Here is a 121896-nt window from a genome sequence, read left to right as displayed (position 1 = left end):
CATCAATAACGATCCTCTATCTATTCAGTCCAGTTTAAAATTTGACTATTCCACAAGATGCAACTTAACTAAACATCCTTCTGTGCAGCACTTCATCACAGGCTTTTTGAAATGCAAGACACACAATATCAAATCAAGCTACCATCATCCATCAAATCTGTGATCACTTCAAAAAAATTCAACCAAGTTGGTGAGACAAGACCACCATTTTCAAAAGCTACAATGGGATTCCCCCATACACTCTGCTCGTTCCAAATGATGATATAGCGCATCTGTAATAATTCCTCTGGGAACAAGCCTAGAATTAATGTCAGATGTCCTAGCCTAGAATTCCCTGGTTCCATCCCATTCATGTGAACAATCCCAAACTTCCAACTATTAAATGCGTGAGCCAGTGGTTGGCAAAGTACAGACCCCATTTCTTTTAGAACTCTAGGGTGAGTACCATCAGGCCCAGCAGCCCAATCTGCCTCGAGTCCAAATTCTGCATCACCTTCCATGGATTCCATTTTACAACAACAACTTGTATTTATATAGCACCTTTACCATAGTAAAACATCCCAAGGTGATGTACAGGAGTATTTTAAGACAAAAAATTTGACACCGAGCCACATAAGGATAAATTAGGGCAGGTGATCAAAAGCTTGTTCAGAGGTAGGTTTTAAGAAGCGTCTTAAAGAAGGAAAGAGAGGTAGCGAGGCGGAGAGGTTTAGGCAGGAAATTCCAGAGCTTAGGGCCTAGTCAACAGAAGGCACGGCCACCAAAGGTTGAGCGATTATAATCAGGGATGCTCAACAGGCCAGAATTTTAGCATCATATCTACTAACTCAGGCAATTCAGCATCATCTTCAATAGCTATAACAAATAAAAAGTAACCATTCAGCACCTCAGCCATGTTTTGGGGCTTTACCCAAATATACCTGCAAGATTTCTCAAGGACCCTATGCAGTTCTTGGCTCACTGACTCCAAACCGAACAAAAAAAAGGCTCGATATCACTGCCAAAAAAGACAATTTTCTTTTCCATTGCTCTTTTGGACTGTTAGTAGATTTTGTTACCCTTAAAAGTCATACGCTTATCCTTATTCTTGATAATGTAATGCAAAATACACCGTCAAGAATACTTTAGTTTGATTTGTCTTCAGACATCACCATTAAGTCAGTCATTATGGTTTCATTTTACCATGCACCTTCCTTTTAATCCAGGGGATAGATGTGTGGCTTATAAAAGGCCTCCATTTATCAGCTGTACTTCAGTATTATTGCCCAATATATCTTACCCAAATCCTCTCACGCTTGCAAATTTAACACTTCCATAATCTAAATTTTCTTCAGCAGTAACTTAGCTAATAAACTTAAATCTGATGTCCTGAGCACTGTTGCCCAGATGTTTCCCCACATGAAAGCTCTGTGACACAAACGGACATCCTACTACTGATAGCTGTGGCTCAGTGAGCAGCACTCTCGCCTTTGAGTCAGAAGGTTGTGGGTTCAAATCCCACTCCAAAAATCTGTGGCAAACACTCCAGTGCAGTGCTGAGGAAGTGCTGCACTGTCAGAGGTACTGTCTTTCGGATGAGACATTAAACCGAGGTCCCATCTGCTCTCAGGTGGACATAAAAGATCCCATGGCACTATTTCGAAGAGGAGCAGGGGAGTTATCCCCAGTGTCCTGGCCAATATTTATCACTCAATCAACATAACAAAAGCAGATTATATGGTCATTATCACATTGCTATTTATGGAACCTTACTGTGCACAAATTGCTGCCACGTTTCCTACAATACAACAGTGACTACACTCCAAAAGTACTTCATTGGCTGTAAAGTGCTTTGACATGTCCGGTGGTCATGAAAAGCGCTATATAAATGCAAGTCTTTCTTATACACATACGTACGTTATCTTTGCAAATAGTTGCTGGCCAAATTACTAACCATTGGCCAGAAAGGGTGGGGAAAAGATGTTATTTCACGCTTAAGATCGAGTATGTCCATCTTTTGCACCCTATGCCAGCATTAACTGCTCCTAGGTAAAGTGCAGCTCCTGCATTCTGTCATGTTGGCCTGCCATTCTGCTCGAACAGCCTCGGCTCCATTTTAGCCACATTTATTGAGAAGATTAAAAGGAGGGTGCATGGTAAAATGAAACCAAAATGGTTTAATGGTGACTTCCAAGGACAAATTACACTAAAGGATAAGTATAACCAGACACAAAAAACGGAGAGAGGCATCAGCCTCAGATCAATGGCACTATTCTCACCTGAGAGTCAAAAAGTTGTGGGTTCAAGCCTCATTCCAGCTACTTGAGCACACAATCGCAGCTGACACTTCAGTGCACAACTGAGGGGGTGCTACACTGCTGGAGGTGTTATCTTTCACAAAAAAAATTTTGAACAAAAGCCCCATTTGCTCTCAGGTGGATGTAAAAGATCCCGTGGCAGTATTTTAAGAGAAAAGCATTCTTCCACAGCCCCAGCCAACATTTACCCTTCAACCAAAATCACAAAAACAGATTATCTGGTCATCTGTTTGTAGGACTTTGCTGCGTGCAAACTGTCTGCCACATTTCCTTATATTACAACAGTTAACAGCTATTCAAAACTACTTGATTGGCTGTGAATTGCTTTGTGACATCTTCAGTATGTTCAGTATGTGAAAGACGCTATATAAATGCAAGTTTTTTTTTACAAAGCATTAGTCATTCCCCAACTACGTTGGATTATTTACATTCTTGGCACCAGCTGTCCAGTCTTTTTTTTTAAGCAATACTGCAAACTAGTGCCAAATCTTGGTTAGTTTTTTCTGTGGAATCAAACTGAAGGATTTTGAGAGTAAATTAAGCTAAATGGTTTCCACTGGAAGGCAAGGTAATTGGCAAAAGAGGGGGGGATGAGAATTATTTTTATGTGGCGACTTATGATCCAGAAGGCACTGCCTGAAAAGGTGATGGAAGCAGATTCAATAGTAGCTCGATGGCTTGACGGATCAGCTGGTCTTTTCCATCCCATCATTTTCGGATGTTTATAACTTTCAAATGTATACATGAAAAGGAAGTATTTGCAGGGCTATGGGGGGAAAAAGCAGGGGAGTGGGACAAATTGGATAGCTCTTTCAAAGAGCCAGCACATGCACGGTGGGCTAAATGGCTTCCTTTTGTGTTGTAAGGTTCTATGATTCTGAATCGAATTTAATTTACAGTTCCAAACAGCCGAAGGCAAGCTTGATCCCATCTAGGCTACATTAAAATTCAGGCTATATTCGAGCCTACTGAGTAATCAGTTCATAACAGCAGATTTTGCAAATGTATGTCTTGTTACAAGGCAACTCCAAAGACAGTTTTGACAACCTTCAGCCTCAGTCACATTTTGAAGTAGTAGGTCTGTAGTGGCTTAATTCAACTTAAGCAAGGTTAACGAACTCACCCCCGACCCATCTTTCACACGTTCCCATTCACCTGTATGTGGGGAAGTCTCTCTGACATGTCCTGGCGACCAACACAACTTGCGTACCATTTCTGAAACAAGCTGAAGTTTCTACAACCTGCAGAGTCTTCCTTTACAACAATGACAATCCTTGTGATTTTCTTACTGCTCCATCATCTGCATGGTTAAATGTACAATGCATGCAAGTTCTGCAAAAATGTCATGTGGCCGATAAAAATAGCACAATGCCGACCTTCTGTGGTTAGACTTCTAGACAGAGCACTGTGTATTAATGAGAGAAATCATCTCAGGAGGAAAGGAAAAAGCACCAGGACACCTTTCAGTGGACAGAGCATCACAGACAGTGGCTACAAATAAATCTTGAGCGTAACACACCTATAAGCAGGAGGAAGAAGTGTTGCAGCAAAGGAGACACAAAGAAAAAATAATAGGTCTTCCACTAAATTAATCATCTTTTATTCTAGCACCAGAAGCTATACAAGGGTATAGTAAGATCACACTTCAAGGAGTTGATGTATAGTCAGTATCAGGATAGTTGTGTACAACCTTTCAGTGATCCAGCTTGAAGAACAAATCTCAAACCAAGTTACAAATCCGCCGAACTTGTACTCAGAGACCATTCACAGTCAAACCCAAAAAATATCAGCAGGAGTTTCTTAGATTCCACACTTTTACATAATAGATCCATCTTCTGTAATGCCTGGTCGAAGCATTCTGGAAAATTGAGCAAGTTAAACTCGGAGTAGGTACACTTTGCAGGCACATGACCAGATACAGCTAGGTACACCCAGCCGCTACGAGGACATTAGGAAAGTACTACCACAGTTTTGTAAATTATACCTATAATTTTGTCAGTTAAAAGTGAAATGTGAGAATTAAATACTCGTCTTTACATATACACAAGTTATGCTGTGAAAGCATATTTGTTTACAAACATATAAAAATACTTGTTAACTAGTTTGATAAGAAAATAATGTATAAAAGTATATAGCAAAACATTTAATCATCTTCATCAATGGAAGGATCAATTCCATCTCTTTATATTACATGAGGAAAAAACAACTACAATTTAGCACTTTGAATCCCTTATCCCGAAATACACTCACATCAAAGGAAGACAAATAGAAAGACTTGGAACTCCTCAACAATGATGTGAAATTGCTTTCAAATGAAGAAAATCTAGAATGTTCATATCCAGTGAGATCACAGGTTTTGCGCCACAGTTTCCTGAAAATCTCTCTGGACTGTTTAAAATAAATACAGTAGACTGACTGGATTTGGCCACTGGAACAAACTGCAGCATTCCAAGAAACTCAGAGACTCTTACCAACAATGAAGTGTTGTTTAAGGCTTATTTCTGTGTGTGTTATCCAGGGCAAAGAAATAACCAGTTCACCCTCACTTGCTGCCCTTTACTCAATCAATTGATAAGTTTTTTTTCTAGGAAATCGAGGATCCTTATGTACAATAGCTGATTACACGTAATCATAGCACTAGAAGTTAAATGGCACTGTGGACAAGACATGTAAGCATGGATTTTAAACATTTCACAAGGCAAATTAGCTCAAATCAACTGTGTCTACATTCCAAATTTTCTTTCATAATTAGTAGAAATATCATTCCTGAAACAAATGGAACAGTGTGACATTCTAAGTAGCAGCCTTAGTGTTTGTTTTCTTTAAATTTCACCTTTTGCCTTGGGGAAGAGGGGTGACAAAATTCTCTCCCTCCTCAAGAGCATGACACAGCCAGCTTCTTCATCAGACTAAGGCTATCTGCGACCAAAGAGTAAGCATGCAGGTAAAGAGGCAATATTGATAGACACAAAATGATTTTGAAGACAGAAATGGGGACACGTGGTTTGGCAGCTGCTGGGTGAGTCGAGGAACCAACATCTCAAAATAGGACACAGTGACAGCCACTACTGTCTTTTTCATTGCGTGAAGGTTCGGGAGAAGGAGGACATTCTTGCTCTTGAAATCTCCTGCAGGGGAACAAGAGAAAAAAAATTAGAAAATTATTCTCTCTACATGAAAGCATGTACATCATAGAATTGTACAGCACATAAGGCGGCCATTTGGCCCATTGTGCCTGTGCCAGCTCTTTGAACGAGCTATCCAATTAGTCACAATCCCTTGCATTTTCCTCATAGCCTTGCAAATTTCCCTTTTCAAGTATATCCAATTCCCTTCTGAAAGTTACTACTGAATCGGCTTCCACCACCCTTTCAGGCAGTGCAATGCAGATCACAACAATTTGCTGCATAAAAAAAATTCTCTTCGTCTCCCCTCTGGCTCTTTTGCCAAATACCTTAAATCTGTGTCCTCTGGTTATTGACCCTCTGGCCAGCGGAAATAGTTTCTCTATTTACTCATGAATTTGGACACCTCTATTAAATCTTCCCTTCACCTACTTTGCTCCAGCCCCAGCTACTCCAATCTCTCCACATAACTGAAGCTCCTCATCTCTGGTACTATTCTAGTAAATCTCCTCTGCACCCTCTCCAAGGCCTTGACATCCTTCCTAATGTGTGGTGCCCAGAATTGAACACAATACACCAGCCAAGGCCTAACCAGTGACTTACAAATGTTTGGCATAACTTCCTTTCTTTTAGACTCTACGCCTCTATTTATAAAGCCCAGGGTCCCATGTACTTTAAAAGCCTCCAACTTCTCCTGCCACCTTCAAAAATTTGTGTACGTGAACCCCCGGGTCTCTCTTTTCCTGCACCACTGTACCATTTAGTTTATATTGTCTCTTCCCATTCTTCCTTCCAAAATGCATCATAAGAGTCAGAGTTATACAGCACAGAAAGAGGCCCTTCGGCCCATCATGTCCACGCCAGCCATCAAGCCCGGTCTATTCTAATCCCATTTTCCAGCACTTGGTCCGTAGCCTTGTATGCTATGGTGTTTCAAGTGCTCATCTAAATGCTTCTTGAATGTTGAGGGTTCCTGCCCCACCACCCTTTCAGGCAGTGAGTTCCAGATTCCAACCACCCTCTGGGTGAAAAAGTTTTTCCTCAAATCCCCTCTAAACCTCCTGCCCCTTACCTTGAAACTATGCCCCCTGGTTATTGACCCCTCTACTATGGGGAAAAGTTCCTTTCTATCTAACCTATCCATGCCCATCATAATTTTGTACACCTTAAATCAGGTCCCCCCTCAGCCTTCTCTGCTCTAAGGAAAACAACCCCAGCCTGCCCAGTCTCTCTTCATAGCTGAAGCGCTCCAGCCCAGGTAATATCCTGGTGAATCTCCTCTGCACCCTCTCCAATGCAATCACATCCCTCCTATAGTGTGGCGACCAGAACTGCACACAGTATTCCAGCTGTGGCCTAACTAGCGTTTTGTACAGCTCCATCATAACCTCCCTGCTCTTATATTCTATGCCTCAGCTAATGAAGGCAAGTATCCTATATGCCTTTTTAACTAGCTTACCTACCGGTCCTGCTGCCTTCAGGGATCTATGTACATGCACACCAAGGTCCCTCTGATCCTCTGTCCTTCCTAGGGTCCTACCATTCATTGTGTATTCCCTTGCCTTGTTAGTCCTCCCAAAATGCATCACCTCACACTTTTCAGGGTTAAACTCCATTTGCCACTGTTCTGCCCATCTGACCAACCCATCTATATCGTCCTGTAGCCTGAGGCTTCCCTTCTCGCTATTTACCACTCCACCAATTTTTGTGTCATCTGCAAACTTACTGATCATACCTCCTACATTCATATCTAAATCATTAATGTACACTACAAACAGCAAAGGACCCAGCACCGATCCCTGCGGTACACACTGGACACAGGCTTCCAGTCACAAAAACAAGCTTCGACCATCACCCTCTGCCTCCTGCCACGAAGCCAATTTTGGATCCAATGTGCCAAATCGCCCTGGATCACATGGGCTCTTACCTTCTTGACCAGTCTCCCATGTGGGACTTCGTCAAAAGCCTCACTGAAGTCCATGTGGACTACATCAACTGCACTACCCTCATCCACACACCTAGTCACCCCCTCAAAAAATTCAATCAAATTGGTCAGACATGATCTCCCCCTGCCAAAGCTATGCTGACTATTCCTGATTAATCCCTGCCTCTCCAAGTGGAGACTAATTCTGTCCCTCAGAATTTTTTCCAATAATTTCCCTACCACTGATGTTAGGCTCACTGGCCTGTAATTCCCTGGTTTATCCCTACTACCCTTCTTGAACAATGGTACTACATTAGCTGTTCTCCAGTCCTCTGGCACCTCCCCTGTGGCCAGAGAGGTTCTGAAAATTTGTGTCAGAGCCCCTGCAATCTCCTCCCTTGCTTCACACAGCAGCCTGGGATACATCCAGTCAGGGCCTGGGGATCACTTCACACTTCTCTGCATTAAAATTAATCTGCCATGTGTCTGCCCATTTCACCAGTCTGTCTGTTCCCCTGAAGTCTGCAACTCTCCTCCTCACTACTACATTTCCAAGGTTTATGCCATCAGCGTGGAGATCATCCCATAATGCACCTCCTCTGGCTACGTAAGGCTATATTGGCAGCTCTCATTTTTGGTCAGCCAATTCTCCTCATGCCTCCCGATAACCTGGGCGTGCTCTCCTAGATGGGAGTGCCCCCAAGTATGGGGAACCTCTACCTTAAGCAATATACTTCTAAAACGCTTCTTACTTTTGACAAAAAATCAATTCCATTTTTACACCAAATATATAGATTCATGTACATAATAGAAACATAGAAGATAGGAGCAGGAGTAGGCCATTCGGTCCCTCGAGCCTGTTCCACCATTTAATGAGATCATGGCTGACCATCCAAATTCAGTACCCTGTCCCTGCTTTCTCCCCATATCTCTTTAGCCTTAAGAAATATATCTAACTCTTTCTTGAATATATTTAATGAACTGGCCTCAACTGCCTTCTGTGATAGAGAATTCCACAGGTTCACCACTCTCTGGGTGAAGAAATTCCTCCTCATCTCAGTCCTAAATGGCTTACTCCTTATCCTTAGGCTGTGACCCCTGGTTCTGGACTCTCCCGCCATCGGGAACACCCTTCCTGCATCTAGTCTGTCTAGTCCTGTTAGAATTTTATAAGTTTCAATGAGATCCCCTCTCATTCTTCTAAACTCTAGCGAATATAATACTAACCGACCCAATCTCTCCTTATACGTCATTTCTACCATCCCAGGTATCAGCCTGGTGAATCTTCGCTGCACTCTCTCCATGGCAAGAACATCCTTCCTCAGATAAGGCGACCAAAACGGCACACAATACTCGAGGTGTGGTCTCACCAAGGCCCTGTACAACTGCAGCAAGACATCCTTGCTCCTGTACTCGAATCCTCTCGCTATGAAGGCCAACATACCATTTGCCTTCTTAACTGCCTGCTGCACCTGCATGCTTACCTTCAGTGACTGGTGCACAAGGACACCCAGGTCTCGTTGCACTTCTCCTTCTCCCAATCTATTGCCGTTCAGATAATAATCTGCCTTCCTGTTTTTGCCACCAAAGTGTATATCCACATTATACTGCATCTGCCATGCATCTGCCCAATCACCCAACCTGTCCAAATCATACTGGAGTTTCTCTGCATCCTCCTCACAGCACACACGTCCACCCAGCTTTGTCTCATCTGCAAACTTGGAGATATTACATCTAGTTCCCTCGTCTGGATCATTTATATATATTGTGAACAGCTGGGGTCCTAGCACCGATCCCTGCAGTACCCCACTAGTCACTGCCTGCCACTGATGAAAGGAAGTCTCAGAAAATTTGGTTAATGTCACAGTTTGTCTATCAATGTCCATGGATTATTCTCAGCATGTTTACTTTTTAAAAGGGGAAAAGTTGGGAAATCCAGCAGAGAGACAAAATTTAGTCATTGTTCGCAGTTTAAAAAAGCAAATAACTTTTCCCCTTCAGAACGTCCAACTTGCAGTCCCTTCCACCACTGAAATTCAACATTATGATTCATTAAATAAAAGGTCCTTCTAAAATAAAACTTGCATTTTTGCTGAAGCTGTCATTCCAACAAATCCCTTTGCATTTAAGGAAATAACTTGGGGCACAAAGCTTTAAATCCAGGGATTTCAGCAGCTCAGCCAGGACGTTCAACTTTCACAGAAATTTGAGGGAGGATTCTAATTTAAATTGATGTTCACTCCAGTGCAATTTTGCATTCTTCGCCGTTATCCCTGCCAAAGTGAGGCAGTAAACCTGCAGCAGATGATAACTATTCCCACCTTATAACTCGGACTAGTTCATGAAAAGCCTGGTCTACATTCAATCGAATTTTGGCTGAAGCCTCCATGTATGTTACTTTGAGCTGCCTGGCAAGTTGTTGCCCTTCCTCTGATGTCACCTGTAGGGTAAAAATACACATGAAATACACAATTAAAAAAAAATCCATCCTACAATACTTTGTAAAACTTATAATACAGAAAAGCAATCATGTTGGGGGGGGGGGGGGGGGGGGGGGAAAGAGAGAGAGAGAGAGAGAGAGAGAGAGAGAGAGAGAGATAGAGAGGAGAAGGGAAATGGTTTTTAAAAAAACATTCTTTAAGAGGTTTGGGATCAAATCCTGCAATAAAAACTGCCAAACAAGCCATGACTACTAATATTGCTTTGCCAGTCCTTACCCTGCAATAATTTAAAATTCCAAGGACTCAACTTATACAATTCAGTAGGTAAACATTTGATACAATCCAGAGTTGGTCTAAAGGTGAAATCGAGAACTCACTGCAAGCAGCCGAGGAGGAAAGCGGACCTAACCGGGAACCGAAGCAGAGAGGGGGAAAAGAAATCCAGGAGTGACATCACAAGACAGCTTGTAACTGATTGGTTGGTAAAGGTCACTTTTTTTTTGTTCTTCAAGTTAGGGGCGGGGGTTATATAGCTGGTTAGGGATAAAGCAGGAGCTTGGAGATTAGTAACTGTTAATACTATATTACATTAATAACTTGAATGAGGTATATCTTAGCTAACTTGACAGAAACTTAAGACTAATAGTCTTCAGCTGACAAAGGAGCAGCGCTCCAAAAGCTTGTGATTTCAAATAAAGCTGTTGGACTATAACCTGGTGTTGTGTGACTTCTTACAAATAAATAAAGGCAGGGCAGCTCAGTCCTGTGGAATGCGCATCCTGTGGCATGTGGAAAATCCAGGATGCTTCACTGGTCCTGGACAACCACATGTGCAGGATGTGTCGTTAGCTGGAGGAGCTCGAGCTCCGGGTTTCAGAGCTTGAGCAGCAGCTGGCGTCACTGCAGTGCATCCGCGAGGCCGAGAGCTACGTGGATAGCATGTTTCAGGAGGTGGTCACCCCGCAGCTAAGGAGTACGCAGGCAGAGAGGGAATAGGTGACCACTAGACAGAAGCAGAGTACCAGGCAGGTTGTGCAGGAGTCCCCAGAGTCCACCTCGCTCTCCAACCAGTACTCTGTTCTGAGTACTGGTGAGGGTGATGGCTCCTCTGGGGAGTACAGTCAGAGCCAAGTCCACAGCACCACAGGTGGCTCAGCTGTACAAGGCGGGGCGGGGGAGGAAAAGAGACAGGAGAAAGATAGGGAAAGCAATAGTGGTAGGGGAGTTGATAGTTAGGGGAGCAGACAGACGTTTGTGGCCACAGACATGATTCCAGGATGGTATGTTGCCTCCCTGGTGCCAGGGTTAAGGAGGTCACTGAGCGCCTGCAGAACACTGGGGGAGGATGAACATCAGAGGTCGTGGTCCATATCGGTACCAACAGCATTGGTAGAAAGAGGGAGGAGATCCTGCAGGCAGATTTTAGGGAGCAAGGAAAGAGATTAAAAAGGACCTCAAAAGGTAGTAATGTCTGGATTACTCCCGGTGCCACACGAGAGTATAGAAATAGAAGGATCGAGCAGATGAAGGCGTGGCTGGAGAGATGGTGCAGGAGGGAGGGCTTCAGATTCCTTGGGCATTGTGGCCGGTGCACAAATCGTTAAAGGTGGCAAGGCAGGTGAGAAAGCAGTTAAAAAAGCATATGGGATCCTGGGCTTCATAAATAGAGGCATAGAGTACAAAAGCAAGGAAGTTATGATGGATCTTTATAAAACACTGGTTAAGCCCCCACTGGAGTATTGTGTCCAATTCTGGGCACCACACTTCAGGATGTGAAAGCCTTAGAGAGGGGTGCAGAAAAGATTTACAAGAATGATTCCAGGGGTGAGGGACTTTAGTTACTTGGATAGACTGGAGAAGCTAGTGTTATTCTCCTTAGAGCAGAGAAGGGTGAGAGGAGATTTGATAGAGGTATTCAAAATCATGAGAGGTCTAAACAGAGTAGATAGAGAGAAACGGTTCCCATTGGCGGAAGGGTCGAGAACCAGAGGACACAGATTTAGCGTGACTGGCAGAAGAACCAAAGGCGACGTGAGGAACAACAGTTTTACGCAGCGAGTGGTTGGGATCTGGAATGCACTGCCTGAAAGGGTGGTGGAGGCAGATTCAATCGTGGCTTTCCGAAGGGAATTGGATAACTACCTGAAGGGGAAAAAATTGCGTGGCTACGGGGAAAGGGCGGGGGAGTGGGACGAGCTAAAGTGCTCCTGGAGAGCCAGCACGGGCTCAATGCACCGAATGGCCTCCTTCTGTGCTGCAACCATTCTATGATTCTATCCTTCAACATGGCCACAAGACCATCCTTGATCCCTCCAGCATCTCTAACCTCCCTTTCCTTTCTACGCTTGACCAATCAATGCTACCTGCTGTGCATGCACCTCGATCACTTAGCATTTTAATCACTTCAGTCTGTTTCTGTCCTGCCCACAGCAGAGACCGCTCTCATCAGTCATCAAAATGACCATAAAAGCTACTGGTTCATGAATGTCCTTGAAGGAACGGAACCTGCAACTTGTCTCGTCAGAACCTGACTCCAGTCCCACATGATGTGATTGACTTAATACCCTCTGAAGCCACTCAGTTCAGGACAACCACGGAATCTCATGTTTGAATCTTCCAATCGGGTTTGCACCACAGCACTATCGAGGCTTAATCAAAGTCACAAATGACCTCCTTGATGGCTGTGGTCGTGATCGAACTTTCCCTCCTCATGCTCTTTGGCTTCTCCACATTTATTAACTGTCAACCACATCATCCACCTCCAATGTCTCTTCCCCCCTGTCCATCGGAGCAAGACAGTCCTTGCTTGGTTCCGCTCTTAGCTATCCAACTGCACCCAGAGCACCTCCAGAAATAGGTCTTTTCCTGCTTCCACAATGTTACCTCCAGAGTCAAAGGATCTATTCTTGCTCCTTCTTCCTCATCTACATGTTGCCCCCTTGGCGACATCATCTAAAGATATGGGGTCAAGTACATGAACATACCCCTCGACCCTGCAATTGCCTGTGTGCTGGATGAGACTTAATTTCTTCCAGTTAAACATTGGGAAGACCAAAGCCATCATCTTTGGCCCCTGCCACAAACTCTTTACCTTTCCCACCCTCATCCACATCTGTCGACTCATCTATTACAATGTTCTAAGTGACCAACCCGCCATGCTCTGTAAACTGCACCTCATCCAAAACTGCTGTCCATATCGCGTCCTGCACGTCCATTACCAATGTCCTTGCTGATCGACATTGACTGCGAGACCCCCAAAGCCTCCACTTAAAAATTCTCTTCCTCGTGTTTAAATCACTTCATGACCTCCCCATCTCTGTAACCTGCTCCAGCCCTACAACCGCCCCAGAACTCTGTTCCTCCGACTCTGGTCTCTTGTGCATTCCCCGTGCTCAATCCCACCACTGGCAATGATACCTTCGGCCATTTAGGCCCCACCCTCTGAAATTCCTTGCCTGAACCCCTCACTTCTCCTCCTTTAAAGATCTTCCTTAAAACCCACTTCTTGGACCAAGCTTTTAGTCACCCCCCTTAATACCTCTTCCTTTGATTTGGAAACCGTTTTTTTAATTACACCATGGGACATTTTTCTATGTTAAAGGTGCTGTGTAACTGCAAGTTGTTGTTGTTAGGCAATAAATGCCTGTGCCACCCAAGAATCAAAAAAAAGTGGCATCAGCACCCCTTCCTAAATTTAATCCAGGGTTGAAAGACAGCAGGGTTTCTGCTATTGACTGCCGTACTGTAAGATGCACGTGTGGAGACACCGGTATGGGTGGAAGACACAATTGGGAAGAACGGAAGTATAGCTGCAATGTCTCCTGACACCCTCTCTAGATTCACAAATAGCGAACGGCCACTTCGGTGGGCACTAGCGACCTGCGGGTGCTCGTGGAACTGGATCGCAGCAGTAGCACCTTCAGCAGAAAAGAAAGTTTTTTAAAAAAAACACACAAAAGCAGCAAGGAAAATGTCTGTCCTCCCTCCAATATAGAACCTACTTTGTTCAAGAGTTGCAGGTTGTCTTCATGCACCTAGAAGCAGAGTTTTTATGCTATAAACTGACTGAAATGTTACATCAAAAGCCTAACTGTAACTCTAATTTGATTCTGACTTAAATATCATTCGGCCTAAGTGTAAAACAAGTTGATAACATAGATTACAAATTCTAAATTTACAGCCAATGCTCTCCGCTTATATACATTATAACATAACCCAGAAAGTTATTAGGTCAAGATGGCTCCAAGATTATTTCTACAGCCAACGACCAACAACAACTTGTATTTACATAGCACCTTTAATGTAGTAAAACGTCCCAAGGCACTGCACAGGAGCATTTTAAGACAAAAAAATGACACTGATCGACATAAGAATAAATTAGGGCAGATGTCCAAAAGCTTGTTCAAAGAGGTAGGTTTTAAGGAGCATCTTAAAGGAGGATAGAGAGGTAGCGAGGCAGAGAGGTTTAGGCAGGGAAGTCCAGAGCTTAGGGCCTAGACAACAGAAGGCACGGCCAGTTGAGTGATTATAATCAGGGATGCTCAAGAGGGCAGAATTAAAGGAGCACAGATATCTCGGTGGGGGGGGGGGGGGGGGTGCTGAAGGAGATTACAGAGAGATAGGGAGGGGTGAGGACATGGAGGATATTTGAAAACAAGGAAGAGATTTTTGAAATCAAAGCGCTGCTTAACCAGGAGCCAATGTAGGTCAGCGAGCACAGGAGTGATGGGTGAACGGGACTTGGTGCGAGTTAGGACACGGGCAGCCAAGTTTTGGATGACCTCAAGCTTACGTAGGGTGGAATGCGGGAGGCCAGCCAGGAGTGCGTTGGAATAGTCAAGTCCAGAGGTAACAAAGGCATGGATGAGGGTTTCAGCAGCGGATGGGCTGAGGCAAGGGCGGAGACGGGCGATGTTACGGAGGTGGAAGTGGTGGTCTTTGTTACGCTGTGGATGTGGTCAGAAGCTCATTTCAGGGTCAAATACAGGAAACTCTTTATTATCCGGCACCGACGGGACCGGCGTGGTGCCGGTTTATCAAAAAGTCCGGATTACAGAGAGGTATAGTTAAAAGGTACGAGAGCTCCGTACACAGCAACAAATCCAGGCTTCCCTGTTGCTTAGCAACATGAGCAGGAACTCCAGCCACAGACCAAGCATCCCTGTTTTAAGTGTAGGAGCCCCAGTTACACAGCCACAGATCCAGAAACTGCCACTAATATGAAGTAAAACTTACCTGAACCTACTCCTGAATTTTGCCGGTTAACAGAGACTTCCGGTTATTTAGGTGCCGGTAAATCGAGAGTTTCCTGTATGACACCAAGGTTGCAAACAGTGTGGTTCAGCCTCAAACAGATGTTAGGGAGAGGGATGGAGTCAGTGTCTGGGGAACGGAGTTTGTGGCGGGGACCGAAAACAATGGCTTCGCTCTTCCCAATATTTAATTGGAGAAAATTTTTGCTCATCCAGAACTGTATGTTGGACAAGCAGTCTGACAATTTAGACACCATGGAGGGGTCGAGAGAAGTAGTAGTGAGGTACAGCTGGGTGTCGTCAGCGTAAATGTGGAAACTGATGCTCTGTTTTCGGATGATGTCGCCAAGGGTATATCTGACAAAGATATACATTGTGGCAAAGCCACCAACGGACTCCTGTACAAATGCATAACTGTCTTTAACAGAGTGCTACAGCACCTATGTTTGTTTACTGCATGTAAATAGCCTTTCTGGATAAGTCCCAGAATCAACGCGATGACGTCATCACGTTGGTCACGTGATGCCCCGAAAAGCGGGAAACGTGATGACGTCAGAGAGTGGGAGGTTCCCTCTCCAGACCTCGTGAAACCAGCACCTGAAAAGACCCGTTTACTGTTGCTCCTGCATGCCTTTGTTTTGTTCTCTCGTTTTAATTAAACTTCGTTTATTTATCGAACTGACTCGACCGCCGTACTTTAGTTGGGGATCGGTCGATTCCTACAACATTAGCAGTCCAATAAAATGTAACTGTATAAATGTTTTAGTTGGATACCTAAAATAGAAAACACTTCTGCATCTTCTGTGCCCGCACCGTTTGCAGAGAGTAGGAACTTCTCCCACTGGTCACTAGGTGGAGTAATGTAAGAAGTCACACAACACCAGGTTAGAGTCCAACAGCTTTATTTGAAATCACAAGCTTTCGGAGCGCTGCTCCTTCGTCAGGTGAAGTGGAGAAATGCATAAAGACACAGCTTATATAGTCAGAGAACACTCCGAAAGCTTGTGATTTCAAATAAAGCTGTTGGACTATAACCTGTTGTGTGACTTCTTACATTTGTCCACCCCAGTCCAACACCGGCATCTCCACACCATGACTAGGTGGAGTGACAGCAGACCAGACTATCCTGACCTCAAACTTTCCTCCCTTTCCGCTGTAAGGGAAGTGCCCCATTCTTATTTTCAATTCTCCATTACCTTGGTTAATATCAGATACTCAAATTTATAGTGGTGGGAATCACTTCACTCTGCTGGACATCGTTTACTTTTACATGAGGCTGCATAATTGATTGGTTTGTTCAAGTGGCATGGCCCCACCATTTATTTTTCTCTAATGATTACAGTACACATATTTGGCTTTGGAACAGTGTAAATATTCTCTCATGTCCATACTTGTGATAGCAAGTGCTCAGCTGAGGAGACCTGGAGTATCTTTCTACCAGTCCTTCAGTAAATACAAGGCAAGTCTGTGCAGCTCGTGCTCGAAGGTATCAATCAAAACATCACAGTAAAGTGGCACAGGTTTGGGGGTAGGGGTTGGAAGCGAACATTTGTGTTTCTCTGTGCAGATCCAGATTAAAAAGTGACATCAACAGGTGAATTTCAATTTCAGAGAAAGACAAAATGGTACTGTAAATTTCTGGAAAGATTCTTTGGTCAATTTTTGAAATATTTAGGTGGCTGCTCTGCCCATCGATAGCCAAGATTTTCAAACTAAATGTCATGCAACTTTAAATAGACCCATTTAAGTAGTTCCAATCTAATTTTATAAACACGGCCTTAAGCTTTACTTTTGACACCAAACTAGAACAAAGCAGCTTACTCTTCCCTGTAATATGCCTAAAATTAACATCTTGCAGCATAAATGACAATGAACTAAGAAAAAGCAATACAGTTACATCAGACTGCAGCAGGCTTAGATCAGGAACCCATGGAGTAATCCTCTTCACAAAGGCTTCATCAGTTGATCTACTCAAGTTTTTGAAAAAAAATTATTTACTTTATCCTACAAATTACATCATCAGAATCATACACAAGTTATTTTATTTGTCAGAGGCTTTTTTCTCTGTTGTATACTCTAATTTGAGTTAACAGAGACGCCACCAGTCTCATTATGATTGATACATTGTCACAAAAGGAACCAGTTGCAATGATCCAACATGACAGTTGTGCCGATGAGACCAAATTATATCAAAGCAAACACACTAGTATGTCTATTGTGTTGCAAGCACAGCAGATTCTGATTACACATCAACATGTCCAGACAACTAGATCATTGATACAAGGCACTACAGGAAACTTTGTGCTATCCGGCACCGACGGGACCGAGCTGTTGCCGTTCCCTCAAAACTGCCGGACAAACCAGCGTTAATGTTGAAGCATACGGTTCAGCTCCGTATCTGGCAACAAACACTGTTGCTTAGCAACAGCTTCTAAACAGTCAGCCGTACCTTGGAAGCGTCTCTGTCACTTAGCAACAGCTTCAGAGAGACTTTGCAGAGCCTGACTGTTGAAAAAAAGCCACGAGAAGAAAAAAAACCTAACAAAACGGCTCCTGATTTTTGCCAGTGGCTCGAGCTTGCCGGACATTTAGCCTCCGGATAACACAGTTTCCTGTATTAATATAAAAAGGGCGAATTGCTCAGCTTCTCTTACCTTTTTGTACAAGAGCATTAGAATGCTACGGTTTGCTATATACCAAGAAAACACTCCCTGGTTTGGAACACAAGAAGTTAAGCTTATAAAAATTAGCTATAAGCAAATGGTTGAGTTAGTCTCAAATTAAGCCAGTTACAGTATCCTCTAGAATCCAAGTCCAATCAGATTTTTAATCATTAATAATGAAATAACTGATTTAAATACAGTTTGACTATTACTGTACCAAAGATAAACAAACAAGGTAATCCGAAAAGCAAGACTCTTAAGGAGACAGATGCGAATTACAACGGAGCCACCAAAAACTCCGCAGTTCAAGCAAAGATTGTACATCACTGCAGATCCAGCCATGTACCTTCTCACTTTATTGTCAACGTCAGAATTCACAAGTACAGTATTACCCACTACTTTAAAACAGAAAGCCAGATGTTAATCAAAACTTTATACTTCTGCCCGCAATGGTATATGTTCCATACCTGACCATGGTCTAGTCCCAACAGAGTTCAATATATAACACCTCTACTACTGCACACTAACTGTTTCGCAGTCAAACCTGTAAACTGAAAAGGACGATCCTTTTCTAAATAAATTTAGATTTTCTTGTATTTTTAACAAGACTAAATTGTTACTTGCACTACTCAATTATGTGTAGTCATTGCCAAGAGCTACAAATTTCAAAACACACATAAATTGCAGATTTATCTTTCAACACTGCTCTGGGCAACAGGGAGGCACCCACAGCAGAGCAGCACGAGCTATGTGCTAGAGGCAATAAATAATCACAAGACCATTGCAAACAGCATCAAGAACACTTCATTATTGGACACTTGTGATCCATAAATGCATATGGCCAAGACACAACAACTGGTGCCTGAAAGGAACTTACCAGCATATACATTTAGAAAGCTCATGCATGTATTTAGAAACAGATGTTGAAAATTTTACCATTCTAAATTGCCTCTTGTTATTGAGAGGAAGGGGTAAGAAGGGCAGAACTGTGATATAGACCAATGCAAATACCAACAAAAACTTTACTGTGTCTGTTGTGCAACATGACAGAATTATTTTCTGCCTCTAGATAACACTGGTGCATTTATAGTTTACTCACAGGCGTGTTGGAAAAAGTCAAGTATCATGAAACTAAATTACCAGTCAGACCCCTACCCCACTAAGAAAAAAATGGAATCAAGGGAAGTCATTTAACTGTCTGGGATTGAAAGTAGAACAGAGGTAAAGGGAAATGTTCTTGCTACTCTCAATATGTCTAAGTGGAGCAGGCACAGAAAATGGTTGGTCATCTTCTCAATTCATTGATTATACTTCAACTTGTTTCTCATTTGTAAATTTTTATTAAAATAAATACGAGATTAGCTTCACATCAGAAATGTTCACATTGTCAGAACTAAATATATATCACATTAATTCTATACAGTGAGTTGGTGCAAGTGAACTCAAAATACTTTGGAGCATTCACAAAAAACACAAATCGAGTAACTTGGCAGTTTAAGATTTGAAGAAAATGTCATTCACTTGAACAAAGTCTAACATGTAGGAGGATCATTGCAGAAACTGCTTATTTTTAAATATATTTTATACAAAAAGGATTTACCATTTTAGCCAAAATAGGCTATATTCATTTACGTTTCTGCATCCATCAGGAAGCCACACATCAGTCAAAAATCAAAATCAATAACCCCAGGAGCCGAATGACTTTCATTTTATTTGTGCTGTCTTCACTGAACAGAGCCATCAGAAGTAAAAGTTCAGAAATGTCACTTCCTAGTGCTCACCTGCCTTTGATGTTCCAGGTCAGCTTTGTTACCCACAAGGATCATAGGGAATTCATCACGATCTTTTACTCGAAGGATTTGTCTTTGGAACTTGTAAATTTCTTCAAAACTGAAAGGAAAATAAAATTGCACAACTTAAAACACCATTTGTAAAGAGTCCTCCACCAAAAAAGTCTCAATTCATATTCTTCTGAATGGCTAAACACTCCAGAAAAATTAAAAAGAACTCTATTTGGATTCATACAAGTACCTGTACCACTTTCAACCTGTCCTGAACACATACATCAAAAACAATTAATCAGTCAAAAGCTGTTGTAAGATTTGTCTTGTGTTTCATAATCCTTTGTTCACATTTTCCTTTCTTCTTCCATCACTGATTTATATTCTCTAAACATTTACTTCTGTTCTCTCCCTTGCTTACATTTCCCTTTTCATTCTTCCTGTCCAATTCCGATTGATTGCAACACATGTACAGGCAACAGCTGAAGATGTATAGGCACCAAAACTGAGGAAATACACAATACTCCTAGAGTTGGCTCCCAGAAATTAGGTGGAAAAATAAGTATTCTGTAGTTTATATGATCTCAACAAATTACACAAAAATGATGCACAGCACAAAAAAGGGACACTGAGGAAATACAAGATATAAAATGAAGCAATTTGGGACAGATCATGTCTCAGGCTTGCAAATATTCAATGAAAAACTGGAGAGTTAAGGAGCGAGAAACCCAGGTTAACCACTAGCTTTTCACAGATTAGACACCTGTTGGCATCCAATATTTTCAAGTGACTGGATTCCTAATGGAACGACTTGCTAATATGTTTGCAGGGGCATCAACAGAGCTGTCATTTCGTGCGAGGTGAATTCTTGAGAGATGTATAGACTGAAAAACAGTAGAATAAAATTAAGACACTTTCCTAGGAGATTGGAAATTTTCAATAGGAGAGAGGGAATGGAGTAGAGAGATTAGAGAGGGAAGTAAAGAGAGAATGAAAGGAATAGAGAGAAAGGTGTACAGAGCAAAAGAGCTCAAGGGTAAGGGAAGGGCGAGGACGAGAATCAGAGAGGGAACAAATCAAATATAGTGTCTTTAACATCGAAAAATGTCCCAAGCTGCTTCACAAAAATGGATGCCGAGCCAATAAAGGAAACACTAGGAGAGAGGAGAAAAAGCTTGGTCAAAGAGGTGGCTTAAAGGAGGAGGAGAGGCAGAGAAATTCAGCAAAAAGACTACCACCAATGGTGGGGCAAAGGAAGTAGGAAATGCACAAGAGACAGAGTTGGTGGAATGCAACGTTCTGAGGATTGGAGGAGGTAATAGAGATAGGGAGGGGAGAGGCCACAAAGGGCTTTAAACACAAGGGTGAGAATTTTAAATTTGAAGCATTAGAAGCAAATGTAGGTCAGCGAGCACAGGACTTGATGTAGGGTACGATGCGGGCAGTAGAGTTTTAGATGAGCTGGAGTTACTGGATTGAGGAGGATGGGGAGGCTGGCGAGGAGAGCACTGGAATAGTCGGGTCTGGAGGTCACAAGCGCATGAATGAGGGTTTGGTCAGATGATGAGCTGAGGCGGGCAATGTTACAGTGATGGAAATAGACGGTCAATGTGATGGAAAGGATATGGGGTTGGAAGCTCAGCTTGGGGACAAATAGCACCCCAAGGTTGAAAACAGTCTGGTTCAACTAGAGTGTGTCCAGGGAGGGGGGTGGAATCTATGGCGAGGGTACAGACTTTGTGGCGGGGACCGAATATGATGGCTTTAGTCAACTTAATATTTAACTGGAAGGGATTGTGGCTCATTCAGGACTGGATGTCGGACAAGCAGACTGACATCACAGAGGCTTTGGAGAAGTAGAGGTGGAAGTCATCAGTACACGTGTGGAACATGACGCCATGTCTTTGAATCACGTTCCCAAGGAGCAGCATGTCGATGAGGAAGAGGAAGGACCCAATGATAGATCCTTAGGGGACTCCAGAGGTAATAATGTAGAGGCAAGAAGAGAAAATAATTACTGGAGATGCTCTGGCTCCAATTACAGGAAACTTTGGTTTATCCGGAGGTTAACTGTCCGGAATGCTCGAGCCACCAGCAAAATTCAGGAGTCGGTTCAGTAAGTTTTTTTTCTTTTCGTTGCTTTTTTTTTCCACTAGTCAGGCTCTGCAAGGTCTAGCTAAAGCTGTTGCTTAGCTACAGAGACACTTGCAAGCTACGGCTGACTGTTTAGAAGCGCAGGGTTTGTTGCTAGATACGGAGCTCAAAAGCTTCCGTATGTTTTAACATTAGCGCTGGTTTGTCCGGCAGTTTTGATGGGACGGCAACAGCTCGGTCCCGTCGGTGCCGGATATCACAAAGTTTCCTGTAGATAGTTAAGAGTGGAACCAGACAATGGCAGTCTCGCCAAGCTGGACAATGGAGATGTGTTGGAGGAGGATTGCGTGGTTGACCATGTCTGTCAAAGGTTGCAGTGAGGCCAACAGGACAAGGATGCAAAGTGCACCATGGTCGCAGTTACAGAGGATGTTGCTTGTGGCTTTGCTTTGGGTTATTTCAGTGGAAGAAACCTGATTATAAAGATTCAAACATGGAGTTGCAAGAAAGATCAGCATGGATTTGGGATGTGACAGCACGTTGAAGGATATTGGAGAGGAAAGGGAGGTTGGAGATGGGGCAGTAGTTTGCAAGGAGGGTCAAAGGTTGGGGGGGGGGGGGGGTTTGTTTGTTTTTTGAAAAAGGAAGATGATGGAGGTTTCGAAATAGAAGGGGACAGTACCCAAGGAGAGGGCATCATTTACAATAACAGCAAGAATGGGGACCAGGAGGTGGACAAGACATAGATTAGGCGACAGTTAAAATAGTGTGAAGTTCTATACATCTCATTATAGAAAGAGTTTTGGAGCTATGGAAAGGGTATAGCAAAAATTCACTAAAACAATCCAGAATGTAAGAAATTATGGTTATGATGAAGAAAGGCTCAAAAAACAGAAAAAAGTGTTATTTCCCACTGGAACAGAGAAGATTTAGGGGGGGCGGGGAAAAGAGGGAAAAAAACAAATTTTCTGAATTTGAAAAGTTGTGAGGGGGTAAACAGGAAAACAGTTTTAGTTTCATTGATTGGTCAATCAACAACATGGCGGGCATGAACCAGCTTCTCTACTGGAGCGAACTATGGAATGGGGTAAAACCTCATCATTTGCAAATAATGTATAATTTAGAGCTAATAATAGCAGTGCTGCAAAATTACAGACATTATTCACTGAAATTGAAATTGTAATGTCAAGCCAGTGGCTCAGTTGGGAGCTCCCTCACCGGAGTCAGAAGTCTGTGGATTTAAAGTCCCACTGCAGAGACTGGAGCATCAAAATCTAGGCTAACACTCTAGTGCAGTACTAAGGGAATGCTGCACTGTTGGAGGTGCCGTCTGTTGAATGAGACTTTAAACCGAGGCCCCGTCTTCTCTCTCAGGTGGATATAAAAGAGCCCAGGACACTATTTCGAAGAGGAGCAGAGGAGTTATCCCTGGTGTCCTGGCTAATATTTATCCCTTAACCAACATCACTAAAAAACAGATTATCTGGTCATTATCACATTGCTGTTTGTGGGAGCTTGCTGTGCGCAAATTGGCTGCCGCATTTCCTACATTACAACAGTGACTACACTTCAAAAGGTACTTCATTTGCTGTAAAGCACTTTGGGACGCCCGGTGGTCGTGAAAGGCGCTATATAAATGCAAGTAATTTCATTTCATTTGCAAAATGGAGCGAATTCTTTCAACAACTAAGCTGGTGGCTGAGTGAGGCTCCAACTTTTGTGTCACTTCAAGACACAAAAATAGCACTTCATTTATGTGGATTAAAACTAAGGCTTGGGAATTGGGAGGTTAGAGAAAAATGCAACCTACTTTACTGACCTGAGAGTTACAAAAGCAAGCTTGCTCATATCTTTCTGGCAGATGGGTTCAGTCACTTAAAATATATTTGCCACTGATTCCTCAGTTTGTAGCTGATGCTGTATTATATTTGAGCTCGCGTACTGCTCCATTTTTGAATGCCATTAGTCTCATCTAGATTCAGCAGATCCCAAAAGGAGAAAGAAGTGTGGGAATTAAGGAAGATTACTAATCCCCATTGTTTTCTTTAAAACAAACTTAAATTCATCAGAATACCACTATCTTGCCAGTAATGCTCAATTCCCTAGTTCTCTAAATTGTGTAGTCGCTTCATGCAATTTATGCATTGGCACACAATGGCAATCTTCTGGCCTTATGGAGTGGCATCATTTAACAGGTTCTTTTTTAAACCACTATCCTGAAAACAAGGACTCGTAATGGGACATACTTCCATGGGTATCAACTATCCCCTAGTACTTAGCCTATGCCCGACTGATGGAAGGTTTTTGACTGGGGAAGATGAGGAGTGCTAAATCACAGCCATCTCACTCAACATCCCTGCAAATGTGTTCCAGGAGCGGTCATTGAAAAGCCATCAGAAATGCAAACCCAAGATGACTTACCCCCCTACCTAATTCAGCATTGGTCAAAGGTCAGAGCAGGAACCGTTCCGGTCTATGTACCTCAGTTCCACATGTACTAACTGAGCCATCAGGAAAGGAACTTGACTCGAGTACAACACACCAAGGTCAATAACCTTATTTTGTTCAAATATTTAACTGGAAACATGGAATAGATTGCAAAATTAGTTCAGCAGTTTAATCAAATTATATTTTGATGCTGTTTCCATTATGTCCAACTTCAGTCTTCACTTCAATGCATTAAGGTGAACAGTGACCTCTATATAAAAACGTGCAAGAGGCAGCTCAATCAATTGTTTGGAAAATATTTCCTATTAAACAGATATTAAAATAGAAAAAGCAATTTATTTTTTATATAGAAGCGTTGTATGCAGGACCGTGGCACAGTGGGTGCACGAGACTTATTCTTCCAGGACCCTGGCTTGAGTCCAGCCCAAGTCAATCATTTGAAAGTCTACTCGAATACTGCAACAGTCTATTTGAAATTACAGTGAAACCTGTACAGACACCCACTGACATGCCCAAATAACTTACATTAGAATAGATACAAACTGTCCCCTGAAACCACAGACACTTGCAAATTAAGAACCAACAGCCTTCAATGCACCAAGTCCATTTAAAACTTAAAACAGCTGACATGCAGCTAAGTGTGAGGTGGCAGCAGGTGGGAAAAATGGCTTGTATAATGAATGTCTCTTTATCCAACATGCACAGCAGCAGAGAAACCCCTCTATTTCTGGGATTGAAAGCTTGCACACTTCCATTCCAGGGATAGAGGAGTGTCTCTGTCGCTATGTGGTGGGGAGAGAAAAAAAGAAAACAGAGGTCTGAACTCAGGGCAGGGGGTTCAAGTGTCATGGGGAGAGAGAGATTGTGGAATGGGGGCTGGAGGGCAGAGATGGAGGCTGGGGACTTGGTGGGGGGGGGGGGGGGGGAGGAGAGAGGGGGTAAAGAGAGGGCCGGAGAGATGGAGAGAATATTTCTCCTTTTCCCCGTCCTCGGGTTTCCCCTCTACGCCTGTGCTTGTGTGGCCTCCCGGTTCTTGGAACTTCTCGCACAACAGCTGCTGGCGCGAAACCACAAATAAAGATCCTCAACTATAGGGGTCCCAACCTTTATACGGTAAATATACTAACATTTGTAGAAGTCATGTGATCTGACGTCATATGATCCAATGTTACATGGTCAGATGTCGTGTGGTCAGAACATCACGTGATCAAACCTCCAGGAATGTCGGCAATCAAGAGTTCGCAGCCCAATCCACCAGGACTTCAGGTATTGATGAGCTACCAACAGCCTCCTACCCACCCCCAGCACTTCAAACATTAGCAGCTGCAGCACACAGAGGGAGGGGGGCCCCGGACAGGGGTCTGCAGGACACAAATTCCGCACCCACCCCCCACAATTTGGCTGGAATCTGCCAGGCACTCCGGTCCTGCAGCAGCCACCTTGCCCTGTGCAGGCTGCCAACGTAGCAATTCCCAGGATCAGGACATCCCTCCCTCGATGGAAAAGGACCATGGATGGCAATGAACTAGGAAACCCAATGAACAGAAAATGAACTGAAATCACATCTTGCTGGCAGGGCTCCAGAATTGGTGAGGGCGAAAAAAAGGAACACTGCAGGGGATACAGCCCAATCCCAGGATATTTGGCTCATCCGGTTTACCTTAGATGCAATGACCATTTTGAAAATAGACACCTGCAAATAAAGGACACCTGATGCAAGTCCCTTAGGTGTCGCTAATTTACAGGTTTCACCAGTTTGGACAGTCTCAATGCTGTCCTTCGTGGGTGAGGGTTTAGACACAAAACTGTCCATATATTCAACAGAAGTTTGTAGCCTCAAGCAAAAACAATAAAAATATCTGAAAAAGGCAATAAAAAGTTCACACTAGTACAGCACTTGTGTTTGCTGAACATTGTAGGGAATAAGAGAGAATTTTAACGCACGCCTAGGCCATGCTAGAGGTTACCTGAGAGCACTTCATACTGCCATTGGATACTGAAAGTGGAAAAGTGTTGCATTTCTTATGACCCATAAGCCTCATTGAGAAACACAAAAAGGTTTGGCATTTCTGCTGAATAAATTAAGCATATATCTCAACTCATTTGTTGAGATAAATGCCTGAAGTTACTGCTGGTCAGAACATAAGAATTAAGAAAAAGGAGCACGAGTAGGCCATTCGGCCCTCGAGCCTGCTCCATTCAGTAAGATCATGGCTGATCTGATCTTGGCCTCAACGCCACTTTCCTGCCCGTTCGCCATAACCCTCGACTCCCCTGTAGTTCAAAAATCTGTCGATCTCAGCCTTGAATATATTCAATGACTCAGCCTCCACAGCTCTCTGGGGTAGAGAATTCCAAAGGTTCACGACTCAGAAGAAATTTCTCCCCATCTCCGTCTTAAATGGGCGACCCCTTATTCTGAAGCTATGCCCCCTAGTTCTAGATTCCCCCATGAGGGGAAACATCCTCTTAGCATCTGCCCTGTCAAGCCCCATCAGAAACTTATATGTTTCAATAAGATCACCTCTCATTCTTCTAAACGCCAATGTGTATAGGCCCAACCTGCTCAACCTTTCCTCATAAGACAACCCCTTCATCCCAGGAATCAACCTAGTGAACCTTCTCTGAACTGCATTCAATGCAAGTACATCCCTCCTTAAGTAAGGAGACCAAAACTCTACGCAGTACTCCAGGTGTGGTCTCACCAACGCCCTGTAAAGTTGTCGCAAGACTTCCCTATTTTTATACTCCATCCCCCTTGCAATAAAGGCCAATATTCCATTTGCCTTCCTAATTACTTGCTGTACCTGCATGCTAACTTTTTGTGTTTCATGCACGAGGACACAGAGATCGCTTTGTACCGCAGCATTCTGTAGTCTCTCTCTATTTAAATAATATTTTGTTTTTCTATATTTCCAAGTCAGGATGGTGTGTGACTTGGAGGGAAACTTGGAGGTGGTGGTGTTCCCAGGCGCCTGCTGCCCTTGTCCTTCTAGGTGGTAAAGGTCGTGTGTTTGGGAGGTGCTGTCGAAGAAGCCATGGCAAATTGCTGCAGCGCATCTTGTAGATGGTACAAGCTGCGGACATGGTGCAGTTAGGTAGTAGCCCAAGAAATCAATCATCTGCTGACTTACCACAATTAAACTAAAACCGTACTGCCTTTTTATGGACCAAGAACAATGAAACTCCCTACTCCACTGTAAGTACAGCGCTATAATTTTCTCCTGTGTCACATTTTTAAACATACCTTCCTCTATCAGTAACAGAGAAAACCAGTAGAAACCCCTCCCCGGTCCTCATATATTGTTCTCGCATGGCTCCAAACTCTTCTTGTCCTGCTGTGTCTAAAACTAGATGGCAAAAGGAAAACTCCATAAGTTAAGAATTATACAACATAAAGCATATAGCAGACAAAATATAAACAACAAAGAGTTGCTTTGCACACAAAATTCAGTGACTGCATTTCAACCATTAGTGCAAAAGGACAGCTTTTTTCACTCTAATTCAAGGTAATGGCAACAGTCACACTTTTATCTGCATCAGTGAGGGCATTAGAACGCAAAAGTCAAATTGAAGAATTATAAGCATGCCGCCTCCACACAAAACAGTAGGGAAAACTGTTCGAAGCATTTCTACAATTACACAATCATCTTTTGGGTAAGTTTAGCGAAAAGAGCAATTTTGTAATTCTTTTATTCAGTCCTCAGACAATTGAAACCAGTTCATGGTTTTTCAGCTTCTTTAGGATTTCTAAGAGTCTGTAAGAATTGGGAGAATCTGAGAGAACACAAATTGTATGACTTTTAGCAGTATGTCCGATGGACTAAATTACTTTCTTGTGCCATTTTACTTAATCAAATATCAGGTTAATAAAAAGAAATCAAATAAAATTAAACAACATTAATTGAAAGGCACTTGCTCTTTGGTCAAATAGATACTGGAAGTTAAAGGCATGCTGCAAACTGGTTATCAAATTCATATCACAATCTGGGCATCAGCATCAAGTTTGCCTTATCCAATACATCATAATCAAAAACATTCTGGTGAAATTTGGTTGCAGCTTCAGCCTTAAACAGCTCAGACTCTCCCTCTCTCGATTGTTATTACAGGTAGACTATCCTTTATCCGAAAACCTCGGGACCAGCCGAGTTTCGGATAAAGGAGAATTTCGGATTTCGGAAGGTGGGTCGGCGGGGGGTCGTGCGCACGACTTACGCTGACGCTCAGCGTAAGTCAGTCGGGGTCGGCGCCGGCGGTTATCGGGGCTGGCGGGGTCGGCGCCGGCGGGGTCCGCGGGGGGGGGGTCGGCGGCTGGCGGGGTCGGCGGTTGTCGGGGCTGGCGGGGTCCGCGGGGGGGTCGGCGGTTGTCGGGGCCGGTGGGGGGGGTCGGCGGCTGGCGGGGTCGGCGGTTGTCGGGGCTGGCGGGGTCCGCGTGGGGGTCGGCGGTTGTCGGGGCTGGCGGGGTCGGCGGTTGTCGGGGCCGGCGGGGTCCGCGGGGGGGTCGGCGGTTGTCGGGGCTGGCGGGGTCGGTGGTTGTCAGGGCTGGCGGCGTCGGCGGTTGTCGGGGCTGGCGGGGGGGGGTCGTGCGCACGACTTACCCTTTATCCGAACTTCCGCAACCGGAACCCTCTAAAAACCAAGGTTTTTTCGTTCAGCGTAAGTCGTACGCACGACTTACGCTGAACGAAAAAACCTTCGGTTTTTAGAGGGTTTCGGTTTTCGGAAGTCCGGATAAAGGGTAGTCTACCTGTATTCACCTTACAATTCCATTGTAATAATTAAACAGATTTTTCCTCTCAACAGTATGAAAGTAGCAATGTACTGCAAGGAGCATTAACTAAACCTGGTACATAATTTGGAACCAACCACAATCGTATTTTTCCCCATTCTAAATTAAACTTCCGTTAAAATTGAAGGACCACAACTGCAGTTGGTTTTTAAAAATAAATCTGGTTTCCGAATTATCGTAATGGATTACCCTAGCCTTCTACTAGAATGCCCTCTCTGTAAACTGCCCACAAAAACCTAAAATTTATATACCCATGGCTAATCTGGTTACAGAATACTTACTATCCAACCTTGCTGCTCTGTCATCAATAACACATTGCTTGGTATAGGAATCTTCGATTGTTGGGTCATAATCCGTAACAAAGTAAGACTGTAAAAGAAAAGAAAAGATTTAGAAAAAAGTGTTTTTCGTCAAAGGACAGAATTTCCCCCCATTGTTGGTGTGGTTTTATGCTTACAAGTAGAGAATCATATATTCACAACTCAGAAGGAGGCTATTCAGGCTAATACAGCTCATCGAACCATAGAATGACACCGCACAGGAGGCGGCCAGTTGGCCCATCGTGCCTGGGCTGGCTCTTTCAAAGAGCTAGCCAATTCGTCCCACTCCCTTGCTCTTTCCCACAGCCCTGCAAGATTTTCCTTTTCAAGTATTTATCAAATTCCCTTTGGAAAGTTATTATTGATTCTGCTTCAACAACCCTTTCAGGCAGTGCATTCCAGATCATAACAACTTGCTGTGTAATTTCCCACCACCCCCCCATGTTCTTTTGTCAATTACCTTAAATCTGTGTCCTCTGGTTACCATACCAAGTTTTTGATTGCTCAAGGAAAGAGTGAAGTATCAACCTCAACCAATCCCACATTAAATCATTCAATGCTCCAACAAATCTGTGTAAGGTATTTCTTTTAACCTCGCTTCATTCTCCGTGCCAATTTAAAACTGACAGCTCTTCGTCACTGACTCCCTGGCCAGAAGAAATACTGTTTCTTTATTCACCCCATCAAAACCCTTCATAATGCTATAAACCTTCTCTTCACTTTCTCTACGTCAATGGCAATCATCCGAGAATCTCACATCTGTCCTCATAACTACAATTTCTCATTCCTGGTATCAACCCGTCACATCCCTAGCATCATCCTGGCTTTGTCTATTCTGTACGCTCTCTATGGCTTGAATGTCCTTTTGATCATGGTGCACCCAAAACTGCACACAATACTCCAACTTTGAATGGGCCATGCACCCAAAAACAATTAGGGGGAAATATTGGACATGAGAAAAAACTTTTACGCTACGAGTGGTTAGCATTTAGAATGCATTGCCTGATAGGGTGGTGGATACAGATTCAATAGTAGTCTTGAAAAGGAAATTGAATAAATACTTAAAAGGAGAAAAAATTGCAGGGATACTAGGTTAAAACGGGGGAGTTAGATTAAGTGGACTGCTCTTCGAAAAGAGCTGGCGCAAACTCGATGGGCCAAATGGACTCCTTCTGTGCTGTGCTATTCTATAATTGTAGCCTAACCGTTGCATTGTGACAAATTCATCAGAACCTCTTTGCTTTTGTATTCTATAAGCCCTTTTATAAAATTCTATCAGCCCTTTTTATGGTTTACTCTCACTTTCAAGGAATTACATATTTACACCCCATGTCTCACAATTGCTCCATACCCTTCAGCTTCTTTCCATTGAGCATATACTCACATTCCTTATTTTTCTTCCCAAAATGCAGGACATCACAATTACCCTCATTAAATTGCATCTGCCACCTGTCTACTCCTGAAGTCTCAACAGTCATCCTTGCGGTTTATTAAACTTCCTACTTTTGCGCCATCATACAAGTTTCAGTATCATACCCTCTAGGCCCAAGTCCAAATCGTATGTTTCTCTCTCTCGAAAAGAAAGAGTGGACCCAGCAGGCACTGACCCCCGTGGTATACCACCACCGACCCTTCTTTAATGTGAGCAATGACAATTAACCTTAACTCTTTGCTTCCTATCAGCCAGCCATCTCTCTACCATGCTGTTACATTTCCTCTTATGTCACATACCTGAACAGTATGTTAAATAATTTAGTCACCATGTCTTGACTTTAAATATAATTTGGATTCTGGCTTCACAAATTAGACAAGATATAAGTTATTAAAAAAATCAACTGAATCTTTATTTAATGATAGAAGCTCCAAGTCAAGCAAAACATGCAACATTGATTACAATAGTATGAGACCATGTATATTATAGGGAAACCTTACTTACAGGATATAGTAGTTCACTTATCCCGAGAGTACGGCAAGCCAACATCTCATTCTCTCCGAAGGTTTACCGCAGATCCCCACCTGGTTGCAGATTCTCTCCCGCCCGATACACCCTTTTCTTATCACAGCTACATGATGACTGACATGTCTATCCATTACATGATTATATACCAAAAGAGTTAAAACAATTCCATAAAGAGAAACTAATAAACTAGCCTTTAACTCATCGATAAGCTGAATTTCTACTGAGAAAACATGTTTTTGCTTATAGTTCATTTAATACGAGATAAATTCTTAACTAATGAACAATCATATCTTCCTTCAGTTGAGCTAATGAAATCAGTACAATTCCGGATTTTTTGTTTTGTCAGAGGTTCATTCATGCGCCTCCATTGCCATTCCCCCCCAACCCCCCCATTTTTTCAAGAAACAGTATTTTGTACATAACAGGTTTCAAAATCTGGAGGAAAAAAAATTGAGGTTTTCAAAATGATCAGCTGCCTTGAATCATGTAGGGATTGTGCACCTCAAATAGCCAACTGCTTCAAGAATCTCGACGTTTGTGCAGAAATCAGGAGATGCCACAGAAATGCCTTTCACTTTAACTGATGCAGCCTCAGAGGCCAAGGTGGTGTTCAATGGGACAATCTCAGCACAGCGCAGGATGTTTGAATCTTTAGAAGCAGACATTGGATCTCAGTGCTGCTTCTGGTGCAACAGTAATGTGTTACTTCTCAGCAAAAGCAGCTGAGACGGCCCCATAATGCACCTCCTCTGGCTATGCGAGGCTACATCAGCAGGTCTGGTTCATGGCCGGCCCATTCTCCTCACCCCGATAACCTCGGTGGGCACCACCTCCCACCACGCACTTTGGGAACCCCCAACTCATTACATAGCACTTTTTTCCTGTAGTTAATTGTTCAACCATATGAATCTGCTGAGTCCAAGTCTGTTTCAAATTCTACATTTTAATACATCAGTTTCAATGTAAACTAGTCAAATTAGTTTACACAGACATGATCCAATTAAAAATCCTGGCACCTACATCAGTACAGCACATCCTCAATTAGGGGATTAGCTCGTACAAGCAACCCAGAAAAAGTGACCAGGGCCAGTGCTACAAGGGCCAGTTACAGTTCAAAACTGTATTGACCGCCATCTTAAGCAAGTGTGTATATCAGCACATTGTGGATTAAAGACTATAGCATTTTTTGTAAACAGAACATCAAAAGTTTACATGATTGCAATATACTTGCTAAGTTCCATTATAACAAAACAAATCGTAGCCGCACTAGACTAGCAAATACCATCAAATTATTAAAATTAGCTGCAGGATCCCAGCCGCTACCCTGATTAACCATTTATATTCTGGCCTATTACATTCTCTAAAGTTATCCATCAGCATGGCACATCAGTGTTGGGAAATGCCACACTTTCCACTTCAGGCACCCAACATCAGCAACACTTTCAAGAAACATTTAGCACAGCCAGATGCAATGTAAAGTTCCACCACTTGGTCCAACAACACCTTTTAAACTGAGCCAGACAAGAACACCATTAGGATATATTATTTTCTGAACATTTCAAAACAGTCCACTTTGCAACTTTTAAAATGTAACATTAAATAAAAAAGCAGAATGCAATTACCGAGCATGATCAGAGTGTGCACATTGTTTATTACTGTGATTTGCACTGGACAGAGTCTTGTTTCACTGCCCGGTTGTCTGGCTGCTATTGACCACATTAAATCGGATGCTTTTGACTTTTTAAGATTGTGTAGACATAGGGGCCTAGAAATTGGGTTTTGGCGCAGCGACGACTTTAGCGCAGGAAGTTAGTGCCGGAGCTAAGTCGCGCTGGGCGGGCCAAAAATTCACTACTTCTGCGCCCAAACGGCTGCCGGCGCTGCTGAAAGCTGTTAGCGCCTGAAAACTGGCGCTATGCGCTGAATTTCGGCGCTATTCCGGCGCTGCGGCGCCCGCTGCAGTGCGGCAGGTTCGGGAAGTGCAGGCCTCCTCCTTCCCTTAAGGAGGAGCTGCCTGCACCCGGCCGCGGCCCGCGATAATCTTTTTAAAAATGAGCCCGGCACCTCGGACAAGTGCCGGGCTTGCTTCTGGTCCGGGGGGGGGGGGGTCCGGGGAGGGAGCTGCGGCCAGGCGGGCGGCGGGAAAGCGGCCGGCCGCCGCGGGGCCTTTAATGCGCCGGCGCAACGTTCTGTAAGGCACCTCTGCCAGAACGTTGCTTGCGGCTGCCACGGGCGAGGCGGCCGCAACTCAATTTCCGAGTTCGGGCGGGTTACCATGGCAACCGGGACGCTGCGCACACCGATGACGTCATCGGTGCCGGCGCAGCGCTACCGGCCTAACGCCGATTTAGGGCCCCTGTCAATTTCAAAACTGGCCATAACTTCGCCGCTAGGCCCTCTAGCGCCTCAAAAGCAGCGCTAAGGCCAGTGAATTTCTAGGCCATAATATCCACCACAATGTGCAAGCTATATAACTTGCTAAAATTCTAAACTTTTTTTTTATATAAAGAACTGCATAAGTATATATTTCCGAGAACTGAGTGGTACAGTGGGTATGCACTGGTCTTTCACCTCTGGGATCTGCATTCAATTTCAGTGCAGACTGAAATGATCAATATTTCCTGTCTGCAAGCTGGCAGTGTCCTATGTTAAACAAGTCTAAGCAATCTCAACCTAGTTCCAACTGGGTATGGGCCTGCAGAAGTGTTCCTAATTTGGGATTTAAGAGGTCGCATGATGGCTGTTTGGGAAAGAAATGTCATGCTGCTGCATTTGGGCATGCTCTCAGTTTGGGGCAGAGCAAAGTAGCTTGTACTATGCATTTGCTGTGTCATATCTGACTTGTTGGGGTTGCTAGATGCTTACACTGGTTGCCCGAGCTGGGAAGAGTGCCATTCTCCAGCAACATCGCTTACTTCCAAGGAGCACAAAAAAAGGTACTTGAAATAATCCTGCCCATGAGAGCAATAATTTGTGGCACCTTTGTAGCATTATACTTAGTTGCATTCCCATATTTAAAAAGGTCTCTGTACCACTCCAATTGTGTGCTGAAATATTTCCCAAATCAACACTTTCAAAACCTAATTCCTGGAAAGTATTAGCAAATTCATGAACTCCTTAAAAAATGTCACTGCTCTGAAAGTCTTCACAGTATTAAATAATCACTTCATTTTAAGGCAATGGTTTTCAAACAAGTTTATGTGGGGAAACCTCCCGCCAACATTTAAGACCTAATATTTGACAGAAAGTGTAGTGTATGTACCCGTCTATCTTTAAGGGAACTATTGAATGTAACCGTTCACCTTTAAGGGAACTACTTTAGGTGTGGCACTATTTGTTTGGCTTCTGTATACTGTAATACCGATAGTGACCACACCAGTATATAAGTGTTGTAGCAGGATTGCTGGGGCAGATTCGCCCGGACCTTCGAATAGTAAAGACCTGTTTTGTTTGTTACTTCTGAAGTCTGTGTATTTATTAACTGCACAACCCACAGACTTTACAGAAAGTAACCTGTAAATTACTGTGGGCAATATTATTGTACAAACAAGTAACACACACTCATCAATTATCTCTTTCCACTATCTTGAAGAAGCTTTAACCCATTTATTTTAATGGAATAAAGCATGGGCCTGCACCTTCAGGGGAAGGAAGAGGAGTAGGAACAGACTAGAGTAAGGTTCAAGTAAATGTTATTGTAAAATATTAAGAATGGGAGGCAGTGTTTAACCACTCACGTTTCCTCTGCATGACCAGCACACACATGGGTACTCGTAACATCATTCACTAAGATTCCAATCAGTATAATTATAAGCTATACTTGAAATCATTAAAACCAATTCAAAATCTCAATGTTAAAATTATGGCAGACTATTAAAGACAGACTTCAAAATACTGTTACATTAAACTTGGCAAAAATAAGAAACTTTTTTTTTATATAAACAAGTGCCTGCTGGTGCAAATTTTGGATGTTTTCAAATGCCTCACTAAAATTTTAAATCAAATCAAATTTCAGTTTTAGATGCAGACTTTATTGCCAATTACGGCAATCTGCCTCACCAAGAAAAAGAAAGCTTGAATCCTGTGCAGTGAGACTACATCTTCAGTAATGGCACAGACTTAATATGCATGTATAAAATGTACATATATACATGGTTATTCAGAGGAATTAAGACTGCTGAATACATGTCTCAATTTCTCCCTTTCACTCAATGTTTAGAATAAGTTTGCCGTGCTCTTCATTCATCCAGCTTACTCAAGTCTTCACTCATTTTTCATATTCCTTATAGATGCCAAAAGTGGGCTAGTTATTAAAAAAATCCTACAACTATAAGAGGAAATTATTCTGATTCATTTATCCAAGATGTCCTCAAAACTATGCATCTATCACTCAAATTAAATTAATAATGGTAATGACTAATACTGTATAGCAAAACGGATGGTTGCTGTCTCCAGAGTCCAGGCTGAGTAACAGCTCACAACAAATGAATCACAGGAAGGAAGCCACACCCTCAGCTACCCCCATCATCCCAACAGCTCATTATGTATGACCTGTCAAAACGTTAGCTACGAGAAAAGAGATATATGCTTACAGCAAATAAACTGAAAAATAATTTGAAGCAAATCAGAACACGACTTGCTAATCACCAATATTGATAAAATCATGCCAGATTGTCTCTCCTCCACCGCCTCCTAAAAAGGAGTTGCAAACCCAAAGGGAAGCACCACATTGCTGAGAACATCACTTGGAAAAGGCGCAAATCACAAATTTCACTGTTGGCTAAAACCTGATAATGGTTTATAAATCATGAAAACCCAACAATGAAAGAATGCATACACACAAACACATTTTTAAAAACTGTACAGAGGTCATGAAGTCAAAGGCTGCGACATTTTGTGACAGGCCACGTTCTTAGAATAATGACAAATAGATCGCTGTACATTGTGTACTAATTTAACTTATTTCTGAAGAAGCACCTTTTAGCTATGCAGAAACTATTCTACACTAACAATGGCAATGCAGCTAAAAAACAAAAAGGCAACAATCTATAGCACAGAGTCCATATTAAGTATTCATACAAAATAGTAGGAGTACAAACACAAGCACCGAACCATAATTTTGCTGAACATCTTCCTCCACCATTGAAAATGAAAACTGGATGCAAAGCTTAATTCAGTTAATAAAGCCTGCCATGCAGTTTTACCTCCATTTAATTAAGCAATCCAGGTCAAACAGGGAGAAGGCCGACTAATGTCAAAGTGCTCCTGGAATCTCCCACTCTTGACAACTGTCACCTTTACATTACATCCAAAGTGAAATATTCAAAATTCACAGAAAATCCCAGCTACTCTCATGTCAATAAATGCAAGGTTTTCCTGGGGTGAGGGAATCAACAGAGGAAAAGCAAATCTGGACCACGGTGCAGGAAGCTTCTGATTTTTACAACACATGGAGGCACCAAAAATACTGCAAGGTGGTAACATGACGTTAAATTTACCTTTGTACTATCATTTACTCAAAATTCATAAATATCTACCACCCTTTATGAAAAAGACTAAGCTCACCAAATAAATAAATAGAAAGAATGTTAGCCCTTTGGCTCAATAGGATACCAACAGGATTTTTGAACTTAAAAAATGTTTCAATGTATGAATCAGAAATCTCAGCACATTTTTTTCTGCAAAATGCAAGAAACAGGAGGATAATCATAAAATTAGGGGATATAAAAACCTACTTGCAGAGAACAGATAAAGTAAACCTGAGATAATTCCTTCAATGCACCCATTAGCAAAACTATTTTTGAAATTTAAGCGAACTTCCGACTGCCAAATGGTTTCAGTTACAGCAGCGTGAGCTCCATTTTCCAAACCTGCCTTTCATGAGGAACACTAAAATAATAAAAGTCTGAAGCTGCAATCCCTGCGGCAGAGCCAGGTTATTATAATGCCTGTGCTGTACACAGTTAACGCATAAATACAAAGACATATAAAATGTTCCTCAAAATTGAAGATGCCAAAGCTCTACAACACACACATTAACTGAATTAGTATTCACTGCATTGTACTACATAGCAAATATGAACTCCAAAAAATATTTAGGCAATGTATTTGTCATTGCACTTCTGGCTACATTTGCACACAGACTCATTTTAGAACTGACAAAATAAAATACCTTCAAGGACAAATATAGAACAAAACAGGAGCAGGATTGTATGTGAATATTATTCTCAAAAACTTCCAAACATATCCAGGATTACAACATAAAAAGCCTTACTATTTCAAGAGGACTTTAAGTTTACTCTGCCCAAAAACAATTGCTTGAATTTTGATCAGAAGGAATAAATCCTTAATTAAAAAGGTGCAGAATAACAGCAGCCCTGCAGCAAATTCAACTCACCCAAGGAGCAATTGCCTGGGAGCACACTGGGCGATCACCAACTAAACCTGGTGTGATATCACCCTTGTGAATACAGTGCTGCAATACCAGCAAAGTTTGGCACATGGTTGAGTTTTTAAGATTACAGAGTGAGTTTTTAAACTACTCGGGTGGTTTTACACGGTTAAATCGGTTTTACAATAAAGTCTATACTGGACTTCAGTAAAAATGGTCTTCATGTACTGCGAAGCAAGTTTCCAGTCGCATCCCTGTCATCTAGATGCATTCAACATTTTCAAACTTGGAAGACAAAAACCTAAAAATTCACACAATAGGGATGCAACAGTACAGAGCATGTCCATCCAATTTTCTCTCTCAAAATGTTGATAAAAACAGTTGTTATTCAACATCTACCATTGGATCATGAATTCAGAAATGGATGCTGGAACCAAGCACACAGACAGACAAACCGAAATGCTATTTACTTTTCGCAACATTTTTTTTTCTTTTTGAAACTCAATTTTTCTTTCCCTTCCCCTCACACACAGAATGGTTATCTCTGTTCTTTCAGCTTTTGAAGAAAGAATCAGAACTTCAAACTTCTGCAAAGTTGGTACTGCTGCAGTTCCAAATTGTTATTTTTAGATGGAACACAGCGATAGAATAGGTAGTCCCAAAATTAATATTCTTCTCAAATGGAACGCTTTGCCACGACATACAAACCACCCAGCCGAGAACAAATGAACTTCGGCTGTAGAATGTGCAAGTCTAAACTTCAGTCAAAGCTGGGATTCAAGGCTGAGCACTCTGAATAATGCAAGCGCGATAGTTATCATGTAATATATCCTTAGCCACCATGATTAAACCAACTGGCATGGAGAAATGACAAAGCTGGCCTTTGAGGTTACTGCTACGACAACTGCTTGACAGTTGGCTCATTCCACACACAAAGACCATATTCAGTATTTCCAAATTGGTCAGTGCTAGTGATTAAAAGTATTTAACTTTCAATCTACAGCAGGGTTAACTTACAATTTTTTATTGATTTTTAAAAACTGCATTTGCAAACCATTCTTTAGGCTCACGTACCAGAGAACAGAAGCACCAGATCTCCTCAGGTCTTTGCTAGTAGAACTACCAATTCAGCTGCTACAAGTTGCATAAAATTCTCCCCTCATTCCCATGGAAAGCATTTGCTCTCAGAATTCCCACCTTCCCATCAGCAAGGTAGGATTAGGTGCCATCAACCTTTGTCCTACCACTGACACTACAAAATGTAGTAGAACACAAGCATGCAGGGTCACCCTATTGCTAGGAAATTTTAAACACTCCATAACTTAACTGGGCTAATCAGGTACTAAAATGAGCCATCACACGGGTGTGGAATGAATTTTCCACTCCTCCCCACAACTGTCCAACTGTTTCACAATCCAAACTGCAAGGCCAACAAGTCCTGGAATTTCTGTATTGTGGCTGCAAACCGAATGAATAGACGAGTAGCGGTGATGTAATGCACTCGCTTCAAGACAAGGGTGCGAGGTTACAAGCCTGGAGGGCAAAGGCACACAGCTATGCTAACCACATCCTTGCAGTATAGCACTGGCATAATTTCTGCAATGCATCGACAGCACCAAGAAAATGGAGGAAACAGTCCAGACCAACGAGAGACTAACAATTTCAATATGTAATTGATGGTGACATCCTTTCACATGAGTCACTGCTGCAATTTTTTCCCCCACTCAAGCTTCCCAAATGCTTTTGCCTTGTGATAGGAAATGAAAAAATGTAATTTATATGGCTTCATTAATTAAATCATAACCACATTATGAGAAACAGAGGCTGAAAGAGGCTATGCAACTACCTTTTACTTATAAAAACACACAAATGTACAGAAACAAATTGAGATAAAAAAATACTGTAGCTTTAATCCCATTTTCAGGATCATGTAAATAGAAAGTATTTTCCAATGTTAAATGATATATAATGCTGCGTCACTCAATATCAGACTTCTCTCTTCAGCAACATCCAATCAATGCATTCTGCTTGCCAAAGTACAGTCAATCCTTTTAAAGCAAGAAAAGTTTGAGTATATGACCTGAAATGGACATTCACTTCTTCCACAACAAAATATTCATAAAGTCTGTACATTCTCCTTCAATGAGCAACCTTCAAATTGAGATTATAACAGAGTGCATCATCTCCAACAGATATGAACAATCAAAGGAACACCGTGCCCAAGTTTATAATCAACCAAAAACGGGGGCAAAATGGTTGGCGCGCTCCTGTTCACACGGGCTTGGGCTATGATAACTTGGCCCCCATGGCTGCTCAGCATGAAATAAGCGAGTTTTGACAATGTTACTCGCGTTCTCCATTGGCAGCTCACCCAAGGGCAACTCAGCCAAGAGACCCAACTCAATCTCTCATGACTCTCTGCTTAGCCCTGCATTACCTGCAGCCTCAGCACTCACAACTCTTCCCTCTCCCTGTTTCCCAACACACTCTTCCAATCACTGCAGCACACTTCACTCCACCTCCTTCTGCTGCTACTGCACTCTGCACCCGCTACTCCCCTATCACTTTCCTCACCCCAGACCATCTTTCACACACCAGCAATATTATTCTACCCTGACATGCACATCCTCAAACATCTCAAGGTTGACACCAGCACACTCCCTTCTTCCTTGCAGGAAATGCTGGCACACAGTAACGGAGAGCAGGCAACCACAGGAGGGTCTCTACACATCCTGTCTCCTCCTGAAGAGACCGTGATGGACATTGTGGGCAGGATGCCAGTCAAGAGCACGGGTTCTGCAGAGACTGGATAAGTCCCACAGGATTTTTAGCCATCTCACCCACTTTCCCTTCTCACCTTCACACACTATGCATGACCAAGTGCTGTTGCATTCAGCAGTACTCATCAGTCTCCACTTACCCCTACCACTAACTGATAACCTTGTCCCCCTTCAGATCCTGAAACTCTAATGGGCACAACGGTACCGGAGGAAGTGGGAGATATTCCTCCACGAGATCCAGTGTCATTCAACCTTCCCAAAGCAAGCAAAGTCTCAGAGGCTAGCACCCAGTGTAGTTATGAGGGTAGAGAGGTGTGCACTGGGAAATTCACCAAGCACAAGTTCACAGGATCAAGGGCAGGCGGATCGGACGGTCCAGGAATCACATCACTGGAGGGTGACCTTGCATCCTAGCCCTGCTGCAGAGGGCATAGATGAAGACCTCAAGAACCTAGGCTACAGAAGAGAACTGCTGGCTATACAGCACAAACTGCCAAGTGCATTGGGCAGCCCGTCAGCAAGCTTTCCCACAATTGCAGAGAGCATGGAAGAGTACAACTCCAACTTGTGCAGGGTGTTCATGTATGGCATCCAGACTGTGCAGTCAACCATGGCGCGAATGGTCAACTCAATGAACATTGCACTGGGAGCCACAATAATGGAGCCTCTGGTGGCAGCTCAGACAGCTTCGATGGAAGCTCAGACTATTGCCACCGAGGCTCTGGGCTCCAGCTTGCCCTCATGCTTTCAAGGCATTAACGGACAAGATTGATAGGGTCTTCGAGAGTGTGTGTCATCACTCCTGCACTCTGTTCTCGTGCAGAGCAATGCGAGTGCTGAGCCCAATGTTCCCGGCAATTTTTTTTTTTTTTTTTTTTTTTTTTTTTTTTTTTTAAGGTTGCGCAGCCCCTTTAACGGGGTGCGCGGCACATTCAAAATTCCACTTGTGCAGTTTTTTTCCAAGTTAAAAGCCGGCTCACTGGCTGCACAGGACCCTTAGAGCACTGCATGCCCACACTGGCTGAGACGCAGCCACCGAGAGCAACACTGGCTTCATGGGAGAGAAGCTTTCCCCTCTTTCAGAATGACAGCATGCTTGATGTCCTGTCACACTCTCAACCTGTTGGTGTCAGACAAGACTAGGGTTGCAAAGGGGTGGAAAGTTTCCGGTAAATTTCCGGAAATTTTCCACGGGAAGTTTAGCTTGGGAATTTTGCCCAAAAAAGCACATGCTAGCATAATATTGTTTTTTTTGTATTTCTTTCTTTTTTTTCCCCCCCACAGGTCCTCTCTTAAAATTACTAACAGAGATGGAATCTTAATTATTAAGGAATTTCTTAATCAATATATATGTTTATCTTCTCACTTGGCTTGTTTTAATAATTACAAGTTTTGTGTGTGACTGTGAACAAATGTGTCCTGACAACAGACACACAGGCACATACATTGCTGATGAGCTGAAAGCGGTCATCAACGATCTTGGATCACAAAAGGTCTTTGCAGTAGTTACTGACAATGCTGCGAATATGAAGGCTGCTTGGGCTCAAGTGGAGGAGGTCTACCCTCATATTACGTCTATTGGGTGCGCAGCTCATGGGCTCAACCTGCTCCTCAAGGACATCATGGGTTTGAGAACCATGGAAGCACTATACAAGAGAGCCAAGCAAGTTGTTAAGTATGTCAGGGGAAAACAGGTAGTTGCAGCAACCTACAACTCCAAGCAAATGACAAAGAACAAGAACACCACACTGAAGCTGCCCAACAACACCAGATGGGGTGGTGTTGTCATAATGTACAACAGCCTTCTGGAGGGTAAGGAGTCGCTGCAAGAAATGGCAATATCCCAGTCTGGGGATATGGAAACCACCATCAAGAAAATACTGCTGGATGATGTGTTTTGGGAGAGAGTGGTTAGCAGCCTTAAACTACTCTCACCAGTAGCATCTGCAATTGCTCAGATTGAAGGAGATGACGCTGTCTTGTCAGATGTTCTCAGGCTTTTTACTGATTTAAAAGAACAAATCAGCATTGCCCTACCCACATCCCTGCTGCTCAAAGCAGAGAAGGCAATTGTTCAATTCATACAGACGCGTCAAGAATTTTGTGTCAAGCTGATTCATGCTGCAGCATACATGCTGGACCCAAAGCATGTTGGGAGACCAATACTTTCTGGAGAACAGATCAACAGCGCTCAGTGTGATTTCTACCCTCTCACGCCATCTCAATCTGGATGTGGGCAAAGTTCTGGGAAGTCTGGCAAAGTTCTCTACCAAGCAAGGTCTTTGGGATGGGGATGGGATATGGGAATCATGCAAGCATATCAGTGCACATACCTGGTGGAGGGGACTTTGTGCATCTGAGGCCCTGTCACCCATTGCATCGGTGATACTCCAAATCCTACCTTGATCAGCGGCCTCTGAACGAAACTGGTCACTTTTTGGGAATACGCATACAAAGGTGCGCAACAGGCTGACTAACAAGAGAGTGGAGAAACTGGTGGCTATCCGGGCGAACCTACAACTTATTGAGCCAGATACAGAAGTGTCCACCACACAGCTAGACACTGACACAGAGGAGGAAATGGACACGTCAGAGCCAGAGAATCAGGAGGAGCAATGAGGAGTAGAAGACTCAGAAGACTCATGAGTAGAAGACTCAAAGGGACAAAATAAGGACAAATTACAGGCTAAATAAGCTGACGCTCTTTTTATTTTATTTTAGATGGGCCTTTTTTGTGGGGGTTCAATAAAGTTCAAAATTATAACCTAAATAAAGTTTTGAAAGCCTGTTTTTATTTGTATGGAACAGTATGTCTATTTTGACGACAAAGATAATATAAGGGTCAGAGACAAAAACCATCAGTGTGCAAAAAAACTCAAAATTCCCATAAATTCCCAAAATTCCCAAAAATTCCCATGGAAAGTTTCCTCTTAAAAATTCCCAGAATTTTGCAACCCTAGACAAGACCGTCAGCTGACTGACAGCCCTGGCTGCCACGGATATACTGCAGCTGGGCCCTCCACCGCCAGGACGACTCGCAGTCACTCACCACGGTCCTCTCAAGACCTCAATGGAAGTTTAGCAGCCTTCCACCTCCCTTGCTGTAGCTACTGGGGATGCATCTCATAGGAGCACTAGAATAGATACCTCAGGAGCCTACTGTCAACAAAGGCAGACGTCGATGACGAAGTCCAACACCGCCTTCAGTGTGCCAGTGCAGCCTTCGGTCGCCTGAGGAAGAGAGTGTTTGAAGACCAGGACCTCAAACCCGGCACTAAGCTCATGGTCTACAGAGCAGCAGTGATACCCGCCCTGCTGTATGCCTCAGAGACATGGACCATGTACAGCAGGCACCTCAAAGCACTGGGGAGGTACCACCAACACTGCAAATCCATTGGCAGGATAGGCGCACCAACGTCGGTGTTCTCGCTCAGGCCAACATCCCCAGCATCGAAGCTTTGACCACGCTCGATCAGCTCCGATGGACGGATCACATTGTCCGCATGCCCGATACGAGATTCCCAAAACAAGCGCTCTACTCGGAGCTCCGGCACAGCAAGAGAGCCCCAGGTGGGCAGAGGAAACGCTTCAAGGACACCCTCAAAGCCTCCTTGAAAAAGTGCAACATCCCCACCGACAACTGGGAATCCCTGGCCCAAGACCGCGCAAAGTGGAGGAGAAGCATCCGGGAAAGCGCTGAACACAGTCTCTCTTCGCCGGGAGCAAGCGGAAGCCAAGCGCAGGCAGCGCACGTCAACCCAAGCACCCCACCCACCCGCCCCTTCAACCACCGTCTGCCCTACCTGTGACAGAGACTGTAGGTCCCGCATTGGGCTCATCAGTCACCTGCGAACTCATTTTTAATGTGGAAGCAATCATCCTCGGTTCCGAGGGACTGCCTAAGAGGAGGAGAATAGATAAGTGAGCACACGAGGCACTAGAGCTGTGCATAAGGGTGATTGAATTCTCTATGTTCAGTATAAGCAATTGTCAAATGAAGAAGTACCTTGATGTAAGTAAACATGGTTTTTCTTGGATAACTTTCAGTCTTGATATTCTTAGTCATGTAAGGGCAACCACCACAAAGTGCATGAGGGCATTCAGATGGTCACAGAGAACTAGGCAAGGTGAATGGAGGGAATGTTCGTGCATTGGGGAGGGGAGGGAACATTCATGAGAATCACAATGAATTTCTGCCTAAGAGCTCTAGCAGCACTGCTGGACCTTGCACTTCTGGTGCCGCCTCAGCTTCCTAGTCTCCCTTCTTCCTGGTCCTTCTTTCGGTTCCAAATGCTTGCCCCTTTCTGAGGCGAAATTGTGCAGCATGCAGCACACAATTACAAGTCTTGACACCTGCTTTGGGCTATATTGAAGCACGCCTCCAGATTTGTCAAGGCCTTTGCTGTGCGTCTGTGCCCAACAGGAGTCACCAGCCATGTGTTATGGGGATAGACCTCGTCAACAAGCAAGCCAGCCTGCATAAATGTTGAGGGCAACAGTGACCTTCACAGCCACAAGCAGTGCTGTGCCTGCCCTGGTGCTGGGCTACAATTCTTGGTTCAGCAGGTGGCAGAGCTCAATTAATATCTCCCTGGAGAATCGAAGCAACCTGATGCTTGATGCTCTGCTCCTTCATGAAGTTCAGGTAGGAAATCTGGTTCCTGTACATCCTTCATGGTAGAACACCTCCTCTCGCCTTGTGTCCTTTGGCCTCTTCACGCAGCCTGTGCAGCTCTCTGCTGCTGCTCCTGTTCCTCATGCCATAGCCCCAAAGACAGACCAAACTGAATTCCCATGTTGACATAAATTTGGGAAGAGAATGCTTTAACAGAGTGCAGGACCTCGCAAAAAAACTATCACTCTCCCCAAGCACAACAGTAGCCAAAAATACTGCCAAAAATCAGCAAAAACACTCCAGTGGCTGATCAATTCCAAAGAGATTTACCTTCATGGAGAGAAGTAACCCTTTAAACAGCAGCAGCATGCTCCCCGACTGTTAACCTTGACCAGGAAGTCATTGCCTCGAGACCCACTGAATCAGTTGCTTCTACACATGAAATTAGCAAACAGGTCCTTATTCAGGTGCAGAACCCTCATTTTAACATTCAAATCAATGAAGTGCACCATACAGGTAAGCGCCGGGACTGCCTAAAAAACTCAGGCCAATTTAGCAGTGGTCCCGGCGCACATGCAAGCAGGGCGTGGGGAAATTGCATTGCTAAATTAGTCATTGTAGCTCCCGTTTCACATCTGAAAAGCGGGTGCAACGACAGGGAATTTCCACCCCACTGTTTTGTGAAGTGCCCACAAGGCATTGTCAGATTCACAACTGACAGCTAAGCAAATCTTTTCTCAATAATTTGAACATTTATATAAAACCACACTGAAGAGGATTAGAAGTAATTGTGCCATCACAAAGCAACAGAAGCAAATGAACCCCCGACTCAAATCAGAGAGCCTCAAAACACTCCCACTGGCAACAGTGAACCATTGATTTCTGACAGTGTCCAAAATGCCATGGAGTCAGCCGAACAGCTGGTGGAATACAGGTCCTTTAATCATCAGAAAGAAACTCAAAACTTGGTTGACTGTCACTTTCATATGGGCAAAACCCATTCCAGTGTAATCTAAGCACACTGGAGCAGCGAGGATGCAGAGGATAAATTGAGCGGGAGGCTCAGAGGGAGCGCAGACTGGAGCAGCGGCGGCAGCGAGGATGCAGAGGATAAATTGAGCGGGAGGCTCAGAGGGAGCGCAGACTGGAGCAGCGGCGGCAGCAAGGATGCAGAGGATAATTTGAGCGGGAGGCTCAGAGGGAGCGCAGACTGGAGCAGCGGTGGCAGCGAGGATGCAGAGGATAAATTGAGCGGGAGTCTCAGAGTGCGCAGACTGGAGCAGCAGCGGTGAGGCGGAGTACCTCCAGCGAAAACAACAAAAGCAGCAACTGCAAAACAGCTAAAGTGATGTCACAACCAGGGAAGGAGCTGATTGGTGAGTAGCTGGTAAATGTTTCTTTTTTTTTTTTTTTTTTAAAGTTTTCAGTTTATTCCTGCCAAGTTAGTTAATCTGCTAAATGGAGGCATGGCAGGGCATCTCAGTCCCGCGAAATGCACATCCTGTGCCATGTGGGAAATCCAGGTCGTGTCCTGTGTCCTGGACAACCACGTGTACAGAAAGTGTCGTCAGCTGGAGGAACTCGAGCTCGGAGTTTCGGAGCTAGAGCTTGAGCAGCAGCTGACGTCACTGCGGTGCATCCGCGAAGCCGAGAGCGCCATGGCTAGCACGTTTCAGGAGGTGGTCACCCGGCAGATAAGGAGTGTGCAGGCAGAGGGGGAATGGGTGACCACCAGACAGAAGAGGACCACCAGGCAGATAGTGCAAGAGTCTCCTGAGTGCATCTCGCTCTCCAACCAGTAATCGGTTCGGAGTACTGGTGGGGGGGGGGGGGGCGGCGGCGATGGTTCCTCTGGGGAGTATAGCCAGAGCCAAGTCTGCGGCACCACGGGTGGCTCAGCTGTTCAGGGAGGAGAGGAAGAAGAGTGGGAAAGCAATAGTGGTAGGAGATTCGATAGGGGAGCAGACAGGTGTCTCTGCGGCCGCAGATGTGACTCCAGGATGGTATGCTGCCTCCCTGGTGCCAGGGTGAATGGTGTCACCAAGCGGCTGCAGAACATTCTGAAGCGAGAGGGTGAACAGCCAGAGGTCGTGGACCATATCGGTACCAACGACACAGGTAGAAAAAGAGGGATCAGGTCCTGCAGGCAGATTTCAGGGAACTAGGAAAGAGATTAAAAAGCAGGACCTCAAAAAGGTAGTAATCTCCAGATTACTCCCAGTGCCATGTGCTAGCCAGTACAGAAATAGGAGGATAGCGCAGATGAATGCGTGGCTGGAGAGATGGTGCAGGAGGGAGAGCTTTAGATTCCTGGGGCATTGGGACCAGTTCAGCGGGAGGTGGGACCCGTACAGACCGAACGGGTTGCACCTCAACAGGGCCGGAACCAATATCCTCGCAGGGAGGTTTGCCAGTGCTGTTGGGGAGACTTTAAACTAATTTGGCTGGGGGATGGGCACCAGGATGTAACAATAGAAAGGGGAAATAAAGGGCTCAAAGGATTGGGAGAGGCAGAGAGGACTAAAGTAAGAAATAGTAAGGTATTAGGTGGAGTCAAACTAAGAGAGAATACATAATGGTCTAAGATGGGTTTACAGTGAACACACGAAGCGTAGTAAACAAGATAAGTGAGCTGCAGGCACAAATAGCCACATGGGAATATGATGTTGTGGCAATAACTGAGATCTGGCTCAAAAAAGAGCAGGACTGGGAATCAAGTGTTCAGGAAAGATAGGAGGTGGTGTGGCAGTATTGGTCAAGGAGAATTCTACAGTGCTGGAGAGGGAGGGTGTCCTGGAGGGGTCAAGGACAGAATTTATATGGCGAGAGTTAAGAAATAATAGAGGTGCCATTACACTACGAGGTGTATTCTATAGACCACCAAATAGTGGGAAAGATATGGAGGAGCAGATTTGCAGAGAAATTACAGAGAGGTGCAAGAACTATTGAGTAGTGATAATGGGGGACTTCAACTAACCGAGTATAGACTGGGACCATAATAGTGTAAAGGGCAGAGAAGGGGGAAGAATTTCTGAAGTGCGTTCAGGAGAACTTTATTGATCAGTACATTTCCGGCTCAATGAGGAGGGAGGCATTACTGGATCTGGTTCTGGGGAATGAGGTAGGTCAAGTGGAGCAAGTGTCAGTAGGAGAACATTTAGGGAACAGTGATCATAGTACCATAAGGTTTAGATTAGCTACAGAAAAGGACAGGAAGCAATCTAGAGTAAAAATGTTTAACTGGTGGAAGGCCAATTTCAGTGGGATGATAACGGATCTGGCCTGGGTAAACTGGAATCCAAGATTGGCAGTCAAAACTAATGGAACAATGGGCTGCCTTTAAAGAAGAAATAGTTCAGGTACATTCCCACTAGGGGGAAAGGCAGGGCAACTAAAGTCAGGGCTCCCTGGATGACAAAAGAGATCGAGAATATGATGAAGCAGAAAAAGAGCACATATGACAGATGTCAGGTTACAGATACATCGGAGAATCAGGCTACATATAGAAAGGTCAGAGGAGAAGTGAAAAAGAAAATAAGAGGGGCAAAGAGAGGCTATGAGAATAGAATGGCAGCCAACATAAAAGGTAATCCAAAAGTCTTCTATAGGCATATAAATAGTAAAAGGGTAGTAAGAGGAGGGGTGGGGCAGATTAGAGACCAAAAAAGAGACCCATGTATGGAGGCAGAGGGTATGGCTGAGGTGCTAATTGAGTACTTTGCATCTGTCTTCACAAAGGAAGAGGATGCTGCCATAGCCAGTGAAGGAGGAAGTAGTGGAGTTACTTGACAGGATAAAAATTGAAAAAGAGGTATTAGAAAGGTTGGCTGTACTTAAAGTAGATAAATCACCAGGAGCGGATGGGATGCATTCTAGGATGCTGAGGGAATTGGTGGAGGAAATCTCGGAGGTACTGGCCATAATATTCCAATCCTCCTTAGATATGGGGGTGGTGTCAGAGGACTGGAGAACTCCAAATGTTACACCATTGTTCAAAAAAGGGTGTAAAGATAAACCCAGCAACTACAGGCTAGTCAGTTTGACCTCGGCAGTGGGGAAGCTTTTAGAAACAGTAATCAGGGACAAAATTAACAGTCACTTGGACAAGTGTGGATTAATTAAGAAAAGCCAGCACGGATTTGTTAAAGGCAAATCATGTTTAACTGACTTGATTGAGTTCTTTGATGAGGGAACAGAGGGGGTTGATGAGGGCAATGCAGTTGACGTAGCGTACATGGATTTCATGCGACATTCGACAAAGTGCCACATAATAGGCTTGCCAGCAAAGTTGGCGCCCATGGAATAAAGGGGACAGTGGCAGCATGGATACAAAATTGGCTAAGTGACAGGAAACAGAGAGTAGTGGTGTACAGTTGTTTTTCAGACTGGAGGAAGATATACAGTGGTGTTCCCCAGGGGTCGATTCTAGGATCACTGCTTTTCTTGATATATGTTAATGACTTGGATGTGGGTGCACAGGGCACAATTTCAAAATTTGCAGGTAATTGCAGGAAGTATAGTGAACAATGAGGAGGAGAGTGATAGACTTCAGGAAGACACGTGGCAGATGAAATTTAACGCAAAGAATTGTGAAGTGATACATTTTGGTAGAAGAATGAGGAGAGGACAGATAAACTAAATGGTACAAACCTAAAAGGGGTGCATGAACAGAGAGACCTGGGGGTATGTGTGCACAAATCGTTGAAGGTGGCAGGGCAGGTTGAGAAAGCAGTTTAAAAAGGCTTACGGGATTCTGGGCTCCATGAATAGAGGTACAGAGTACAAGTGCGGAAATTAAGAACCACCCGAAAAAACACTGGTTCACCCCAACTGCAGTACTGTGTCCAATTCTGGACACCACACTTTAGGAAGGATGTAAAGACCTTGGAGAAGGTGCAAAAAATATTTACGAGAATGATTCCAGGAATGAGGGACTTCAGTTACATTGACAGACTGAAGAAGCGGGGGTTGTTCTCCTTGGAGCAGAGAAGATTGAGAGGAGATTTGATAAAGGTATTCAAAATCATGAGTGGTCTGGACAGAGTAGATAGAGGGAAACTGTCCCCATTGTCAGAAGGGTCGAAAACCAGAGGACACAGATTTAAGATGATTGGCAAAAGAACCAAAGGCGATGCAAGAAAAAACCTTTTTACGCAGCGAGTGTTTACGATCTGGAATGCCCTGCCTTAAAGGGTGATGGAGGCAGATTCAATCACGGCTTTCAAAAGGGAGTTGGATAAGTATCTGAAGGAAAGAAATTTGCAGGGCTACGGGGATAGGGCAGGGGGAGTGGGACTAGCTGAAGTGTACTTGCAGAGAGCCGGCACGGGCTCAACGGGGTGAATGGCCTTCTACCGTGCTATAACCATTCTACGATTCACAATTATGAAACACAGTGGGGCTGAATCTGCAGTCGGAAGCTTCCCACGGACGGGTGCCTTTGATCAGCAAAAAATCTACGAACTTAGCTGATGGTCCTGGAGGTTCGGACATTTGCGCTCCTGGGCCTCTACGCGTAGGCTTGTGTAGAGACCCACCTATCCCAGGTGCGCATGCGGTTCGCAAGCACCCCTGGGATCACGTGGGCTGGCCCAACCAAAGAAGGTGGATCCCCATTCATACTTATGGAGGTTCAGTTTTTACAGAAGCTCCATAAGCATGAATGGGGAGGACATTAAAAACATTTAACATAACAAATGAATAAAAAAGTTACATTTAAAATTTATATTGTATTTTAAACGTATAAAACAAAAAAAATTGAAAAATAAATTTACATCTTTTAAACGATCCAAAAGTAAACGTACCTTATTGTACCTGCGTTTTAATGTTTAAATGAATGAAAAAAATTATGTTTTTTAAAACTCTGCTTTTACCAGGCGTAAGAATTTCACCGGCATTCGCTGGGCAGAAGTTGGGCAAATAGCGCAAACCTCCGCCCGCGGAGGCCCTTCTCCTGGGGATGCGCGCGATCTGTCAAGATGATTCTTGACAGATCTCAAGTTCTGGGTTTTATCGCATGCGCTTCGCAAGCCTAAACCCGGAACTGGCGCGGCCCCCACGGGTGCGTGTGCACCTCATATGCACCCGTAGGGGCCACAAATTATGGCCCAGTATATGGCTTTTACCAGGTATGCTTATTATAGGAGCACTTAGCTATTGCTGAGGCTCCCTACTCGTACAATTGGGGGCGAGAGCAAAAAAGGGTGCAGAATGTGGTTGACCAACAGCTTAGACAGGAATTTCTGCCTCACAGGCATAGATCTCAACCATCTTGGCAAGAGATTACAAGATTAGAAAAATAAAGCACTTGAAAGAAAATGCAGTTTCAACTGCATCCAGCAAAATAATCTTGTGCTGTTTAGTGCTACTAAAGTGTCTTCCAAACATAAATCATGCTAATTTAAGAATATTTGGCATATAATAAGAGTGCAAATCCTAAAGAGTCCAACTGATCACTTTAACGCTCAGGTCAACATAACTTCCAAATTTTAACTTGTTTTTAAAACAATGGAAGTTAATGACATAATTGATCAATAAAATGTTCTGTAAGTACAGGTAGCATCGCTATGTATACTTCAAAACCCACTTCAATCATTAAGAATGATTTAGTAAACTGTTTTGTATCCCATGGATTGTATTATGTACTTCAAACTGTATTGAATTTTATAGTAGGGCATTTAAAATTACACTATAAAGTTTTAGAGATAATGTTTGACCAATGAAGCTAAATATGTCAAACATTTTTGTTGATATTTAGTGATTAGCCACAATATTGACTTCCAGTCAGTGAATAACTATGTCCTGCTTGGCAAGAACTGTAAAATGTGGCAGATAAATCAGTATGATGCGAAGTTTGTGTTTTAGGTATATTTTTGTCTTCAGTACATATGGGACAAAACACACATGATGTCAGCATCAAGCTCCCCATGTCCACCAAGTCTCTGTACTGAATGGGTGCTCTGTAGGAGGGACTGAAGGATCAGTCAGTTACAGTGAAGTCGCTCATAACTCTTCAACAATAGTAATATAATACACAATTAAGAAAGACATTGCACCATGTAGATCTTGTAGCCAAATGAGAAATAGGTTTTTGAAGGATTAATTTGGCACGGTTTTACTCCCAGTGTGGAACCTCATTAGATCATCGCTCAACTGTCTAAACTCAAGGGAATATCATCCACTTTATGCAACCTGTCCTGATCATTTAACTCTCAAACCCCAGTAGCATTCTCGTGAATCCAAGGTCAATATATCCTTCCCAAGATATGGTGCCTTAAACTGTACGCAGGACTCCAGATGGCGTCCGACCAATGACTTGTAGAACTGAAGCATAACCTCCTCCCCTTAGTATTCCAACCCACTGAAATAAAAGCCATTAGCGTTTTGATTACTATTTGTACGTGTGCACCAGCTTTTAGTGATTTCTATACCTGGACATCCAAATCCATTTTCTTCTTCACTGTTGCTTGTCTCTTGCCATTCAGAAAATATTCTGATTTGTTGTTCTTGGATCTAAAGTGGATGACCTCATACTTCCCCACACTGAACTTCAGCTGCCATAGTTTTGCCAACTCACTGTCACTTTGTAACTTCCTGCTCCCATTTATACAACTTATTAGTGTGCCTCCTAACTTGTCATCTGAAAACTTGGATGTACTCTATTCCAAAAAGCTCATCTCATATATATTAATGACTCTCATCCAAGTCATTAATATATATGGTGAAAAGCTGCAGCACAGTACAGATCCCTGGGGAACATCACTTGTCACAAACCACGAATCAAAGCAAACCCTTTATCCCGATTTTGTGTTTCCTTCAAAAATCCTTGCTGACACTTCTAAATTATTTCCTGCCATGTTGCTCATGGTGTGTTAGATAATGCAAAGCTTGTAATATGGCCTTTGAAAGCCAGAAGATCTACTGTTGTTAAGTAAATAAAGGCTCAAGAGTCAGAGTTTAATTGGCATTTGGTCAGGGATCTTCAAGATTAGAATGTGCTCAGTTTCATCCTGTAGGCCAGCAACCGCTCCCCTCAGCACCACTCCATAGCACCATTAAATGGTGCTAAAACACCAGCCACTGCTCGTTTGCCAGCTGGTGGTGGGTCCCACGGCAGCCGGCGTTTCTCTGCTTACAGGCTGGAAAAAAATGGCAGCGGTGACATCAATCGACGTGCACCGCCGACTTAACGTCACCAACATGAACTTCGACCCAAACGCTGAATTCAGTGCTGAGTCCTAAGCATGCCAGGTTAACCTAGCGTGCAAGCAGACTGACAGTGGCGATGTCAGCCCTTCTTAAAGGGACACACATATCTTTCAGGTAAGTTTGTACTTAAGTGTTTTTTTTTATTTTATTGAAGTAGTGTCTTGTTGCAATAGATGTTAATTTTAAGTGTGTAGAGTGTGCTGCTGGATGCTTGCAAGGACTCCGATGGTAAATGAAGGCGATTGACAAGACAGAAAATGCTGCAAACACTCAGCAGGTGAGGCAAAATCCGTGGAAAGAAAAACAAAGTTCACGTCTCGGGTCTCGATGCTGCCCGACTAGCTCAGTATTTCCAGCATTTTGTGTTGTCATTTCAGATTGACAGCATCCACTCCCTGAGGGAAGGGGAGGAAGCAGATGGAAGGATGCATCCCGGAGAGCCCTTTTGTGGCCGGAATATGTGGGATGGAATCATCCACCTGCAGTCTCAGTGACCACAACCCCAATTCACCTTTCAACATTAGTCCCACACCTTACCTTCCATCTGTTACTGACCATCACAACATCCTCTTGCCAACGATGTGGAAATAGAAGCCACCACAAAGCAAACTTTCCAAGCCACCTATTTACGTCTATCCATCCAATGTGACATCAAGAAATCAATTCGTCACCAATGTTGCCTCTAATTTTTTTTTTGTACTGAGCGGGCCACGAATTCCTTTGAGCGCGACATTTTTGTTGTTGTTGTAAAATTAGCACACGAACAACCAATCAAAAGCTTATATACAGTAATGCCATAATACCACCCCACTATCTCAAATCATGAGACAATCAGACTAACTTTTTAAAAATCATGAAACCAGTTGCTTTTTTAGTTTATAAATGTCAATAGTGGTATTATTTAATCTCTAACAGGTCACAACTCTTACAAAAACTATATTACACGTGTCTAGTGTTAGAATTTGCTCTGTTAGGTGTCCCAAAGTTAATCATAACATCTCAAGGATATGCTAATAGTGAAGATTAGTCGGGACAATGGTGGAGGGCGTATCAGACAGGTGGGGACTCAACCAGTGAGATGTTAATGGCAGATTTGGCCACAACAATAGAGGCACCGAACCCAACACATTAGCAACTATTAACAAGGTCACATTAACTATCTGAGATTGCCCAGGTCACCACCTGTTCCTTTGTAACAGGAAACATCAGGTTAAATTGATTTAGCAGTTAAACCAAAGATGGCCATTATGTCGATAGCAAAATACTGCGGATGTTGGAAATCCGAAATAACAGAAAATGCTGGAAAAACTCAGGTCAGGCAACATCCGTGGAGAGAAATTTGAGTTGACGTCAACTCAAATTTCTCTCCACGGATGTTGCCTGACCTGCTGAGTTTTTCCAGCATTTTCTGTTGTTATTTTGGCCATTATGTCAATGTCTAGAGGTTTGGAGAAAAGGAACTTCACTTCAATATACATTCTGGGCAAAGTCTCACACATCTCATACAACCGTAATCCGACAGGATTTGTCTTCAACAAATCTATGCTGACTGTCCCTTATTAATCCATCTGAACCACAGGAGCAAATTTAACATGCCATCCCAAAAACAAATAGACTGGATATTGTTGATGGGAGGGAAACACATGAACCAAATGACTTGTTCTGTTTTCTGATGATGACGACCCCAGACATTAGCAATACCTTTGTTTCCAACATTTGAAACTAAAGCTGGAGTTAACATGCACTCAGTGCAAACATAAACCCGTACAGGGCTCGTGCCTCACGCCTTTAGTGCCCTCAATTATCTCATGTTATACCAACACTTTTTCATTGAAGTGTACCCAAAACCACTTTCCATGGCAGCAAAAGTGCTTCTAGAACTGCAGCCTAATTTAAGATTAAAAAGTGTTTTACCACCCACCTTGGTATTGTTTTCAGCTTTAATCAGACACTCATTCACGTTAACATATCCAGTTCAGGACCATCTTCTTGGGTTACACATCCACAGCTCACCTTTGTCTGCATTACTTCTTCTTCGGCAGTCCCTCGGAACAGAGGATGACTTGCTTCCACATTAAAAATGAGTTTGCAGGTGACTGATGAGTCCAATGCGGGACCTACAGTCTGTCACAGGTGGGGCAGACGGTGGGTTGAAGGGGCGGGTGGGTGGGGTGCTTGGGTTGATGTGCTCTCCTTGCGCTTGGCTTCCGCTTGCTCCCGGCGAAGAGACTCGAGGTGTTCGGCGCCTTCCCGGGTGCTTCTCCTCCACTTTGTGCAGTCACCACATGAATTACACCACATGAATTGAAACATTATTTTTAAAGTTTTGCCGGAAGAGGTTAACCAAGACACTCACTGTCTAGCGATCGGGATAAAATATTTTTTCAAATAACTTAATTAATATATTCCAAATATAATAAAAATATAACTATTCACTTTCCTGCCTTCACTTCACTGAGTGGTCTTCTGTCTGAGGACTTATGTCCTTTGGAAACTACACGGCATCAAATTTAAACCTTTGAAAGTTTCATTACATGAAAGTCCAATATCCCAAATCTCTATCATTACTTCGAAGCTCGCTGTAACCTTTCATTGTGTAAACTGTTTACTTTTCTGACATTTCAGCCTTCAGAGTGATTCCACAACTCATGTAAAGTTATGTGATTAAGTGATACTGCCCTGGCCTTTTGAAACAGAAGGCCAGGGATTTTCCTTTCATCTCTCCGCAAATGGATTCAAACCCAACTCCCAGAGGTGGAAATGCTGTAATACAAGTGTGACACCGAGATAACAACAGAAAATGCTGGAAAAACTCAGCAGGCCAGGCAACATCCATGGAGAGAAAACAGAGTCAACGTTTCAGGTGAAAACCCTTTGTCAAGACTAAAGAAGCACAGGAAATGAAATAGGAAATGTGACACCGAGACCCTTATCAGGAACCTGAATACAATCTTCAACATCAGTTTGATGAGCCTAAGAGCATTTGTCAAAATAATTCAACACACAATTTGCATACCCAAAGATCTGGTGACTTTTGTTGTTATCAGTCAGGCCCCCGCGGTGTGCTGATCCAAAAGTGCGGCCAGAAACTGCCTGCGAGAAGCAGGTCCTGGAAACTGAACGCAGACGAGCGCAGGCCTCAGCAACAAGTCACAGAGTGCCGTGTCTCAGGCCCCGAAACAGAGCATCCAGGCTCAGCACCATTTAATCACAGCTCCAGCACCTCCCGGCTCCACCGAGTCCAACTATTTCTCAGTTTTGAATGCACCGCAGCCCTGGGGAGCATGCACACTCTCAGCGGGGAAATCAGCGTGGTGGATAGAGCGGTTGCTGGGGCGCAGAGAATTGTGGATCCTACAGCCGCCATTAGTCAACAGCCGTCCAAGACCGCACTTGCCAGGTTCCAGGGCTCTGAGCAAACGTCGTTCCAATTCGGATCAGCTCCGTGAAGTCCCCGGGCCATTCTCTCAGCGCTCTGACTTTTTCCCGCTAATTCAGTATTGGGCCCCTTCCACCCCGCTCCAGCTGTCCAGTGTGCGGCCTGAGAATTTAAGTGCGCGGGAGCTTACAGTTTCGTGCGCACCTTAGAAGGAACACAGCTCATCACCCGTATACATTCTCTTAGTGAGTGTCTGGTGTGTGCCTTTGCCAGTCCTCCTGATGTCACGCAGTGCTACCCCAGTGGCTGCAGCATGGCTGGTGGAAGGCTGCTGACTTTCAGTGGGATACACTGCAGATGGCCTTGCTGGTTGACCTCGAGGAGCTGACGTATGTTAAGGGATAAATGATAAATGTTGGCCAAGACACCAGGGGAACTCCCCTCCATTTCTTTGAATATTGCCATGGGATCTTCAACATCCATGAGGGGGCAGATGTGACCTTGGTTTAACATCTCATCTGAAAAACGGCACATACGACAGTGTAGCGCTCCCTTAGTGCTACACTTAAATGTCAGGCTAAATAATGTGCTCATATCTTGGAGTGATACTTGAAACCATGACCTTCTGGTTCTCAGGCAAGAGTACTACCACAGAGGCCAGGCACCGTATCTATGTTTGGACCCCTAATTCAAGGAGAAAACACCGTGGGCAGCGGAAACAATAAAATAAATTCGAGGCATTCTCAGCCGCAGAAGGAGACCTCAACAGCAATGTAAAATGTGAGGAATTGTCACGTGCTGCATTGTCCACATTTACAAGGGGAAATGCCATGGGAAAGAAAGCTGGTGATGGGGGTGGAGGGAAAAAAGTGAACTGCGATATCAGGGAGGGAACGGTCACTTAAAAAACATCGAAGGAAGGGGAGGGAAAGATCAATTGATAATGGGATCATGTTGGAGGTGGAGGAAATGTCATTCGATGATCTGCTGAATGCTGGGGCTAGTAGGGTAGGTGGTGAGGACAAGGGGGAACCTATCCCGTGAGTGAGGGAGGGAGGGGAGGGGGAAATGGGTGAGGACTCTACATCATATGTTATGCTTAAATGTAATTTAGTTACGAGTAAACATACAACAGAAAAAACTGGCTTACCAAATTTATGAAAATGTTTGCAGGGTCATTTCACTTTCTCAGATGGGCCAGTGCAATGCAACTGGTGTTGAGGCAAATTTTGAAATTTGGTTACAGGTGGTTCAGTTGACTACCTGAACCAAATTTATCGTGGTGGGGGTTAGGGAAGAAACATGTTTAAAAAAAATTAAACTAAAATTTCACCCGTCATTAAAGGCAGTGTTTTTTTTTTTTTAAACTGTGTATGCTCGGAGCTCTGCTTGCCAATTAGAAAGGGACAAGGAGGCAGCACAGCTCCATGCTGTCCAGTAGTACTGCAACAAAAATATCAGCATCATACGAGTACCAATATGACTGCACCACCATTCAGGACGACAACCACCACAGGCAGCCATTTATGACCAACACCAAAACTACAAGTTTGCTGTCTTTACAAAAAAGGGACAACAATCAACAAGTAGAAGAGCACCAGAACAACAGTAAAATCTGAGAATCCCATTCAATTAAAATGGAATAACATTTATTCAGTCACTGTAAACCAGCGGTCCTGTTTAATACTCATAACTCGGGAAAAACCAATACATGCCAGACCTACTTTCTGGTGAGTTCAAATAAAATCCAGAAAATACAGATTTCTTACACAGCACATCATCCATGGGCAAACATGCTGCAAGAAAGACCACCACCCTAAGGGTTGCCTAGAAATTCTACAACTGTCCAAGCTTCCCACACAGCAATTTCACTAGGACTTACTTGCAGCCCTGCTTCTAATCCAACTAAACCAGTAAAGAAGCAACCAAATTACAGGAAACTTTGGTTTAACCGGAGATTGTATGTCTGGAAACCTCACTCTACCGGCAGAATTCACCCCCTGAAAACAGCGCCTCAGTAACCGGCAATGTTGCTGGTTCCGAGTCAGAGTCTCCAACGGTTGCAGAGTTTGTCAGTGGGGGTAGTTCTACAAACTGCCACGACTCGGCCTCTTGGCGCTTTCGGAAGTCGGAACACCTCAGAAACCCTGCATCAGGAGTCTCACTCTCCCACGCTGCCGGTAGCCTCTTCTGATCCGCCATTTTTTGGGGTTCCAGTACAGTAGTGTGTGTCTCCAACGCTGTTGCAACTCATTGGACTGCATTATGGAAATCCCAAAAGGAAGAGAGTGGTGTTAACTTTAAAGCAGAAAATTGATATATGCAAACGACTAGAAATGGGAGCGAAGCGTATGCACATTATGAAAGAATTCAACATCGGTTCGTCAACAATGTACGACATCAAAGCGCAGAAGGATAAGCTGCTCAAGTTTTATGCAAGCTCGGAGACATCTAAGAGTGTAGAGAAACGGCGCACGCTTCGTAAGCCTAACCTTGAAGAGCTGGATACCGTGCTTTATGAGTGGTTTGCTCTGAAGCGTTCAGAGGGTGTTCCGATTTCCGGACCCATGCTAATTTTTACGCAAAGATGGAGCTCACTGACAAGTGTGCTTTCTCTGATGGATGGCTATCGTGTTTCAAGGAACAGCATGGGATACGACGACTCGATGTTTGCGGGGAGAAGAAATCAGCTGATCACGACGCCGCAGAAGAATACTGCGATTATTTCAAATCGGATTGTGCAGCAACATGATTTGTCGCCAGCACAGCTATACAATGCTGATGAAACTGGCTTATTTTGGAGGTTTTTGCCAGAATCAACGCTTGCTGGGGCTAGTGAGGCTAATGCTTCAGGTTACAAGAAAAATAAAGATCGTGTAACCATGCTAACATGTGCGAACGCTGCTGGATCACACCGGGTAAAACTTCTCGTCATTGGGAAGTACAAAAATCCCCGTGCATTTAAAAATGTGAGGCACTTACCTGTTGAGTACAAAGCTCAAGCAAATGCTTGGATGGATAAGGAAATCTTTTCAAATTGGTTCCATCATACTTTTGCTCCATCTGTGAGGGAACATTTCCGTAGAATAGGGAAACCTGAAGATAGCAAATGCATTTTATTGCTGGATAATTGTAGAGCCCATCCGCATGAATCAGAGTCGGTTTCTGGAAATATTTTCACTATTTATTTGCCACCAAATGTAACTTCTCTCATACAACCTATGGACCAGGGCGTTATCCAAAATCTCAAGTGTCGTTACAAGAAAGACTTCCTACGTAGACTGATAAGCCAAGATGACAAGACAGGTATTCAGGCATTTCAGAAGGAATACAATCTTAAAGATGCCATCTTTAATGTTGCATGTTCCTGGAAATTGGTGAAAGGTCACACTTTGAGACAAGCCTGGTGCAAATTGTGGCCTTCTGTAATGTTTGCTGAAGGTTCTTCTTCAGGAGGAGGAATTTCATGGGTTCAATCTTCGTCCGCGGAGGACTGCAGTAATGGAAATGGCTGGCATGGTGAAAGATGTAGGCCCAGCAAGCCCTCCACATCACCTCAGTGAAAGTGATATTGAGCAGTGGGGTTGATGCAGATAGAGAAGTTGCTGTTGTGCATTTGCTAAGTGATGTGATGAAATAATGGAGACTGTTTTGAATCCAAGGAAAGAAAAGGAAAGTGTGATGGAAAATGAAGACGATGAGATTTCTGAAGTGAACAAGATTTCTTGGGCTAAAGCTGCAGCAGATCTTGCTTCATTCATGAAATTTGCTGAAAGCCGTTCTTGCTATTCTGCCCAAGAAGTTATGCAGCTCCATATTCTGCAGTCTACCTTTCTACAAAGAAGGCAAGAGTCCACTAAGCAAGCAGACATCCGGGACATGTTTAAGAAAGCTTCCAAAAGAGTTGGAGCAGTGGAAGTGCCTGAACAATCTGTTGACGTGCATGATCCTGATGACCCAGCTGGCATGGATATTCCTGATGAACCAGCTGGCTTGGAATAAGTGTACAGTCAACCACCGTACAGTACTTTATACTTTTAAGTTTAAGTTTTGGTTAACTGCACAGTCGTTTAAGTTTTGTTTTACTGTTAAGTAATTAAAGAGTTATGGATTACCATCAACTGGCAGTACTGTACTTAATCAAGCATCTTTCACCATCCATTTAACACAACATTCTGTAGATGAGTACCCAATTACTGTATATTGCACATTTCTTGATTTTAAAATTTTTCTTTGTTAAAAACAGCCTGGGTAGATAATCCGCTCACCACTCCGGAACTTCTGATAGATCGGTATCACGCTGGTCCCGTCGGTGCTGGATATCAGAAAGTTTCCTGTCGTGGGTTTTTTTCCCCAAACAACTGCAGTTTGGGCAGAACAGAAGTTCCACCTTCTGGTTCTTGAAACCAGCATACAGCATGGACTGGCCGATTTCACGATTTTGTCACTTGTATTAACCGTTCACATCAGCTACAGTACACAATGTGCAAACATTAAAAAGGCTCCTGTCCTGAGCCCATCAAGTCTGTTCCTTCTGTTGTGAACTATACCCAGTTCATCTTCTGAGGAAATCTCTTCGAAAGATTCTCCTTGACCCTCAAAAGGTCAAAAGCAAGCTACAAAACACCCAACTAAACTTGGATCCAATCTCATATATCCCTTCATATGACCTGACATTTCCAAAAGCATCTCATTACAAACAGCACTCAACGAGTTCTAGCTTTAGTTCTTTTTACTGTACAACCCTAAATTCTGATTCCGAAAAAGACATCTTCCTACTGCAACAAAAACAGAAAACGCAAGAAACATGCAGCAGTTAAGTCAGCATTTGTGGAGAGAACAGACAAGTCAACGCTGCCATTCAGGTGCAGTACGGAGGCAACATCCTTCAGCTGAGTTACCAACTGTTCGGGTGATTCAGCTGAAGATTGAAAATTTCATGACACGATTTTAGGAGGAGCAGTGAGTTTTTCCAGTTTCCTGGCCAACATTCTTCTCCCAATATCAAATAAAACAGATCAACATAATTTATTTTATGTCTGTTTGCGGGATCTTGCTATGTGCATACTGGCTGCTACATTTGCTTGCTTAACAGCAGTGACTGCACTTCCAGAACTTAATTGTGCAGCACTGAGAAGTTTCCTGAAGAATGTAAATTAATTTTCACTTTTATTCAATGAATTGACCAATTAAATTTAAATCTGGACAATGTTTCTTCCATGCAAGTTTTGCAATTAATGGAAAATGTATAAGTCTAAGCCTGATCTGGCAGTCTGCAGCATATGGAATGTGCCCAGATTTTATAGTACTCAATACAAACTTGCGAATGACCATTAGTTATCAAGGTCTGTCAATTGTGATAGAGCCTCCAAGGTCAAAACCTGAAGAGACACCAGAAAGCTTAACCCAGATGATTACTGTATTGAGGGAATGGCATCATCACATATTCCAGATACTATATAATTAAATCCAGTGAACACATAGCTAAACTTGGATAATGAATTCAATATAATGACAGCATGCAACAATGACATTCTGTACTTAGATGAGATAGGTGTTTATCCTGATTCACTATTAGTCATATCAATCGATATATTCTCCAGAGGATGCTGTGACACACCATGGGAAAGGGAAGCATTATTGAACTATGCTTTACTTGTCTTACCCATTCTAGGAATATAGAAGAGTTTATGTTGATTATTGAAGTCATATCACTGTGCTTACAGGAAACCAAACCCTGAAGGGATTGTTGGTTGTCCATTCAGCCGTCCATTTCTTCAATGACATCAGAAATCATAAGTAAGTACCTACAAAAATAATGTATCTATGATCTCGGCAGTTGCTGAATAATCAACTCTTCAAACAGTTTTAGAAAGAACGTCAGGGAAGAGGCACCAAAGTATGTGCGTGTATATTAAAAATGACCATTAATTTAATTCACCTGAATCTGAGATTCCTCATTACCAAATTCTTAGTAACAGCTGAGCTGAACAGATCTAATTTCACAAGAGATATCCTAAACACAATGACCCAGATATTCCGACCCCTACGGGTGTGTACCCACCTGTAGGGACATCGGAAGTGCCGGTTTCAGACACGCACAGTACATGCGCTGGAAACCGGCATTTCCGATCGGTCAAGAACGCTCGACAGATCCTCCGGCTGCCCTGGAGAAGGGCCTCTGCGGGCGGATAGTTCCGCTTTCTGGAGAGCCTCCGCCCGCAGAAAACTCTTACAATTCTTACAGGTGTAAGGCCTGCTTTTACCAGGTAAAGAGTTGAAAAAAAGTTTAAACTTTTTTTTTCCCCCCACTGATTATTTTAAAATACTTCTTTAAAAAGTTTATTTTTAGCCCCGTAAAAAACTAAAATTACTTTTTCCAAAAAATTTAATGTTTAAAATGTTTATTTATTGTAATTTCAAGTCCTTTTAAAAATGTGACTTTTTAAATTTTATTTATTTAAAGTTTTACGATATTTTTGGGGGGGATCTCCATTCGTATATTTGACAGGTCTTCCTGTCGAGTGTATGAAGGGAGATTCCTTTCCGTGATTGGTTCCCCATGGCCCATGTGATCCCAGGGGCGCTGCAAACTGCCTGCGCCTCTGAGATACGTGGGCCCTGCGCACTTGGAGTTTGGAGAGGCCCAGGAGCGGAAGCGTGTGCATCCCGAGAGCCCTCAGGTAAGGGCATAGATTTTTCCAGATCGGAGGCCTCCGCCCGTGGGATGCCGGCGATCGGAAAATACGGGCCTATATAAAAAAAGTCAAAGCTCAAAATGAGCTGCAAATCAACTGGCGCTCAGTCTGGAGACTCCCCACTCGCCGTGCCTATTCCCCATTTTCATGATTTAGTAATGCTGGTGGGATGTTGATAATGCATAAAATGTAATCCTATCACCCGCTTCTATAACTTAATAGGCGGCAACATGAATACCTACTATAGAGTCCTTCCACTGCGAGTGGTGCTATGGCCAGGTCTGTCTGCCATTTAGTCCTGTTACAGCAAAAACAGCTAAAAGACATTTCATTTTCTCTGGCTAACTGTCAGCAAAGGCCACAGGCGATTCACTTAAAGTTTTTGTAGCTGATGCACACTTCTTGCTTGTCATAAGTACAATAATATCACACTTTGTTGACTGGCTGAAAATAAAACAGCAGCAAATCAGACGCAAAAAAGAGTTATGGAACATACTAATCAGAAGCGAGTAAAGCAGCTAGTAAACTTAAAGGCTTTTATGAAAACAACCCAGTCTGAATGACCAGAAGCGATCAAGAAAAAAAGAACAAAGTCACTCAAAGAATTTTTGTCTCAAAATATGGACTTCCCTGACCCAACATTTAAACTGAGTGACCTCAAGATGTGTTTACATACTATAATTGGACTTGCTGACCTTAAAAGGGTTCGGCTAGCTTAAACACAGTTCCATTTTAGCAGCAGGATTTAATGTGAGCAATGCTATGGAAGATAGCATTTCAGTTTTCCCAAATATTCTGAGTATTACTGCAGCTAGTACTTACAGCTTAAAACATACACAAACAAGTAGAATACTTAAAAGAAAGCAGAACAGTTTCACAAATGTTATCTTGCACCTGGCAAGTCTCAGTAGATTGTTAAGTTTGTTTTTTCTCCAAGTATCAAAAGACTGATGTTATTACCCACATTCTCCACCACTCGACTTCTAAAATGTGGCCAGTAACAATTTAGACACAGGAAGGACAATTAACCATTAGAATTCACAAGTTGAATTGCAATATAATAGCTTATTATCTTGTCGACAAAAGTTGTGTCATAGATTGAAAAAGGGGCTGAAGAAGAATGGAATGATGAAAGACAGTGTAACAAAATGTAAAACCAGTCGGAAAATTAACTCGAGGTCGACAAGTTCATAAATGGTCAATTATCATAAATTGTAATAAATTAGTTCATGCGTCAAAATTTTGCCAGCTGAGCCATATCTTGAACCAGCAACACAGCATCTAAACCATTAATGTACGCAACAATACACAGACTTGAGCAAAGATTATAAAATTATTTTTCCATTAAAAAGTTTAGTCTGACTGCACTCAGCTACAGTATACAGTCTACTAAAAGTCACTCAACTCAATTAAGTTGATTTTTTTTTTTTTAATTCAAGCAAAAATCACCTCCTATGCCCTTTTATTTAAATTGCTTAATGCGTACTACTGGACAATTCAAAATGTTTAGGAGCAAAATTGACTTTGAATTTACAGGAGAGATCTGAGGTCACATTACACATCTTAATTATAGCTGGGTGAAACCTAGGGCCACATATATATAATATATATATTTGGCCTCTACTACACAAGTCAGAAGTTTTGAACATTCTTCAAGTAAATCAGTCATTGCTGACAGTCCTTCACTCGTTGCTTTGCTATTCTGAAACTGCACCCCTTTGTCCTTTCACTATGGGTTAGTTATGACGTTCCAAACAAAAGAAACTTCAATACAGTACTCGCAACTTTTTTATACTTAAATTTAAAAGCTCCAATCGTCAATTGTTAGCAAAAACAATACTTTTTTGCCTCCCACCTCAAGTTCAAGTTTTTGGATTTGAAAGACATTAAGGGGGGTGGGGGGGAAAACACTGGTCTGATAACAGAAGCCACAATTTTCTAGTCACTATTAATCAGAGCATCCAGGTTTGAATAATTAAGCCACATTCCTAAAATTGGCATGTGCACTAAAAATTGACAATTAAAAACGAAATGTTCTCAGAAGACAGTCTCTAAACAACAGTAACTGATTATCTTCAAACTTGCAACATTTGAGGTTACCTCGCTTACAAATACTTCCTTCCCATAAAAACTGTATATAGCCGATCAATGCAGCATTAAGAGCAGAAAATAGCTTTGCTCAATTAGTGAAAACAGCCATGCTCATGCGCACTGACTGAAACCACATTTACAGATGAAGGAGATAAAGGCTACACTATTTAGTGCACCCATGTTTGGAGAGTCCGTAGAGTCATACTGATACTCCTGATATACCACAGATTGAGGACTTGGACAATGAATTAAATAAACTGTTGTACTGCACAACAAGCTTAAATCAAAACAAAACTGCTCAAAATAAAGAGTTTATCACATGATTTCTTGGACAGATCAAGGGTTCTTCTACAAATAACCATGGGCAGTTTGAACAAAACTATTGGGCAGCAGTCTGCACTGAAGTCATTTCCTTCAGAAGAGCTGATTATTTTATATAAAATGCCACAACATAACCATCGGTTATGTATCCTCAGAGATAATTTGGTAGTAGAACCAATAGTAAACTGAAACCTTTCAAAACATTGAGTGAACATTATTCATCTTAAAACATTTACCAACTTGTGGGTTTTGTGAACCATTTTTATAGCACAGAGACTTGAGAAAGCATAGAAGACCTCCAAGCAATCAAAATGCACAAGAGTCATCTGCCCACAATTCCATATGAATATACAGAATTTAAAAAAAAACTTGTATTTATATCGCACCTTTAATGTCGTAAAACGTCCCATGGCGCTGCACTGGAGCATTGCAAGACAAAAAATTTGACGCTGAGCCACATAAGGATAAATTAGGGCAGGTGACCAAAAGCTTGGTCAAAGAGGTCGGTTTTAAGGAGCATCTCAAAAAGTAGAAAGAAAGAGAGGTAGTGAGGCAGAGGGGTTTAGGCAGGGAATTCCAGAGCTTAGGGCCTAGGCAACAGAAAGCACAGCCATCAATGGTTGAGCGATTATAATCAGGGATGTTCAAGAGGGCAGAGTTAGAGGAGCGCAGGTATCTCGGGGGTTTGTGGGGCTGAAGGAGATTAGAGATAGGAAGGGGCGAGGCCATGGAGAGATTTGAAAACAAGGATGAGAATTTTGAAATCGAGGCACTGTTTAACCGGGAGCCAATGTAGGCCAGCAAGCACAGGGGAGACGGGCGAATGGGACTTGGTGCGAGTTAGGACACGGGCAACCGAATAAGTTAGTTATTCATTTAGGAACTGTGAACACTATCAGAATTTACAGCTACAGCTGGCCTGTTAAAAACAAAATAGAGTTTGATTTTCATACAAACAAAAATAGGGAATATAAAATCTTCATCTGACACCAGACAAATGACCAAGCCACAGTTGCTGGCAAATTGTTATTGTGGTCCAGGCGACAATAGCCACACCGAGGCAGATTTAGAATAATGATCAATATTATAGGACCAAGTGAAAGTGGAAATAATGTGCAAAACACCAGAAACCACTCTGCCAATGCTAACATAATTTCAATAAACTGCATGATCAATCACTTGGCAAAATAAAACCCGGGAAAAAAAGGTAAGATTGTTGTCACAGGTCAAAAAAGGTTACCATAATTAGAGTTGCATACAATACTTAATGAAAAACACATCAAGAATTTAATTGCCAGTTGTGGCAATGACTCAGGCATCAAGTTAAACAGCAAGTAGAATCAAATAAAATAAATGAGGCAAATTGGCAAACCGTTTATCTTCTGGAGTAATCTTCACTGGGGTTGAATTTGTGGGCGGAAGCTTCCCGTGGGCGGATGCCTCCGGCCAGCAAAAAAAAAAAAATCTACGAACTTACCTTCTGCCTCGGGATCCGTGGAGCCTTGCGCTCCTGGGCCTGCGTAGAGGCCCATATATCCCCAAGCGCCCCTGGGATTACGTGGGCCGGCCCAACCAATTAACAAAGGAAATCCCCATTCATGCTTATGGAGATTCTGTATCTACGGAACCTATATAAGCATGAGTGGGGATAACACAAAAAATGCATTTAACATTACAAATAAAAAAAAATTAAATTACATATTTAAAATACACTATAATTAAACATTGAAAACAAAAATTTATTTTTTTGAAAAATAAATGTAAATGTTTTAACGGGACTAAAAATAACCTTACCTTATTGCACACGTGTTTTAATGTTTAAATGAAATTTTTTTTTTAAAAATTCTATTTTTTTAAACTCTTATGCTGGTAAAAGCAGGCCTTACACCTGCTTTAACCAGGCATAAAAATTTCACTGGCATTCGCAGGGCAAAAGTTGGGCAAATAGCGCAACTCTCCGCCCACGGAGGCCCTTCTCCTGGGGATGCGTGCGATTTGTCAAGGTGATTCTTGACAGATCTCAAGTTCCGGATTTTAGCGTATGCGCTTCGCAAGCCTAAACCTGGAACTTGCGCGGCCCCTACGGGCGTGTACACACCTCGTACGGGCCACACATTACGGCCCATTGATAATGTTTCTGGTGTAATTGAAAATTATCTTAGGCAGTCCCTCGGAACCGAGGATGACTTGCTCCCACATTAAAAATGAGTTCCCAGGTGACTGATGAGTCCAATGTGGGACCTACAGTCTCTGTCACAGGTGGGGCAGACGCTGGTTGAAGGGACGGGTGGGTGGGGTGCTTGGGTTGCCGAGCGCTCCTTCCACTATTTGCACTTGGCTTCTGTTTGCTCCTGGCAAAGTGACTCGAGGTATTCGGCGCCTTCCCGGATACTTCTCCTCCACTTTGTACATTCTTGGGCCAGGGATTCCCAGGTGTCGGTGGGGATGTTGCACTTTTTCAAGGAAGCTTTAAGGGTGTCCTTGCAGCGTTTCCTCTGCCCACCTGGGGCTCTCTTGCCGTGTCGGAGCTCTGAGTAGAGCACTTGTTTTGGGAGTCTTGTATCGGACATGCGGACAATGTGACCCGTCTGTTGTATCCGAGTGTTAATGGAGACACGGAATGCAGGAGTTGGTTTAACAGGTGTTTACTGAACAAAGTCTGGAGGTGAACTAAAAGATACAAGACACTATACAGGCTTATATACCCGAGTGGTCACTACCGGTATTACAGTACACAGGGGCTCTTAAAAAGGTACATGTACTAATTATCTAAAAGGGGAGGAATTGTAGTGTATCACATTTTAAGTAATCAATAATTAACATGTTTACAAGAACAATAATCTACACATTTGCTGCAGTTAATCAATTATAAGTCAGTCTCTCTGGAGGGTTCCTGACTCGGTCCGGATAACGCCTCGGTGGTGTAGTAGTTTTCAGTGGTGTAGTAGGTTCTTTTGGCAAGGTTGATTCGGCTTGAATGCCAGTGTCGGGTTCATCTGGTTCCAGTATCACCGGATCGGAGGTAGATACTATGGGTATCTCTGCTTCATCATTAGGCGTATAGAGTTGTGGTGTAGGTTGTCCCTTTTCGGATGACTATGATCTGGTCAGCATGGCACCTTATTATGCTTTCTCCAATGTCCACGGTATACATCAGCGGTCCTAGTCGTGTGCAAATAGTTCCAGGCTGCCATTTCTTGGTACGGTAGTCCCAGGCCAAAACTTGTTGACCTATCTGGAAGGTTCTAGTTGGCCTTTCATTCATGCCTTGAAATTGCCGGTTCTCTACGTCCCTTCTGATGTTTGGCTTGATCAAATCCAGCCGGCATCTTAGTCTTCCATTGAAAAACATCATGGCGGGAGTTTGCTTTGTAACCACGTGTTGCATTCCTGTACGCAAACAAGAAGTTATCTACTTTATGTTGTAGATTTATGTCTTCATTACCCATGGCCTTTATGGCCTTCTTGAAGGTCTGGACAAACCTTTCAACTCATCCATTGGTGGCGGGATGGTATGGGGCGGACGTGTAGTGCTTAACCCCATTGTTTTTTTAAGAACTTCCTGAATTCTTCGGACACAAATTGCGGTCCATTATCAGAACAGATCTGTTCAGGCAGCCCATTCCTGGCAAATATGGTCCTTAATACTGTGATGGTTTTTTCCGTGGTGGTGGAGGGCATCTTTATTACCTCCGGCCACTTGGAGTGTGCATCAACCGCGATTAAGAACATTGAGTCCATAAATGGACCAGCAAAGTCGATATGTACCCTTTGCCATGGAGATGAGGGCCACTCCCATGGATGTAGAGGGGCTTGTGGTGGGGCGTTTTGGACCTTCTGGCATCCTAGACAGCTCTTGGTCATTTCTTCGATGTCTCCATCGATACCTGGCCACCACACAAACGCTCTGGCTAGGTTCTTCATTTTCACTCCACCCAGATGCCCCTCGTGAAGCTCCTTTAGCACTTTATCCTGGAGTTTGGGTGGAATCACCACTCTGGATCCACACATCAAGGTTCCTCGGCACACTGACAGCTGTTCTCTTCTTTGCGAGAATGCTGGCAACAGTGGTTCGCCATGTGCTGGCCATCCCTTCACTGTTAAATCGTAGACTCGAGAGAGAGAGAGAGAGAGAGAGAGAGAGAGAGAGAGAGAGAGAGAGAGAGAGAGAGTCGGGTCATTTCTCGTTTCAATGGTAGAATTTGTTACTGGTAGACATTCCACTATGGTTGAGTGGAACATCTCCACTGGAGGTGCCTCTTCTACCGTTGGCAACGGTAGGCGCGATAAACCGTCAGCATTCCCATGCTGTTTTGATCCTTTGTATTCTATGTCATATTGGTGTGCCCCTAGGAAAAGGGACCACCTCTGTAGCCTTTGCGCTGTCATAATGGGAACACCCTTTTTAGGGTTGAATATGGAGACGAGGGGTTGATGGTCAGTCAACAAGGTAAATTTTTGTCCGTGCAGGTAATGGTTGAATTTCTTCACTCCCCACACCAGGCTGAGTGCTTCCCTGTCGATCTGGGCATAGTTACGCTCAGCTGAGTTCAATGAGCGTGACGCAAAAGCTATCGGCCGCTCCGAGCCATCAGGGAATCTATGCGATAATACCGCTCCTACGCCGTAAGGGGATGCATCGCACGCCAGTCTGATTGGCAGTGATGGGTTGTAATGAGCCAACACTTCCTTGGACGTGATCAAGCCTGTGCATTTATGGAAGGCACGTTTACAGTCCTCACTCCATTCCCAAATTACTCCCGTTTGTAGCAGTGCGTTAAGAGGGTGCAGAACAGTTGACAAGTTCAGCAAAAATTTATGATAGTAATTTATCAATCCCAGGAACGACCTTAATTGAGAGACATTTTCAGGTGCTGGGGCTTTTATGACCGCTTCAATTTTTTCAGGTGACTTATGCAACACTTCTTCGTTAATTGTATGGCCGCAATATATTTGTTTCTGGAAAAATTCGCACTTGGGGCGATTTGCTCATAGGCCCCGTTCTCTCAGCCTAGTGAGCACCTGCTCCAAATTGGCATGGTGCTCATTGTCTTTTTCTCCTGTTACAAGGATGTCGTCTAGGTAACATTGAGTCCCCGGAATCCCTTGGAGGACTTGCTCCATAGCTCTTTGCCAGATAGCTGGAGCTGATGCTACTCCGAAAACCAGTCGATTTTACTGGTACAGGCCTTTGTGTGTGTTTATCGTGAGATACTTTTTAGAGGCCTCCTCAACCTCCATCTGTAGATATGCCTGTGCCAAGTCAATTTTGGTGAAACGTTTCCCTCCGGATAGTGAGGCAAAAATATCTTCTATCCTCAGAAGAGGATACTGTACCGTGTGAAGGACCAGGTTTACAGTCACCTTGAAGTCGCCACAGATGTGAACTTTTCTCTGTTCTTCAGATTTATCATTATTCAACGTTTTCTTCATGACCGGGACGATGGGTGTTGCCCACTCGCTCCAATCTACCTTGGATAACACGCCTGCCTTTTCCAAATTCTCCAGCTCTGCCTCGACTGCTGGACGAATTGCGTATGGCACCGGCCTTGCCTTAAAAAACTTGGGAATTGCCGCATCTTCCACTTTTATTGAGGCGGTGACGCCTTTCAAGGTTCCTAGTTCCTGTTGAAACACTTCTTTGGCGTTAGCCAAGATGTCTTTTAATCGTTCAGGTATGACATCATCATCATTTTTTTTCTTACTGGTCACCGCCAGTGCCTGAATGGAGTGCCAGTCTAAACGTATCTTCCTGATCCATTCACGTCCCAACAGCGGTGGACCACCATCTTGCAGAACGTATAAATACAACTTCTGTATTTCCTTGCCGTTGTATACAACAGGCACCCTTATTTTCCCTCTGGGGTATACTTTCTGCCCCGTATATGTCTTCAAGATAATGGATGTGTCTTTCTAAGGTATATGCGGAAATAGCCGCTCGTAATCCCGTCGACTTATGACGGTCAGAGCTGATCCTGTATCTAGCTCCATTTTAACTGGGGAGCCCGCTATCGTGAGGGTAACCCAAATGGTCTGGTAATCTTCTTTGGCAATTACATTATGTAATTTGAGACAGCTTAGTCTCTTGTTTCCGGAGTCGCTATCGCTCTTCTGGTCTTCGGAGCTACTGTCCGTCATCATTTGTACCTTTCTGTACTTTTCCTTATTGATTTTTTTTCTGTCAGTGGATTTTTTGTTTCCAGATCGGCATACACGTGCAATGTGTCCCATCTTTCCGCATTGCCTGCATGCTTTGTCCTTGAACCAGCAGTCCCTCTGGTCATGGGTGGATCTGCCGCAGCGATATCTCTCGAAACCCAGTGTCATTTCATGGGTGCCGAAGTCCTGTGGCTTTTGCTGCATCTCCTCTTGCCGCTGCTTCGTATGATACAGCCACACTGAAAGCCTTATCCAGTGTCAAATCTTTCTCAGAAAGCAGCCTTTTCTGTGTTCCTTCACTTAGGAGACGGCAGACGAATTTGTCTCGTCGAGAATCTGCCAGTCCTGCCCCGAATTGGCAGTGCTTTGACAGCTTTCTTAATTCGGTGAGGTAATCAGCGTTACTTTCATTCTTGTGCTGATTCCTCCTGAAGAATTTGAATCGTTCTGCTATCAGCAGCGGTGTTGGGTTTAAGTGCTCCTGTAGGGTATCAACAATCTCCTTAAAATTCTTGTCCATCGGTTTGGCTGGAGTGATTAAATTTCGTAACAGCCCGTATGTCCTTGCGCCCATCAGATTGAGAAGTACCGATGCCTTATCATCCTCTACTTCATTCGCTGTGCAATATACCTCCACTCTTTCCACATATGTGGTCCAATCCTCTATATTACTATCGAAAGCAGTAATATTGCCAGTCTTAGGCATCCTGAAAAAAAAATGGCACCTCCCGCGCTTTCCTTTCTTCCCTGCCGAGAAAAAATGGCGCCTCCCGCGCTTTCCCGCCGCTGCCGACAACGCTGTTCTCCGCGGTTTTTATTTACAGATATTTTTAATAGTTGGAGACTCGTTCCCGCCGGACTCTCTGGGACTTGTCCCTCCCTCTGCTTGGTCCGAACGCCGACCTGCTTTGCAGCGCCGGCCGTCTCCAGAGTGCTCCACCCTCCGTCTCTGTTTGCCTCCGCCTTCCGACGCGCTGCTCGGCCCCGCTGCAGAGCCACCCGATCGAGCCCCAGCCCGCCGCCCAGGAAGGATTAGTGCAGTACCTGCCACCAGCCCGGCTAGCTGGTGAAACCAGAGTTTTTTTTTTTCTCTTCGACCTTCGTCTGAGGAATCGATCTCCTTGAGGTGCTGCCGAATTGCAGGTTAAGTCCGTTTCCAATTCGTCGCCACTGTTGCATCCGTGTATTAATGGAGAGACGGAATGCAGGAGTTGGTTTAACAGGTGTTTACTGAACAAAGTCTGGAGGTGAACTAAAAGATACAAGACGCTATACAGGCTTACATACCCGAGTGGTCACTACCGGTATTACAGTACACAGGGGCTCTTGAAGGTACATACACTACACCGTCCATCGGAGCTGATTGAGCGTGGTCAAAGCTTCGATGCTGGGGATATTGGTCTGAGCAAGAACAATGGATTTGCAGGATCTGGTGGAGGCAGCGTTGGTGGTACCTCTCCAGTGCTTCAGAAACATTATACAAGATTTATTTCACACTACAAAATTTATTGAATGCAACTTAAAAGTATTGGTCCAGATTTTGTGGTCAGCCGCAAACGAAGGCGCTCGCCATTCATTACACTTACCCACGGATTTTCTATGGGCCTTTGCATTATGACTTGCGGTAATTAGAGAGGCAAAACAACGCGGAACCCTCAACAAGCGATCTAGGGCATGTGTGAACAGGGCAAGCAACAGTATGTCTGCATCACCAATCAGATTGAAGAATCCTTACTGAGACAAGCAGAGTCTCAACAAAGAAGTGCAAGTTAGAATATTGAATTCAATGCCAAATCATGTACAGAAAGCAAATTAAAGAGAAGGAAAGAAAGATGGGATTAAGAGATATAAAAGAGACAAAGTAAAATATATTTTTTTAAATCTCCAACAATAATTAAAATCCGACGGTATGATACTCCACACTTATGAAAGTCAATTTTCAGTGCCGGCTAAGTTATTTGGCAGTAATTAAGATTTACCACGCAGTTAAAAATTCACTTACACTTCAATGGACAAGCCCAAACTTATTCTGGCATGTTCAGTGGGTAAGTACCACAACTTCACACCCTTCATGTGTTTCCATGCAGAGTCTCCCTGCGAGATACTATTATAACGAAGCTTCTGGAGGAGCAGGCCATCTCGGACAGCAACTTTCTGATTTCCACGTTTCACTGTGCATGTGCAGACGCCAAAAGTTGCTGTCAGAGTTACTCCTCAAAAACGATGAGCGCAGGTAACCTCACTGTTACTTTTACTGCAAAAATCGGGCCATGAAGTTACATTGTTCCAAGTTACCTGTCTGAAAGCTGAATTTAAGAGTCTGATAAACTAAATGAATTTTCTTGGAACAGTTAGGTTAACTTGTTTTTCCCCTTTTGATAATAAAGGGGTGGGGCAAGGGGAACTTTCTGAAATATCTGCACTGGGACGTTACTACCCAGAATATGGATTAAGGGGCATTGCAGGTTTTCCAATGGAACCCTAAAAAGACAGCCCCGCCAGCGAGAAATGTTAACAATTTGCTAAACAAAGGATGGGACTCCCTGTCCTGCAGCTCCCACTCCAAGGTTACCATACAAACAAATTCTCACACAGGAGGTAGGTCAGTTCTGACCTGATCAAAGAATGGCGTCAAACAACACAAAGCTGTAGCTGTTTCACGTTGCAAGCACGGTCGCAGGAGAGTAATCCAAGTGCACCACTCTCCCACATTTAAGTACAAATAGTGCAGCCAGTCTCAGTTTCAACTGGCTGCTAAGTAAATCCTGCACAGACCGGCTTTGACAGTTTGGCTAGTATAAACGCTGGAAGTACTATCAAGATATTGTCGCAATTAATTGCCATGCTTATCTACACACTGCAGGAATTAAGAAACAGGAACTGAGAAGGAAATAGGGTGAATTAAGAGTCATACAGGGTACAGAAAAAGAGAGGGAACGAAAAATTGGATTAAGAGAGAGAGAGACAGAAAGAAAAAGCAAGAAAAAATGAATCTCTAACAACAATTTACTACTCGTAGGAATGAGACTCCACAGTTTCATTGCTCCCTTTCTGGGCCAAAGAAGTCGAGTGGCAATGTAGGAACAAAAATGTCACCTTAAAAAGGTACTTGGATAGGTACTTGACTTGGATAGAGAACTGGTTGGCGGACAGAAAGCAAAGAGTTGGAATAAACGGGTCGTTTTCTGAGTGGCAGGCAGTGACTCGTGGGGTACCGCAAGGATCGGTCCTAGGACCCCAGCTGTTCACAATATATATTAATGATCTGGACGAGGGAATTGGATGTAATATCTCCAAATTTGCAGACGACACAAAGCTGGGTGGGAGGGTAAGCTGTGAGGAGGATGTCGTGAAACTCCAGTACGATTTGGACAGATTGGGTGATTGGGCAGAAACATGGCAAATGCACTATAATGTGGATAAATGTGAGGTTATCCACTTTGGTGGCAAAAACAGGAAGGCAGATTATTATTTGAATGGCAATAGATTGGGAGAAGGGGAAGTGCAAAGAGACCTGGGTGTTCTTGTACACCAGTCGCTGAAGGTAAGCATGCAGGTGCAGCAGGCGGTTAAGAAGGTAAATGGTATGCTGGCCTTCGTAGCAAGAGGGTTCGAGTACAGGAACAAGGATGTCTTGCTACAGTTGTACAGGGCCTTGGTGAGACCGCACCTTGAGTATTGTGTGCAGTTTTGGTCACCTTACCTGAGGAAGGACATTCTTGCCATGGAGGGAGTGCAGCGAAGATTCACCAGGCTGATACCTGGGATGGCAGGAATGACGTATGAGGAGAGATTGTGTCGATTGGGCTTATACTTACTGGAGTTTAGAAGATTGAGAGGGGATCTCATCAAAACCTATAAAATTCTGTCAGGTCTGGACAGACTAGATGCAGGAAGGATGTTTCGGATGGCTGGGGAGTCCAGAACCAGGGGTCATAGTCTAAGGATAAGGGGTAACTCATTTAGGACTGAAATGAGGAGGAACTTCTTCACCCAGAGAGTGGTGAACCTGTGGAATTCTCTGCCACAGAGGGCGGTGGAGGCCAGTTCATTAAATATATTCAAGAAAGAGTTGGATATATTTCTTGAGGCTAAAGGGATCAAGGGGTATGGGGAGAAGGCAGGGACAGGGTACTGAATTTGGATGATCAGCCATGATCGCATTGAATGGCGGAGCAGGCTCGAAGGGCCTACTCCTGCTCCTATCTTCTATGTTATGCTATTAATTACCAGCCCCAACTTCCTGCGACGAGTTTAATTGACAATTAATGCGCAAATACAGCAATTTATTGATACTCACAGGGAGGTTCAGGGCAAGCTGCCGTTTTCACAAGGCTAACTGAGGAGTGGTGCAAATCGTCCAGCAACTTGTGGTGATTCGCAATTCACGGGATATCTCTTTCTCCCCACAAGTTGCTGGACAATTTACACATTAATAATGGCATGCACATGAAACTCACCGTCATTTCGGCAGCAAATTCTGGTCCATTAACTTCAATCCAATGAAGTGCAGCACATAATTCAGAAAGTATATTTGGTAAATAAAAATCACTCATTTTTAAACAATCAAGATCCTAACCAAAAATTGGCCTGGATCCAATTCAGACCAACCTAGAGGCCTAAGAAAAATATCAGAATCCTTTGCTTATATAAAAAAAGACCCACTTATGTGATTTAAAAATTTGTTCCTGTGATGAAGTGATGCTGGCAAGGTTGCATTTATTGCCCATCCCTCGATTCCCTAAAAATGTGGTGGTAGGCTTTCTTCTTGAACTGCTCCAGTCTTTGTGATGATGGTGCTCCCACAATGGTGTGAAGGAGGGAGCTCCAGGATATTGACCAAGTGACAATGAAAGAACGGGGCGATAGATCACAACCAACATCACTAAAACAGATTATCTGATAATCAACACTGTTGTTTATGGGACTTACTGTACGCACATTAGCTGCTGCATTTCCTACATTACAACAGTAACTACACTTCAAAAGTACTTCATGTGCTGTAACAGATCATGTTCAGGATAGCAGGGTGTAACTAGTGGGGTGCCGCAAGGATCAGTGCTTTGGCCTCAGCTATTTACAATCTATATTAATGACTTAGATGAGCGAACAGTGTGTAACACAGTCAAGTTAGCTGACGATATAAAGTAAGCCGTGAGGAGGACGTAAGGAGGCTGCAAAGGGTTATAGATCAGTTAAGTGATTGGGAAAGGTGGTGGCAGAGAGAGTATAATGTGAGGAAGTGTGAAATTATCCACTTTTGTAGGAATAGAAAAGCAGAATTGTTTTTTTTGAAAGGCAAGAGACTAGTAAATGTTGGTATTCAGAGGGATTTGGGGATCCTTGTACATAAATCACAAAGTTAACATGCAGGCACAGCAAGCAATTATGAAGGCAAATGGTATGTTATACTCCAAATCCCTTGCAATAAAGGCTAAGAGTAAGGAGGTCTTGCTGCAATTATACAGGACTTTGGGGAGACCACACCTGGAGTACTGTACTGTACTGCAAAGAAAATATATACTTGCCTTAGAGGGGGTGCAACAAAGGTTCACAAGATTGATTCCTGGCATGAGAGGGCTGTCCTATGAAGAGAGATTGAGTAGAATGGGCCTATATTCTCTGGAGTTTAGAAGAATGAGAGGTGATCTCATGAAACCTATAAAATTCTTAGAGGTCTTGACAGGGTAGATGCTAAGAGGCGGTTTCCCCTGGCTGCAGAGTCTACAACTAGAGGTCATGGTCTCAGGCTAAGGGGTCGGCCATTTAGGACTGAGAGGAGGAGAAATTTCTTCACTCAGAGGGTGGTGAATCTTTGGAATTCTCTACCCCAGAGGGCTGTGGATGCTGAGTCGATGAGTATATTCAAGACTAAGATCAACAGGTTTCTGGGTACTAAGGGGATCAAGGGATATGGGGATAGGGCAGGAAAGTGGAGTTAAGCCATGATCTTATTGATTGGCGCAGCAGGCTCAAGGGACCGAACGGCCTACTCCTGCTCTTATTTCTTATGTTCTTAGGAACGTCCATGCAACAGCTCATGCCAGCCTACAGGACTGGGATAACATAAAATGTTGCTACATAAATGCAAGTCTTCAATATATATGCAAGTCCTGATGGTTTGCAACACGAAGGGGAGCATGGAGATGATGGTATTCCCGGAACATTCCTGCTGTTGTCCTTTTTAGTGCTAGAAGTTGTGGATGAAGAAGGTGCTGTCGAATTTGGCGAGTTGCTGCAGTGCATCGTGTAGATCATACATACTGAAGCCACAGTGCACCAATGGTGGAGGAGCACCAATCAAGTGAACTGCTCTGTTCTGGAAAGTGTTGAATGCGAGTATTTTTGCAGCTACACCCATCCAAGCGAGTGGTGAGTATCCCATCACATTCATGACTTGAGCTTTGTAGATTGGTGGAGAGGCTTTGAGGGGTCAAGGTGTGATCCACTCAGAGTGCCCTGTTCTTATAGCGACCGTGCTGATATGGCTGTTCCAATTAAACCTCTGGTCAATTATGACGACCACCGCCCCCCACACCCAAAAAAAAAATATTGATAGTGGGAAACTGAGCAATGGTGACACCAGTGAAGGTCATGGGGAGATGGCTGTGCTTTCTCTTGTTCAAGATGGTCATTACCTGGCACTTACGTGGCACAAATGTAACTTTCCACTTCTCAGCCAAAGCCTGCATGTTATCCCAGTCCAGCTGTAGGCTGGCATGAGCGGTGTTATTATTGGAGGAATTGCAAATGGACCTGAACACTAGAAGTGTTAGCAAACTTCCCCACTCTTGACCTTATGACAGAGGGAAGGGCACAGATGAAGTGGTTGAAAATGGTTAATGATGATGTAGCTTTCCCATCTAAGCAGTGCAAGAAGCCGGTCTGAAGACTGAAAATAGCAGATGAAAAAAAATTGACAAAAATTTAACATGCACACTTAACTAGATCAAGCAGAAGGCAAAATACTTGGAAGCCAACTGTGCAGAATTCAACAATGATGAGGCATTTATGGCTATTTTCCACCTTCTTCCCGTCTGTGCAAGCAGGCAGTTTTCTGTTTCTGAAACCAGGCACAGTAGAATCTGGGTAATTTCATTTATCAGTAGGATGGACTTAAATTCTGACAATTGGGGCCATATTAAATATGACACTAATTTGCATGCAGATTTCAATATAATAATTTTGTGCTTCTCTTGGGAAACAGTTTGCTAGTCTCAGGCAAGCAACTTTTTTTTTTAAATAAAAGAATGGGAACTTCCAAAAGTCTTCTTGCGAGGCAACCAAAGAGCAGCACTAATGCCAGCCGTGACGTCAGCATGCTGGATATTTTGAACGGCAAAAAATAATTTGGATTAAAAGTGAAGTAACTTCAGCAGTCCAAGTAAAAGACATGTGCACAGATTCAAGCCAGTTTCTGTTCAAGTCAAACTTAGTTAAAATAATTGGACAGGTGGAGTGGAAAATAGAGGCAACTATTCTATGGTTAGAGTTCAGGCATCTTATTGGAAAATCAACCAAGCACTGCTTCTAACAAATACTGTAAACATACCTAGAAATCCTTAATGCAGACGAGCAAGCAAAACATTCACTATAAAGTGCTCATGCAAAGAAATCTTTGATCGAGAAGGTTCTGGATATCACAAATGAAGTATTCTAGACTTACCAGTAATCATTACAAACTAGTATGAACGTGTTTGAGAGTATTAAGTTTAAAACAGGTTTGTATAATTTTACAGCTGTGCACTATTAACGTGATTTGCAATGGAAACTTGACACATTGCAAATAAAGTATCCAATACCTTCAATAGTTGATTACTAACAAATGCAAAACAGAACATGACCTTTTTTTAATTAACAAATTCAGTGTCTGATGAGGTAATATTAGTTTCATTACAAAAAAGGTAGGTCACAAGTCAGGATCTGTGGGCACAAAAACAATGAGGTACAAGTCTAATGAAAGGCAATCACATCATTTTAGCTCAGCTAGTAATATATTTGCCTTTGAATCAGAAGGTCATGCATTGAAGTCCAACTCCAGGACTTCAGCACACAATCTCAACCAGGGGTAAGCAAACAGCATCGATTGAACCACATGTGGCTCTTTTGAGGCTGAAGCGTGGCTCTTTGAATTCTTTTTTCAGACGTCCTTCCCGTACACAGTCCTGATGTGAGGATGCAGAAAAACAAAGTACATCAACCACAGCAGAGCAGGTTCTTCCATTGACCTGGCTAATATATTTTGAATTACTTGTGAAACACGAACTATTTACTGCTGCGTGTTCAGTAAGCAGTTTTGCCATTCTCAGCTAAGACACACTACTGAAAATTGGGATCCATAATTTGGATTTTACCTTTCCTGATGTACGTTTTTAAAAATTACAATGTGCTGAAACAGCGTTCCGCCCAGGCCCCACCCCATGCTGGATATGGATATATATATATATTTTTTTTTATAAATATGTGTTACTCAATACTTTCATCTCAATCAGGCAAGTTGCATAAACTGTTTGTAACTTGGAGCAAGGTAAATTGTCAAAATTGTTCTTTAATACTTATTTTCCCATGGAGGGGTAATAAACTGGACTTTCTAATAATGTCTGAAGAACATTTATTGAACTTCAGTGTTCAGTGATATGTTTGGCATTAGGTTCCATTTTATCAGTTGTGATCGAGGACATCCAAGATTCTCAAATCTGTCGTCATGGATATTGGCAATTGCTTTGTCTGAACATTTTTTGCTTACATTTCCAGTCTGGAGTTGTTTTTCTCTATTCCATTTTCAAAAATGCCTTGACATATAATCCTGCATTAAATACAACACAACATACTTTATATCTAAAATCCTTTGAGAATGGCTTCAGAAAGTTACGATAGGCCCTTATGATAGCAGTATGTCCAATCTTCAGGTTTGGAAACTTCAGCGTTACTGCAAGTAACCGCCCTTGAAGAAAAAATACTATTTTATTGTGTGGACCAGCAAAAAGGGGCGAGGGATGAAAAAAAAAAAGAGTAGAAACTGGATTACGCCAGAGTTCTGAATTAATGCAAATATGTCTGAAATGTGTTTTGTATCAATCTGAGGAAATTGGAGATGCCATTTGCCGTGAATAAGAACGGTTTGGAAACCAGCACGTACAAATCATTAATTTTTATTTCTTAAACAATAATTCAGGAATGAGAAACTGTTTGATTGGTTCATATATTTATGGAATCATTTTCCTGATTCATCTTATTTTCACCCGACTGCCAACCCCAGTGGGTCCTTGGCATACAATCAAGTGTCCAGAGCTCAACAAAAGAGCAAACGATTAATGCCATTGCTGCCAGTATCGCAAGCACAAATCTTCAGGACTTTCCTGCTGCCTCTGCAGCAGAAAAGATACCAGATGTTATTATGCAGAATATAAGATGCACTCGGGTTTATGAGACAAAGCCGTCGTAATAGCATGATTAATATCACAAGGATTTCAAAAACTGTTGTTACGTACAGCCTGGTCTCAGGACAGTGATTCTAAATGATTCACTCTCCTAGTTTATCTTGTAATCTGCAGTCGGTGCTGCCCCTGCAGTGTGGGGCTCAACATTCCATACATTTGCAAGGCGAGCCGTGACATTTCTGCCAGTGCGCGTGCACATAGTACTGACACTGCATCACAATGTCGTTACTAAGATAAATGGAAAGCTTTGTGCATGGTGTTGTTGTGATATACAAGCTGATAATTGACAAACCCAGAAAGAGCCAGTGAAAACCAAGTCTTCCTTGCTTATGGTCTAATTATAGTTCCAGCAGTTAGACCTTGATGTGGCACTGGAAGCCAGTGGCTGTAAAGCAATATAAAAGCAGCTTAAGTGTTGCTTTGTGACACTGGCTGTTGAAAGGTTAGCAATCTATGGTCTAAAAAGAAAAAAGATTTGCTTTTATAGAGTGCCTTTCATGACCAAACATCTCAAAGCGTTTTACAGCCAATGAAGTACTTTTGGAGTGTAGTCACTGTTGTAATGTGGGAAACGCGGCAGCCATTTTGCGCACAGCAAGCTTCCACAAACAGCAATGTGATAATGACCAGGTAATCTGTTTTGTTATTTTGATTGAGGGATAAATATTGGCCAGGACACCGGGGATAACTCCCCTGCTCTTCTTCAAAATAGTGCCATGGGATCTTTTACATCCACCTGAGAAAGCAGACAGGGCCTCGGTGTAACATTTCATCCGACAGACGGCACCTCCAACAGTGCAGCACTCCCTCAGCACTGCACTGGAGCGTCAGCCTAGCTTTATGTGCTCAAGTCTAGACTGGAGTATCAGTGCAGTGCTAAGTTAGTCCTAGAAACTCAACACGTGGCATTCTTGGATGAGACATTAAACTAATGTCTCATCTGTAGTTTAGGTGGATGTTCACAATCACATGGCACTATTCAAAGGGTAGGACGTTCTCCTGGTTTCCTGGGCAATATTCCTCCCTCAATCAATGACCTCATTACTGCTTCCTAGATTTTACTGTGCACAAATTAGGTATAGCATTTGTGGAGCAGAGTTGGTAGCAGGGCCTAGCTGGAGGAACTTGAGACTCAGCCAAGACTTAGGCCCGTACTTCCCAATGCCTACGGGTGTGTACGAGCGATGTACATACCCGTAGGGACATCGGAAATGCCGGTTTCAGGTATGCACACGCATGTGCTGAAAACCGGGATTTCCGATCTGTCAACAATGCTCGACAGATCTGAACGCCTGCCCTGGAGAAGAGCCTCTGCGGGCAGAGTGTTCCGCTTTCTGTAGAACCTCCACCCGCAGAAAACCCTTAGAAATCTTATGCCTGGTAAAAGCGTAGGGCCTGCTTTTACCAGGATATAAGAGTAGAAAAAAGTAAATAATTTTTCCACTCATTTATAATTTAAAAAATACTTTTTAAAAAGGTAAGTTTACTTTTAGCCCCGTAAAAAACTTTTTTATTTTTAATTAAATTTTTGTTTTAAATATTTAATTTATTGTAATTTTAACTCATTTTAAAAACCATGGTGCTTTTTAAATTTATTTAATGTTTTACTGTGTTTTTGGGGTGATCTCCATTCATATATTTGACAGGTCTATCTGTCAAAAGTATGAAGGGAGATTCCCCTCTCCGATTGGCTCCCCATGGTTCATGCGATCCCAAGGACGCTTGCGAACTGCATGCGCCCCTGGGATACGTGGGCCCTGTGCATTTCGAGTTTGGAGAGGCCCAGGAGCGGAAGTGTATGCACCTCGGGAGCCCTCGGGTAAGTTCGTAGAGTTTTTCCCGATAGGAGGCATCTGCATGCAGGAAGCCTCCTATCGGAAATTCCGGGCAATTATGTCAGACAGGCAGTTTTAAAGCACAACCAGTCGACGGAAGAGAGAGATGATGGAGAGGTAAAGCTGGGTGTCATCGGCATACATGTGGCAACTGAACCCACGTCTCAGTTGCTGAAGGGTAGCATGTGGATGAGGAGGGGTCGAAGGATAGATCCTTCCGAGAGTCTAGAGGTAACTTTGTGGAATGAGAAGGGAAGCATTTTTGGAGATACTCTCGCTACGTTCCAAACTGTAGGGAGTGGAAGAAAGTGAGGGCAGTACACTGGAGCTCAACAATGGAAAAAAGTCATTGCAGGAAGATGGCATTATCAACCGGAGAAGTCAAGGAGGAATAATGCACCACGATCACCATCACAGAGGCTGTCGTTTGAGACTTCAATTTGGGCCTTTTCAATATAATGAAGCAGACAGAAGCTGGGCTCGAGGGTTTCAAACAAGGAGCTACAGAAGAGATGGCCATGGAGTTGGGAGGAAATGACATAGAAACATAGAGATAGGAACAGGAGTAGGCCATTCGGCCCTTCGAGCCTGCTCCGCCATTCAATGAGATCATGGCTGATCTTCGTCTGAGATCATAGCTGATCTTACCAGTTCAGTACCCCGTCCCCGCCTTTTCTCCGTAACCCTTAATCCCCTTAGCCTTCAGAAATATATCCAATTCTCTCTTGAAAATATTTATTGAATTAGCCTTCACAGCCCTCTGTGGCAGGGAATTCCACAGGCTCACCACTCTTTGAGTGAAGAAATTCTTCCTCATCTCTGTTTTAAATGATTTGCCCGCTATTTTTAGACTGTGGCCCCTGGTTCTGTGCTCCCCGGCCATTGGAAACATTCTCTCTGAATTCAGCCTGTCCAGGCCTGCCATAATTTTATATGTTTCGATGAGATCCCCTCTCAATCTTCTAAACTCCAGTGAGTACAAGCCCAAACTATTTAATCTCTCTTCGTAGGTCATTCCCGCCATTCCAGGTATCAGCCTGGTGAATCGCCGTTGCACTCTTTCCATGGCAAGAACATCCTTCCGCAGATGGGGCGACCAAAACTGTACACAATACTCCAGATGCGGTCTCACCAGCACCTTGTACAGCTGTAGTAAGGTATCCCTATTCCTATACTCGAACCCCCTTGATATGAAGGCCAACATACCATTTGCCTTCTTAATCGCCTGTTGCACCTGCATGCTCTCCTTCAGTGACTGGTGCACAAGAACACCCAGGTCCCTCATGTTCAAGGAGAGGAAAGGAAGGTTGGAGATGGGTGGAAAATAGAAAAATCTTTAACGACTCAAATATCCTTTGAAGAAACTGCCATTAAGCATCCTTAAAATTCCAAGCTGTGACAGAACTTGCAAAATTAAGTAATTGTGTCCCCACCCTGCAGGCAAGGCTATTATTTCCTCTGTCAAGCCTGCATGTTAAATTCCTGTAGTCTCACCCGAAACAGAACACACTCCAATCTCAGCAATCCACACCCTTTCACAGCATGGTCAACTTAACTATCCACAATGGTTTGAAATAATTCATACTCAATAACCATTTTGATTTTAAACAGAAACGGCTATCTGGTATCTGCAACCATTCAAATATTATTGCTGCAAACATACCTATAATGGAGATCAAAACAAAATCAATCAATAGAATGAAGCTTCCAATAAATAATTAGGAGGAACACAAAAATAAATAATTTTCAGCACCTTTACACAGCATTGCAAAGATTTATTTTTATTTGTTTATGGGATCTGGGCGTCGCTGCAAGGCCAGCATTTATTGCCCATCCCTAGTTGCCCTTGAGAAGGTGGTGGTGAGCCGCCTTCTTGAACCACTGCAGTCCGTGTGGTGATGGTAAACATAGAAGATAGGTGCAGGAGTAGGCCATTCGGCCCTTCGAGCCTACTCCGCCATTCAATGAGGTCATGGCTGATCATTCAAATTCAGTACCCTGTCCCTGTCCTCTCCCCATATCCCTTGATCCCTTTAGCCTTAAGAAATATATCCAACTCTTTCTTGAATATATTTAATGAACTGGCCTCCACCGCCCTCTGTGGCAGAGAATTCCACAGGTTCACCACTCTTTGGGTGAAGACATTCCTCCTCATTTCAGTCCTAAATGGCTTACCCCTTATCCTTAGATTATGACCCCTGGTTCTGGACTCCCCGACCATCAGGAACATCCTTCCAGCATCTAGTCTGTCCAAGCCTGACAGAATTTTATAGGTTTCGACGAGATCCCCTCTCAATCTTCTAAACTCCAGTGAGTATAAGCCCAATCGACGCAATCTCTCCTCATACGTCATTCCCGCCATCCCAGGTATCAGCCTGGTGAATCTTTGCTGCACTCCTTCCATGGCAAGAACGTCCTTCCTCAGATAAGGCGACCAAAACTGCACACAATACTCAAGGTGTGGTCTCACCAAGGCCCTGTACAACTGCAGCAAGACATCCTTGTTCCTGTACTCGAACACTCTTGCTACGAAGGCCAACATACCATTTGCCTTCTTAACCGCCTGCTGCACCTGCATGCTTACCTTCAGCAACTGGTGCACAAGAACACCCAGGTCTCTTTGCACTTCCCCTTCTCCCAATCTATTGCCATTCAAATAATAATCTGCCTTCCTGTTTTTGCCACCAAAGTGGATAACCTCACATTTATCCACATTATAGTGCATTTGCTATGTTTCTGCTCAATCACCTAACCTGTCCAAATCGTACTGGAGTTTCATGACATCCTCCTCACAGCATACCCTCCCACCCAGCTTTGTGTCATCGGCAAATCTGGAGATATTACATCCAAATTCCCTCGTCCAGATCATTAATATATATTGTGAACAGCTGGGGTCCTAGGACCGATCCTTGCGGTACCCCACTAGTCACTGCCTGCCACTCGGAAAACGACCCGTTTATTCCAACTCTTTGCTTTCTGTCCGCCAACCAGTTCTCTATCCAAGTCAATACCTTGCCCCCAATCCCATGCGCCTTAATTTTGCACGCTAATCTCTTATGCGGGACCTTATCGAAAGCCTTCTGAAAGTCCAAATACACCACATCCACTGGTTCTCCCTTATCTATTTTACCAGTTACATCCTCAAAATATTCCAGTAGATTAGTCAAGCATGATTTACCTTTTGTAAATCCATGTTGACTTTGTCCGATCCTGTCACTGCTTTCCAAGTGCTCTGCTATTACATCTTTTACAATGGACTCTAGCATTTTCCCCACTACCGATGTCAGGCTTACCGGTGTATAATTCCCCGCTTTTTCTCTGCCACCTTTTTTGAATAGTGGGGTAACATTAGCTACCCTCCAATCCATGGGTACTGTTCCAGAGTCGATCGAGTTCTGGAAGATGACCAGCAATGCATCTGCTATTTCTAGGGCCACTTCCTTAAGTATCCTAGGGTGTAGATTATCAGGCCCTGGGGATTTATCGGCCTTCAGTCCCATCAATTTTCCTAACACCATTTCCCTACAAATACTGATTTCTTTCAGTTCCACCCTTTCATCAGACCCTATGTTCCCCGGTATTTCTGGGAGGTTATTTGTGTCCTCCTTTGTGAAGACAGAACCAAAATATGTATTTAGTTGGTCTGCCATTTCTTTGTTCCCCATTATAAATTCCCCCAATTCTGACTGCAAGGGACCTACGCTTGACTTCACCAATCTTTTTCCCTTCACATATCTATAAAAGGTTTGAGTCAGTTTTTATGTTCCCTGCAAGCTTACTCTCATATTCTATTTTCCCTTTCTTAATTAATCCCTTTGTCCTCCTTTGTTGAATCCTGAACTGCTCCCAATCCTCATGGTTATTGCTTTTTCTGGCCAATTTGTATGTCCTCTCCTTGGATCTTATGCTATCCCTAATTTCCCTTGTTAGCCACGGTTGAGTCACCTTTTTTGTTTTATTTTTATGCCAAACTGGGATGAACAACTTCTGTAGTTCATCCATTCGGTCTTTGAATGTTTGCCATTGCCTATCCACCGTCAACCCTTTGAGTGCCATTCCCCAATCAATCCTACCCAACTCGCTCCTCAGACCATCATAGTTTCCTTTATTTAAATTGAGGACCCTAGTTTCTGATTCAACTACTTCATTCTCCATCTTAATGAAGAATTCGATCATATTATGATCGCTCCGACCCAAGGGGCCTCGTACAACAAGATTGCTAATTAATCCTTTCTCGTTACATAATACCCAGTCTAAGATGGCCTGATCTCTGGTTGGTTCCTTGACATATTGGTCCAGGAAACCATCCCGTAAACACTCCAGGAATTCCTCCTCCACAGTATTGTTAGGTAGGGAGTTCCAGGATTTTGACCCATCGACGATGAAGGATCGGCGATATACTTCTAAGTCAGGATGGTGTGTGACTTGGAGGGGAACTTGGAGGTGGTGGTGTTCCCATGCGCCTGCTGCCCTTCTAGAGGTCGAGGGTTTGGGACGTGCTGCCGTAGAAGCCTTGGCAAGTTGCTGCAGTGCATCTTGTAGATAGTACACACTGCAGCCACGGTACACTGGTGTTGGAGGGAATGAATGTTTAAGGTGGTGGATGGGGTGCCAATCAAGCGGGCTGCTTTGTCCTGGATGGTGTCGAGCTTCTTGCGTGTTGTTGGAGCTGCACTCATCCAGGCAAGTGGAGAGTATTCCATCACACTCCTTACTTGTGCCTTGTAGATGGTGGAAAGGCTTTGGGGAGTCAGGAGGTGAGACACTCGCCACAGAATACCTAGCCTCTGACCTGCTCTTGTTGCCACAGTATTTATGTGGCTGGTCCAGTTAAGTTTCTGGTTAATGGTGACCCCCCCAGGATGTTGATAGTGGGGTATTCGGCAATGGTAATGCCATTGAATATCAAGGGGAGGTGGTTAGACTCTCGCTTGCTGGAGATAGTCATTGCCTGACACTTCTGTGGCGCGAATGTTACCTGCCACTTATCAGCCCAAGCCTGAACGTTGTCCAGGTCTTGTTGCATTCGGGCATGGACTCCTTCATTATCTGAGGAGTTGTGAATGGCGCTGAACACTGCAGTCATCAGCGAACATCCCCATTTCTGACCTTAAGATAGTTACACAGATGAAAAAACTGCAGATACTAAACCACCAATCTATCTCTACTTCTACTACAACAACCAATTGCAACCTGCATTTATATAGCATCTTTATTGTAGAAAATATTCCACGGCATCTTTCATAGCCAGGAGAAAAATTTTAAAAAGATAAAATAGATAAAAGGAATCAAGGAACAGACACACATCCATGGTGGTGGGGTGTGCTATGAAAAGTTTGGTGAAAGAGTTGTGCGTAGGTTTCTGAAGGTGCAGAGAGAAGTAGAGGGGTTCAAGGAGGGAATTCCAGAGAGTAGGGCCAAGGCAGCTCAACAATGGTGGACAAATGGAGGAAGAGGACTGAATTCAGAAAAGGCAAGAGTCCAAATAGTGACGAACCTATCATTTCTACCACAGATTTTTTATACTTGACATGAAGACTTTACATTACTAATTGCAGTAAAATATTCACACTTCAACTCTGGAACCCATAGACACACCTAAAGTATTTAATATAGCTCCTAGAGTCAGTTACTGCTTGGTTGAAGGAAGCGTATGAAAGAGGAAAACAATAGTCAAAGGAAAGGTGAAGCCAATTAAGGAGGCAGAGGGCATGGTCTTCACAAAAGAAGATGCTACCAATGTCACAGTAAAGGAGGGACTAGGATAAAAAATAAAGTGGAGGTACTTAAAAATGTTAGTAGAGGGTGCAGAGGAGATTTACTAGAAGGATACCAGGGATGAGGGACTTTGGTCATGTGGAAGGACTAGAGAAGTTGTGCTTGCTCTTTAGAGCAGAGAAGGTTAAAGGAAGACTTAATAGAGGTGCTCAAAATGATGAGGGGTTTTGATTGAGTAAATAAGGAGAAACTGTTTCCACAGGCAAGAATGTCAGTAACCAGGACCCTAATTTATGATAATTGGGCAAGGAACCAGAGGCGACACGAGGATTTTAAAAAATTATGCAGCGAGTTATGATGATCTGGAATGCCCTGCCTGAAAGGGTGGTGGAAGCAGATTCAATAGTAAATTACAAAAGGGATTTGGATATATATTTGAAAAAGGAAACTTTTGCAGGGTAAATGAGCAGGGGAGTGGGAGTAACTGGATAGCTCGTTCAAAGAGTCAGCACAGACACGGTGCTGCATGATTCGATGAAACAGTCCCTTTATTTCATGTACATTTGCCGTTTTTTCTTGGCTGGCAAGCAAATACAACTGTAAGCCTTCCTGGTGTTTCATCTTCTATTGTGTGTTTAAGCCTCCACCCAAGCTGAATGGTTTAATTAAAGCCTAAAATATTCCTGAACGCTATCTGTCTAAATGCTTCCAACACCAACTACAGTCTGTAGAGTTACAAATATATGGATCACTAAAAACTGAGGTAGGATTTTAAAAACTATAATTGCCTCTTCATTCAATCTGTGATTATAAAAATATACACCTCCACCACACCCTCCCCCAATATTTTCCACCCCTCTCCCAGTTGCAATAGCTCATCAATGGGGTACAGTTTTTTTGGTGTCAGGGCCCTTTCTGCCCCTCACCCAAGTTTCCACCTGCACAGGAAATATTATGGAGGTAAATGAGCATGGTATCATCACAATTGATCACAATCCTGTCCGCACCTGCACACATCCACTTTGACAGCAAGGGTGACTGCACAGCCTTCACAAGTGTGACCCATGACTGCGACTGCTCTCCTCCCTCACCAAGGGGCACTGAGCCCAGTTGCTGTACTCTTACTGCTTTCAGCCAAGATTAGCTAACTCTGGCTAGGACAGTAATTGAACATGGGGGAACAAAGTTTTGTATTCAAGCGTGAACTGCAGAGATACCATTGAACTAGTTCAACACGCCAAAACAATAAATTATGTTCACTCCCTCTTGTAGGATATAAAATATTTGAAACCAGCATTTCAAAAAGCCATAACAATTGAAGAATCCCAGTCTGAATATGCTGCTATACAAATCCACTTTTACCTTTTTGCTACCGGTAATATCATAATTAATTTCCTGTTTAAAACCTCTTCACTAACACAAAACTAACTGTTCCATGTCCAGCCATAATTTACATGCGCACTCAATGTTTACTACAACAGTGTGAATTCTATTAGTATTTAGCATACTATAGACAAAGCTGGTACAAAATAAAACTTTCAAATATATTCGCAGTTATCAAATTCTGAACCACACCAGCAAAAATGACAGTTCAACACCAAACAGGCCTGAAATTAGATTACTAGTATAAACAAGAACGATGACCAAAATTGTTTTCACCCTAACTTCAGTTAGCAACATCTAGCATTCCATCCATCATCTTAATGCTAAAGGCCATTTTGCAGCTTGCCACAGCTAAAATGAACCCTGGTGTTTTTCTCTGCACTACCAAAAGCAGGATACCACAATTTAAACAAAACAAGTCGATTTGAAAAACGTGCCGAACTATGTCAAAACCACAAACATGCTGAAAACAGCATGCAATTGATAAAGACTGAATAGGAGGCATGTGGTGTGTGGATTGAAGTGTCAAAAGGAAAAAACACCACCCTGTGTTAGAAACCCAGAATAAGCATATTTGCACAAACTGCTCTTTGGGTCGAGGAAGTTGCTGGACGAATATCTTGCAAGAAAATATATATTTAACCCTTTAAAAACTGCAAACTTCCTTCAAGTTACAAATGGTGTGCAGCATGTCAACGTAGAATGAAGGTGCTTAATAGAAGCAATTAACTTCCCCACAAAGAGGAATGGAACACAGATTAATTCCCTGAAAAACAGTGAGCAAACCGGCTACAGTAGAGCACCATTTCCAGAAGCCTTATTCCAAGTCTTGCAGCCAACTATTCGGTCAAGCATATTGGGGAAGGAGGGTTTTTCACCCAAATCAGTGCCTTTATACTTTGCACTGGGGATAAAGATCTAAGTTTGTGTGTCACAAAGTATAACTGAACTGCTGACTACCCAACTTCCCCCATGTTAGCTGATATTGTAAACAGCTCCCTCTCAAGTACCGTTTCCCTCCCTTTCAAATCTGCAACCATCACCCCACCCAAAAAACCCACACTTGGCCCCTTTGTTCTTGCAGAGCACCACCCCATCTCCAATCTCCCTCTCCTCTCCGAAGTCCTGGAACATGAGGACGCCTCCAAATTTCGTACTCATCTTCCCTGCAACTCCATGCTTGAACCTCTCCAATCAGATTTCCACCCCTGCCACAAATGGCATCTTCTGTGACTGTGACGCACTATCCCTCCTCATCCTGTCTGCTGCCTTTGACACAGTTGACCACACCATCCTCTTCCAATGCCTCCCCTCCATTATCCAGCTGAGTGCAACAGTCTTCTTCTGGTTCCACTCTTCGCTATCCAGTCATAGCCACAGTATCTCCTGCAATAGCATCTCTTCCCACTCCGCACTGTTTTCTCTGGAGTCTCCCAAGCATCGATTCTTGGCCCCCTCCAATTTCTCATCTACTTGCTGACATCATCCGAAGATAACACGTCAGGTTCCACATGTACACTGACAACACCCAGCTCTACCTCACCACCACCTCTCTGTCTGTGTGGTCAGATTGCTTGCCCAACATCCAGTTGTGGATGTGCAGAGTTTCCTCTAAACATTGGGAAAACTGAAGGCATCGTCTTCGATCCCTACCACAAACTCAGTTTCCTAGCCACCAATTAAACTCCCCTCCATGGCCACTGTCTCAGACTGTTCACAACCTATTAAACCCTGAGCTGAGTTTCTGACCCAATAGCCTCTACATCAGAAAGACCGCTTACTTCCAACCGCTCTAACATCACTCGTCTCCGCCCTGCCTCAGCCCATCTGCTGCTCAAACCCGAATCCATGCTTTTGTTACCTTCAGATTTGACTACTCCAATGCTCTCCTCGCCTCCCATCTTCAATTCTCCATAAACCTGCCCTCATCCAAAACTCTGCTGCCGGTATCTCAACTCGCACCAAGTCCCAGCCACCCATCTCCCCTATGCTCGCTGATGTACATTGGTTCCCGGTCCACATACGCCTTGATTTTAAAATTCTCATGCTTGTGTACAAATTCCTACATCGCTTAGAACTCTGCGTTCCTCCAACTCTGGTTTCTTGTGCATCTCCCACTACCTTCGCCTCCCTATTTGCGGCCATGCCTTCAGCCATCAAGGCCCTCAGCTCTGGAATTCTCTCCCGAAAACTCGCCACATCTCTCTCCTTAAGAGGCTCCTGAAAGTCTACCTCTTTGACCAAGCATTTAGTCACCCACCCCAGTCTCTCTTCCTTTGGCTTGGTGCCAATTTTTGACTGACTGAAGGATGTATATAATCAAAATAACATTTATGTAAAATTGACATGAAGTTGGAATTTATTTTAGAGGCAGCTTCAAACCTGCACTGCATTAAAAGAAATCTCCAATGGCATTGCTTATCGACAATAAAAGTAGTTACGACACAAAATGTGTGCCAACAGTGATGGTCTGAACCCTGCAACATTTATATTGTGCGCACATGCAAGTCTGAATTTCGAACAATTCAAATGAAAATGCAATTATCCAGGATTTACAATTAGCATGGCCAGTTGTGTGAAATTATTCACCTGCTGCCTAAAAAGCAATTTTTGTTCTCCCTTTTTGTAAACAGCAATGATTCATATTAAAGAAATCGAAACATCACTTCAGTTGCGAATCTGAACAAATAACTTGCACTAATTTACACTTCAGCAGTTCATCTACTATAAAGCTATTTCACAAAAACAGTAATAATTACAGCAATGTGAATTTCTAACTGCATTGTAATAATGCTCGAGATTGCAAATTTTCAGCTGTGCAATAACACAGCATGTTACTGGACTTGCACAAAGTAAGAAAAAGCTGTGCCAACTGCTTCGCACGCAGTCAAGAGAAAAACATCGAACACAATCTAAACGCACAACTGAACAGCAGGTAAGAGTTATTCCACTTCACTCACACACATCTTGTGAGATTTGCGGCACAATGGCATGAGCAGATCATGAGGGAAAAAAATCATATTTTGTAATTCTCACGGCCTACTTAAAATTAGGTGGGAGGTGAAGGAAAAAGAAATTAAGATTTTTTTTTAATTGTACAATTTGAACGAAAAAGGTTCAGAAAACAATTACAAGTGATGCTTGTTAGGTAAGGGTATTGTGCGATATGGAACGAAGGTGGGTAAATGAAGTTGAGGTACACATCAACCATGACCTAACTGGCAGAGCAGGCTTGATTGGTTCAATGGCCTACGCTTGTTCCTATGTTCTATGGTATGGATCTAAATGCCTCCGTAACAAAAAGCTTGGACCCTCCCGAATTAGGATGTCAAAATTTCTCTCTCTTTCACCCCTCCTTGCTCTTCAAGAAAATATTTGTTTCAACAGCAAGTACTTATGACAAGCAGTGACCAACTCCCATGCCTAATATTGTTAGTGTTCAATAAATATCAGTGGACTCAGTCATTTAATCAGTTTGTGTCAGCAATCCTATAATTTCAACTCTGATGGGGAATTTCCATGGAGCTTCTCCTGCTCCATCACTGCAACGTCGGCAGAAGTTCAATGGAAAACCCATTTATGCTCATAAACCAGGTTTCTGAAGGTGCAGCAGTTGTGTGGGAAAAGCTCAGAGCAAATTTGCACATCGATACAAGTCAACCAGTATTCACCATTTTACAAATATTACATTTGGTATACACAATGACAGGAGCATAAATTAATCATAATTCAGAGACCTAGTGAGGTGAAAGAGTGAGTTAACAGTGCCATCCTACATAGAAGATAGGAGCAGGAGTAGGCCATTCGGCCCCTCGAGCCTACTCCGCCATTTAATGAGATCATGGCTGATCATCCAAATTCAGTACCCTGTCCCTGCTTTCTCCCAATATCCCTTGATCCCTTTAGCCTTAAGAAATATATCTAACTCCTTCTTGAATATATTTAATGAATTGGTCTCAACTGCCTTCTGTGGTAGATAATTCCACAGGTTCACCACTCTCTGGGTGAAGAAATTCCTCTCCTCAGTCCTAAATGGCTTACTGCTTATCCTTAGACTGTGATCCCTGGTTCTGGACACCCCCGCCATTGGGAACATCCTTCCTGCATCTAGTCTGTCTAGTCCTGTTAGAATTTTATAAGTTTCAATGAGATCCCCTCTCATTCTTCTGAACTCTAGCGAATATAAGCCTAATCGACCCAATCTCTCTTCATACGTCATTCCTGCCATCTCAGGTATCAGTCTGCAACTTGGTTTAAATTTAGAACAGACTGATGGGATGGCAACATCTCAGGTCATCTATCAAGATTCAGAGTAAAAGAAGTTCAGGCAGCCTGAACCAACTTCTGACTAGATATACACACTCAGCCAAAATACCATTAAATTGGCACTCTCACTCAAAAGCAATGAGGCTAGGCATTGAATAAAGTTCTGCTGTACTTATTCAAGGTAAAGTGCTGGGATATGAATTATGCATATAGCCCGTGACTTGGAACTATTTAAAGCTAACATTTGGACTGCAAACAGCAAACAAACAAATTCCAAATTGATTATTTTTTTTTATAAAAAGAACATCGGAGCACCAGTCTCGCTTACATATAGGACAAGGTTCAGATTCTTCAACTGCAAATTATTTTTGAGGAGCTCAGTTAGAACAACCAGTTAGCAAAATTAACCCACAGGCATAATTTATGTGACAATCGCCAGAACAGCAAAATACACTGAAAGCAAAATATTCATCATCTTTCAGGGGGGAAAAAAATACTGGTTCTCTGGAAATGCAATTCTGGTATCCATGTCATTTCAAGTCAACAAACAGAAGTGTGACTGATGACAACATCTCAGAAATACTTCCACCCTTGCCCCTACTGCCCATCTATAGCACCCTTACTATCACTGCGACCAGGATCAGCTAACTCAATTTTAATGTACTGTACTGACTCTGGGATCTTGGTTTGTTTATTACAGTAGAATAACAAAATGAAGAAAGGTACAAACTGAGTCATTGGGTAATCAGCAATTTCAGCAAAAATTGCAATTCAAAACAAGAAAAATGACTAGTTAGTGCAGTCCAGATTATAATTGTCAATAGCTTTAACAGCTGACTTTTACATTTCAAAATAGTAAAATTAGGTAGTACAGCATTAAAAAATACAACACTGGTTTAAACACTATTACTTCAACATCTGGCATCAATTACCAACTGCCAGAGTTACCACATCTAAGTGTGCAAGTCGTTGCCACATCTTTAAATTTCAATACATTACTCTCAATATATGCTGTCACCTGCACTATATTATCTTTAACCACATTGGTATTGTGCATTATTTTTTGGTTCATGTCTCCTCACTCATCCCAAAAACACTGTTCTAATCTATCGTGGAGCTATAAAATTCCACTCAGAATCTTAAAAATTGTAAATGCATTTTACTAACCATTCCACGCATCTATCCTACAAGATTTACAATGCTCTGTGGAGCACCCAATATTCACACAACTCATATCAAATATGTTAGACCACAGACTGTATTAATGTCAACAGCAAATTTTAAAACTGACGATTAAGTTAAATGAATGACAAAAGAAATACTACAAAAAGGTTTACCAGTCATCACTTGTCAGTTTGAAGATATCCCAAAAATATACTTCCCATGAAGCATTCATGTTCTTCCAAGTAGAGGGGAGCAATGCCTTGAGGTTAATACCAGGCCAAACCCAGTAATGACTTGCTGCCTAGTCACTGTTCAGACAGTAAGCTGCTGGAGTCATGTAATTAAGGGAAGTGTTTTTCTGATATGTTTTTTCCTGTCATTTCATCAGAAGAGTAACTGATGTACGCAAGAACGAGGGCCAACAACCAAGTCTCACAGATGAATACGTTTAACCCTGACTGCCACATTCTTCTGTATTCTCGACAACAAACCTTTTGCCATTACTTCAGGTCTCCAGATGGTTTAATGATTATGAACATTGAACTTCTACACTGGAAGCCAAGACACAATGTTAATTAGAAGCACAACATGAGAATTGCACTTTCATCACATGTCTGTTCTTCCATTCCAGTATTGTTGGCATTATAACCATTAGTAAATTGTTAAAACAAACAGCACCCAAAAGAACATGAGTTTTCCGGGATCCCCCATTTAGTGGCAGTAAAGCAGAGTGGGACAAACAACCAGCTTCCGTAGAGATCGAGCAAGGAAAGCACTGGTGGCAACCCCAGACTATCCCAAACTGCAGAACTCAAATTTTACAAAATGCACATACTGATAGTTTTCAGTCAAAGCTGGTTCCTAGAACCAAACAGCTACTATTGTAAACATACATCAGTACTTCATGTCTCATGGCACTCTTTGCAAATCTGGCTGCATTGCAGTTGATCTGGGTACTCCAACAACATCTCATATTGACGGGCACAAAGAAGTAAGCAGAGACACTTTAATACTGCGGGTAACAAAGTGTAGGACACAGGATATGGCCACAATTCTCCACCCCCAGTAAACTCTGAAATCAACAACACTGGCAAGAGGAGCTATGAAAGAACTGGTGCTTTTGCACAGCTGAAAAAGAACAAAGGGCATGTCATTCAAGGCAGCGTTGGCAGAGCCTGGGTGACGGTTATCTCTTTAACCCCTCTGACAGTGAATTGAGGAAACAGCAAAAATTTAAACCATTCACTTGAAAAAAAATTAACAATTCTAGTTGAAGCACATGATATTCAATAACAAAGCTATGATGGCGAAAAAGAACTGTTTTGTATCTAAAACCAAATCCCTAGATTTCTGCCATCCCAGCGGCACTTTTTGTTCAGATTCCAGAAAAGTTGACCAGTAAACAGGTTAAGTTACAATTGGAAAATCATAAAATGAATTCTATAAAAAATAGTATTACACTGCTTGAAGTCTGTGCAGATTCCATTATCTAATTTTTCCATTTTAGAAGCCAAAATATATTGCCAAAATTATGAATTTTATAAATTCAGATTATGACAGTGTATTTCCCCCTCCACATAATTATTATACAAGTGTCAATAATATTTTGAACTGAGTATTAACCTATTTTGGTTGTGAATAGCATGACTGTTCCACTGAAAATATACTCGTCATACGTACAGTTCAATATTTAAAAAATGCACTAAAATGGCTCAATAGATCACAATTCCATTGAAGATTAGTGTTTAAATTATATCCCAAGTCTACTTCATCTAACAGACATCTGCCCCGCCCACACCCAGAATCCCAATAGCCTTTCATTTTAAATGAAATTTTTAAAAATCTTTAAAATCCACACGTCTCAATCTCTGTTCCTTGTTTAAGGTATACTACTTTTTGTCGCCAAAATGAACTTCTTCACATCTGCCCACTCCACCAACTTATTCATTTCTTCCTGAAAACTCTTGCATTCTTCCCCACATTTTTGCCATTGTCTCACCTGGAAAAATTCACAAAGTCATTGCTCTCATGCCTACGCCCAAATCATTTCCACACAAGCAGAACACAAACAAGGTTCATGCACAGGTCTCCGTGGCTGCTACCTGTGTCTTACCAAACTGAAATACATCCATTCACCTCTGTTCCTGAAATCCAGATATACATCCAGCTCATTCTTTTTTGATCCATACAATGATTTCCTTAAAAATTCAATTAATCACTTAGTGAATAAAATAATTAACATTTTGGATGTGAACCCTTCGTCAAAACTGCAGGATATTACAGATGAACATTTATAAAAGGAACAGAACAAAGTGAAGGGGGAGGGGAAACACGTACATATGTGCGCACAAAAGGAAATAAAATAACCTGTCAAGTGCTTCAGTTGGAAACAGAGATGGTTTTAAAACTGACGTGATAATAGCATGAGACATGACAGGAACTGAAGACATTTACAAGACAATGTGACTAGCTGAAGGAGCTGGGGAGGAGGCAGGCAGATAGATATGGGAGCACAGAAAATTAGCAATACCGAGCAGGCTGCACGAGTCCAGGAGCCTGTGGGAAGAAAAAGCAGAACAACAAGAGGGCAGTCCACCCCACCAGCACAGTGTTCCGATGGAGGGTCACCGTCGCATCAACAGCACCTCTTGCCGAAGGAAAAGTGGGAGCAGTAGCTAAGATCTGTAGTTGAAGTCAATATTAAGGCCAAATGGTTGCAAAGTGCCCATTAGTGCTATCCTTCAAGCTTGTGTTGACCTTTATTGGAATAATGTACAAGGCCAAAGGCAGAGGTCAGAGTAGGATGAGGAATTCAATTGGTAACTGATGGAGATGGAGGATGCATGTGAACAGAACAGCGGTGTTTGGAAAACCAGTCGTCTCATCTGGATTTGGTCTCCCACATCATGTTCGGTTCCTTTTTAAATGCTGTTCATCTGTAATATCCTTCCATTTAATGAAGTCCACACTGTTCTATTCACAAATGTTGCCTGGCCTGCTGGGTGTTTCCAGCATTTTCAGTTTTTGTTACCAGTTTACTCGTTCAAGTACAAATTCAAACATCTACTTCGATTACTCCAGAAGCAAATAAACTAATCTCTAAGGCGCTTCAGACCTTTTCAGAGCATGTTTCGACTCAATATTAACATGTTTACAAATGGAAAATCAAACACTCTATTGTGACCAATACTCCAACGAAACATTCCCAGTTTTTGGATCATTTTAATGTTTTCCAGGCATGGATATAGAAATATATTATGATTTAAGGAATATAATTTATCTTGCATGAGTGGGCAGACTTGATGAAGTCACAATCAATTTGTGGTTAGTTCTGTGAATGGGGCATAAAACCATGCTCCACTGGCCTCCATAATGTACTAAAGAATGAGTGTGGTAACAATGGGTGAACCCTTGTGATTTGGTGCAGTTCGAAGTTGTACGAGTGTTAATTAGGTTATTGCAGTGAAATAAAAACTTAGAACATTTAAGTTCAGAAAAGCAAAGCAACTGTGCACGATTTTGATTGTCCGAAACACACATATAAATATAAAAAAGTTTTGATTCATGTTCTTTCAGAAATAAGCACACCCTATGATTGAACACAGTATTAATATGCAGTTATGACAAACAAACATGAAAAGATCCTCTGGTCCATCCAGCCTGCCCCACACATTGCGATGCCTTGTCCATCACAAGATAAACACTCCCAACTCCACCCGGAACCCTGTGATCTCCTGGGAGAGGTGAAAAACCAGATCAAAACCCCAGGCCAATTTGGGGAAAAAAGAAATCTGGGAGATTCTTCTCCGACCCCCTTAAACGATCAAAACTAGTCCATGAGATCACTCTGGCCCTAATGATACTATACAGTACCTACCTTTTATAAAAGAGATGATCTCCGCCCCAGCCAGAATCAGGTCGTGGTCACTTGAAGGAATTCAGCGAATCAGCGTCCACCACACGAGCCAGCAGCTTATTCCAGAAGTCCACTATTCTCTGGGAAAAGGACCACCTGACATCTAACTTAGATCTGGTCTTACATAACTTAAAAATTGTGATCCCTGGTCCTCCCAAACCTATTTAGTTGGAATTAACAGTCCATTCGAAAACCCTTCATCATCTTATAAACCTCAATCAAATCACCCCAAAATCTAGGCTTCTCTATAGGGTAGAATCCCAGCTTTTTAAAGCCTATCTTGATAATTTAGATGCTTCAAACTGGAAATTAGGTTAAATTTCAGGTGTCCAGAGAAATTTGAAATATGTGGCTACGACTAGATTACATGACTGTACCACAATAGTTTTTTTTTTAAAACATATTAAGCGGACATATTAAAAATCTTTGCGTCTCAGCCAAGATAAATTGGCTTCAGCCTTCCTGAACCAGGAAGCGGAAAAATAAGCCAGGGTTCCCGATACCAATTGCTCCAGTGACCATAATGAAACTGCTCATCTGTGAATATCACACAGAAAGAGAATTGGGCTGGGTTGCAGCGTCACCTTTCCCCACAGGAAAATAGCCTGTCATTATTCATTTCCCAAGCTCACATAGGAAGAATGTGTACTTGGGCAAGATACCAGAAGTTTCCCAACAACCATGGAACTATCCCATTGTCAGTCACCATTTTCAGGGGAACAAGGGGTACAGGCAAGATGGAAAATAACCACGCTCACTTGAGCAATCAGATTATCAAAGATATTATTGCAGTAAAACTTAAACATGGATTTTCCATTGGGATTCTTAAACACAACCCAGGTAACAGACTAGCACCAATATCAGACTGTACCAATAAATTAGAATGGATAAACCTTGGAATTAGAAATGAGGAAGTATGGCCTATTGCTGACAAATAATAATGTTTCAAAAAGTGCCAAATATTATTCTGTAATAAAAATGTGCAATTAAGAAACCTTAAAAAAAAGTACGTGCTCTTTTGCATTATCTTTTGAGGTAACACTTTCCATTAGATTTACAACCACAACTGTATAGCATCAGAGTTGTCTTGCACCTCCAGCACCCCCCCCCCCCACCTGACCAATTTAACATCACCTTCCCTCTTCCCCCTCCAATTACTTTTTGATCTTGAACAGTTATAGGGAATATCAATATTAAAGATACATTTCCCCAGTTTTATTTGCCTACTAGACTTAGTAGCAAATTTAAAATATATAAAAAATTTAAATCACTACTGGAGGCTTTTAAAATTGTCCTTGTACTGTAGCACTTTTCCAAGCAGAGCAGTATTTTCTTGGAGACTGAATTCCCACCACAGCCACTCTCTACTACTCACCAAGATCACCGAAACTTGCAACATGATCTTTATTCGGTTTAAAAATACAGACTTCGCTGGTGTACAACTCTGAATTGAGAAGGTGGAGCATAAGCAGTACCAACTGCTTTCAATTTAAGCAGAACTTCAAAATCAAAAGTCAAGTGATTGAAATAAATTTCTGCAGAACTTGAACAGGATTTCAAAACTAATTGTGTAATTACTTAGTTTTAACACTGCACACATATTGTACACACATGCACGAGTCAGGAATCTCTCATCAGAATTAAGGGGAGCCTCAAAGTTAATTGCTCCCAGCTCAGAAACAAGAGCTCTTGAAACTTAGAGCATTTAATTTAGCTTCTCAAAACTAGGGCCTCATATTACATCAACCAGGTATTTATTCTAAAAGTTTATAATGTTATTATCCATGCCATGGTCCTATCAAATGATTGTGAGAGTCGAGATCAGTTCTTTCTCAAAAGTTCTCAAATTAAGATCTACACTGGCATCTTTATGGAGACAATTGTGCACCAATGCATTGTAAAACTGAAGTTGCAGTTACATTGTGCGAAGATCCGTGCTAGTGGCATTAGTTCCTACAGGCAGGTCTGATGCACTCAACTGCAACCGGAAAATAAACTCGTCGGGATCCACCAAAACTAGCAGCCAGGAAAACGAGCTTTCTCCAGTCTTCCCAGCCACCAGCTGCAGCAAGTCTCGGCAAGTTTATTTTTAGGTTGTAGCCAGCTGTGCAAGATGCAGGAACTGGCAGGAGCACAGGTCTTCGCAAGATAACAGCAGCTAAATAAAACAAAATCTCAGTAAATACTCCTGGGAGACAAAAAAAAATTAAGAAACCAAATCACAGCACGAAGCTGAAGATGGAAATTCTGGCTATAATTGTGAACTGGTCAAAACATAAATATCAATTGCTGTTTAAGATTTCAGAAGCAGCAAGATTCCATTCTTAAATAAGCAAAGTAAAATGCAGAAATAGTCATCAAATTAAAAAAAACTTCCTTGAACAGTGGCCCAGATATTCCAATCCCTACGGGTGGGTACGCGCTGTGCACCCACCCGTAGGGACATCGGAAATGCCGGTTTCAGACATGCACAGTGCATCAAGAATCCTCTTGACAGATCCTCCGGCTGCCCAGGAGAATGGCCTCTGTGAGAGGACAGTTCCGCTTTTTGGAGACCCACCGCCCGCAGAAAACCCTTACAATTCTTACGCCTGGTAAAAGCAGGATAAGAGGCTTTTACCAGGATAAGAGATCAAAAAAGTAGAAAAAAAATTTCCACTGATTTATCATTTTAAAAACTTTTTAAAAGGTAAGTTAATTTTTAGCCCCATAAAAAATTAATTTTTGTTTAAAATTTTTAATTTATCGTAATTTCAAGTCATTTTTAAAATGTGATTTTTTTTTTTAATAAACATTTATTTAAAGTTTTACTGTTTTTTCATTGGTCTCCATTCATATATTTGACAGGTCTTCCTGTCGAGTGTACGAAGGGAGGTTCCCTTCTGTGATTGGCTCCCCATGGCCCACGTGATCCCAGGAATGCTGCGAACAGCCTGCGCCCCTGGGATACATGGGCCCTGCGCACTTGGAGTTTGAAGAGGCCCAGGAGCGGAAGCGTGTGCGCCCCGGGAGCCCTCAGGTAAGGGCGCAGATTTTTCCAGATCGCAGGCCTCTGCACGCGGGAGGCCTGCGATCGGAAAATACGGGCCAATGTTTCTCAAATGCAGAGTTTTGCAAAGTTAACCTAATAAAACTATTTGCATTTATGTAGCGCCATTAATGTAGTAAAACATCACAAGGCGCTTCATAGGTGTGTTATCAAACAAAATTTGATACCGAGCCACGTAAGGAGATATTAGGACAGGTGGCCAAAACTTGCTCAGAGGTAGGTTTTAAGGGGCTTCTTAAAAGGAGAGCTGGAGAGGCAGAGAAGTTTAGGGAGGGAATTCCCAGAGGTAACGGCGCAGGAGTGGGAAGAGAAGCCATTGGCTGTGACTGGACAGACAAGAATGGAACCAGGCGAGGGCTGGCCCACCCAGCTGGGCGACGGAGGAAAGGCGTTGGAGGAGGATGGTGTGGTCAACCGTGCCGAAGGCTGCTGACAGGTCGAGAGGATGAGGAGCGATAGTTTACCATGGTCAGTCACAGAGGATGTCATTTGCGACTTTGATAAGGAGTGTTTCAGTGCTGTGGCAGTACAATTTCTTCGGAGGCATTATATTGGAATACCCAATACTGTAAAACACTTCCAAAGGCTTTAATCTGGGTAAATTGTTAAGCTAAAAAAAGCTAATTGTAAATCTTATTTATTACAGTAGTCTGTGGAAAGCCAATAGTAAAACGATCATGTTGCTTGACCCCAATACTTTATAAACCCTAGTTCCAACAATACTGAAAATTACATTTGTAAATTACTTTGAATTTCATAACTTTATAAAACAAACTGCATGACTGGAGTATTTACTGATTTCACTGCATGTTGGTTTGTTGACATCACTGTCTCATGCATGAAAGCACAAGCCATTATGTTTGTTCTTATATTAAAAAGCATTCTTGCTCTCTGCTCATACATACCCACACAAGACTCTCAAAAAAGTAATTGTGATTTTGTTTCTTAGGTGATGCTTGTGAGATAATCGTTAAATGTTTTCTCTGCTCAGACATTTTAAAAACCTCGTGTGTGTAATACCAATGGCTTGCAGCAATAAACACAGCATATTAGGTGCAAGAATACGAATGGAGCGGAAAATAAGGCCAATTTTTATTCAACAGATCATCCACCTTTGAAATAAGTGGGGGTTTTTAAACCATAACTTGCACAAATTATATTGGGGGAACTAAATCGTGGCTACATAACCAACGTTGGATCGAATAGGCAGGTATCATTATTCTGTAGTGCTCCACAAATTGGAAGGATAAAGCCTATCAAGCCCACTCCTTCCACAGACCATCCATGTACAATCAACCCCATCACAGTTTCCACCTGCTCGCCCACCAATTGAATTCTTGCCTACTTTCCTCAACAAATACCATCTCCTCCAACACAAGAACCATAAGGAAACACGGTTATAAACACTCCTATGGAGTATTTGCTCATTTCAGTGTACACCTAAACCAATAACATTCAATCCTATTCCCAACCAGATACTTAGAGATTCTTTTTGAAAGAGATAATGGACAGCATCAGAGATTCTGCTCCATTATCAATTGCCGTATTGCAAGAAAATTTCTCAATCTTCTGTCTTGCTTAAGACCTGTTAAATTCAATCGTGCCCCTCTGTCTGTGCTCACAGTCCAAGCTAAATTGTCACCCACATTATCTATATGTCTCAGAATTTTAAACAAATTTTTTTTCCAAAGGTTCAGTTCAAGGCCATCCTTGCAACTAAGAGACCAAAGTCCCAGAATCATCCTGAGCATTCTCAACACTCTCAAATACATACAAGTCTTTTCAAGTGGGGTGACCAGAATTGTGTACAATATTTCAAATCTGGCCTCAAATAATTTCCACAATATACAGGGAGAGATATCCAGACAATTCACAATCTTATCATTGACTCAACTTGCACCCAATACACTTCAATAAATGCTACAAATGAAGAACAGGGTGCCTTGGCCAATATTTATCCCTCAACCAACATCACTAAAACAGATTATCTGGTCATTAACTCATTGTTGTTTGTGCGATCTTGCTGAATTAGCTGCCTCGTTGCTTATATTACAACAGTGACAGCACTTCAAAAGGTACATCACTGGGACATGCGAAATCTTGACATGCACGATATAAACACAAGTGTGTTCGTTCCTTCATGCTTGTTATTCTGCTATGCTATGGACAACTTTCAGAAACAGAGCATTAAAACGCCAAGGAAATGGAGTTACATGATAAATAAAATCAACCAATTTTGATTCAACGAAGTGTTAATGTTTATGCAGATTTTGCACCCGAAATATTACACCAAATGCTTATCTAGTTTTTGAATAAATAATAATCCACTTTTGGAGGATTCAGCAAAGCACTCAATTAAGTAACTCCATGACTCAGACCCGAACACTATACTAGTTGAAGTAGAATATGAAAGGTCAACCAGCAGAGGATAAATATTGAAAGGGTGAGACTGTATTTACGAGAAATCCCACGACCTGCAGTCTCAACCGTTCAAACTTGTACTTGGCAGGAATACAAACGATTTGCTCTTTAATCCATGTAATCGATTGCACTTTATGCACTAAAGCATCATAGTCCAAGTCTAACTATTGGTAGTTACAACTGAACCTTCAGTGTTTTAACTGAGCTCAACATTGCATAATGTACTGCATCAAGTCAAAAAGCACAAATTCATCCTCAACATTAATTTTGCACATACAATAGAAGTGAATCAAATGAACCATATAAATGTTGTTCTTCTCCTTTGACTCCACTCATTTCCTCCAAATCAAAGGTGTTGCTATGGATACCCTCATGGGTCCTAGCTATGCCTGCCTTTTCGTGGGATATGTGGAACATTCTTTGTTCCAGTCCTACTCTGGTCCCCTCCCTCACCTCTTTTTTCCAGTACATTGATGACTGTATCGGTGCCGTCTCCTGCTCTCGCCCTGAACTAGACAATTTCATTCACTTTGCTTCCAATTTCCACCCTTCCCTCACCTTCACATGGTCCATCTCCGACTCTTCCCTTCCTCGACTTCTCCATCTCCATCTCTGGGGATAGGTTACTGACAAACATTCACTACAAGCCCACTGACTCCCACAGCTACCGGGACTACACTTCCTCCCACCCCTCCTCCTGTAAGGACTCTATTCCATTCTCCCAATTTCTCTGTCTCCACCGCATCTGCTCCAACGATGCCACCTTCCATACTAGTGCTTCCGACAAGTCTTCCTTTTTCCTCAACCGAGGATTCCCCTCTACTGTGGCTGACACGGCCCTCGACCGTGTCCATTCAATCTCCCGCACTTCTGCCCTCACCCCTGCCCCTCCCTCCCGGAACCACGATAGGGCTCCCCTTGTCCTCACCTTTCACCCCACCAGCCTCCACATTCAACGGATCATCCTCCGCCATTTCCGCCACCTCCAGCGTGATCCCACCACCAAACGCATCTTCCCCTCACCTCCCCTTTCACCATTCCGTAGGGACCACTCCCTCCACGACACCCTAGTCCACTCCTCTACCACCCCCAGCACCCCTTCCCCTGGCACCTTCCTGTGCAAGCGCAGGAGATGCAACACATGCCCTTATACCTCCCCACTTCCCACTGTCCAGAGCACCAAACACCCCTTCCAGGTGAAACAGCGATTTACTTTTACTTCCTGCAATTTATTATACTGTATTCGCTGCTCACGATGTGGTCTCCTCTACATTGGGGAGACCAAACGCAGATTGGGTGGCCGCTTTGCCGAACACCTCCGTTCAGTCCGTAAAGGGGACCCCGAGCCTGTCACTTGAATTCACCGCTCCACTCCCACTCAGACCTCACCGTCCTCAGCCTCTTGCATTGTTCCACGGAAGCTCAGCGTAAGCTCGAGGAACAGCACCTCATCTTCCGATTAGGCAGTCTACAGCCCTCTGGACTCAACATAGAGTGCTTTCTATCCTATCTCTGATCTTCCCTTTTGTTCTTCCATCCCCGCCCCCTTTTCCCAGCCCCCACTTGCTTTAAAATCTATCCCTCTTCCTGCATTTTTTCCAGTTCTAACGAAGGGTCTTCGACCTGAAACATCAACTCCTTTTCTCTACCTTGGATGCTGCCTGGCCTGCTGAGTTTTTCCAGTGTTTTCTGTTGTTATTTCACATAAATGCTGTACTATGTTAGTGTATTTTGTAAACAAGTATAGCAAATAGTTCTGTGTCAAACTGCTTTCAATGCCAACCATGTATTTACTTCAACTAAATCTACCTTCACCAAATGAGGTCAGATTCAATCACCTGAATTAGTTCCTAATCTCACTGGAAGCTGAAATTCCAGCTCTGCGCTTGCCTTCCTGTAACTTTCCTTCCAGTAAAGTAAATGGGCAAAAAGTATATAAAGCAGGTACAGAAGCAGAATTTCTATCCCACTGTGTCCAACTACTATAAACTGCAGCTCTCAAGAAACCACTTCTTTAAAATAAAATCAGAATATTTTGGAATGAGAGATCGAGTAGAATGGGCCTATATTCTCTGGAATTTAGGAGAACGAGAGGGGATCTCATTGAAATGTATAACATTCTTAGAGGGCTTGATAGGGTAGATGCCGAGAGACTGTCTCCCCTGGCTGGAGAGTCTAGAACTAGGGATCATAGTCTCAGACTAAGAGGCAGCCATTTAGGACTGAAGGGAGGAGAAATGTCTTCCCTCAGAGGGTTGTGAATCTTTGGAATTCTCTACCCCAGAGGGCCATGGATGCTCAGTCGCTGAGTATATTCCAGACTGACATCGAGTGTGTTTCGGGCACTAAGGGAACCAAGGGATATGGGGATAGGGCAGGAAATTTTTTTTGTAATTCATTCACAGGAAATGCACCAATGTTCCCTTAATTTTTTTTTTGGGGGGGGGGGGGGCACGCGGCCCCTTTATTCAAAATACCACGCTTGGGCATTTTTTCCTATTTAAAAGCCAGTGAGCCGGCTGTACAGGAGCTGCAGAAAGCTGCACAGCCGTGCAACATAAAGGGAACATTGATGTGGCGATGCTGGCAAGACCAGCATTTATTGCCCATCCCTAATGGCCCTCAAGATGGTGGTGGTGAGCCACCTTCTTGAATCGCTGCAGTCTGTGTGGTGAAAGTACTCTCAGTGCTGTTAGGGAGGCAGTTCCAGGATTTTGGCCCAGCAACAATGAAGGATCAGTGACATATTTCCAAGTCAGGATGGGGAGAGCAAACTTGGAGGTGGTGGTGTTCCCATGCGTCTGCTGCCCTTGTCCTTGTCCTTCTAGGTGGTAGAGGTCGCAGGTTTGGGAGCTGCTGTCAAAAAAGCCTTGCCTTGGAAAGTGACGTTGATGTAGAGGTTCAGCCAAGATCTTATTGAATGGAGGAGCAGACTCGAGGGACCGTATGGCCTAGTCCTGCTCCTATTTCTTATGTTCTTAATATCCTACAAATCTCATGAGTTGGCCAAAAGTATCCTAATCACACAGCAGAATATATAACGCTGCAGTACATGCATGAGGATTAGATCCAAATAAATACTTCAACTCTTGAATATCACCAGAATTATGGTCACAATTTAAAAGGTTAGTATTAATTACTATAGTTTTATAGGCATACCATGATAGAACAGGAGATACTGTTGCCGTTTAAACTTTAGAGCGGGTGCATTTTCATTTCCAGTCGTCATTTTTAAAAATTATCTCCAGATCCAAAAACAACCAATAAGGGAATTTCTTTTAGGGTAGCTCAATGAAAGGTCCCTTCTTCCCCCCCCGCCCCACCCAAGTCACACACCATCCCGACATGCACATATATCACCGTTCCTTCCAGGTGTAGGCCATTCAGCTCCTCGAGTCTGTTCCGCCATTCAATAAGATCATGGCTGATCTGCGACCTAACTCCATATACCCATCTTTGGCCCATATCCTTTAATACCTTTGGTTAACAAAAAGCTATCAATCTCAGATTTAAAATTAACAATTGATCTGGCACCAATTGCGGAAGAGAGTTCCAAACTTCTACCACCCTTTGTGTGTAGAAGTGTTTCCTAATTTCACTCCTGAAAAGTCTGGCTCTAATTTTTAAACTATGCTCCCTCGTCCTAGAATCCCCAACCAGCGGAAATAGTTTTGCTCTATCTATCCTATCTGCTCCCCCTTAATATCTTGAGTCAGGTCACCCCATAACCTTCTAAATTCAAGTGAATACAACCCTAATTGGTGTCATCTCTCCTTGTAACTTAACCCTTGAAGTCCAGGTATCATTCTGTTAAACCTACTCTGCACTCACTCCAAGGCCAACATATCCTTCCTACGATGTGGTGCCCAGAACTGAACACAGTACTCCAAGTGTGGTCTCCAGGGCTTTGTATAGCTGCAGTGTAACTTCTACCCACTTGTATTCTAGTCCTCCAGATATAAAGGCCAGCATTCCATTAGCCTTTTTAATTATTTTCTGTACCTGTTCATGACATTTTAATGATCTATGTACCTGGACCCCAAAGTCTCTTTGGGCCTCCACTGTTTTTAGTTTTTCACCATTTAGAAAGTACCCTGTTCTATCCTTTTTAGGTTCAAAGTGGATGACCTCACATTTGCCTGCATTGGGCAAAACTGTGGCAAATTAATTTCATTCACTTAATCGATCAATATCCCTTTGTAATTTTATGCTTTCATCTACACTGCCTACAATGTCGCCTATCTTTGTGTCATTGGCAAATTTAGATATATGACATCATCTAAGTTAACAAATACGGTGAATAGTTGAGGCCCCAACACAGATCCCTGCAGGACACCACTCGTCACCTCCTGCCAATTTGAGTACCTACCCATTATCCTTATTGCCTGTCTTGTGCTGCTCAGCCAATTTCCTAACCAGGTCAATAATTTGCCCTCAATTCCATGGGTTTCTACCTCAGTTAACAGGCTCTTATGTGGGACTTTATCAAATGCCTTCTGGAAGTCCATATAAATAACATTTCCCTATCCATTACTTTAGTCACCTCTTTAATCACCTCTTCAAAAAAATCCAATCAGGTTTGTCAGGTATGACCTACCTTTCACAAATCTATGCTGGCTCTCTCTGATCAACTGAAAATCTGCAAGGTGTTCAGTCACCTTATCCTTAATTATAGACTCGAGAAATTTCCCCAACAACAGATGTTAGGCTAACTGGCCTATAATTCCCTGGTTTCCCCCATTCTTAAATAGCGAAGTTCCTTCATCATCGCTGGATCAAAATCCTGGAACTCCCTACCGAACAGCACTGTAGGGAGCATGGCTCCTCCTGACTGATGACTGCCTGAAGGACAGAAACACGCCAACAGCTTAAGAGCTGCGTGTTTTGGCAGTTCATTTTTTTTTTTATAAATAGAAAAGGCAACTGTACTCTGCCATTCATAATCTGCATTAATAAGTAACTTTTCAAGAACATTCATAAGATAATGGGATTGACATGTGTAGGGCGAATAACTTATCAGCACATGACCGGGTGTACATTATGATGCAACAAGTACAGCAACACGAGCTCCTTTTCCCTATACCCCAATCCAAACATAAGCCAGCATCAGTAATACACCAAGAGGCAATGCCAAAAAAAGTGAAGTCAAATGGTTCACACAGCCGAAGATGCACAACCTTGATTTAAGAATAGTACACATTTATCCTCTGGTGTTAATCACAAATACTCAGGGGGATGGGGGGGGAAGTCTGCAGCACAATACGATGTTTTAGCTTCGAACATGGCCTGCCCCTGTGAGGCCACTGCTCTTAAAGGAGAAGTACAGATAATTGTAGCTAGTGAGCTCAGACAGTAATTATGGACTGTTGATAAATTGTAGGTTCCAGACTAGCTTTTTAAAAAAAAAAGGATGGTTTTGCATTGAAGTGTGGCACTTTATCTCCACATGCTGGATTCAAAACTTATTTTATGTGCAATATAATCTGTGGAACCCATCTTTAAAAGTTTTGTTCCCTTAGTGCCAGACTCCCAACAATCAGATCATATGATTTGAATTGCAGGAATTGTAGTTAATGTCACTGATTATTAGAGAAATAGCATATCCTCAACAATTTATTGTTACATAACATTAAAAATATCTGCCCGGAATTTGCAGTCACTGTCTTTACTCTGTGAAACCGACAGCAACTTCTGGTGTCTGCACATACGCTGTTAAACACGAAAATCCAGAAGTTGCTGTCAGTGATTCCTTACTCCTCCACTGGCTGCACTGTTCAAGCTCTCGCAGATGGAACTTTTACAAATCACTTGAATTGACGTGAACTTCCATTTTTTACGCTCTAATCTCACTGTAAAAAACCCCGAAAAAAAGTTAAGCCTTGTTGAATGAGGTGTAACTGGGTTAACAACATACCAAATCATAATTACTGAACAACCTCTCTTGAATGTCAAATTTCTCCATTATGATACAAATTCCCATAGATTTTTTTTTAATTTTTTAACGTGCGAGAGATATTTCAGCTTCTACCTTAATCCTATATGTATGTCCCAATCTTTATTTCGCTCTCTGTAAAATGATTAAAAAGAAGTGAAGAATAATCAGTGCTTTTTGGTTTGCGAGAATTCTTCAATGGGATTGGCTGCTAAGCCTGCTCGATGACATCACTGTTGCGGGGCACTACAGATCCCCTAACACAGCGCAGGAATGAAATTGTCATGAAAAGGTGAAATCCACACTGCAGCGAGCGCCGTCACTTACTACAAAGTCTGGGCCATTTTTTAAGCCAGCTTATTGTCAAAAGCAATCTGGTGACCATTTTAAATGACTTGCTTTCAATCAATCTCACTGACCAATGGAAATAACTTGACAAATGTAATGGCCAACTTCCAGCAATCTCATTGGCTAATGCCAAAAATGTGATCACTCTGCAAGTGTTCCTTTTGAACACCACCATTTTTAGTCAACATTGCAATTGGCCATGGTACTTGGCTGAAAAGTCTTGGCCTGGATTTTGCAGTAGGAATAACAGTGAGGCTATCAGCGCTCACCGTTATTGTGGAGTAAATCAGACAGCAACTTCTGGCATCCGCACATGCGCAGTTAAATGCGGAAATTAGGAAGGTGCTGTCCCATTTGCCCTGCTCCTCCACAAGTTTCACTACATCGGCACCTCACCGAGAGATTCTCCAGAAAAACATATGAAGTACGTGAGGTTGTGGTACTTACCCACTGGGTACCCACGAAACACGCCAGGAAAAATTAGGGTTTGTGATTAAGTGTAAGTGAATTTTTAACGGTGTGTTAAGTCTTACTTACTGCCAAACAACCTCTCTGGCACTTAACAGTTACTTTTACGTGTGGAGTCTCATTCCTTCAGAGTTTAATTATTTTTGTAGATTTAATAAAAAAAAGTTGTAAAAATTTTTACTTTGCCTTTTATCTCTCTCTTAATCCCTTCCTTTATTTCGCTTTCTGAATATGATTTTACATTGAATTAAATATTCTAATTTATACTTCCTGCTTTAGGCTCTGCGCGTCACAATGAGGAGTCTTCAACCCGACTGGTTGAAGAGACACGCTGTTGCTTGCCCTGTTCACACATCCCAGATCAATTGTCGAGGTCGCCATGCTGAAATGAATCTCTAATTACCGCAAGTTGCCGCACAAAAGCCCACAAAAAGTCTGTGGGCAGCTACAAGTGTAATTAACAACGCCGTTCCTTCGCCGCTGACCGCAAAATTTGCACCCTTGTGTCATTGGTGCATAGTAGCCAAGTGACCATAACAATGTAGGACTTAACAATGACAGACAAGATCTTCAAAATTGTGTCAGCAGGGTTGTAAAGAGAATACAAATCAACATTTTCATACATTACAAAATTTATTACATATATGGTAGAGGATCTCCTGTGGTGCTGCTCAATTATTTTATAAAGACCATGCAGAATGTATTAATTCAGCTACTAAGCTGGAGCTTAGGGAGCTTTTATGGATACTAAGTCAGTTAGCACTGGGCAAGGTTAAAGTTTACACTGATTTTTTGCCTTTTTTAAAATTAATTCTTGGGATATGGGTGTCGCTTCCAAGGCCAGCATTCATTACCCATCCCCAGTTGCCCTTGAGGAGGTGGTGGCGAGCCACTTTCTTGTATCACTGCAGTCCGTATGGTGCAGGTACTCCCATGTTTCGGTTAGGTAGGCAGTTCCAGGATTTTGACCCAGCAACGATAACGGAAGAACGACATATGTGCAAGTCAGAATTGTTTTCGACTTGGAGGGAAATTTGGAAGTGATGGTTTCCGTGCGCCTGATGCCCTTGTCCTTCTAGGTGGTAGAGGCCACAGATTTGAGAGGTGCTATCGAAGAAGCCTTAGTGAGTTGCTGCAGTGCACCCTGTAAATAGTACACTGTGCAGCCACCGTGGTGAAGTGAATGGATGTTTAAGGTGGTGGATTGGCTGCCGATCAAGAGGACTGTTTTGTCCTGGATGGTGTCGAGCTTCTTGAGTGTTGGTGCAGCTGCACCCAAGCAGGCAAGTGGAGAGTATTTCATCACACTCCTGACTTGTGCCTTGTAGGTGGTGGAGAGGCTTTGTGGATTCAGGAGGTGAGACACTCGCCGCAGAATTCCAAGCCTCTGACCTGCTCTAGTAGCCACAGAATTTATGTAGCAAGTCCAGTTGAGTTTCTGGTCAATGGTGACTCGTAGGTTGTTGATAGTGGGAGATTTGGTGATGGTAATGCCACTGAATGCCTGCAAGTTATATTCCTGACTTTTTTTTCCAAAATAAGTGTTTGGTGAGGTTACTCAGAGGTTACAGACATTCTGGCTACTGTGTCAAATGACTGCCTTTGTTTCTTTATACAGTACTCTTTTCTAAAGCATTACAAACGTTTGGGTGTAACACTTCTGTGACTCTTTTTCACCCATCAACAAGCTGAGAGAGACCAGCTGGCATCTAACAAATGATAAACTATCAAGTATAGAGTAACTAAACGGCGCAACAACATTTAGAAATTAAATTGACTCGAATGCTGCAAGGGAAGTGGAATGCTGGTTGTACCCGGGGACAGGTTTAACGTGACAGCTGGAAGAGTGCTAACTAACAGTTGTAAGCAGATACTGGTTGAAATGCAGCAGCTGTTTAAATGGTGCAATACGTTGCAATTTATCGATACAAATCTACAAGATACAAAATTACAAGACACAAATGAATTTTGCTCGCCACCCAGAACAACACAATGCATCTTAGAAACTTAACAGACGTAAACCATTTGGTTCCTCGAACCTTTTATTTAGACAAGCTCCTTCTTCAAACATTGAAATATACTTCTAGCAAGTCATGCGAGAAGATCATTCCAGTTACAATTTAAGAGAACTCGCAAATCAAAACCCCAAGAGTACGGCAACCATTTACGCAGAAATGGAACGGAGCTGCATCGAAATAAATCACGATAGTACTAAAATCGCAGGTTCTATGCACAATATTCTTGTCTCATATTAGCCACACACAAAAAATAAACATTTACACTGCCCTGGTGAGGTTTTATGTACGAGGGTCACCAAGCAGTAAGTAAAGTTTATGTTCAGGGTAACCAAACTGTCGTACCAGTTCCCATCAACATTATGGGAACTCTTAAAACCTTAAATAAAATAAAAAATACAAACTAGTTAAGAGATTCGTGTCAACCTCAGTACGAACCACACAATCGGCTAGTTTAATACCAAATCCAGTTCCAACATTTCCATCCAAAACGCGTATGTATCGTACTCTTTGAGACCTATTAAGACACTAGCCCCGATCCCAGTAGTATTACAAAATACAATTTGAAAAATATGTAACTATTCCAGAAGGGGGACAGTTTTATCCTAACTAACAACGGGTTTTGAAATCCTAGCCGGAAAGAAACGCTGATTCACGGCAGTTGTGTATTAGTTTGAACCGAAATCTTGCAGCGCCCAATCCCAAACATGGACTGGAGCCAACACGAGGAGAGGGGGGAAAGTCCACGATTCCAGCCATACCTCGGGCTCCAACTCAGCGGCAGTGCACTCCGTGAACCCCGCAATCAGACAACCGTTCAGGAATTCATAAAACCACACGAACCAACACACGGTGAACGCGCGACCGCGGGCACGGCAGCCTCCCAAGCCCGGGCTGACAGCGCAGCGCCGCGATCTCGGCTCCGAATTCATCCCGCTGGCTGACGAGTAGGCCGAAGCCCCAGTTTGGATTCGTTTAGATCGGCTGGGGTTGCGGGACACCCTTGCCACACTGACCTGTATGAACTGAATGGTGAGAGCGCTTTTGCCCACGCCGCCGCCCCCCACCACCACCAGCTTGTACTTCTCCTGCGCCACTCCGTCCTTGGCGGCTGCCATGGTAACCGGGCCTGGGCCTGAGCCTGGGCTCTCCCGCACCGACCTTCCCACCGACTCACGCTCGCAGCAGCAGCACAGCGACCCGCCTGGGCACGGGAAGGAGAGAAGGGGGTGGGGAGGGGGGAGACTTCACGAGCACTGAGAGGCCTAAAAACTTTTCTTAATTATACGATGAATTTTTTTTAACAATATAACTCCTGAAGTGGATGCGACACCGGGCAGAAATCAGCAATCGCAGCCGCCAAAGAGCAAAAGGGAGCCGGGGCTGCGAGCGCCGCTACAAATGGTGGTCAACGCCGGCGCTCATCGGAAATGATAATAAGATGCAAATGAGCTGCTGAATATTCATACCGTCAAAATCAAAGCCTGAACTCCACCACCGCAGAATTAAAGCGAACACACTTTTTGCGCAAACATCCAGATTTTACTTTTCCCCATTCGACAATTTTCTCCTCTCCTTGCAGGTGTTTTAACTGCTTGTTGCCGGGCCCGACAGTAGTTCCATTGCTGGTGACCATTTTATTCGTGTGCGAGCAGGAATCCAGGTAGTCCAACATGTGGGTGTTCCCTTACCCCAATCTAGCAGGGGGTCTCTGGATAGCAATCAGCGACACAATGTCGGAGCTGATTTTTCCCCTTCTTACAGAGCGCACAGAAGCTGTAACACTGGATTTAGATCAGCCAATGCAGCATATAGAAACATACAGCACAGAAGGAGGCCACTCGGCCCATCGTGTCCGTGCCGGCTCTGACAGAGCTATCCAATTAGTCCCACTCCCTTGCTTTTTCTATTTCGTTTTCGGTCTTTATCCACATCGTTCTAGTTTTTCAATAGACCTGTTTGGACTTTCCAGCCATCATTTTCCCTTCCCCATCTGTTTTGGTTTGCTCAGCTCGACTAAATAGCTGCTTACTTTCCCATTTTCACACATAAAAAGCTGACTTTTGGTTTTACATGTGCTGACACGACTTGTTGTATATTGTTAGTATTTTCTGTTTGTAGGATTTAGCTACTCTTGGCAAAACTCGGTAAATTTTCACCTTTAAGCCTGGGCCGCAATCTGGCCGAGCCCATCGCCTGCCCTTTATAGAACCTGCCAGATTTTCATTCCAAAACCTTAGAATCTTCGAATCTTACAGCACAGGAGGCTGTTCGGCCCATTGTGCCTGTGCCAGTTCTTTGAAAGAGCTATCCAATTAGTCTCACTCGCCTGCTCTTTCCCCAGCGCCCTGCAAATTTTCCTTTTCGATTCCCTTTTGAAAGTTACTATTAAATCTGCTTCCACCGCCCTCTCAGACAGTGCTTTCCAGATCATAACAACACACTGCATTAAAACAATTCTCCTCAGCTCCCTCTTGGTTATTTTGCTAATTATTATAAATCTGTGCCCTCCTGCCAGTGGAAACAGTTTATCCAAATCTACTTTATCAAAACCTTCAAAATCACCCCACTTAGTGGGAGAGCTCTTTTCATTTATTTCATCAAAAAGTCTGCAGTAAATTTATGAAACCTTGTTCAGAGCCCTTGGTGGGGGAAGAAACAAGAGCTCTTTGCTATTGGACACTCCTGAATACAGGATCCATCAGCTGTGATGCCCCTCATGATGGAGCAGCCTGCCAACACTGGCCACTTGATCCACTTTTTTGATGAAGTAACAGAGAGGATTGATGTAGGGAATGCAATGGATGTTATCTACATGGATTTTGGAAGGCATTTGACAAAGTACCACATAGAAGGCTGGTTAACAAAATTGAGGCTCATGGAATAGGTGGGTCAGCGGCAGCTTGGATAAGGAATTGGCTTAAGGACAGAAAACAGCGAGTTGTGGTAAATGGCTGTTTTTCAGACTGGAGGATGGTAGACAGTGGTGTTCCCCAAGGTTCAGTGCTAGGGCCACTGCTTTTTCTGATATATATAAATGACCTGCATATTGGAATACAGAGTAGAATTTCTAAATTTGACGATGACACCAAACTTGGGAGTGTGGCGAACAGTGAGGATGATACCAATCGACTGCAACAGGACATAGAAAGGCTAGCAGAGTGGGCAGACAAGTGGCAGATGGAATTTAATACAGAGAAGTGTGAGGTGATACATTTTGCAGAAGGAACAGGGAGAGGCAATATATACACTTAATGGCACAGTTTTAAAGAGTGTGCAGGGACAGAGGGACCTGGGAGTTAATGTGCATAGGTCCCTGAAGGTGGCAGGACATATTGAGGGAGTGGTTGGCAAAGCATATTGGATCTTGGGCTTCATAAATAGAGGTATTGAGTACAAAAGTAGAGAAGTTATACTGAACTTTTATAAAGTGCTGATTCGGCCACAACTGGAGTATTGCATCCAGTTCTGGTCACCACACTTTAGGAAGGATGTGAAGGCCCTTCAGAGGGTGCAGAGGATATTTACCAGAATGGTTCCAGGGATGGGGGATCTTAGCTACAAGGACAGGTTGGAGAAGCTGGATTTGTTTTCATTAGAGCAAAGGAGGTTGAGGGGCGATTTGATAGAGGTGTACAAGATTATGACATGTTTGGATTGGCTAGATGGGGAATGGCTGTTCCCACTAGTTGATGGTACAAGGACTTGGGGACACAGATTTAAGGTTTTGGTCATGAAATACAGGGGGGATGTAGAAACATAGAAGGTAGGACCAGGAGTAGGCCATTCGGCCCCTCGAGCCTGCTCCGCCATTCAATGAGTTCATGGCTGATCATCCAAATTCAGTACCCTGTCCCTGCCTTCTCCCCATATCCCTTGATCCCTTTAGCCTTAAGAAATATATCTAACTCATTCTTGAATATATTTAATGAATTGGCCTCCACTGCCTTCTGTGGTAGAGAATTCCACAGGTTCACCACTCTCTGGGTGAAGTAATTCCTCCTCATCTCTGTCCTAAATGGCTTACCTCTTATCCTTAGACTGTGACCCCTGGTTCTGGACTCCTCCACCATCGGGAACATCCTTCCTGCATCTAGTCTGTCTAGTCCTGTTAGAATTTTATAAGTTTCAATGAGATCCCCTCTCATTCTTCTAAACTCCAGCAAGTATAAGCCCAATCGACCCAATCTCTCCTCATACGTTATTCCTGCCATCCCATGTGAGGAAAAACTTTTGTTATGCAGCGAGTGATGAGGACCTGGATTTCGATGGATGTGGTGGAGGCGGAGGCACTCAATGTTTTCAAGGGGAGACTGGATAGGCTCTTGAGGGAAATAAACTTGCAGGGCTACTGGTACAGAGCGAGGGAATGGGACTGACTGGATTGCTCTACAGAGAGCCAGCACGGACTCGATGGGCCGAATGGCCTCCTTCTATGCCGCATGACTCTAAGTGCCAGATGATGGCTGGATAGCTGGCACCCATAAAACCGAACCCCAGCATGAGGAAGCAATTTAGGAAAGTATGGGAGAAAGTGAGGCAGGGGAAAAACAGAAACTAAAAAAATTGCAGAAACAAAAATAAGAACAAGAAAGATACACGATAAATAAGACGACCGAATAAAATGTATTCTGTCCACTGTGTATTCTGATTATACGACATGCAAAAATGTGGTGTTATAATTAGTTTTTAAATAGCTTACATGTCAAACACTAAAAGCAATTACAATCTTCCTTACGGATGGATGATGGTAACAAAGGATCAGAAACACGAAGGCACGGCCCATGCAAGTGCTCAAGAATGAAGAATTCTTGCTAGAGAGATTATATACATGTAATGATAATAACCAGAACTAGACTGGTAAAAATGACAACCTTGGTTGCCTTTGGATGCCAATTGTGATCCATTTAAAAAAAAAGTAATTTCTGATCGCCAAAAGAGAAAACTGTAATTCAAGAAGAATGGATCCATTTAGACAATTCTTACAGGGAATAATTACTTCAGATGAAAAAGAAATATCACTGGGGTTTAAAGCACAACGTGTGAAAATATGAGGAACTCCGGGATCCATCGTGTTAAAGTACTGTGTTGTATCGTATTATATGTAAAGGATTTTGTGACGCACTAGTTTCTGAAAATTGAGTAACATCCATGTAAACATGTTATGTCGAAATGTGCAGATTATTTTCCTGTGATTTTGTGCTTCAGATATCCACAAGTATACCTATTAGACTTCATCAAAAACTGCAGCTGATTTGCTTGCTCTCACAAAAATGGGAGAAAATTCCTTGAATATAAATCCAAGGGATAAATCAGGCTTGCATAGCAGCTCGACGTTGGGTTTTAAAAAATGCGAACTTGTCGCACCCTAGTTAAAATTTTGGACTTTACAATCTGTAAGCGCATTAATTATACCGGAAAGCTAACAAGCTTTCCGGAGCTTCCATTATTTTCAATACGAATTCATTTTTGTGAATGAGTGCTTTCAGTGGGAAAGGGTTGCGTTTACAGCAGGACGTTTGTCCACTTACTTCTCCAGTTGTGCACTCGCGTAGAGAGCTGTTATCTGAATTATTACAGAGTTATGGTCCTTTGCTTTCATTGGATATAGTTTATGATAATATCCTACTTAATATTAATTCAACATGCACAGTCATCACGTCTCAGCACTGAGGAATGAGATGATTCAACCTTTCCATTAACACCAGGCTAACGTGATTATTTATGGTTGAGTACACTTTGGCACATCGTTACAATGAAAAGTTTCTTAACTGTAGCTATGTATCAAGACAGTTTGGTGGAAGATCTGTCAAACAGACTAGGCCTTTACAGAATTATTCAAAGTCAGCTTGAACTAGAAACTTTATAGATTTTATTTCAGTTTTAAGTGCATTTTTAAACATGAATGAAACCTACAGTTGTCTAAATGCTGTATTCTATCATTACAATCCACGGGTTATAAAAAATGAGGCGCTCAAAAACTGAAGCTACGCATCCTGCGGTAAAACGATAGCGTGTGCAACCACTCCCATATAGCATGAAAACTGACAACATGAAACCCGCAGTTACTTTTTAAGTAAATGCTTGAAAAAAATAAATCCAAAAATGCACAATAAAGAGTACCATAAAACGCCAACCAACAAGCAAAAGATTTATTTGTATTTGCAAAAAATGGGTTTTGTCTCGTATTCTCTATCTCTGTTGTAGTTGACCTCTATGTACATCTGTAATCGTTTTTGGTGGACATGATGGATTTTAATCTCTCCACCCGAGGGATAAAACCCTCAAGAACATGATGCATGCGCCCTGAAATAACACCGGCCACTGCAATACAGTTTGTTGCTACATTTCTTCCTGAACAATAACCGCTCTCCTGCCAGTCTCGAAGAGCACACATTAACACAGAATTTTTTAAATAAACCTTTAAGTTTAACATGTTAAATATTTCAAGAATTACAATTATCACTAGCTTCCCAGCCATCAATTTATAAGGTAGCTAGATCCAACGCCAGATAGTTTAGGGCTAATGCCTGGTGGCAGAAATGTTCCAACTTTTTCACCAAATTAGACAACATTTTCCCCATTGGGCCTATTAGCGCCACCATCCTGCCAGATGGTGATACTACCTCAAAGGTCTTAACTGCAAGTTAACACAAGATTAATTAATTGGCTGTCGAAATAAAGTTGGTGGCTTTAAAAAAGACGTCAACGCCTAATTTCCTCTCTTCTTGAATAGACTCACGCTTAGTACAGTTCTACAGGTGCAGTACCTCACTAATATGTTGGAGCCCAGACAATGAGCATCACAACCAAATTGTGTGATGGTGAAGGACATTACATCTGAGTCTAATTGAACGTCACTTTCCAGCAAGCCCCCTAGTTATTTTTTCCCTTTTCGAACCCAGAAAAAGTGGTCAATTTTGGCAGCCCTTCTGCCACCTTGGCAGAGATCAGCTCAATCAGAAAAGACGAGGGATTCAAGTTGGAACTAAGAACATAAGAATTAGGAGCAGGAGTAGGCGATACGGCCCCTCGAGCCTGCTCCGGCATTCAATAAGATCATGGCTGATCATCGACCTCAACTCCACTTTCCTGCTCGATCCCCATATCCCTTGATTCCCCTGGAGTCCAAAAATCTATCTATTCTAAATAACAACAGGAAACGCTGGAAAAACTCAGCAGGCCAGGCAGCATCGGTGGAGAGAGAAACAGAGTTAACGATTCAGGTCGATGACCTTTCGTCAGAACTGGAAAAAAAGCAGGAAATGGAAAGCAAGTTTGGGGCTGGGAAAAGGGGGAGGGAATGAAAGATCAAAAGGGAAGGTCAGTGATAGGATAGAAAGCAGGAGCGATTAAGAGATATTCAAGGCAAGGGGAGGTGGAAATGGGACAGGTTAAGAAACAAAGGATGGCTCTAGATGGGGTGTGAATTGCACTGGTAGAATGAAGGACAGCTGAAGGGAGGGAAGAAAAAACAAAAAGTGTGGATGAAAAAAAAGAAGAAAATATATATATGTGATAGGGGCCGAGGTTATGATCTGAAATTGTCGAACTCTATGTTGAGTCCAGAGGGCTGTAAAGTGCCTAATCGAAAGATGAGGTGCTGTTCCTCGAGCTTACGCTGAGCTTCCGTGGAACAATGCAAGAGGCCGGTGAGGTCTGAGTGGGAATGGGGCGGTGAATTAAAGTGACAGGCCACCGGGAGCTCGGGGTCCCCCTTATGGACTGAACGGAGGTGTTCTGCAAAGCGGTCACCCAATCTGGTCTCCCCAATGTAGAGGAGACCACATCGTGAGCAGCGAATACAGTATACTAAATTGCAAGAAGTACAAGTAAATCACTGTTTCACCTGGAAGGGGTGTTTGGGGCCCTGGACAGTGGGAAGGGGGGAGGTATAAGGGCATGTGTTACATCTCCTGCGTTTGCACGGGAAGGTGCCGGGAGAAGGGGAAGGGGTGCTGGGGGTGATAGAGGAGTGGACTAGGGTGTCTCGGAGGGAGCGGTCCCTACGGAATGCTGAAACGGGAGGCGAAGGGAAGATGCGTTTGGTGGTGGGATCACGCTGGAGGTGGCGGAAATGGCGGAGGATGATCCGTTGAATGTGGAGGCTGGTGGGGTGAAAGGTGAGGATAAGGGGAACTCTATCGTGGTTCCGGGAGGGGGTGCAGGGGTGAGGGCAGAAGTACGGGAGATAGAACGGACATG

The 121896-nt window shown here is 43.0% G+C and overlaps 1 protein-coding gene across 4 annotated transcripts; it reads right to left on the bottom strand.

Moving 5' to 3' along the window:
• Window positions 1-3881: 3881 nt before the first annotated feature.
• Window positions 3882-115126, bottom strand: rras2 (RAS related 2). 4 transcript variants are annotated; one of them, XM_086007908.1, is made up of 7 exons: window positions 114708-115126; window positions 29096-29183; window positions 27273-27375; window positions 19484-19592; window positions 17694-17750; window positions 9668-9786; window positions 3882-5425 (listed from the first exon to the last, which is right to left on the bottom strand). In XM_086007908.1, the coding sequence occupies exons 1-7, from the start codon at window positions 114807-114809 to the stop codon at window positions 5338-5340; spliced, it is 666 nt and encodes a 221-aa protein (XP_085864034.1). In that variant the 5' UTR covers window positions 114810-115126; the 3' UTR covers window positions 3882-5337. The 4 variants fall into 4 exon arrangements, with proteins under 4 accessions (XP_085864034.1, XP_085864036.1, XP_085864037.1 ...); XM_086007910.1 differs by lacking the exon at window positions 114708-115126 and adding an exon at window positions 114535-114559; XM_086007911.1 differs by lacking the exon at window positions 114708-115126 and adding an exon at window positions 114453-114476.
• Window positions 115127-121896: the final 6770 nt, after the last annotated feature.

The sequence above is a fragment of the Somniosus microcephalus genome, chromosome 15, assembly GCF_052327205.1.
Source record: "Somniosus microcephalus isolate GS21.2 chromosome 15, FLI_Smic_1.0, whole genome shotgun sequence".
Classification (NCBI taxonomy): domain Eukaryota; kingdom Metazoa; phylum Chordata; class Chondrichthyes; order Squaliformes; family Somniosidae; genus Somniosus; species Somniosus microcephalus.
This window is presented reverse-complemented; position numbering and strand designations above follow the sequence as displayed.

Excerpts from the sequence above, each read along its gene's own strand:
- rras2 (XM_086007908.1), bottom strand. The coding sequence starts at position 114,809 with ATGGCAGCCGCCAAGGACGGAGTGGCGCAGGAGAAGTACAAGCTGGTG. Across the intron at positions 27,376-29,095 it reads CAGAGCAGCAAGGTTGGATA|TTTTAGACACAGCAGGACAA; the intron begins GTAAGTATTCTG and ends TTTGCCATCTAG. Across the intron at positions 17,751-19,483 it reads ACCTGGAACATCAAAGGCAG|GGAGTGTTTTCTTGGTATAT; the intron begins GTGAGCACTAGG and ends GTTCCAAACCAG.